General features: G+C 39.6%; 5 protein-coding genes and 1 pseudogene across 14 annotated transcripts; 3 read left to right on the top strand and 3 right to left on the bottom strand.

Moving 5' to 3' along the window:
* Positions 1 to 8,904: 8,904 nt before the first annotated feature.
* LOC117402417 (neuroblast differentiation-associated protein AHNAK-like) lies at positions 8,905 to 21,134 on the top strand. Of its 2 annotated transcripts, XM_059023823.1 has the most exons (6): positions 8,957 to 9,019; positions 12,460 to 12,552; positions 13,385 to 13,439; positions 13,954 to 14,086; positions 14,491 to 14,669; positions 14,770 to 21,134. In XM_059023823.1, exons 3-6 carry the CDS (start codon positions 13,437 to 13,439, stop codon positions 19,342 to 19,344), a joined length of 4,890 nt encoding a protein of 1,629 aa, XP_058879806.1. In that variant the 5' UTR covers positions 8,957 to 9,019; positions 12,460 to 12,552; positions 13,385 to 13,436; the 3' UTR covers positions 19,345 to 21,134. The 2 variants fall into 2 exon arrangements, with proteins under 2 accessions (XP_033859421.3, XP_058879806.1); XM_034003530.3 differs by lacking the exon at positions 12,460 to 12,552 and having other exon boundaries at positions 8,905 to 9,019.
* Positions 21,135 to 21,370: 236 nt separating this feature from the next.
* Positions 21,371 to 57,245, bottom strand: LOC117402582 (ectodysplasin-A receptor-associated adapter protein-like). 3 transcript variants are annotated; one of them, XM_034003892.3, is made up of 6 exons: positions 56,765 to 57,245; positions 33,456 to 33,514; positions 33,065 to 33,110; positions 29,123 to 29,193; positions 26,203 to 26,254; positions 21,371 to 24,900 (listed from the first exon to the last, which is right to left on the bottom strand). In XM_034003892.3, exons 1-6 carry the CDS (start codon positions 56,802 to 56,804, stop codon positions 24,539 to 24,541), a joined length of 630 nt encoding a protein of 209 aa, XP_033859783.1. In that variant the 5' UTR covers positions 56,805 to 57,245; the 3' UTR covers positions 21,371 to 24,538. The 3 variants fall into 3 exon arrangements, with proteins under 3 accessions (XP_033859783.1, XP_058879809.1, XP_033859782.1); XM_059023826.1 differs by lacking the exon at positions 33,456 to 33,514 and adding an exon at positions 33,282 to 33,396; XM_034003891.3 differs by lacking the exon at positions 56,765 to 57,245 and adding an exon at positions 35,796 to 36,101.
* A 22,154-nt stretch (positions 57,246 to 79,399) lies between these two features.
* On the top strand, positions 79,400 to 90,493 carry LOC117402367 (centriolar and ciliogenesis-associated protein HYSL1-like). 2 transcript variants are annotated; one of them, XM_034003429.2, is made up of 12 exons: positions 79,400 to 79,617; positions 84,383 to 84,485; positions 84,855 to 84,959; positions 85,418 to 85,494; positions 86,544 to 86,782; positions 86,877 to 86,935; positions 88,349 to 88,506; positions 88,888 to 88,942; positions 89,027 to 89,090; positions 89,207 to 89,288; positions 89,620 to 89,652; positions 90,056 to 90,493. In XM_034003429.2, the coding sequence occupies exons 2-12, from the start codon at positions 84,386 to 84,388 to the stop codon at positions 90,185 to 90,187; spliced, it is 1,104 nt and encodes a 367-aa protein (XP_033859320.1). In that variant the 5' UTR covers positions 79,400 to 79,617; positions 84,383 to 84,385; the 3' UTR covers positions 90,188 to 90,493. The 2 variants fall into 2 exon arrangements, with proteins under 2 accessions (XP_033859320.1, XP_033859319.1); XM_034003428.2 differs by lacking the exon at positions 79,400 to 79,617 and adding an exon at positions 80,019 to 80,224.
* Positions 90,487 to 94,832, bottom strand: LOC117402369 (large ribosomal subunit protein uL4m-like). Of its 2 annotated transcripts, XM_034003437.3 has the most exons (6): positions 94,423 to 94,832; positions 94,071 to 94,188; positions 93,347 to 93,453; positions 92,809 to 92,894; positions 90,857 to 91,054; positions 90,487 to 90,694 (listed from the first exon to the last, which is right to left on the bottom strand). In XM_034003437.3, the coding sequence occupies exons 1-6, from the start codon at positions 94,579 to 94,581 to the stop codon at positions 90,664 to 90,666; spliced, it is 699 nt and encodes a 232-aa protein (XP_033859328.2). In that variant the 5' UTR covers positions 94,582 to 94,832; the 3' UTR covers positions 90,487 to 90,663. The 2 variants fall into 2 exon arrangements, with proteins under 2 accessions (XP_033859328.2, XP_033859325.3); XM_034003434.3 differs by having other exon boundaries at positions 90,487 to 91,054.
* A 150-nt stretch (positions 94,833 to 94,982) lies between these two features.
* LOC117402368 (arginase-1-like) lies at positions 94,983 to 115,034 on the bottom strand. 5 transcript variants are annotated; one of them, XM_034003430.3, is made up of 8 exons: positions 114,663 to 115,032; positions 114,162 to 114,234; positions 104,333 to 104,507; positions 102,339 to 102,498; positions 101,329 to 101,423; positions 100,266 to 100,370; positions 96,171 to 96,307; positions 94,983 to 95,476 (listed from the first exon to the last, which is right to left on the bottom strand). In XM_034003430.3, the coding sequence occupies exons 1-8, from the start codon at positions 114,753 to 114,755 to the stop codon at positions 95,313 to 95,315; spliced, it is 1,002 nt and encodes a 333-aa protein (XP_033859321.1). In that variant the 5' UTR covers positions 114,756 to 115,032; the 3' UTR covers positions 94,983 to 95,312. The 5 variants fall into 5 exon arrangements, with proteins under 5 accessions (XP_033859321.1, XP_033859324.1, XP_033859323.1 ...); XM_034003433.3 differs by lacking the exon at positions 114,162 to 114,234 and adding an exon at positions 105,943 to 106,006 and having other exon boundaries at positions 114,663 to 115,031; XM_034003432.3 differs by lacking the exon at positions 114,663 to 115,032 and adding an exon at positions 105,943 to 106,006.
* Positions 100,461 to 101,154, top strand: LOC131737245 (large ribosomal subunit protein uL16-like; annotated as a pseudogene).
* Positions 115,035 to 121,896: the final 6,862 nt, after the last annotated feature.

The raw sequence follows: 121,896 nt of genomic DNA, 5'->3' as shown, positions 1-121,896 counted from the left end.
TTATTGAGAGGTAGTCTTATTGTAGAAAATTAAGTTAAATTAAGGCAGTATTAAATTACAATATAACTCTGGTTGCATTTGTAGTGTATAGTAAGGTTGGAAGAAGGCTTGCATGTAAAAATTGTATTTATTAAGTGTTGGGATTGGACAGTGCACTTTCTAAAACAGTAAACTGCACAGCAGATAAAGCTATTAAGCTATTTTTCTGATATCCTGTCCAACATCTTGAACTTGCAGCACATGGTTTCATAACCGAGACAGAAACTCCTGGATATGGCAGATATCCAGACTGATTTCTAAGGCAACCAGCTGCATGGTTAAACACAAACACATTTCCTGTTCTTTCCTTAATCATCTCCTGTCTTTTGACGACAAACAATGGAGGTTGTCTGTCACCCACTGGCTGAGGCACCTGTTTATTAGGAACCTGTTTAATAAGAATCAAGTTAGGCATATTCTAAAACAATGTTAATTTGGCAACATTATGGATGTATGATTCATTGAGAACATTCTTGGATTTACACTATACAAAGAAGATATATATATATATATATATATATATATATATATATATATATATATATATATATATGAATAAAACAGGCATAATGAATCTTTATAAAATCACCTATGGGGTTTTACTATATTTTAGTCATTAAAAGTAAAATTTTAACTTTATAATTTTGGGGTTATTATGCCTGAAAGCTCAAATGGTCCAGATTTGGAATACTAACTATTCCAGGAACAAATGCTTTTGAAAAGACACCGCAAGGCTTATTTTCTGAAGGCAGATAGTGTTGCGCGGTATCAGTGAAACCCATGCATTAGGTAAAGCATTGTGTACTGAAGCAAAAACATTCTACTGTATGTAGTACAGAGGGCACTTAACTACTGTATATGCAACAGTATATCCCTCACAAACATACCCCATAGTATGCAGAATACTGTAACCACCTTAAACTATGTATACTTCAATACAGTATTCAGCAGTATACCTATGACATACTTCAATGTGGTGGTTTCAGTCTTCTGAAGTATTTAAAATGGCCACTGTATTTTAATGTAAAGTATTTACCAAACAATACTGCAGTAAATATAGTGACCATAACAAATGCTGTTGAATACCACAACCATCTTGTAGTACAGCAAAGGGCTTCACTATATTACAACAATTAAACACCTTTTCTGATAAATTACTACAGTGAATCAGGGGCATCGTTTATAACACATATAATAGAATACAGCATTAAAAAGATACGTGACATTTTAGAAAAATGTAAAAGAAGTAACTGTTAACCTGGTTATACACCATTCCATATTGCATTAATATTAATCTTATTAACACAATTATGCACATAGCTGGTTGTTGAAACATTTATTTACCATTTTATAGTCTTTCAATGAACATTAGGTAGGTATATTTCATTATTGTGTATAGTAGCATTTTTCAATCCACATACTTCCAAGCTTTTCGCAAAATGGCCCAAGACTTTCAACATAAAGATCATAATGCCCTTTATTGTCACTGGGTTGGGCGCTCTGTCATTATTAATGTCATGGATACAATAGTAACTTGACAATTGTTATGAAAACATTCTCTTTTGTCTTTGAAAAACGAGTTGCTCTATAATACTGGACAGGCTTTCCTGCAGTCTTTTAAACTGGTTCTGTCTTTAAAATGCTACCTGAGACTGCTCTGAATTGGCTTTTGAGGGCCTGTACCTTATCACGTTGCAATTTTCTTTGAAATGTGAAGGTTCTGCCCCTGTCATTTCAAAGTCCTATTCATATACTCATTTTCAGACACTTTTTGACTCTGGAGTTAAGTTGTTTTGAATGATCTGAATGAGTTTGCAGCTTGCTATAACATACTATAGAATTACAAACAGTAAACGATATTCCAGATCTATGGGCCGAGGTGGCTGCTTTGATTTATCACTGCTACTGTACATTGACATTCTGCCTGGTATGTTTTTTTTTTTCAAATCAGATTAGTTCCATTTTATATACACCTGAAAAAATCTAATCCACTGGAACACAGAGCCCTGACTGGTGTATATACAGGAGTTGCAGCCTGTAATGAGTTTTCGACAACTCATGAGAATTGACCTCTCAATGCAGCTCGTCACAGAACACAAGATTCTAGACAGTTACCTTAATTTATACATCAAGATTATTCCAACAAATTAGAGCGCTATGTTCTAGTGGCTTAGGCCATGATACACTACTGCTTTTGATTTCAGCAGTGTATGAAATGGCTTAAAAACAATAACATTCCATCACTATGGCAATCATGGAGAATACAGCAGAATAGATCAACATAAAAATTTGTTCAAGCATCCAGGAAAGAAAAAACAACAGTATACATGTATATTCTTTTAGATTCCCATGGCCTGAGTTCTTCTGTTTTATAAGCTTTGTATCTTGATGTAAGACAGATAGCATTGGTGGGTGTATGTGATGGATGCTGCCTGAAGTACAGTGGAGTTTTTTTCATAAAGTGTGAGGCCCATGCCTACCCAACAAGCCATGCATGACAGAGCTGTCCTGTAACGCGCACAGGTTAATAACAGCCTCTCTTGTGCTGGAGGTGTAGGTTCAGGTTGGGCCTGTTCCCACTCCTTCCAGCAAACACACCAGGGTGTGTCTATTGTTTGAATGCTATAGAAAACTTATGGGGAGCTTAGCCTGTAATCAGGACCAGAGTGGAAAGGACTGGTAACAATGAACCTGGCAGAAATACATCTAAGAAATACCATGTAGAACAAATGGGAGGCAGAGTATTGCAGATAGGTAGGTTAGCTGCACTTACATGTAAACTATGTTTGACACCTTGAGAGAGGCCACAGTAGAACTTTTAACTGAGTTTTAACATATCACCAGGATGTAATGACTTAAACAGAAAATTATTTAAAATGATTTGCAGAGATGTTAATGTTACTTTGAAAAAGTAATATACACAATATTACTGATTACTTATTCATTTTCTATTACTTCTGTCAAACATAACACTACTACTACTACTACTACTACTACTACTACTAATAATAATAATAATAATAATAATAATAATAATAATAATAATAAAACATGCATAATAAATAATATTAATATCAAAACAATTTACACTTGAGTTTTACTATCCAATATACCATACCAGTATCATACTGTAATAAGTTACAGAAAAAAAGTGATCTTATTACAAGTAACTTGTTACAGTGACTACATTAGTCAAGCTAGCTGTGGTATTTCAGACCTGTAAGTTTCTCTTTAAGTCATTTCTGTGGATCCCTGGACCTTTTGGAAGTCACAACTAATATGGAGTTGAATATGGAGTACAGTTTTTCAGAACCCCACTGCCAGACACTCCATAGCTTTATGAGTAAAAGTACTTCATTAAAAAATGACCTCAGTAAAACCCAAATAACAGAACACAATGTTCACTTTCCTGGTTTATACAGATCTACCTGCATGCAGTGTTTGGGTTATTTTCAGTATGGATTGAGGCCAAGATCTTGCTTTATCAGTCACAAGTCACTTCCAATAACACCTACACTGATTAGTATTCTGGAACAGTTGCCATTCATTAATAACATAGTGGTCATAAGATACAGAGACTCTGACTAGTTGGGCACCCACTAACACGCTGCTTTAAACTCTGATCAATTACTGCTAATTTGCAATTTAATTAAAAAGCAGCTCTTGTCCTTATCAACTGTACTGTTAATTAAATGACACACGGTTCAGCTCCTTTCCATGACATTGTCTCATTGTGTGCTCTTTAGTTCCAAATAAATTTGTCCCAAAATAAATAACAGATTTGAGGACTTCTCACCACCTACAGATAAAATATGAAATCCTTTACCAATATCCATTTGTTCACACTCTACTTGTTCCACATCTTATTGGAATTCCATGACAGGAGACGCAAAATCTATAACTACATAAAAACATAAGAAAGTTTACAAACGAGAGGAGGCCATTCAGCCCATCTTGCTCGTTTGGTTGTTAGTAGCTTATTGATCCCAGAATCTCATCAAGCAGCTTCTTGAAGGATCCCAGGGTGTCAGCTTCAACAACATTACTAGGGAGTTGGTTCCAGACCCTCACACTTCTCTGTGTAAAAAAGTGCCTCCTATTTTCTGTTCTGAATGCCCCTTTATCTAATCTCCATTTGTGACCCCTGGTCCTTGTTTCTTTTTTCAGGTCAAAGAAGTCCCCTGGCTCGACACTGTCTATACCTTTTAGGATTTTGAATGTTTGAATCAGATCGGCGCGTAGTCTTCTTTGTTCAAGACTGAATAGAATCAATACTTTTAGCCTGTCTGCATACGACATACCTTTTCAATCTGGGATAATTCTGGTTGCTCTTCTTTGCACTCTTTCTAGAGCAGCAATATCCTTTTTGTAACGAGGTGACCAGAACTGAACACAATATTCTAGGTGAGGTCTTACTAATGCATTGTAAAGTTTTAACATTACTTCCCTTGATTTAAATTCAATACTCCTCACAATATATCCGAGCATCTTGTTGGCCTTTTTTATAGCTTCCCCACATTGTCTAGAGGAAGACATTTCTGAGTCAACATAAACTCCTAGGTCTTTTTCATAGTTCCCTTCTTCAATTTCAGTATCTCCCATATGATATTTATAATGTACATTTTTATTGCCTGCATGCAATACTTTACACTTTTCTCTATTAAATTTCATTTGCCATGTGTCTGCCCAGTTCTGAATGCTGTCTAGATCATTTTGAATGACCTTTGCTGCTGCAACAGTGTTTGCCACTCCTCCTATTTTTGTGTCGTCTGCAAATTTAACGAGTTTTCTTACTATACCAGAATCTAAATCATTAATGTAGATTAGGAATAGCAAAGGACCTAATACTGATCCCTGTGGTACACCACTGGTTACTTCGCTCCATTTTGAGGTTTCTCCTCTAATCAGAACTTTCTGTTTTCTACATGTTAACCACTCCCTAATCCATGTGCGTGCATTTCCTTGAATCCCTACTGCGTTTAATTTGAGAATTAATCTTTTATGCAGGACTGTCAAAAGCTTTCTGGAAATCTAAATAAACCATGCCATATGCTTTGCAATTATCCATTTTCAATGTTGCATCCTCAAAAAAGTCAAGTAGTTTAGTTAGACACAATCTACTTTTGCTAAAACCATGCTGACTGTCTCCCAGGATATTGTTACCATATAGGTAATTTTCCATTTTGGATCTTATTATAGTTTCCATAAGTTTACATATAATAGAAGTCAGGCTTATTGGTCTGTAGTTACCTGGTTTGGTTTTGTCTCCCTTTTTGTGGATCGGTATTACGTTTGCTATTTTCCAGTCTGTCGGTACAACCCCTGTGTCAAGAGATTGTTGCATGATTTTGGTTAGCGGTTTGTAAATAACTTCTTTCATTTCTTTGAGTACTATTGGGAGGAACTCATCCGGCCTGGGGGATTTGTTTATTTTAAGAGCTCCTAGTTCCTTTAACACTTCTGCCTATGTTATGCTAAAGTTATTTAAAATTGGAGGAACAGGTCGACATGTGGGGCATGTTGTTCGTGTCCTCCTTTGTAAAACCTGTGAAAAGTAATCATTTAATATATTTGCTATTTTTTTTCTTCATCTATGATTTTGCCATTTGTGTCTCTTAGTCTTTTAACCTCCTCTTTGAATGTTCTCTTGCTGTTATAATATTGGAAAAACATTTTGGAATTGGTTTTAGCCCCCTTAGCAATATTGATTTCTATCCCTCTCTTGGCCTTTCTAACTTCCTTTTTGACTTGTGTTTGCAGTTCCAAGTACTCTTTCTGTGTACTTTGTTTTTGGTCCCTTTTAAACGCTATGTAAAGTGCCTTTTTTCACTGAATTTTTTTTTTAATTGATGTATTAAACCATTTTGGCCATTTTGTTTTAGATTTTGATTTGTCTACTTTTGGGATGTAATTGTTTTGCGCCTCTAGTACTACATTTTTAAAAAACAGCCATCCTTTTTCTATGGATGTTTTCTCTATTTTACTCCAATCTACTTCTGTTAGTCTCTGTTTCATACCTTCATAGTTTGCTTTTCTAAAATTGTAAACCTTAGCTTTAGTCATTACTTTTGGGGTTTTAAAAAATATTTCAAATGAGACCATGTTGTGGTCTGAGTTTGCCAATGGCTCTCTGACCTCTGTTTTAGTTATTATGTCTTCATTATTTGAAAAGACTAAATCAAGGCATGCCTCCCCTCTAGTCGGTGCCTTGACAAATTGCGTTAGGAAGCAGTCATTTGTCATTTCCACCATTTCAATTTCATCCGTCGTGCCCCCATCGGGTTTTCCCATTTTATATGGGGGAAGTTGAAATCCCCCATTAGTATGGCTTCTCCTTTTCTACACGCATTTCAAATGTCATTGTATAACAGATTATTTTGCTCAGCGTTTGAATTTGGCGGTCTATAGCATGCTCCTATTATTATGCCCTTTGAATTTGTGTCCATTATTCTGACCCATATTGATTCTGCATTGTTTTCTTTGTCCTTTACAGTATCTGTGCTAAAATCACCAGTGCACTGAATTGTGGCTCCAGTACACACCTTTTGTTCACTACATGGCGACAGCACTGTGGGGCTGATATCAGTGCATCTGTTTGCATTCCAGTCATTTTCCGTGACGAGTTTCAAATAAGCTGAATACTTGCGGTATCTTCTGTACAACTGGAGGAATGTTTGTCTTTGGTATCTTTGTGAACAATAAGGGTACGGTACAGAAACTTTTTGGATTCCAAAGTACCTACCTCATTGTGACTAGCTACAGTATTTACTTGTTTTTCTTTCTCTTTCTGGATGTCTTCCGTTATTTCATTTACTTGTATGCCTGCCACGATTCCTAAAGCCTCCAAGGCAATCTGACCCCCTTCCTCTCCTCCGCTGCATGCTGCCATTGTTTTCATGCACACTTCTATCTGCCCACCACTTCTGTACTGTGTTGCACTGTCCATCCACAACCTGAAGACTGCTTTACTTCAGACACAGCCACACATATTTACTCCACTGCACTGCCTTCTCTAAGAGGATATCATCATCTCTCCAACCCCAGCCACTACTTATTTCCAATCTGTAATCCAAGCCTCCACTAACAACCCACGTAAACTATTCTCTACCTTCTCCTCCCTCCTAAACCCTCTCCCCCTTCTCCCTCCTCTATCTCCTCTGATGACTTTGCCTCCTTCATCTCTTCTAAAAGAAGTCTGTCACCAACTCACTAAACTCTGCCCGAGCTGCCTCTCTCTCCTCTGTCCTAATTCTCTTCGACCTCTCTGCTGCCTTTGACACTGTTGATCACTCTATTCTACTATCCCCTCTCGCTGACCTGGGAATCTCTGGCACTGCTCTGGCCTGGTTCTCCTCCTACCTCTCCAACCGCACTTACCAGGTAACCTGGCATGGAGCAACCTCCACACCTCGCAGTCTCTCTACAGGAGTCCCCCAAGGGTCTGTCTTGGGTACTCTCCTGTTCTCTCTCTACACCCGCACCCTGGGCCCCCTCATCGCATCCTATGGTTTCTCATACCATTTCTATGCTGATGATGCTCAGATTTTCCTCTCCTTCCCCACCTCTGACTCCACCATCCCCTCCCGTATCTCTACCTGTCTGTCTGCTATCTCCTCGTGGATGCACTCGCATCACCTCAAACTCAACCTCTCTAAATCTGACCTCCTTTTCTTTCCCTCCTCCTCCTCCCCCTCCTCTGATCTTTCTATCTCTGTTCCTCTGGAATCTACCACCCTCTCTCCCTCTTCCTCCACTAAGAACCTCGGAGTCACCCTGGACCCCTCTCTTATTCCCAGCACATCTCCACTCTGGCACGCACTTGCCGAATCTTCCTGAGCAACATCGGAAGAATCTGAACCTTCCTCACCAACTATGCAACCCAGCTCCTGGTCCAGGCCTTTGTACTCTCCTGTAGAACTCCTCTGTTTTTCCCCTGGGACACTTATCACCCTTCCTTAAATGCGCTTTACTTGCTCTTATCTGCCCCCTATTTTACTGCATTTAATCCTGTACTTCAGAGTACTGTAATCTGCCAAGTGTTTAATCTGTAGTATTTTGTATTTAATTATATCCTGATGTAACTATCAGACACTGTTTTGTGCTGTATTATTGAATCGTATTTTGTCACACTTGTACGTGCTTGAACCAAAGTCATTGTATTTATCTTGCTCTTAATTGTATTATTACTTGTACTGTGATTCTTGAAATGAATTTGTTTACGACTGTAAGTCGCCCTGGATAAGGGCGACTGCTAAGAAATAAATAATAATAATAATATCACTAATGAAATAATTGACCACACCAGATGTGCTCTGTAAGCATATTACACGTTCAATTTTGTTACAGACAATATTATAGCTTTCAGTTTGCATGCCTTCCTTCCAGGTATCTGTTACAGATCATTTCACCTGGAGAGTAACCCCCCAAAATGATTGCCTTATTTTGCAGTCAGTGACACCCTGATGGCATTGCACTGTTGCGGTCGTGCACTGTTGCAGTCCTGCACACTATGCGGTCGTGCCTTCCCCAAGTTGTAACACATTTAAGCAGAAAGTAAAAAGACTCGATACCACGAACTGACCAATGAATTCAGTGCCCTGGCATCCTATTCATTTTTTAAAATTTTACAATCAACTGATTAACTATTCCAAAAATGCAAGAACCATACTGGTCAGTCGACATACATTTCTGTTGAATCAGAGACTGCCATGAGGCTGTGAGAGGTATTATTTGAGAACTGGTTTGGTTGGCTCGGTCACTTGGGAGTATTCTTCACAATTCTTCAAGTTTTGGCTGAATACACTTGCCTGCCTCCCCCCTTGCAGACAAGTATCATGCATCACACCCATGTTCATGGTAGCAGAACCGGTTTGGCAGCTCCCAGGGAATGTCATTTAGGTGACAGAGGCTCCATTTGACAGAACAGCAGGTGAACTCCACCTCTCTGCTCCTCATCAAGACCATTTCAAACCTGCAACAGGTAAGACGTACTACTACTTCTCAGTCTATAGCTGGTAGCTTAGCCATGGTCACACAAATGAATGATGTTATATGCCATAGGTTTTCATCAAAATATAATCTAGCAAGATCTCTAAATGTGATTTACAGTCTTTATGAAAGGTTATTGTGATTTGTGTTTTAAATAGGAAAATGCTTGATGAATAAACTAAATAACTTTTAATTTGCATCTGGTGAAAAATAATATAATTTGTGGCAGGAAGAAAACTTTCAGAAAATTTTGTTTCACAAGTCCTTATCATTTTTACTAAACAAATGTTTTTGGATGCGTTCATTGTGCAGTGTTATCTGTAGTTTACAATGTGTGTTGGTATTGAACAGAGCTCTAGCAATGTAAATAATGTTAGAAAAAACCTCTAAGTTAATGATTAAGAAACATCCACTAGACTTTAACTTCCAATTGAGCAAATTTTCAGATCTGACAACACCGTCTAATGGTCGGCACATTGACACAGTAAATTAAAAGTGCTTTTTACCTGATACAGTGCAGTATATCAAAGTGAATTTGTTCTGAGTTTTAGAAGGTATGTTCTGGGCTGTCTCTCAGCAGCCTGAAAAGGGAATTCTGCCTCTGTGCTGGCTATGGCTAGAGAATATTACATAAAAAGATGAAAGATGAAAAAGACCGCACAAGGTAGTAACAGCAAGTGACAAGTTTGTTACGCTAAGGAGCGGGTCATCTTTAGAGCTAACTGAATTGCAGTTTTGGATGGTGTAGTGTTTCGGGCCTTAAGTGGTAACAAAGTGCATCAAAGTTGGGCGTACTTCCTTTGATAACAGAGGCTGTTGATAGCTGGGAACTTAATTTGTATGAGTCAAAAAGCTCACAAAAATGTTGTTTGAGGTTCAAAATGATTTGTCTGGTATATAAAATGCATGCATGGAAAGCTAAAATAGATTTAATGTATTTTAAAGAGTTTAAAGTCATTTATGTATAGCTATAAGGAGATCTTCAGCTATTAACTTGTATGTTGGCATTTAGGGCTCTGTTCATTACCCTGTGTCTGAAAAGTAGTAAACATAAATGTAAACTTATTTATTGTATTATTAATATATACATACATCTCTGGGTAAAACGATTCACAAATTTACAAAAATATATATCTGTGTAAAAATGTTATCATTCTCCCAAGTCTCTCCCATTTAAAATGCAGTTTTTCAGATTTCATATATTAACAGATGAATAATGTTGACCTCAATTGTAGCAATAATTACAAATTATTCAGCTATTGCTTTACATTCCTGTCTTGTGACAATTGCACAGTTATATATAACGTGTAAAATCTGATACTCACCTTCCAACTGCCTACTGTGGCTTTGACTGTCTTTGAAAAGAGAGGTTAATTTGTTATATATTGCAGAATACACGTCAAATTATCCTACTGGCATTAAATTTACAAAGAAACATGTGTGACAAATGACAGCCTGTGTTCCTAGTTTTTTTTACCCATCTCTTGTAATGGTTAAAACTAGCTCAGCAAAGACATTGGGGCATGTCTGCTAGTTTGAATAGTAATGCGAAGATGTTGGTTACCTACAGGGCAATGCTCATTCCCTGTACTGTACATTCAGTAGTAATAGTACAGTGGTTATAAAAGGGATTGTTTAAATCAATGACAGTGTTTATAGAGATAGCTCTATCTTCATTCACCTGGAAAAGGGTTTCCGCTGCACAGATTTCTTTAACACCAGACAGATGGCTATTTATTCTCATACATCTATTTTGTAAATGGTATTCAATTAACTGGGACAGTACAATCACCATAAGCTTTTCATTGATTTATTTGTTGATATAAATATAGTGAAACTCAAACTATTGGGTCACCAAATGGATACTTACAGCAGGTATCTGCATATTCAAGGTGTTTCTGCCATTCATTGAATTGAAAACAATATTAGTGTAGTTACCATTTAGTAATGATTATCACTAGGACTTAGTGTAACAGGTAGTGTTGCATCATGCACTCCTGTTACAGATTCTGTCCCCTGTCGGTGAGATGAGATGAGGTTAAAAGCTCTATAACCATGAATGCAGTTGAGCCTGGCTCTTTTGCCGGTTCACACCCAGCGCTGTCCAGTTACATTAGCACACAGTTATCTGATTATACTTTAACATGAGAGTTATTTTCCTGATCATTTAATTTGGCTGTTATTAAAAGTATTAAATAGTGTAACAAAAGTGTAAGCACAGTGTAGTTGAAGAGTATCCCTATATTTTCATAGTTTCCTCTGATAAGACAGAAAGGGAATGCAATATATATGTATTTTTATTTAAGTTTACACTATGTCCCTTTTTACCTTATATAACTTACATATGACTATCCTATTGTACTAGTCTGTAAAGCCTTGTGTATAGGGTGGTGGTGGTGGGGGTGGTTTAGTAACATTTTAAGTTACAATGACAGACCTGAACAAAGTAACAATAATAGCAATCAGTGGGTGTGGCAGAAAAATATCCACACCTGGGTACAACAACATTAGCTCTCAAATTACATCAGGTGGACAAACCAGTTTAATCTTTTCTGTTTAGTCATCTGATAACCAAGAACAAGAAAAGGCAAGGAGACACGTTTTATTTTGTGGTGCATTTTTGCTGTCTTAGTGAAATCCCCATACAAATGCATTCAATATAATGTGCTCCATTATTCATACTATAGCGAGACTGAGAAGCGTATTTGTTCCACCTGGTGTTGGGTAATGGTACTGTTTGAACATAGCAACTGGGTGGTGTCTTAAACTGCACATTCAGAGTCCATACAATCAAAGTTCAAATCTCTTCTCAGTCTCGGGCCTGCAACCCACGTTACCTAGCTCATTGAAGGGAGCTCAAGGAACATTAATTTGAGAATTGCATTTGCCTATGTTTGACAATGACTTCATTTAACAATATGCATATGCCTCCAATTACAAAGCCCTGGAATCCTCCAAATGGCAATGACACCTTTGTTATGATTAGGGTTGCTGTTCAGTCTTGAATATGTTAACCACAGTATGACATACCAAACTCTTCCTATATGTTTAAAAAGGCATATCAAATGACTTCAGATTACCGGAATGAGAGTGCTGGGGTACCACACTGTGAAGGGCCTCACTTTAGTGGACTTATAATTAAGCAAGAGCTGCATTCCTCCGCAGGTTTACAGGACAGATTCACTTTTGTCAAGGCAGCACAATGCTTTCTTTCATTGCTTTTCTACATGAGGGATGTTCCCCACAATGAACAGGTCCTGGTATTTCAGGTGGCCTCAGGGTGAAAGAATATTGTAGCTCGACATTTTGGAGGAGCACAAATGAACGCAGGTCACATTTGTCTATGAAAAGATACCCAGTGAAAGGGTAAGTGGTTAAAGATTAGTGAAGCTCAGCGTCTCCAAGAACTTGTATTTTTTTGTTTTACTCTAGGCAACACATGAGAAAATTTGTGATGTACCTGGAACACGTGACAAAAAAAATAGAATCGGATGAGATACGTTTCTCACAGAATGCTTAACAAAGGTGGACATTTTTTTGCAATCTGTAGCTATGGACCTTTCATTTTGTGACACTTTGCTCAGTCAGTAGACAGCTAGCTGATATTGTTTGTATTTCTGACACTGATTAAAGTCTCACAACCATTTTTTTAACTAAATAGCAGGCTGGGTTACAGGTTACATTGTAATTATGTGTAAGCACACATGTATTTAGTAACAACTATGTAAATCCACAGTAATTAGAGACGCTTAATGTAAAGTGTTATCAGAAGAATTAAAAAATATATATATTTTACTGTTGTTCAATTCCTAGCCATGCTATCTGGTTTAGAAAGCTCTCACGTTGCATATCATACTTTCAGCTAATTCCATGAAACTGTATACATCACATTAAGAATAGTGTGTTTAAGAGAAGGTGTTGATGTTAGCAGCAACTATGGGGTGTGCCACACATTCTTTCAAAGGAATGAAACTTGTTATTACGCCAAATTGTTATTATCGTGATAGGATTTCTGAAAGTAAAAAACACCAATTAAAATTCTAGACCTGCTACTTCTCACTAGTTTGAAAACTTTATCTGGTATTTGGAGCAAAAAGGTCTGGGAACCTAGCCCAAAACATTCTAATTCAATGACATCTGGTCCAATAAAGGTCAGATGGGATGATTCATCAGACTGGTCATTATCACTAAAACCAATAGCAAATCTTGATTACACACTTATTGTCTTCCAGCCAACCCCCTTTGTATATAAGATTTTTTAGTCACTATGGTTTTTAATTCTTGTCACCATCACCAATACCTGACTTTCTATATTATACTGTAGCAGATGCATTCATATATGTTTACTTCTTTACAGGTCTCTACCAGAGGTTTTCTTCAGGACATGTTTTTGTAATTAAAGGCAGATAATGGTATGTTCTGAGATCATTTCCCTATTCCAGTGGACAGCTGTGTCGTGCCACTATTGCTTTTAACCTGGTCAGAGCTGATTAGAGCTGTCATACATTAAACAATATTGTTCAATGAATCAACATTATCTTGAGAAGTAAAATAGAAAATTAATTCACAAAACTTTAAGGACTGTTTGAAGGAATGTTTTATGACTTTAAGACATTTTTTAAGTTTATTTTCTTTTAGTTTTCTTTGAAACATATGAAAAAGAACTAAAACCCTCAAGAAACCAACTGAAAAAAGTTTCCATGAACCTCAAAATGTATTTAATTAATGGAAATGGGTTGGTCAAACAATCCGTAACAATGCAATCATAAAATCAATCCTTTTTTTGTGGGTATTTCTTGATTTGCATGTACATTTTTGTATTCATTTTGAGAAACAAGAAAATTCGAACTCAAATCAAGAAACATGATCTTTATTATGGGTATCCCAGCAGTCAGTCAAATAAACTTGTTATTTCTTTTTTAAAAGAGTGTTCAGATCGGAGGAAAGAGGTCCCAGAGCCTCTCAGACCACCTGATTCTTGAAGAAAACGATGAAGGGGGAATTGTCGTACAGAACATTAGTGATGCTTTTGTTGCAGAAGCTTCTGGTTTGAAGAAAGGTAAAAGGAAATATTTAACAGTATTTACATATTGGTTTATTAGGTTCATGTTCGTAGAGTGCTCCCCCTCATAACGCTGTAGTCAGAGCCATAGGTATATGGAATACAAGTGCGGCAAGTGGGAGCCCTGACCACATTGCCTTCTAACTTCTTCTGCCTTATAGAGGGAGCGCTGTATTATTATACCTGCAGCAGGCCACATTCAGTTTACATTTTGAAAAACTATTAGTTCATGCATGTAAATGCACCACCCCTGTTGTGGCTACTCCTGGTTGCTGTTTGCATGCTTGAAAATGACTAGTTTATAAGTTTGCACAATTCATTGTGACAGCATATTTTATGCACTACTTTCAGCAATTATTCATCCTAGTTTTTATTCTAACAAGCCTTATATTTTATTGTAGGGGATGAGATAGTTGGTGCAACCATCTACTTTGACAAGCTCAAGAAAGATGACGTGCTGAAGATAATGAAACTCACAGAGCCTTACAACGCGGAGATGAAGGTTCATACCAGAAATGAGCTGAAATCTCCATATGTGGCCTGGGCAACACCTGATTTTAGCACCAGAACTCCTGAAGCAGTACGTTCAATTTAACCTTTAGGAGGTTCAGTACAGTATATATTTGATGACATCCTCCAATTTTTGTGTTAAATTTGCCCCCATTTTGTTTTTTTTTCAGATGCTTATGAATTCAGACTACAGCAAATTATTCAACAACAAGATCAAGCGACACCTGAAGACAGCATCCTCCTGTGATGACATTTTTTCTGCTTCGAATGCAGACGTGAAAGCACCAGGAATGCACGTGGACCGTTTGAATGGAGGCATGCATGCAAAGTACAACTCAATAAATATGTCAGGACCCAATGTGTCTCCTCCAGATGTAAGCCTCAAAGGTCCAAAACTGGAGCATCCTAACTTTGATGGTGATTGGCCTAGTGCCAATATGGAGGCTTCAAAAATCAAACTAAAGGGCCCTAATGTAGATCTGAAAGAATCAAAGCTTAATCTAGAAGCGCCAGATCTTGCTGTTGATGGACCAGGAGGAAAATTTAAAATGCCGACCTTGAAGATGCCTGACTTTGGACTATCAGGACCCAAAGTGAAAGGGCCTGATTTGGATGCAAACATGAAGACTCCTGATTTAAACATCAGGGCTCCAAAGGTAAAGGGAGGAATCAGTGCTCCTGATATTGATGTGAATATGCCAAAGGCTGAACTTAAAGGTCCAAAACTGGATATGAAAGCCCCAGATGTTGATCTTGATGGACCAGGAGGAAAATTCAAAATGCCGACCTTTAATATGCCTGACTTTGGACTCTCAGGACCCAAAGTGAAAGGGCCTGATTTGGATGCAAACATGAAGACTCCTGATTTAAACATCAGGGCTCCAAAGGTAAAGGGAGGAATCAGTGCTCCTGATATTGATGTGAATATGCCAAAGGCTGAACTTAAAGGTCCAAAACTGGATATGAAAGCCCCAGATGTTGATCTTGATGGACCAGGAGGAAAATTCAAAATGCCAAGCTTGAAGATGCCTGACTTTGGACTATCAGGACCCAAAGTGAAAGGGCCTGATTTGGATGCAAACATGAAGACTCCTGATTTAAACATCAGGGCTCCAAAGGTGAAGGGAGGAATCAGTGCTCCTGATATTGATGTGAATATGCCAAAGGCTGAACTTAAAGGTCCAAAGCTGGATATGAAAGCCCCAGATGTTGATCTTGGTGGACCAGGAGGAAAATTCAAAATGCCAAGCTTGAAGATGCCTGACTTTGGACTATCAGGACCCAAAGTGAAAGGGCCTGATTTGGATGCAAACATGAAGACTCCTGATTTAAACATCAGGGCTCCAAAGGTGAAGGGAGGAATCAGTGCTCCTGATATTGATGTGAATATGCCAAAGGCTGAACTTAAGAGTCCAAAGCTGGATATGAAAGCCCCAGATGTTGATCTTGATGGACCAGGAGGAAGATTCAAAATGCCGACTTTTAAGATGCCTGACTTTGGACTATCAGGACCCAAAGTGAAAGCACCTGATTTGGACCTGGATGCAAACATGAAGACTCCTGATTTAAACATCAGGGCTCCAAAGGTAAAGGGAGGAATCAGTGCTCCTGATATTGATGTGAATATGCCAAAGGCTGAACTTAAAGGTCCAAAGCTGGATATGAAAGCCCCAGATGTTGATCTTGGTGGACCAGGAGGAAAATTCAAAATGCCAAGCTTGAAGATGCCTGACTTTGGACTATCAGGACCCAAAGTGAAAGGGCCTGATTTGGATGCAAACATGAAGACTCCTGATTTAAACATCAGGGCTCCAAAGGTGAAGGGAGGAATCAGTGCTCCTGATATTGATGTGAATATGCCAAAGGCTGAACTTAAAGGTCCAAAGCTGGATATGAAAGCCCCAGATGTTGATCTTGATGGACCAGGAGGAAAATTCAAAATGCCGACCTTTAATATGCCTGACTTTGGACTATCAGGACCCAAAGTGAAAGGGCCTGATTTGGATGCAAACATGAAGACTCCTGATTTAAACATCAGGGCTCCAAAGGTAAAGGGAGGAATCAGTGCTCCTGATATTGATGTGAATATGCCAAAGGCTGAACTTAAGAGTCCAAAGCTGGATATGAAAGCCCCAGATGTTGATCTTGATGGACCAGGAGGAAGATTCAAAATGCCGACTTTTAAGATGCCTGACTTTGGACTATCAGGACCCAAAGTGAAAGGGCCTGATTTGGATGCAAACATGAAGACTCCTGATTTAAACATCAGGGCTCCAAAGGTAAAGGGAGGAATCAGTGCTCCTGATATTGATGTGAATATGCCAAAGGCTGAACTTAAAGGTCCAAAGCTGGATATGAAAGCCCCAGATGTTGATCTTGATGGACCAGGAGGAAAATTCAAAATGCCAAGCTTGAAGATGCCTGACTTTGGACTATCAGGACCCAAAGTGAAAGGGCCTGATTTGGATGCAAACATGAAGACTCCTGATTTAAACATCAGGGCTCCAAAGGTGAAGGGAGGAATCAGTGCTCCTGATATTGATGTGAATATGCCAAAGGCTGAACTTAAAGGTCCAAAGCTGGATATGAAAGCCCCAGATGTTGATCTTGGTGGACCAGGAGGAAAATTCAAAATGCCGACCTTTAATATGCCTGACTTTGGACTATCAGGACCCAAAGTGAAAGGACCTGATTTGGATGCAAACATGAAGACTCCTGATTTAAACATCAGGGCTCCAAAGGTAAAGGGAGGAATCAGTGCTCCTGATATTGATGTGAATATGCCAAAGGCTGAACTTAAGAGTCCAAAGCTGGATATGAAAGCCCCAGATGTTGATCTTGATGGACCAGGAGGAAAATTCAAAATGCCGACCTTTAATATGCCTGACTTTGGACTATCAGGACCCAAAGTGAAAGGGCCTGATTTGGATGCAAACATGAAGACTCCTGATTTAAACATTAGGGCTCCAAAGGTAAAGGGAGGAATCAGTGCTCCTGATATTGATGTGAATATGCCAAAGGCTGAACTTAAAGGTCCAAAGCTGGATATGAAAGCCCCAGATGTTGATCTTGATGGACCAGGAGGAAAATTCAAAATGCCGACCTTGAAGATGCCTGACTTTGGACTATCAGGACCCAAAGCGAAAGGACCTGATTTGGATTTAGATGCAAATGTGAATATGCCGGATATCAATATGACAGCACCAAAGATAGCAGGTGACCTAAAGGGCCCCAAAGTAGATTTGCCTGAAGGAAGTTTGAAAGGTCCGAAGATTAATATGCCATCCCTGAACCTTTCTGGTCCTCAACTATCTTCTCCAGATGCCAATTTAAATCTGAAAACACCAAAACTCGAGGGTGACGTAAATCTTTCTGGCCCAAAACTACAAAGTGATGTAAAGGGACCTAGTTTTGATGTAAAAGGTCCAAATGTTGATATCAATAAACCAGATGTAAAAATTGGAACCCCAGAAGGAAAAATGAAATTCCCCAAATTAAAATTCCCATCCTTTGGATTTTCAGGACCTAAAGTAAAATCACCTGATGTGAATGTCGATCCTTATGTCAAAACACCAAATGTAGATGTTTCAGTTCCAAAAGTCAAGGGTGGTATAAGCACTCCGAAACTGGATGTGAAATCACCAACAGCACAGGCTGGGTTAAACATTCCTGATGTTGACCTTGATGTTCCTAACCCAAAACTGAAGGGTTCAAAGTTTAAATTACCATTTAGCTTTCCTAAAATGTATACTGGGGATGCTGACCTCAATGTAAAGGGGGAAATTGATACACCTACCCTTAAAGGTGACATCAAAGGCGCAAATTTTGATGTTAATGCTCCTAACATAGGTGGCATTAAGGGTCCAAAAGTAGATGTTGACTTACCTAATGCTAATATGAAAGGCAAGAAGTTTAACATGCCAGAATTGTCTTTATCTGGACCTGATCTTAATGCACCCAACCTTAAAGGAGACCTATCTGCTCCAAAGTTACAAGGTGATCTGAAAGGACCAAACTTTGACATGAATAGCCCAGATTTTGATGTTGAAAGTCCAGAGGGAAAATACAAATTTCCAAAAATAAAATTTCCCACCTTTGGAAGAAATAAAGAGCTTGATATGGATGCAAAGCTCAAGTCACCAGATGTGAATCTTAAAACAACCAGAGTAAGTGATCTAAAAGCACAAAATGTAAATGTAAATTTACCTGATGCAGATATTAAAGGGCCAAAGCTCAATTTGTCATCACTTGATGCTCCAGATGTAGACCTTAACTTGAAAATACCCCAAATTAAAGGGGATATTAATGGTCCAAATGTTAATTATTCAGGGCCCAAAGTCTCAGCTCCTAAAGCAGACTTCAGTCTTCAATCACCAAAAATGAAAAGTGATCTAGGAATATCTGGACCAATTATTAAAGGCCAGGTCCCAGATTTAGAGGTGGATGTCAGTGGTCCAAAAGTAAATACTAGTGCAGATGGTCAAATTACAAGGGGTACTTTTAAAGTAAACAAGGCTGTACCTGAAGCTGAAGTTGACAGTCCAGTCATAGACAAGAATTTACTCCCAAGGTTTAGTAGCAGTACTGATGTCGTTCAAGATGACAGATCAAATTCCTTCAGCTTTTCAGATTTTCTCGGTTTTGGCAGTAAGAAAGGTTCAGCAGATATAACCACGGAAGGCAGTACATCTCCATCTACATCCTCCAAATTACGTTTGCCAGAACTTGACTTGTCATTTGTCTAGTGATTGGTCATCATCTGTACATTTTCAAATGGCATATGACGGTCAAATCCCAGAAGCCTAAACCTAACATTGAAAAGATGTTACTGTTTTTAACGCTAACATTTTTTTTTCCTTTTTTGTAAATATAAACAAACGTAAAATAAAAAATAAAAAAAAACACAAATCTAAACTCTAATAGCTCAATCGTAATGTACTCTGGGAATGTAGTTTATTGGTGTCCACTGCCCACTGTTAATCATACATTAAAAACTACAAATCCCATACCCCGCTAATTTCACAGAGGAAAATAACAAATTATTTTGCCTGGTGCTTACTGTATTTGAAAGTGTATCTATTAATATATTAATATTTATAAATATTTACAAATGCAGGCTAGTTGCTTTCTACATACGTTTTTAATGTAACAACCTAGCCCTAATATCCCTATAATATTAGTTGATTAAAGACAACTAAACCTTAACAGAGATAATAAGGCTTAAAGTTCTTAGTTCGTCCCAATAAGCTTTCTATTTTGTAGTCACAACGTTTTTGAACATATCCTTGGACTTTCGGTTTTTTGCACAATGTAATTTCAACATACTTTGTTATTTGGCTGTCAACCTTCCCACCAGTCTAATAATAGCATGCGATCAACCTCACACAAGTCAACCACAGCCTAGAGCAACAGCAGCAATATCATCAGCCGTATTGATTCACCAAACTGTCGTTGTTAAATGCCCCGCACCGATGAGCGCCAAGAGATGTCACTTCCGACTCAGCGATGCAGTGCACCGATGAATAAAACAACGCAGCCTTTCATGTCATTGGATAAGTTTAAAAAGAAAACAGCGATGAACAAAATTCAGATATGTCGGCGTCTTTACAAGAAACGAGCAATGAATGTATTATTATTATTATTATTATTATTATTATTATTATTATTTCGATGTTTCCAGTAATGAAAAAGGTTACACATGTCTACAGGGACTGAATGTATGTGTACTAATATAGTGTTTAAATATGTATCATGTACTTAAAACAATAATATATGTAAAAAATGTTTTAATCTTTACCCGAAAAAGATCTGGGTACCCGGTTCTGGATTTTCTGCTTGTGCCGACCTCTAATTTTATATATATATATATATATATATATTGTAGCGATCTCGGTTCCCACAGGCAGGTGCATCACACAGGGCAAGGCAATCCACACACAGACGGGGGGCAGGCGCAAACCCGGGACCTGTCACACTAAAGCACAGCGCCGATACCGCTGTACAAAAGAGCCAGCTCCTTTGCAAGGAGCGTATATCAGGCTTATGTTTCTGTGTGTGATTACGTCACCTACCAACCCTACTGCTGCCTTCCCCCGTGCACGCTACAACATATTATATATATATATATATATATATATATATATATATATATATATATATATATATATATATATATTTCAAATGAGTGCCAGTAGTAATATAAATAAGTAATATTTTTCTGTATGTCTGAAATGTATCCCAATCATGTAAAATTTCATTCACACTATCAATGAAGGATTAATAAGCTATGTATGTCAATAGGTTTGCTATTTATTATTGATGATTGTTAGCAATTTTTTTTAACACCAATCAATAACAGATTCATGGAGAATAAAATCAAGTTTTAAAGTAATTCATGAGTTAACTATTTGTGAATAGTGCCTCATAGTAGCATAATATATTTTAAATGAAGGGAAATTTTTGTGTTGGGTTTCTGTATATGTGTAACACTCATATCTTTTACAAAGGTATCCAATAAAAGTTTTTTTTTTTTAAACGTAGTTTCTCTTGTGTATTTTCTTCTGAAATCAGTATTTGGACCCGCAAAACAAGTTTTTGAAGACTGTTTTTCTGACCGACCACTTAATCCACTCAAATTTTTTTCACATGTTCAAAACTGCTTAGTTGCCTAAAAGTCTGGACTTCTGTTTTGTTTAGGCAGACAGAAAAGCCCAGTTCAGCTATCTGTTTTCATGAGGATACATGTTTTCAAAGACAAGTGAGCAAGCCAAGCATGCAGAGGAGATTTATATGAGTGTATTCTGTGACATGTATATCTTACCAATTATCTTCCATTACCAAAGTATTTACACATTTCAGGCATGGTAATTAATAATCATCCAAAACATGATTATACAAGACCTGTAGTTACAGGAATCGGCTTAAGGACAGATTAAATAATCTTTTTTTTTTTTTTTTTCACAAGCCAGTCATGAAATGATTAGCACTCAGCAAACATTTACAGGGCAGTGTATTTTAAAGTACATTCATGCATAAAACAGATTACAATCGGCTCATCAGAGTTTGTAGCATTGTAAAAAAGGCTTTTAAAACATATGTTTTTTTTTTGTATACTATCAATATCCCTACAGGAATTAGAAGAAATATAGGCCCATAACCACAAAAAAAAAAAAAAAAAAAAAAACACAACATAAAATGACAGGAATCCTTTGGTCAAAATCCTTTACTGGTTTGTTTTCTTTCTGTCTGAAACTGACACCAGAGTGAAAATATTATAAGATTATCCCATTTTCAAAACACTAAACATCTTCATCTCTGGCACAATGAGTGAGTGAAGAAAAAGTATGAGGATAAGAACAATACACATTGAAGTTTATAGCCCCAAATTACTAAATATTACATTTTTGAATTAATGTCATGCTCATGAAAGGTTTCTTAACAAGTACATTCAACCACATTTAGAAGTACTGATGCAGGTTTGATTCACCAAGATACAATAACAAGTTTACAATAATATCCTTCTCTTATTTATGAGGGTTGGGGAAGTGAGGACTTTTAGGAATTAAATAAGACAGGCCTATATTTTTTATTTTTACTTACATTGGTCCAGCCTAGGGTTAATACAGGGTTGGCAGTGGCATAAAGTCCCTACATGTTGGTACAGGCACAGAACACAGCATGGGAACACAATTATGAAATAATTATGAAATGTTGCTATTGGGTGTGCTGTTGAGGCCTATATGTGAATATCACATGGTTAATTAACTAAGGGCTGTTATAAAAATGTGTGTTTGAGGCCTCAGCTTACTCATACAGACAGCATGGTATCACTAGGTGATGTTAACACTCAATTTCTTTCACTGCAACCTTGTGTTCCCCACGGCTTGTTCTGTGCCTGTAGAAAATCTTGCATTCTACTTCATCTAGACAAGCCACAGCATGTGTGGATGAATTTAAAGTGATGTTCTGCCAGATCTGTAATACGGCTGCACAAAACAAATGATCCTCTGCCTTGTCTTGAAACCCTGGGAACTCTAATGGAGTCATGCCTTGAAAAAAAAGGTAGTGCTATTTAACTTCAGCAGTTTCTTCTAAAGCATCACAAATTCATCTCTAATTTAAATAAGCACCTTTTTGTGAAATTAAAGCAAGGGGTTGTGGGTTGGGAGAGAGGGGCTCTATAAAGAACATAAGAAAATGTACAAATGAGAGGCCATTTGGCCTATCTAAGCTTGTCTAGTTCCTAGTAGCTGATTTGTCAAGTTAGTTCTTAAAAGGATCCAAGTGATTGTGCCTCAACAGCATGACTGGGTAGCCCATTCCACCACTCACCCTCACCACTCTGTGCGAAGAAGGGTTTCCTTCCCTCTGTCTTAAGTCTAAAGCACCAGTCTTAAGATGAGTCTAGTCTTGGTAACCATGTCTTAAGCCATCTCAAGAATTATACACAGCAAAGATAAACATTTAAACATTTTTTCTGCATATTTAATTTACCGAAAATAAAATGAGGTATACACTGTACATGGATGAAGGCATCAGCAGAAATGTGTTCTTGTCAACCCATCACACAATATCAGGCTGGCCCCGGTACTGTGTTGCTATGGATGTAAAACTTAAAACGAAATAAAGTCGACAACGGTTTCCACTAATGCATTATTCAGATGTTGATGTTGTTTACTTGGAAGATGTGGTGTGTGTATGTCAGGCAGCTCGATGCAGGAAAGGCAGCTCTTCATTGTATAATTGCTGATCCACTGGCTTGCTCAGAGTCATTATTTTTTTGTAAATTTTTTCCATCCATGTTCTTAATGAAAATTACAGCATACTGCACGATGGTCAGGCAGGAAAAAGACCAGCTTAGGCATGAGTGAGTGTAAGAATCACACACAAACACTAAGTTGTACGTGTAGGTATGATATCCACGGTGCCATGTGGTTGTGAGAGAATACTTAATTAAACTCAGAACTGTAGAGTTGTGAACCTGCATGCACTGAATGAGGAGAAGGGTGCATTTCAAGGAAGCACCATTTAGTGGTAAATGCAAAATTTAACTGCAAAGAGAAATTAGACGCAAAGCTAGCAAAAACCGGAAAAGTTTACAATCATTAAAAGTAATGCTAAAATCCCCTACTTAAAATATATTTATATTTTTGCATTACTGTACATTCATTTTCATAAACATTTTTTCCCCCTTTACCCTACTGTAGCTCGCTTTAAACTTCAATGCCTAGTACTTACAGCTGCAGGCAGAGAAAGGACAAGAGCAGCTATTGGTTCTTTCACAGTCACTCTGTGTCACAGTCTGATCCTGTGCACCCCTTCATTAAAGCTCACATTTTCATCCACATCACTATAAAAAGACAAGGTGCAGTGTAGTCTCATCAATGACTTCCTGTCTTTACAAACGTTTGAAATTATATACCACACGGTATATGTAAAAAGGCAATTGAATACATGTCCCGGGTACTGCTTTCAGATAACAGTCCCTGACTGTGTCTTACAGCTTGGCCCAAATCAGAAAAGGTAGCACTAAACTAACCAAATGCTGGAAAAATACTAGCAAGTTCAACTACTGTAGCACAGCAGCCTACATTCCTGTACCATAGAAACTACCATCCTTGGCTTGTTTTTATTACCCCCATTGGAAGCTGAGCCCAGTAACACTACTGGTTTAATCAACATGAAAAAAAAAAAAACTTAAATATCGTAAAATTTAGTACAGGCATTGAATAGCAAGACCAATGGTTTCATACACTTTAATAAGTGCAGATGGGAAATATCTGTCCAGAACCCCCCTCCCTGCAAATATTAAAAAGTAGAAATTCTATTTTTAAAGTTTGGGACTAAAAAACAAACAAACAAACAAAAAAACCAAGCAAGACGCCAACAATTGACATGAAGCAGTCTATAGATCACAAACAAGGATGAGCTTCTATCTAGCTAATAGGTTTGGTGCCATCTCTTCGGCCAGTCTTTTTCAACCCAGAGCTGCAGCACCTTAAGGACGTCAATCCTCCTGTAGAGCTTGCAGAGGTCTATCAGCTGCTCCACTGTCTTCTCGCTGTTCCGCAACAAGAACTCCAGGGTGGGGCTCTGCTGTGGCCGGTGCTCCAGGAAGCACAGCTCGTCATAGCTCATGCCCCACTTGCTGGCAAAGTTCCTCCAGTTTTTGACGGTGGGGTGGTGGGTGTCCAGCTTTAGCTGCAGCTTGTACAGCAAGTCTTCATCGTTCATTAAGTCACTGATCATAGGAGGAGGGGTGGAGGGCAAAGATGAGCAGCAGCATTTCTCACATGGGCTATCTGTGCAGAGAAGACAAAAAAAGGAAAATAGTTCAAATATATTGCAGCACAGTAGGAGAGGTGGGGGGGGGGGGGGGGACGATGACGACACAGGTAACGAACCTGGCTCCACGTGAAACTGAATATTATTTGTTAATTGCTTTATTGTTTTGGCAGTTGGCCTCGTCATTGTAAATGCCTGTGGGTTGGGTCATGTTTTTAAAGGGGCGAACGACTGGGAGTGAGTGAAGCTCAGTTACTATATATATATATATACACACATACACACACACACAGTGCTGTACAAAAGTGTATTTTAACAATAGTTAATGTATAGAAGCTGTACATATCTTTGGTACAGACTGGAGATTATACACACACTGCTGTGCAAAAGTCTTAGACATGTTGTATTTTTCTACTCTGATGAATTATGAGCATTAACAATTTACTCAAAGTCCCCACTAGTGTTTTCTACTACTACAACAACCTTGACTTGCAACAGACAACAGAACTGGCAGAAGACACAGGTGGTGTTGTCCATCAAATCAACAGTACAAAGGTTACTCTTGAAATCAGGACTTAAAGGATGTGTTGCAGTAAGAATACCTCTGTTAAGAAAGGGGAACAAGGCTAAAAGGCTAAAATATGCACACAAACACAGAAATTAGACTATGGAACAATGGTCAAAGGTGCTTTGGACTTTTGATGGATGGATGACACCTGTGCCTTCTGCCAGTTCTGCTGTCAATTCAATGCTTGTCTTCTTTCCATTCCTTAAGGATATTGTCATCAAGTATTACTCATCCTTGTTAGACAGCTTTTTGGGTCTTCCAGTGCTGGGTTTGTCAATTATAGATGAGGTTTCTCTGTACTTGTTGATTATGCTTCGGATACCACACCTTTAAAATCAAGTGCTGCTTTTCACTCAATGTTTTTTCTTCTTTATGCAAATCAAGCTTGTTATAATAGTAGAAAACATGTGCTAGGTTGTTACACAGTGATTGGAGAGGGGTTTCTCTGTACAGAACAGAAAGCATGAAAAGCTCTAACAGGAACATGCAAGGGAAGCACTGAAAATGACCATGAAGCTAAGGAACGGCAGCAAAAAAAAAATTATGCCTTTAACCAGGTACTGAACTACTTCCAGGGTCACCACAGTGGTCCCCTACATTTGCATATCTGATTGTGTTGGGCTTCAGTCATTGCAATCACAACATACGTTTACTGTTTTAAATAGAGATGTGATAGACATTTGGAGTAGAATCCAGTTAGAAAGCATAATTGCTGGCTGGGACAGTACTGTACAGCAAAAGTTGTATTTACCTTCTGTTGATATATGTCCAGTGTAAATGTACTGGCTCTCACTGTCTTCAGGCTGCAAGATAAAATACTTATTTAATGAACAGTTGCCATATATAAAAATCAGTGGACCACGATAATGCAAATCTAAAATGATTATTACTAAACTGTGCTTTCATCACCATGCACTGATTCACTATTGACTTACTACAAGCAAATTTACAGGCTGCTTCATTTACAGCACACTTCTAGGAGTGGGGTCAAGGAATGTAATGTAAAAACTTGCATTGTGATGCAACAGTTCAGTTAGTGAGTCACAAGGACTTTGCAACCGTCTTTTTCTCCTTTTGGCACCATGACAGCATAGTCCTTGACAGCATTGTACTAGCGGTCACTACAGTATGGAATAGAAAAGAGCTCTATTTTATTACAAGTAGGCTGCCATGTGATCAATTTGATCATATGATTTATCAAACCTGAATACACCGATTGATAAAAAAAAGTGCTAGTTCCAGGTATCATTCCTAATACCTTTTTATACTATTAAATGTATCCATTAATTGCATTATATTGCTGTTCTATTAATTAGACTTACTGCTATTTTATTGTAATACTTTATTTTACTATATAAAAGTATACATTTTCTATAGAAAAACTACATTGCAAATGCTGATGATAATTGTGGCTGGACATTATCTTTTGTATGAACCTAATTAATTGACACCCTGTTCACACTTGTATCGTAACAATACTGTTAACATTTGTTTCGGGTTTAGAATATACCGATATGATAACACTTTCTGTCTCACTTTGCAGCACCTGTACAAAACCGACACTGTTGCGATATACCTGTCCACGTCTAAGCTGGTTGATATCGATACACTCAGAGATATTCTGTATACACAAGATAAAACTCCACTGATTCTCTATGGTGACTGTCACGCTGCACGCAAAGGTTTGTGGGATATTGTGGAAGGGTGGTGGGCAATTCACTGACAGACAGGAGACAAAATTTTATTTGTAACGCTGCTCAGGTGCACTGACTTATGTTTACCTGCAGAGGGTGCTGTTGTCCAAGGCCTGAATACTGACAACAGTAGTCAGGACCACAGGATTACCAATACCGGTATACAGTCCAGTGCACATACAAGTGCTCAAAATAATGATGAAAACAAAAGGCACAAAGTAAAAGGGAAAACAAAACTCTACTAATAAAACTACAAAATAAAGGTGCTGCACTCTGCAGCGTTTCCCCGACCGTCGCTACCCGCACGGTCTGGGTCAGCGTCCCCTCAGACTATGGTCTATACTTTTGGGGCCTGCCCACGGTTTCTCCGCTACCCCTATATATATTTATATTCTCCGGCCGTTCTCGGTCCTGCAATAGAGCTTCCACTTGCTCGTTTGTCATCCTATAGGGGCCAACCTGAGGGAACAACAGTGTTATTTTATAGGCCCAGCAATCCTCCAAGGCCCGCCTCCCAAACATTCAGAGAAAGGGAGAGACCACACACCCTCGTCCCACCTCTCCATGTCATTGCCATGACTGACAGGCGGATCTTACGGGTTGCTGCCGTCTTCCTGCAGAACCACGCATGTGCCAAACAGTCAGCACAGATCTCCCCTGTTAAAGATATACAGAGAGCTCGGGAGAAGATTTTCTATTGAGTCAAAGGAGCGCTGTCGGATTCAGCTTCTTTGAGCTTATTTTATTGATGTTTTAAAATATAAAAAAACTTGCCCAGGGTGTCTTGACGAAAAACACAACCCGTGGTAATGATGACATGCCGTAATCTATATGAAAAATACACTTTTCTGAACACAGCACCAGATATGGCGCATGCGCAGAAAACAGAAAGGAGCATTTCACGCAGACAGGTGCAAATACAGACAGGTGCAATTATAATACTTGGATTTATTAGCTGTCAGTTTTTATAAGTTTTTAACCATTTATTCAAATTTCACTTTGATCATTTGCTATTGTAACCTATCTGTAAATATATATAAAAAAAACCAAAAAAAACAACACAACAATAAATAAATCAAACAAGCCGGACAGAAGTAAAAGGAGTTGAGAATCTTGGCAATATCTCTGGTGTAAGCGTACTGCGGATGCCTCAGACTCATCCATTCTGTTGTTGTTCCAATCCACCCGTCAACACATGATCTGTTCCATGTCATATCACAACTGTGCTGGTAGGAAACGTGCTCTTGACTGGGTTATAGCAAAACGACGCCAGTGTGAACAGACATTGCAATTCTGTTCCAAAACGATACTGGTATAAAAATTCAAGTGTGAACAGGGCTTTAAGTTCAAATCACAGAAGGCTGTTGGGAGGAACCCACCACATGTTCCCTAGATGCTAATGTGCCTGTAGATCAGGGGAATGTTCTCTGGCATTCTAAAAATATGAAGCATTAACATCATTTAGCGCCGCCGTAGATCTTTTAATTTTTCTGCATTTTTCTTGCCAGAGCCAAACAAGTTATCTTCCTGTTTAATTAATAGGCAGTTAAACCCCAGCTGAGCTAGGTACACGGGAAGTGAATGGAGAAAGAAAACCAACTGTATATCAAATTTATAGCACTGAGGCAGGATAAATGGACTTCATCCGAGCCATAGTCATTACAAGTCTGGAAAACTCAATGGTCAACAGACGAACAATGAGTGACTTGTGAGAATGTCGTTATGCTAATGAGAGTTTATAAAGCCTTGGTTACTTCCCCTTTAGAAGTTGATAGGGGTTATTAAATGCAGTTTAATATTTACTCATGTTGTTCCGGCTCTTTAGATTGCGTTAGTCATTTTTGGTTTCATTCGTTAACATTCTGCCAACCTTTCAGCCACAGATAACGCTGCCTGTGTAAACAGAACATGGTATTTGTGTACCCTCCCCCCACTCCTCCAACCTCTTTAAGAGCAACAACAGTGTACATTTCTTACCTGTCTTATTCTGCCCGGCTGGGATATTAGGTTAACCGAAGCTAATTGCAGTGTAACTTCATCTAAGGCATCTGTGAAACAAGCAATATCCAGAAATAGGTAAACAATGCAGTGACGACCCAAGGGTTTTTCCCTGCATGGAATAAAGCAATCGTACCAGAGTGACACAAACAGGGTTGTCACAGTGGAATAATTCAAAATGATATCAATTTACAACTACCCTAGGCCCTTGTGTAAGAGGCTTGAACCCTGTGGAACATGCTAAGGATCATGCAAATCTGATGAGATTAAAATATATCTTCCTGGATATCACAGAAAACATGAGCTGTGATCCTCATTTCATCTAATGCTTAGGCATCTTCCGGTGAGATGGTAAAGGACAGTGACCGAGGTTCAACTAGATACCAGGCGGGCTGGCCTAATTTAACATCCCAGTTGAAACAATTGCATAATTAAACATTACATTGTTATATTACAATCCCTAGCCACGATATTGTGGAAGAGGTTTTAGGACAATATTTCTCTAGATAAAGATAAAGAATGAGTGCTTGTTTTACAAACATAAATAAATATATACAGCCACACACTCTCATTCACACCACTCTGCTACTCCAATGTTTCTAAAATGCAGCCAGTGACACCGCATGAAATCAGTCTATTTCACTACACTCGTCTTGGTTTGGGCAGATTGCATTCTTATTCCTCCTACTACTTCCCTTTTAATACTAATATATATATATATATATATATATATATATATATATATATATATATATATATATATATATATACAGTACTGTGCAAAAGTTTTAGGCAGGTGTGAAAAAATGCTGTAAAGTAAGAATGCTTTCAAAAATAGACATGTTAATAGATTATATTTATCAATTAACTAAATGCAAAGTGAGTGAACAGAAGAAAAATCTAAATCAAATCCATATTTGGTGTGACCACCCTTTGCCTTCAAAACAGCATCAATTCTTCTAGGTACACTTGCACAAAGTCAGGGATTTTGTAGGCATATAGTCAGGTGTATGATTAAACAATTATACCAAACAGGTGCTAATGATCATCAATTCAATATGTAGGTTGAAACACAATCATTAACTGAAACAGAAACAGCTGTGTAGGAGGAATAAAACTGGGTGAGGAACAGCCAAACTCAGCTAACAAGGTGAGGTTGCTGAAGACAGTTTACTGTCAAAAGTCATACACCATGGCAAGACTGAGCACAGCAACAAGACACAACGTAGCTATACTGCATCAGCAAGGTCTCTTGCAGGCAGAAATTTCAAGGCAGACAGTGGTTTCCAGATGTGCTGTCCAAGCTCTTTTGAAGAAGCACAAAGAAACGGGCAACGTTGAGGACCGTAGACGCAGTGGTCGGCCAAGGAAACTTACTGCAGCAGATGAAAGACACATCATGCTTACTTCCCTTCGCAATCGGAAGATGTCCAGCAGTGCCATCAGCTCAGAATTGGCAGAAAACAGTGGGACCCTGGTACACCCATCTACTGTCCGGAGAAGTCTGGTCAGAAGTGGCCTTCATGGAAGACTTGCGGCCAAAAAGCCATACCTCCGACGTGGAAACAAGGCCAAGCGACTCAACTATGCACGAAAACACAGGAACTGGGGTGCAGAAAAATGGCAGCAGGTGCTCTGGACTGATGAGTCAAAATTTGAAATATTTGGCTGTAGCAGAAGGCAGTTTGTTCGCCGAAGGGCTGGAGAGCGGTACACGAATGAGTGTCTGCAGGCAACAGTGAAGCATGGTAGAGGTTCCTTGCAAGTTTGGGGCTGCATTTCTGCAAATGGAGTTGGGGATTTGGTCAGAATTAATGGTCTCCTCAGTGCTGAGAAGTACAGGCAGATACTTATCCATCATGCAATACCATCAGGGAGGCATCTGATTGGCCCCAAATTTATTCTGCAGCATGACAACGACTCCAAACATACAGCGAAAGTCATTAAGAACTATCTTCAGCGTAAAGAAGAATAAGGAGTCCTAGAAGCGATGGTATGACCCCCACAGAGCCCTGATATCAACATCATCGAGTCTGTCTGGGATTACATGAAGAGAGAGAAGCAACTGAGGCTGCCTAAATCCACAGAAGAACTGTGGTTAGTTCTCCAAGATGTTTGGGCCAACCTACCTGCCAAGTTCCTTCAAAAACTGTGTGCAAGTGTACCTAGAAGAATTGATGCTGTTTTGAAGGCAAAGGGTGTTCACACCAAATATGGATTTGATTTAGATTTTTCTTCTGTTCACTCACTTTGCATTTAGTTAATTGATAAATATAATCTATTAACATGTCTATTTTTGAAAGCATTCTTACTTTACAGCATTTTTTCACACCTGCCTAAAACTTTTGCACAGTACTGTATATATAAACTGGACAACATTTTTAGATTCTGTGGTATTGCCTACACAGGATAACCTTCAAAATGGATGCATTACTAAAATAGTTAAAAATATAATTTAAACCTATATAAAAATGATACTTATACTGTACATTACATTACACTCAATTCTGATTAATAATGATTAAAGAAAATCCATTTTTCACAGGGATGTAAATTTACATTTCCTAAAGCCCTAAATAAATACAAATCAGTTCATTTGTATCCAAATGCTTTAAATACAACCAATATCCTTTAATTAGAAATTAATGCTGGGTTGTGAGATTAATTAATTTCTGGGATTGATCACTAATTCACATGCAGTATAGGCAGACCTCAGTTTCACACCTATATCATATAAGCAAGAGATAGTTGCAGAATTAGGCACTAGGGGGTCTATTCATAACGGGTTAACCCGTCGAAATGAGAAAACAGGAGCACACGATCAGATTTCGTCCACAGCCGCCTATTTAACGGCAGTTGCTATTCATAAGAGATCATTCAGATGCGTCGTTAAGCCCCAGCGATTTTCATCTATGAAGGCATGTTTTTAACGAATTTGAAAGGTTAACGATTACCTCATTAGCATAACGTTTTCATTGCTCCTGAGCGTCAACCTGCTATTCATAAGAGTGAACGACAGCAAAATGCTGTTGATAACTAGGAGTTATTGAACGCTTTCTACAGTCAAGTCTAAACTAACGACAGCCTCGGCAGACTCTTTTTAAAACATATTGTATTACTACACGTACTCTGCTATACAGTTTGACATATCCTTGAATAACACTATTTTGAAAAAAAAAAGGTTTAATATAAATATATACTCACACAAGAACATATTCTATGGTAATCAATTTGAAACAGGTATTTTATTATTATTATTCCTTTGCCGTGATCCACGGCTGACAGTGGTCCTTTTCTTTTTATTTTATTTTACCTGTGTTCACAATAAACAGTTTGGATGAACACTGCCTGTGTGAGCCTGTTTATTTTCATGCAGTGTTACAATACAGTATACCAGTGCTGCTGATGCAGTTGGTGGGAAATTTGGGCTTGCTTGGTATTACAAAAAACAATGATCGAGCCTCCTACGAGGCTCCTACAGGCTTGATCAGTGTTCGAAAGGGATTTTTTTTTTTTTTTGCACACCAGTGTGCAATACAGCATGAAACGTTCACTGATTAATAAACATAAACTCATTGATTCCCTGCTTTAATCGGGGTTTATTATTATTATTATTATTATTATTATTATTATTATTATTATTATTATTATTATTATTAAGAATAGTTGATAATTTGTAAGATTAACACTTAATGTTTTCAAAATGATGATTATTATTATTACTAGAATTTCAGTATTATTCAAAACATCCTACTACAGTGCTTTTTGTTTATTTTTTTATTTATACACATTTATTTAAAAAATACCTTTTTTTTTCCTAAATTATGACATGTCCTGAATTTTTGGCAGATGTGATAGATGGTTTAGGAACAACAAGAATTACAAAGAATATTGCTGAGAATATTACAAGATCCTCCTTACCTTTTGGTGTGCCTGTGTCTTGAACTGGATATTTTGACTGTAAGGACTGGGGAAAAAAAACAAAAATAAAGGCAGTTATTACATCTTTTAAAAATATAGTTTTTAGTTATTTAATTGTTGTTTATTTCTAAAGTATATTATTTATTATTATATCTATCCATTAATATGAACTATTAAACAACATCCAAACGTGGTTCACTATGTTATAACAACTTACCACATGTGTTAAGAAGGCCTGGTATAAACTCATGGCTTTGCCACTCACTGGTTGTATTGGTTACGTATTTCCCTTTTATTTCCACAATCCTGCTAGATAGCTGATGACAGGTACTCTGTAAATGAAACCCTAATATTATTCAAAAGAAAAAGAAAACAAAAAGGGCTGGCATACCATTTCTGAGGAAAAACTGCTAGGATCTGTGTCTTCCACAGGACCTCTGATGATGTGGCCTGGGAAGAAAAAAACAAACAAACAAAAAAAAACAAACTCAATTTATAAAATAACCAGGTTAGTTCCTTGAGAACTTAAGAAAATGTAACCAGCAGGGATAATAATTAATTTACTAATCATGTACTGCACTCCAAACAATTGTTATATATTGTGTTGACCAATCTTGTGCTCTCGTAACATGCGGTTATAAATGTTATGAATCATTTGCATATGAGAAAGATAAATGAAAGAATACAGAAGGTCTCCCTGTCTTTTAACTTCCAGGTAAGATTGTTCCCATGGTAACCAGGAAAAGATGTCTGAAGGTGGGGACAGTTGTTATTTCTTATGAGTCATCTACCACTGAGTGGGTATGCGGTGAGCCTGATATACAGAAACAGGGAGAATATTACATTATTTAAAAAGGGGGAATATTTTACTGCTGTACAGTATGTTCCATAAATATATACTGAAAAATAAAAAAAATAGGAGGCTGTGTGGTCCAGTGGTTAAAGAAAAGGGCTTATAACCAGGAGGCCCCCGGTTCAAATCCCACCTCAGCCACTGACTCATTGTGTGACCGTGACCAAGTCACTTAACCTCCTTGTGCTCCGACTTTCGGGTGAGATGTAATTGTAAGTGATTCTGCAGCTGATGCATAGTTCACACACCCTAGTCTCCGTTAGTCGCCTTGGATAAAGGCGTCTGCTAAATAAACAAATAATAATAATAATTTTAAAAAAAGCCAACATATGTAAAGCTGAAAGTAACCTGCAAGTGTATATAGCATTCTCTTTTTCAACCCTCCCCCAAACAAAAAAAATGGTGTACTTAAAATGCACCAGAAGGGCCTATGTTTTTCAAATGTAATTACTCACCATAGTGAAAGTGAAAATGTTCACTTTTGACTGGCTTACTTTAGCCTATATTGTACACAAACACAAAAATAAACCAGAGCTTGCTAATGCTACATTGCCTTCTATACCTTCTCGTGTAGAGGATCCTTTCTGAACTAAAATCATGAACTGCGACAAAAATAACATTTCTGGTGGCTACAGTTCTTTTGCAGGAAGGCATGGGAATATTGCAAGCTATATAAAACCTTTCTTTTTTTATCAAAAAGCATACACTGCCCCTTGACCCACTCCCCCTACCAGCACATGCTTTGTACGCTTTCAGAAAATATTGCTAATTTTGGACAGCCCCTAACAACATCACTCACATTTGCATTTAATATCACTATAGTACTGAGTTTCCTTCCAGACCTTTTGACAAAGTACAGCGTTTTTGTTGTTTAAGGAAATCCCTCTGCCAGGCTGTCTGTCAAACCACTGTGCAAATAACTGCTCTTTCCAGATGTATGTACCTGACCTTTCTTGAGTTACATCCCTCGAGGTCTGATTTTGACATTGTTATCTGAAATCACTGATGTTCTCATGGAGTTAATGACCACACACATACAGACAAGCTATTTTTAATACGAGGGTCCAGCACTATGCACTGGAGTAAACATTTAGTAAATCAAACAAGTTTTCCTTTAAAAAAAATACATCAACAGTAATTTAAATAACTTATTCATGAATAAATGATTGTTGAATGAATTTGTTAAAGTTAAACAGCATGAAAACAATAAATAAAATCTGTCTATTATAATCATTAAACATGCGTGCCACTTTCAGCACTTTCATGAACAGAACTGGCAGAAGGCACAGATGTCGTTATCCACCCATCAACAGTCCAAAGCACCTTTGACCTTTGTTCCATAATCCAATTTCTATGTTCTTGTGCATATTTTAGCATTTTAGTCAAGAGTGACCTTCGTACTGTTGAGATGGACAACGGCACCTGTTCTGTTGTCAATTGAACGCTTGTCTTCTTTCTATTCCTTAAGGATATTATCTTCAAGTATTCCTCATCCTTGTTAGACAGCTTTTTGGGTCTTCCAGTCCTGGGTTTGTCAATTACAGATGTTTCTCTGTACTTGTTGATTATGCTTCAAATACCACACCTTGAAAAACGAGTGATGCGAGCTATTTCACTCAATGTATTGCCTTCTTTATGCAAGTCAAGGTTGTTATAATAGTAGAAAACACTAGTGGAGACTTTGAGTAAATTGTTGATGCTCATAATGCAACATGTATAAAAATTCAACATGTCTAAGACATATATATATATATATATATATATATATATATATATATATATATATATATATATATATAAGCAACAGTAAAAACTGTCATCTTTAGTCTGTACCACAGATATTTACATATACTATACATTAACCCACCATTCGCTCACCTTCATGTTGGTTCATTTCTCTTTTGCCTTTTGTGCTCCCATCATAGCTTTTCATGGCCTGCCAAATGTTATCAACTACTTTAAAACTGTAGCCACAAGCTGTTATTTCCCTGTTTCTGTCAGTTTGTCCTTTACATTCGCTGTTGTGTTCTTTTTCTTGTGCTTCATTTTATTTTAATTCAGGCTAATCTCTTTATCTTTTATCTCCTCTGTATTTTCCGCTTGCTGCTGCCTGTCTGCAGTGCACTTTCTTCCATTTAAGTTTCCAGAAATGCTATTGGTACTGTAGAAGGGTAAGCCCCCTCTCCCACACTGCCCACTCCCCCTTTTTTCAGAAGCAGATTTTAGTTTCAGTTTTGACTGAAAAGTGACTTTCATAATGTTTTGAATTAACTGTAAAAAATAATGTAATTGTATGTAAAAATAAATAATGTAATTGTATGTAAAAATGTGATAGCTTGTAACTCATTGTTTTTTTTTTTGTTTTTTTTTGTATTCAGATGGCCATCCAAGTTTTCTAGTAATTACTTAATTAGTAAACGTCTCTATTGGACTTTGCTTCTTAAAATGTTACCTTAAAATTTAAATTGATCATTTTGAACTTACGTATGAAGGTTTCCAGTGATTACGACCAGCCAGAAACAATGTATTCCAGTTTTATGCATTCACTGTATCCTTACAATGAAGGCACTTGTATAACCATTAAGCAACAACAAGCAGTTAATACACAAAAAATAATAGCTTTCGTTATTCATAGAACATATCCAAGCCACCCACCCTCCTATTTGACTAATTCTTTTAAAAAAACTTGGATAAACAATGCTGCCAAAAGAAAAATAAACTGTTCAAATCATACAGGGAGAGTCGAGGACTGAAAGAACAGTAACTGTGGTCTTAATTATCTTTCATCCCTAAACAAGCCTGCTAGGCATACACTGTGTTCAGGCGGATCAGCTGCTGCAGGTGCCGACATTTTTAAGCACTACATACAGCCACATTTATCACTGTGCCAGTTTAAATGTGTATTATCTCAATCATATATGTGGGCTATCCTTTTTAATTTGCTAAGCCTTCAGTCACTGCGTGTAGAATTGTACCACGTTAGAGAGCAAGTAGCGGGGTTCTGAAAAAATATAGCATTATATGTCCCCATGTGTTGCTACAACTGTTTAAATAATGTACTGTAATTGATTTTTTCATTGTTAACATCCTGTCAACTTTTTACACTTAAAATGTTAAAGTCTGTTTCAAAGCCCTTTTCTAGTGCAAGCATGAAAGCAAAAGACGTAAAGCAGGATGACTTGTTACACACATTGTTACATTTTCTGGAGGATTAAAAACATCAGAAGACTGATTATACTGGCCAATCCAAACCACACTGACAAGGTTGTCCCAAAACCTCTCATGCATCATAAAACATAAGGAGTTTCAGATCAATTACCATAATGGTGCCCAAATGGTCCTATGGAAGGGCTCAGGCCCTGCACATGTAAAGTATACTTTTGCTTAATTTCAATTTTATAAAATAAGTTTGTTGAAATGAAATGAAATTAAGTTTGTATTAAATACGACAGGGCTAGGGCTAGAATCCCCTCACTGATAAGACAGGTGTGGAAGGTGGCCAGGTGTTAATTAAAACAGGAGCTGCAAAGTTCCTGGTTCTCAGCAAGCTGGAGAAAAAAAAAAGGCTATGGGTTGGCTGTGAACCCTCACGACTTTCTATATATATATATCCAGGGTGAGTGAACTAAGCACGCGACCACCGTGTGTGGAACCGGGGTCATAAGTGCAACCTACAGAAATAGGATTAGTTTAGGGGGATTCTAAATCCCACCCAGTTTATTGGAGTGTGTGTCAGGGAAAATGTTCCTGCTGTGGAACATCCCTTTTAGTGGGAGCACGGCTGAGTCATTTAATTTTTTGGCAAACTTTTATTTTTAGCTGTTTTTACCCACTGTGTTTCGCTTGGCATTTGTGTATTTATTATTTTTGTTACACCTGCTGTATGTCTGCCCGTGCTCTACCGTCGCTGCTACTGCCCGTGCTCTACCGTCGCTGCTACTGCCCGCGCTCTACCGTCGCTGCTACCACCCGCGCTCTACCGTCGCTGCTACCGTCCGCGCTCTACCGTCGCTACTACTGCCCGCGCTCTACCGTCGCTGCTACTGCCAATGCTCTACCGTCGCTGCTACCGCCCGCGCTCTACCGTTACTGCTACCATCGCTGCTACTGCCCACGCTCTACCGTCGCTGCTACCGCCCGTGCTCTACCGTCGCTGCTACCGCCCACGCTCTACCGTCGCTGCTACCGCCCGCGCTCTACCGTCGCTGCTACCGTCCGCGCTCTACCGTCGCTGCTACCGCCCGCACTCTACCGTCGCTGCTACTGCCCGCGCTCTACCGTCGCTGCTACTGCCCGCGCTCTACCGTCGCTGCTACTGCCTGTGCTCTACCGTCGCTGCTACTGCCCGTGCTCTACTGTCGCTACTACTGCCCGTCCTTTTTTCATTTACAGTGACCAATTATTATTTTTACTTATATTTCCTCCCAATTTGGAATGTCCAATTATGTTTTTTCTCCTCACCGCAGGTCCCCACACAGCCAGAATTGCTTTTACACTGAGCAATCCAGAGCAGAGGTGGACGGGCTACCGATCCCGGAGAACATAGGTCAGCCCTGCTTTTATCCACTCAGTTATCGAAAATATTTAAAAGGTGATGAAGTGAGCGGGGAACATTCTCAACAAATAACACATCATCCACATATAATGAGATATGATGTTGGGTATTATTGATAGTGATAGGGTCAGAGAGCTCCGACTGGCGGATCTAATGATAATGCAAACAGCAAAGGTGACAGGGGGCAACCCTGGTGAGTGCCTCTGGAGACGGTAAACTGGGAAGAACATTTATTTCCTGTTAGCACAGACGCAGAGGGATTAGCATATAAATCTTAGATCATGTCAACGAATTCTGAGCCCAGTCCCATATGTTCCAAAACAGACCAAAGAAAATCCCATTCCAAGCGATAAAGGCTTTCTCCGCATCAAGTGAGAGTTCTGCACCGGGATCAGGAACATCTGTGGCAGCATGCAAAATATGAAGCAGACGGCGGACATTATCAGAAGCCAGGTGGGTCTTAATGAAGCCTGTCTGATCACGATGGATTAATTTCATTATATACGTCTCAAGACATCATGATAAAACCTTGGCTTACACCGAGATAAAAGCCACTTTTTTGCCAGAGATGATAGCTTTCAAATAAGATATCCTCCCCGTTTCACTCCCCCCCCTCCAAAGTCCAAGATCGTAAGTTGAAAATTACATCGTAAAACGATCATGAGCCTTTGGTCTTAGTCCTAGCTTCACAAGATGTAATTGCTCTCTTATTGTGGTTTACAGAGGAGCGGAGAACCATCAGGTCTGCCTTGAGAGCCTGGAATTCCTGGGTGAAAGTTAGGAATTCAAAGTTAGGAGGCTGTGTGGTCCAGTGGTTAAAGAAAAGGGCTTGTAACCAGGAGGTCCCTGGTTCAAATCCCACCTCAGCCACTGACTCATTGTGTGACCCTGAGCAAGTCACTTAACCTCCTTGTGCTCCGTCTTTCGGGTGAGACGTAGTTGTAAGTGACTCTGCAGCTGATGCATAGTTCACACACCCTAGTCTCTGTAAGTCGCCTTGGATAAAGGCGTTTGCTAAATAAACAAATAATAATAATAATAATAATAATAATAATAATAATAATTCATTCTACAAGGTAGTAATTTCGGCGGCGGTTTCAAGACCTGCGTTCGATGCGTGAAAATAGGTGCTTGAAGTACTGCCGAGTCTGCGTCATACAGGCCTCTATAATGGCGGATGGGTCCGGGTCCGTCTTATTCTTTTTCTCCTTGAACGGCAAGAAAGAGTGCAGTGGGGGTCTCTTTTTCGGGTTGGTTGACATGCTGGGGTATACCAACGAATAGCACGAGAGAAATTTGAGTAAGTGGACTCAGGTTTTGTAGCTATTATTATTATTGAAATAGACAAGTGGAGGCGAGGAGAGAAGCCACCACTGTCGCAGGTCATATGACCCCTTCAAAGTTCGTCCTCTTTGCACAGCCTGGACGCGAACCAGTGCTTTAACTGGATGAGCCACTTGGGGACCCACCTTGTCTTATTCTAACAGTCACTTCTGCACACACAGTTTTAGGGGAAGCGGGACTGGAAACAGAAAATAAAATAGTCTTTTGCGACCGTGACTCGAGTGAGTCCGATTCGAGTCCTACAAGTCTGGTAAATGGAAACAAGATTGTGTCTCAGCTGGCCAATGGTTTCATCTGGCAGACATGCTCAATCTTTACCAGAAATGAAAAATAAACTGTGGGTCACCTTGCCAATGGACTGATTAGAGTATTTCTTTATTTGTATGACACAATCCATGACCAAGTGTCTCCTCTATATGAACACTTGACTGCAGTTACAATGGCTAAGATAATAATGGATAGCCACACTGGGATTCACAAGCTAATTAAGTTTGTCATTTCAGAAAAATAAGCAAAATGTAATCAGAGCAACACTGTCTCCAGTTTGTTGTTCATGTACATACTTTTACTGGATGATGTTCAAGAGTAATATAAACGTCCATCAGGGGGTATCTTAACTAAAATGAACACACGTTTGTTTGTTTTTTCTTTTTGTATTTAGTAGTTTAAAGTGAAGCTTTTATTTTGAAACCTCCAATTCTGTTCTGAAAAACCGTCAAGATACATGGTAAATACAAAATAAATCGATTGTTTCGATCCAATATCCAATACCACAAAATGGATGGCTTGACATTTTACTGGCAAATGATTAATCATGATAGCAATAATGTAAAAACTGTGACTGATTATTGTGTTTTGGGAAACACAATAGTGTCACTAGATATTCAATCACCATTAGCTCATATTGAAACTACATTTAGAAGTTCACTGTCCTATAGTTACTATACCTGTGAATAGTAAAATAAATACTTGAACTATCCTGGACCAGACCTGAAGAACCAAAGAACTGTTTTGCCTGAAAGAGAGACGATAATTACATAAAAGTGGATTTGTACTGTACAAACTTATATTGAGGAAGAGCATGAACTGCATTACCCAGCCCCCCTTCCCAATAAGTAGTTTTACTGGAACGCAGAGTTATTTTATATTTTATAGCATCGTTTTGGTTTTGACTACGAAGGTTGATCTTATTCTGATTAGTACGACTGCGTATGCCTTCTTTTTCGTCTGATGCACCCCTGGTGTACTGTATATAATTGGGAATGATTCACAGTAATAGTTTGTCATTTTGGCATGAAGATTGACAAGCCCATTGCATTTTCTAAACCACAACTAATATGATTTTCTTATGTGTGGTTCTGCAAATCCAGAAGAGAAGTGAATGCTGACAAACCAGCTTTGGCACTCCCTGTAAAGCAGGCCATCAAATTCTTAACTATGTGTGTGGGGCATTCACAAGCTAGTGGCAAACACCATTTTTAGTTGTTAAGAGCGCTAGTATCCTAAAACATATTGTTACAGTACACTTCTGTCATTCATTTAATGGAACAGGAAAGGGTTTTTTTATTGTACATTGTCTTTTTTGCAACAATAAATGATACATTTTTCTATTTATTTATGTTTTTTTTTTTTAAATATGGTTAATTTACAAACTGTATAGCCTAAATCTCGCCTGTCAGACAAAAGGTACCAGATCTGTAATCCGGCACAGTATATATTTTTTCAAGGTGAAAAAAAGTATATATAATACTGTGTAAAATGCAAGAAAAAAAATACATTTTAACTAAAACCATAGATTCAACATTCCTATATTGAACAGCAGTTTTGGCTCCTCAGAGGAGGCAAGTCTCGGTTATAAACTCATTAACCACAGTAGTACTAGCAGTAGCAGAGGATGGGTTTTAATTGGAGATGTCCAGAGTTTTTTTTTTCATCAGAGGCGACAAACCTCTGTTACGAACTTCTATCTGCTAAACCACACACAGTATAGTACTAGAAATGGCAATGAAGTAGTCTGATCACTGGTTTTAATTGGAGGAGCAACCTGAACCCTCCTACTCCCTGCCGAAGCATTGCCTTACTGAGTGTCTGCGATTAGGAAGTGGAAGGAGATTTTGACTGGAAAAAAGCATTTGTTTTATATTGTTATTATTATTATTATTTATTTCTTAGCAGACGCCCTTATCCAGGGCGACTTACAATTGTTACAAGATATCACAATATACATTATTTCACATTATACAGATATCACATTATTTTTACATACAATTACCCATTTATACAGTTGGGTTTTTACTGGAGCAATCTAGGTAAAGTACCTTGCTCAAGGGTACAACAGCAGTGTCCCCCACTGGGGATTGAACCCATAACCCTCCGATCAAGAGTCCAGAGCCCTAACCACTACTCCACACTGCTGTATAACTAAATAAATATTATGCCTTGTGGCAGGATGACAGAGGTTTGAGGCTCAGAGACAGTGGAAGGGGCAAAATAATGAAATTTTATTAAACAAAAATAATCAAATAAATAGGCACAAGGGCCCAAACAAAAGGTTTAAACAAAATACAGAAATGTAGGCTGGGCATTAGCCTTCACTACAGTTTCTTTCTCAAAAAAACTAAACAGCACAGCACACCACACCAACAAATAAACTCACCCAAAAAAACTCCACTCCCTAACAAAGGGTTTCAGCTGTCTTTTATAGTCTGTGGCTTGAGCCCAATTAACTAATAATTAACAATTAAACACTTAAGGCCCCAGCCACATTCTCACATGTATTTTACAGGGAGGAATTTAACCCCCTCCCTGCCAATCCAAAACAAACCAAGAATCACAAAAACATAATGAAAACAGTAAAAATAACAACAATAACAAAACACAAATTTATAGGGGCGAGCTAGCACCCCATCACAAGCCTATTACATGGTTATCTTTCCAAATGCATTTACTTTTTTTGCTGTGAGAGGAGCTGCGGCTTTCTCTGGGAGATGAGCCGTTTCAGCTTCGCTTCAGCCCCACTCCAGCAGCCGAACCTGGGGCGAGCCCATTCTCTCTTCCCCTCGCCCGACCCGATCTCCTTCTGGCACTTTGTTTGTTTGTCTGTCGCTTCGAACTGAACTCCCGACTGCCATTTAGCCAGGCTATTTATAGTTTAAAAATGTTACCCTTTTTTTGTGTAAAAAATATAGCGCTGATTACATGGTGCTTTATGCATATGGGGTGCCATGTGTGTAATATTTTAACAAGTCTTTTTTCCAGATTTAACTTAAATCTTGTATTTTTTCCCCATATTTATAAATTTTGTGAAAATAAATATTTTTTTAAATGTGTACATTCAGATATAATTTATAAATCTAATTACAAGATTTTACATTTAGCTAAATATTTAACTAAATCTTAAACCTCTTAACAAGATTTAACATTTAGCTAAATATTTAACTGGCCAGCTAAATCTGGAGTGTATATGCAAATGAGCTCATTTGCATACAAACTACTTGCAGTCTTATTTTCTTCATTCTGAGACATTGTGAAATATTGGGTATGGCTTCCTGCCCTTTTGCCAAGGTCTTTGGAAGTACCCTCCACAATTTTTCAAGATTTATTTTTCACGCGCTGTTTTTCAATACCACTCTCAGGTAGACAAGATTGATCGATCAATTATTTTTTAAATCAATCACCCACAGGTGTGATTAATCATTAAATCGATTAAAACCCCTAGTTTGCACCATTATTAAAAACTGTGTGTAATATAGTACAGCGATATCAGGTGACCCTATAAAACAGTGTCCTTTTTTTTAGTGTTAAATAATTTAGTGTTTGGCATTAATGTAAAGGAAACCAACAGAAGTCCTCAACAGTTCAACAATTTCAAGCTCTGTTTAATAAATCAAACTATAAATACATACAGTATATTAAAAAAAAGAACATAGTTAATTCAAGAGGGGAAGCAGCACATACTCCATGCTGGGACGTACAAACAAACAAAAGTAAATTGCAATTGCTGACAAAAACAAAAAAAAATGAATGTATTAATATTTCTGAAATGTCAAAAATCAGCAAAAATAGGCATTTAGCAAATCCTTGAAAAAAAATGTTTTTGATAGCATAGGCCGGGCCCCCATGGGAATGAGAGAAAAGGAGAAATGAAACCAAGAAAACAGGGTTTTTGGCAAGAGGTTACTTGTAACTTCCACAAAACAGAAATGGCAACAACTCAAACAACAAAGCCTTACAGTATAACAGGTTGAGTGTCTGTGGATCGGATAAGGCCAGGTTTCTTTTCTCAGCAGGACTGAAGCTACTGTAGATATATACTGTAGATATATGTTAAAATGTAAGCGTGCCTGACAGACAGACAGACATTTGGACTGATATCCTCCATATTTGCCAAGGTTTTCAAGACAACCTTGAAACACATGTCTCTCCTGATACACGCACAACTCTAGAATGTGAGATGCATGTGGTGTTTTTAAAAGGTTAAGCCCAAGACAAAATAGATAGTCACTCACTCCCCCAGAGATTATCTCTCAGTTAGAATGGTGTAAAGCTGCTTAACTTCATTTCAAAACTCACATTTGAGTCACAAACTTGCTTTCCCTTGTTACTCAAATGCCTGCACAGTACAGTATGTGCTAAACAGTGAAGGTTCAATCAAAACAACTAACAACAACAATATCAGGTCACCGCTCAACAAAATCTAGGCACCAGTATATCTAGGCACCAGTGTGTTTTTTTTTGTTTTTTTTTAATAAACAATACGTCAAATACAATATTTAATAGCAGTATCTATCATCTTTTTTATAGTGATTTTCACGTTATTTGAATCACAGTTTGGGGTTTCATAATGCAAGATACATTTTGTTAACTACAGTGTATTTTACATTGATTATTGGCAGATTATATCACTCCATGTTTCCTATTTGTGGTACACCAGCAAACATCCTGAAATATCCTCCCAAAAATACAACAGCATCTAGCACACTCAAAAATGATTGGTCTGCAGCTCAACATATAAGGCAGCATATCGACAAATAAAACAACTTCCTAGTGGCAATTTACCTCTAAATACTGAAGAGTAAGTAGCTTCAAGTTACATTTTCATTTGTCCCCTTATATTTGTTGTGTTGTTTGTGTGGTTCTTATTGCAATTACTGAAATATCATGTTTTCTATTTTCTTTTATAAGTCTGTGTTAAGGTGTTTCCCCTGGGTTCATGAGCTTCTCTTTAGTTCAGGTTGCCTGCCACTGGGACATATACTGTACAGGCTAAATCAGCTAGATCAGTCAGTGCCTTTATAGAAGTAAGAACCAGCAGCACCTTGTGAATAGTTAATTGGATACAGGTATCCTTTTCTAATTTTGGCAATATAGGGCTGTGCACTTGAGGGTTCTGGCACTTAGAAATACACAATGCCCACTGCTAGCTGCCAAAATCAAAAGAGCGTTTCAGTGCACAAAACTATATACAACTTCAAACAATCATCACTCTGATTACAAACGGTAGTGACATCTACTGTCAGCTCTACAATGACAATACTTATGATCAATGGATTCTACCACCATGCATGAGCTTGGAGTTATAAATAACAATTGATACAGGATACGCAGGTTACTTCAAACACATCGTATTTTCATTGTACCTTATTTGTACCATACCGTATTGTGTTCCTTAACTATTATAAAACTTTTATCTAACTTGTAGGTTACTGATCATAAAATCGTGCACAGCAAATCCTCCGGTGCTTTTTTCTATAGGCAGATCCTTGACTTAAGAATTAACTTTAAATAATTTAAAGAATCTTTACCAATGTTATGAAATGCTTAAATGACACCAATTTCAGTGCCTGGGCACTGATGAAGCGATCTCTTTTCCTTGTTGTGTAAAGGCAATAATAAGCCGTGGGAAAATCTAATATTTTTTTTCTGCGCCTTCAAGCAGTGTTGCCAATTTAGCGAATTTCTCGCCAAATCTAGTGACTTTAAGGGCTATGGGCTAACTTTTTGTTGTCAAAAGCAACTAGCTACAAATCTAACGATTTCCAGGACAGTCATCGGAAAATTTCAGAGATATAACATCGGTAAAACGTTTCGAGTAGCCTGTATTAGCAACATCTTTTTATAAGAATCATTATCAGGGTAATTAAATGAAACCCAATAATTCCCCGCCCATTTGAATACGCAAGGAACTTCAATTCGTCCTTTGCTTAGCAACCACAAGCCTGTTGCCAGGGGAGACCAGATTTCACTTGATACCGCACCACCACCAGCGTTCCAGGACTTCCAGATTTCAGACTACAACACCACTGCAATAAGTTTTTCAGAACAAGAAACAGTGATCTAAGATGTTGAACATTTTACTCTTAAAGAAATGTGAAGTACAAAATGTAATTTTGTACCGTTTATGCCGCCCCCTTCAATTTTCTGCCCTAGACGACCGTCTATTCTGCCTATATGGTTACGCCGGCCCTGGTCATTGTGTTTATAATTAATAAAAAAGCAATGTGACTTCAGACTTGTGAGAAGCAGGATGAACATTGTTCAATTTAACAAAGTTCTCTACTTTAGCTGAATACAATAAAGCTTAAAGAAAAAGAATAAAGAAAATATTATATGCGTGATTTACCCTGTCGGTATCTTCTCTACATGCACCTCCTGACTACATGATAACATACTTCCTTTGTAGCTAGATCAAGTATGAGATACAAAAGCTGATCAGAAAGCCGCAATCAGCCTCTTGGGTGAGCAGTAGAAACACCCTGTTTTTTTGCTGTGGGCCGCCGTAGCCAGGAGCGCCAAGCAGTGGAACCAAGGCATAAGCGATCTAACCAGTATGTCCATGGCAGGCAATTAGAACTGAAGAGAAGCTCCTGAACTCAGATTAAACACCTGAACACAGACTTTCAAAAAACACCTGGCATTTGCAAATTAAACGTTTGTCATAAGTTTTGTAATAACAATGTAACGTTTCTCACGACCTAACCTGGCACCTTGGGAAATGAGTGCACAGAAAAACAGACAGATCTTGCTTAATCGTGCAGCAGGAAAAGGGAGTATTTCTTATAAATGGACCTGACTGGGTCAAAGGAAGTTGTGGTTTGTATTCACTGAAGTTTAATACCTTGTTCTGCACCTATTATACAAGTGTCAGTGAATTAGTTAGGTCTAATAGACACCAATATTGGGATCTGACCCGAACAACATGCATGGTTGGATGTTGATTTTCATAACCTTGGGCCCTTTATTAATTATTAAACAGCAGTAGTATTTAGATCAACAACATGTCTACAACATATTCTTGCATCTCTCTTCTTAGCTACCGAGATCAGAAACCCAGGTTGGTTTGCCTCAGGCACCACAGAAGAGAATCTACAACCACTGATGTGGGTTGGAGAGTCACCAAATTGTATTCCTTTTGAATCTGCGTGATGAACGAAAAAGGGAAGATTTGCAATAGTTCAAAACCACCAGGCACAGATGGTACAATACATGATCCTGAACAACAATATGCCTCAACTGCATGGGTGTATCATGAGTAGGCCTTGAATTTTTCGGGTTTTATTTTTTGTTGAGTTTGGGGTGTTTTTTTCGGTTTTTATTATTATTTGGCAAAATCGGTTATTTTTGGTTATTAAAAATAAACACTCACTAAATTTGTAGTTCGTACAATAAACTGCATGCACATTTTACCAATACATATACAAACATTAACATACTGTGTTGAAGTGAGGATGTCCACATTTAGGATTCAGGCAATTTAGATAGAACTCTGGATGCATTGAGAATTGTGAGAAGTATTTCATTTTACGCCCCACTGTAATGTTGGGGTTCGGATGTGTTTAAGAAATAACTATAATTCAGCTGGATGCAGACAGATTCCAATGTTACAGTTCTATTGCTGCAGCTCACACGTTGTCCACATTGCTTTCCAACCTCTCAACTCAACTCACTTCATGGCCCCCGCCACATTCCCACAGGGCAGGGAGGATTTGAACCCCCTTCCTGCCAACTCAATATTCCACAAACACACCCACACATTACATCGGCTGGGCTTCCACCCTGCCACACCCTTCAATAACTTTATACAAACAATTAGAAGGCAAACACTATTACACTGCAAAGCAAACTTAATGCTAATAGGAGTGTTTAACCAGTTAACTAGCCTTTAAACAGTAGGTATTTTTGTATTAATTAGAATTATTTTATTAATTGTAATACTGATGTTTAATTAATTTTATTATAATTAATTTTACACAAATTAATTTTGTAAATATAAATGTTAACCTAACTTTAAAATAATGACTGGTCCTGACCTTATTGGTCCTAAAAAATAACAAAATATACTATAGTTTTTTCTTTTTTTTTTTTCAGCTACAAGTTGTTTTTTTCAGCTCACAAGTCATTCAAAACAAGTGTATTCTATAGGTAGGGTCACAAAAATTGCCGATTGGCCAGTAGCAATGTCTTTTCACACTGCCTGCCTTCTGAAAGATGTTTTCTTTATGTAGAAAGAGTAGTGAATGAATGACATTATTAAAAAAGATATTGCCAAAACCCTGGTTTATCAGTTTTAAAAAAAATAAAAATAAATTTTCTAAATGGGTCTTTTTCAGTTATTATTGGTTAAAACCAAAAACTTCAAGCTCTAGTCATGAATTACAAACTGTCAGTGGATGGACCTTAGACAACCGTTATCAAAGTATGTGGTGCACATTTTCAAAAAATATATCTAAGGAGAATATTAAAATGACTTAAAATAATGCATGGCTGAGACCTCACTTGGAGTACAGTGTCCATTTCTGGTCATCACAGCACCAAGGGTACATTATGGAGTGTCCATAAAAAGAACAACCAGGCTAATCCCAGGGCTTAATGGACTGAGCCACGAAAACAGTGAAATACATTTTCTTCCCATGTAAAAAGTTCCCATGTAAAAAAAAACAACTGCAGTTAGTGAAGAATGCATTAAATCCAACAAAACATCTCAATGAGGACATTAAAGAATGGTGTGCCTAAATACATGCGTCATTCATTCATTCATTCAATCAATCACTTTGGGTGACTCAGCGATACAACAACAGTTCTGTATCTAGAATGAAGTGGAAGGTGGTTTCTTGACATTGTTTGTTCCATCATGGAGGTCATCCATTCTATTTCTCAACAATGGCATGTCAAAAAAAAGCATGACTGAGACATGACAGCATGTTCTAAAACTGATAAAACGTTTCATGTGGAGAACGCTGGAGCACTGCTCTCAAAAAGATTCTTTCAGTATACTACAGTGATTATCTCAAACAAAGGTAAGGTAAATAAATAAATAAATAAATAAATAAATAAATAAATAAATAAATAAATACATAAATAACTGTACAAAGTTGTAGTATGACAGATATAATGGCACTGATGTTCAAATAATGCCAGGCCATTATCCCTTAATTATAGACTGTTCAGGAGCTCACATTTCACTTCTGCTTGTGCCACACTCCTTCATAACTCTATAACACTATTGCCCACTGAATGCTACAACACATCACAAAGAAAATCCATTCATGACATTAACTGTACAATACTGAGTTTCTTTCTGCTGTGGTATATTCTCAAAACTGGTATGGCTGACATCACCTGCTTTAAACAAAAATGATACCTGAGGCACCTATTGGAATTCGCTTTAACTACAAAGTCCATTCAAAACATGTCATAATAGGATGCATATCTAACACACTTAACAATAATCTCTTCATCTTCAACAATGTTTATATCCACTAGGGGCAAAGTGTTGCAGGGGAGACAGGTTAACCCTTTAAGGATGAAGCGTTTTTCAGTGGGATGCTCCCCCAGACCCATGGGTTTTTTTTTTTGGCTCTATTTGGCGCTCTTCCTATAATTTTTTTTTTTTTTTTCCAGTAACATCTTGTAATTGGTGTCATTGTTGTCAGAACACTGGGGAACATTATAAATTACTTCAGAAACCATACAAATGTCTCTTTTTTATTCAACACTATTTTTAATATTTAGTTTTATTTTTTTAAGTATTTTTTTTGACTATGTATTCCACTTAGTGTTTTCAAAGAGAAATGTATAAACATGTGTCATTTTATGACCTGAGGAACTTACAATACTTCCTGAAAGTGTTGTTGAAAAATATTGATGTTTGGGCAAAATACAAGGCATTCTTTCACCTGAGTGATTTTATGAATTTAGAGCCTTGTTATAAAAAATAAACACAACACATGCTTTAGAACTGAATATTAATTTGAAAAAATAAACAATACTGAGAACACCTATTATATAAATTGAATCACGGACAGTATGTCTGTCAACAGTGATTTATCTAATTGTCTTGCCATCTTGAAATTAAATTCTGTAGTGGAAATGGTAATATTACTGGGTGCATATCAATTCCTGTACATAAACATATACACTGAATATTCGATTATCAAAGCAATATTTTACAAACAGCAAGAACAACAGAATAAATAGCGCCAATTACAAAATGCTAACAATTATAAGCAAACTGCAATGCCATAGAAAAAGTTTGCTCTCAAGATCTTTTCAGCAATAATGGACACTGCTCTCGATTATTTTCTCAAAATATTTTCTTATAAACAATAGTTCATTCCAGTATTATGAGTAATAAGGGAAAAAACGTTACATATACATTTAGTTAATGAAACACTATCTGTTTATATCCACTCGTTTCTTGATATTTATAAATGCTGTAAAAATATATATTAAAACAAATGAGACAGGATAAATGTTATCATATAATTTTATTGCATCGGATTTACAGTGTTTTCCTGTTTCTTTCTTGTCTCTAAACAAGTTCCTGTGATGTTTTGTTTCTGCACGCTGCTGTAAACTTTCTCCACCCTCTAAAATGTGAATGCCTGTCTGACGGAGTACACCCCAACCCTGGGTTGAGTTGCAGTATTTTTGTATTATTATTATTGTTATTGTTTAATGTATTTGTGTTGTTATTATGGCACGGTGAAAGCTCTACCAAAGCATCGGTGTGTGTGTGTGTGGGGGGGGGTAGTGTGTGTGTGTGTGTGTGGGGGGGGGTGTATTGGGCGGCAGGCAGGGACTTAAAATCCTGTGGCTGGTTTATAAATAAGGTGATAACGTCTGGTGGAATGGTTAGTGTAATGTGTTTTCTGTTCTGTGCTGTGCCGTTTATGTTTATGAGTTTTGTATAGACCTTTTGTTTTGGCCCCTGTGTCTTATTTTGTTAATGTTTGTTTGTTTGTTTGATTTATATTATTAATAAAGAAAGCGCGCATTTGCGACTCACCCAAAGTACTTTCTGTTTGTCTACTTCCTGGTCTGACGTCACCCGTCCAGCCATCCGTGACACCGTCACTCACACACACACACAAAAAAGAATCCAATCCCTCCCCTATCCAATGACATGCATTTCCAACCTGTACGGCAAAGTATGATGGCCCACTAAGGCAATAAATTGAATTGATTTTTTTTATTGTGCTTACCCGCTCACGGTCCCAGAATGACACTTCAGTACGATCGTGTTTACACGATCATGGTCCATAAAGGGTTTATGCTTACAGTCTGGTGAACCAGCTGTTCTTAGACAGAAGACAGGTTGGAGAGCTCTACCGAGGCTAAAGGAGGGCTTTAAATTTCACTAGTATGTGATGACAGAAACAGAAATGATACACAAAGGGGATCTAAACAGTGAAGAATACATCAGTAAGGTTGATATTTCACAGCCATATCAAGTTGCTCTTTAAAGCATATTTATGATCCCTCTTTATGGTGTTTTAAAAGCATCAACCTGTACTATATAAAGAGTGCTTATTCACCTCTGTCAGACTTGCAGAAATTCTAATTAAGCTCAAAAATAGTACAATTCTATGAAAACATGTTCCTCATAGATAAGTGTGAAATAGAAACTATGCCAGGCGTAGGTCTTAGTAATACTTTCCTCTATCTCTTTTTAGTGTGTGACGTTCCAGATGACCTAAAAAAAAACTGAAAAAAGAAAACTGTGGGCTACGGGTTGTTGTGAATTAGCTATCAGAAGTTAACGTACAGTAAAACAAAAAGAGTTGGTTTCCCACTTCAAACAGTTTGTGTTCTGAGTTGGCTATTGAGCTTCCTGTTTTGTGTGAAATGCTGATATTGCACAGTTCCAGCAATCAAAACAGACCTGCTAGCCTACAACATTACAGCGCCATCTAATGAGAAATATTTTCTAGGAAGTTCTTTACTGATAATGCATTGTGGATGTGTATGATGCAGGACTAGCCTGATGATATCATCAATTATCAAGCTCAACCCAATTCTTTTCTTTTTTTAGATGTACTCTGTATGCACATTAAAAGCTCCCAAGTGGGTTCAACAGCGCTGTTAAACATATCTTCTCTCTAAGTACACCTTGTACAGCAGTGTGTAGCCATTTACTGTCCCCTTGCAAAACACTGCCCCTAGTGAATGCAACACATAAATCGGTATAACAAGTTGCTCTTTAACTGCAAACAACAAACTTTACGAGAAATCGCCTTTCTTCTAATGTGTGTTGAATAAAAGAAGTCAAAAATTGACAAAATAAATAAATAAATAATGACTTGACAGGTTAAGAGAACATAGATCGACCATACAGAGCTCTCATTTGATCTTTTCCCATTTGTTTATCCTCTTTTTATATTTGTTTTTATTTCCCTGCTGGGTGTGCTTTGCTGGTATTTTAGTAAAACAGTAATCACACAAAAAACTGGATACCACCTTAATTGCATACTGTACCTACACTGTAATTCAGCGTTCTCCCCAGGAATTCTGTACAGCCGGGCGGCAGAACATTATAGCCGGGAGCACTTTTAACGGAAAAATAGACTTGCCTTACCTTAAATATATAATACGACAAAGAATTTGAATAATGTGTTGTCTTTCGTGGTTGCGCTTTTTATGTTCTACACTTTGTTTTTCATTTCTGTTTTTTATTATGGTAAATGGCCGTGCTTATTTAGGCACTCTACGATTTGACTGGGGAAAGATAACGTAGGTTTATTGGAGTTCACAAAAAAAAGAAAACTGTAACTTCTTTACTTCCTTTTTAGCTTAATTATTGCGCTTATTGCTTCATTTAAATTGTTTTCTTTATCTGAATTTTTCAGGGCATTTTGTTAATGCATGTCTATTTTTGTTTTTTGCTGTTCTACATTTTTTTAATGCAACTGTTCATTTTAACCATTTATTTATTTTTTATTTTTTTACACAACAGTATTCACACACGTTTGGTCACTATCATAACTGCATGAAACCACAGTGTAATAATCCAGCACCTCTGCACTTAAGCATTTGTATATCAGCTGACAAGTGTTCAGTGATATCCCATCACGCCTTTCTTCTTAAAGGCATACAGCCTCTATACATGGACCCCCAATATCTCTCACAAGCACCTGGGTACATATTTTGACGATACCACAACAAAAGGAATACGCTTTTTTCCCAGTGCATATGTATAGCTATTATATACTATATATCACCTTATAGATCAATAACACGACAACAAATGGACTGAATGATAATACCCCAAAATAATCTTAATATATTTAATAAAGCAGGCGGCGCAAATATAGTATTAGGCGGTGGATTGATGCTTATTTTGAGAGCCCTACAAAATGAAAGCATATCACTTGGAAAGTTTCACTATCAAGTGTATGGATCTTTATGAAGTGTAAGATTTTACAAATAGAAAGTAAGAAAACTACACTCCTCTTACTACAGTAGTCTCCGGCTAAGAGCCACTCAGGAGCTCCTGACATGCACATTATTTAACAAAATGGTGAAGCATGTCACCAGAACGGTAAACACCAAGTTCCCTTTTTATATCATGTGGCTATTCCCAATTAGCACCAATTATATATTATTTGTTTATTTAGCAGACGTCTTTATCCAAGGTGACTTACAGATACTAGGGTGTGTGAACTACGCATCAGCTGCAGAGTCACTTACAACTACGTCTCATACGAAAGACGGAGCACAAGGAGGTTAAGTGACTTGCTCCGTGTCACACAATGAGTCACTGGCTGAGCTAGAATTTGAACCTGGGACCTCCTGGTTACAAGCCCTTTTCTTTAACCACTGGACCACACAGCCTCCTAATTTGGGAACATGTATTGGCAGGGATAGGAATTAACCCCATCCCTGCCAACCACCACTGCATTTTAATATTTTTTGTATTTTTATCTTGCTCCTAATTGTGTTATTACTTGTACTGTGATTATTGAAATGTATTTTTGGTTACGACTGTAAGTTGCCCTGGATAAGGGCGTCTGCTAAGAAATAAATAATAATAATAATAATAATAATAATAATAATAATAATAATAATAATTTAAGTTGGATGATGATTAGTTATCAGTTTACAAAACAGTACAGTACCCGTTGTGAACGAATCGCTATCGGTGCCAAGAAGGAATTCTTTTATGCGAAGTTCCTGTTCCTTTAGCCGCAGCATTTACAATGGGAAAAATCTGTTTCACCACAAGGATGTTCCCTTAGGCGGTATTCCTATACGCAGAGACTACTGTAGTTCCTACAAAGCCAAATTAAATCCTAGGAACGCATTGCACAACTCATTTTCAAGAGGGGTCCACTCAGCACAAAATACACATTGCCAGAACTTTTTGTAAACAAAACAAACTTTAAACAAAAAAGCTACTATAGCATTATTCATGTTGTTACTGAACGCTGGATTAATAAGCTACTGTTCAGATAGCTCTCTGCATGTTCTCACATGCCATGGCTCTTTGAAGTGGGAATTTTTATATTTCAGGAAAAAAAATGTGCATGCCATTTAAAATTACCTTGGCAGGTAGGCAAAACAGTTAACACTTTCAGCACCTGAATATCTTAGCTGATAGCTAACTGTGACTTGGGGTGTTATGTACAAAAAACAGAAAAATGTGTCATATGCAGCACAAGCATCTTATAAAAATGGCCTGTCCCTCACATGATAAGTACTTGGTATAATAATGGAACCCCCTGGCATGTATCCCCTAATAAAAACTGCAACGCCCTGTTGCAAGCCCATTCCAGTACCAAGGGGCAAAACAGCATATCTGTCAGACCTGAAAGTGTGCGGACTGTAGACACTCAATCCAAGGCGACAGAAACAACTTATATTTCATTAGGAAGAGACTACAAATTAAAGACTCGATGGGCAATGCTGGAGAACAGGCTTTGGTTCCATTTCTACCCTCAACTTCGCTGAAGTCATAAGAGACAGTCATCATTGAGGAACAGCTACATATCTCTCCAGAACAACTTAAACACCATTTTAATCAAAGCCATCCTAGCTACTTATGGTGGCCCTGCACCCTATTGACAATGTAATTGCATTTCTATTTTTGATTTGTCCAGGTGGGTCGTGATGGATTAGGTTATCATGCTACATGACATACACTGCTCTAAATTAGAGGCCTCAGGATGACATGTGGGTGGAATGAGCAAACCATGGCACAACTGTCCAGTACTTTGCATGCATACCACCTGCAACCAACCATGCCAGCCTGTTACAAACATACAGTGGGCCTTACTTTGAAGCAAGTGGCAAACCTCCTGAATGGTAAACAACTGGAACGAAACTATTTAGAACAATAAAATGACTGCACATACCTGCAACATTTTGCTAGTTTTATAGCATCCAACTATTAAAATACTCAATTGTACTAAATGTAGATACTAAAATAAACTTAATAAATTAAAATGTTTTGACAAGAAGTCTTTCTCAGTGTCTTCTGAATTAGATTTATTTCGGGTTTTTCAGAGTAATTGTCTGTACCATTGCACTGGTTTCACAATGCAGTATTTCTAAATTTTGCATTTATTGGGACAGTAATAACTATATTTTAGCTTCGGTTCAGTCACTACTACTGTAATCCACAAGGCTGAATGAACAAACCCGAAATATACTGCATTGTCTGGGCACAGCTGAAGGTGTACAGCTTTGCAAAGCCTGTTGAGTCACTATGACAAATGTAAATAGAAGTTGTACAGCGACACACAGCCAGTGGCACAATGTTGGCCACTTCAGGTACTATATTTTTCTTTTCTTAACTCTTCCTTTTTTCATTTTCAATCTGAAACACCAATATACTGTAATACCGCTGTTACACAAGATGTTTATTAATACACACAACACAAAAGATGTCAAAGCAAACAAGTATTAACAAATAATCATGTTAAAAAACTGAAAATCCCAAATGCTATTAATGTAACATATACATTTTTAAACCACTTGTCTGCAATTGCTTCTGCTTCCCAATCTTACAATTTGAAAACGGTATCTTAAATAAATTTAATAAAAACACCTATGTGAACCTTTACCAGGTGAGTGTGAGCTGCCCTAAATATACAGAAATATCAAGTCTTTCTCATTTGGAGTGAGTCTCAGTCATATTTGTTTTGACATCAATTTTAGCAGTTTCATTCCTAAAAGAAAGGACATGAAAATGCATTTTAGTATAGTAGAATATTCCTAAATCTCACTCTAATCATCTCTGAAAATATACTTTTAAAAACAGAAACGGCATGTCCAAAGATATAAACTGGTTTTGTGTGGTTGCATGCTCCATTGACAAAACTCTATATCCAATAACTTTAAACAAAAAGCACTATACTAAACGAAAATACGACCATAGGTGGAACCATATTTCCTCTACACACCGAAAATCTGCGATGTGTGAGATTAGGTATCAATATGTTACTATACTGTTTTCTTTGCAGTATCGGGTTTACATTAATACTTGCTTATGGTTTCTTGTTAGCAAATCGGTGCTTGATTCGGGTTGCTTTATTTTTTCACCTGAGCGGCGCCTTTGCAGATTATAGAATGAATATACAACTAGTGAGGGGCTCGGTTTCCCTGCGAGTAAGTCAATGTTATGTGCATCATATAAAAAGAGACATATAGTATTTAAGCAAACACTTACCAAAAGAAACACGCTCCTCAAAGTGTGTTAAACTGGCCATGGAACTAAGTATGCCGACGTCCACGCCTTTTTGATATAAAGAGCAATGTAAAAGCTGCAGCGTGAAACACTGTATTTCCTGAGACTTGTGAGACGACCACTGTACCGACGCTCTCGCAGTACCTGAGAAGAACTCCAGTCTAATAATGAAGCGGAAGTTCCAGGTAATTTAGATGTGAGGTCCCACGCAGTGTGGTACAGTAGTAACCAGACTTGCAGTAAACAATGTTTTATTTTTTAATTTTTTTTAATGTATTTATTTAGTAACCAACGTACATTCGTTTTTATAATTCACAATGCGACTAAAGTGTCTTCCTCTCTGCAACATTTTTCCATTACATGCCACGTTTTAAGCATATTTTCGTGGAAAACAAATCCCCGCTGTTCTAATCAACATGAATCAGAACATAATGCCATTCTTACGTTTTTTCACATAGGCCAACTCTGCCCCGATGGTGATCGTCATGTTAGGAACAAAGTACTGCAGGCGACTGGAGAATTTAACTGCAATGGTAGGAAACACACACACACACACACAAAACATTTTGTAAATGTCTTTACAACTTTTTGAAATATTATAAGTGAATGGTTGTGTGTAGGGTGGCTTATTGATATTGTTCCATTCCATGTATACAAATAAAATAACTAAGGTTTCTTGTACATTACTTTCATTTTGAGAACATGAAATAATGAATATGCTACATTTAAAATAAAGGAAGATGCTATTGACACCATTGTGTCAGCAGGCAGAAATTATATTATTATTTATTTCTTAGCAGACGCCCTTATCCAGGGCAACTTACAACTGTGACAAGAGAGCACATTATTTTTACATACAAATACATTTTTTTTGTATTTTTTACACATTATTTTTACATACAATTACCCATTTATACAGTTGGGTTTTTACTGGAACAGTCAAGGTAAAGTACCTTGCTCAAGGGCACAGCCTATTTAAAGGCCGGTAGCAAACTGCGTCGGCTGCCTATTGGCAGATTCAGTTTGGCATCCCCTAATCAAAAAGGGGGGGCCAACAAAAACCGGCCGTTAACTAAGCCAGTGGGTAAATTAAATATTCAAAACAAAGGGGGGGGGGGGGGTGGCGCAGAGCACGCCACCCAGAGCCCACTGGTCGACAAAAGCCGTCATGTCGCCAGTGGACTCTGCGCCGGCGTGCTCCAACGCCACCCGGGAACGAAGGAGGGCCCTGAACATGGCCCCACAGTCAAAGAGACCCTCCCCGGTGATCTTACGCTTCCTGGTCTTGTAGATGGTAAGTTTGCCAAGAGCCAGGAGCAGATTCACCAGGAGGTCCCTCTTCCTGGTGGAGCCTCGAACAGGGTGCCCGAAAATAAAAAGTGTGGGGGGAAAATGCAGCCAGAACTGCAGCAGGAGGTTCTTCAAGAACAAAAAGAATGGCTGCAGCCTGGCGCAAAGTAAATAAATGTGGAACACCGACTCGGACTCACCGCAGAAAGGGCAGGCGGGGTCCGAGTCGGTGAAGTGACGCAGGACCTCCTAACGCGAGCGCTCCGTGTAGCACCCTCCATCCCAGGTCCCCAGCACCTCTGGGGACCAGCGGGGAGTACAAAGCCTCCCACTGGGGACTCTCACCCTCCGGGGGTTGGAGGGGCTCCCGCCAAGCGGTGTCTCGGCGGGAGACGAGGGCGAGGAAGTGGAGGGTGTGGAGCGCCATCGCGTACAGGGTCCTCCTCGACACGGAACGAAGGGGGGGTCGAGGAGAACTGCGAGATCCTGCTCAGGTGATTCTCGAGGGGAGGCTGAGGGGGAGCCCGATCCTTTGGTTTGATCAGCAGGACCGGAGAGCCGGGGGTAGGGAGGGACGATGGCTCCCCGGTCCTGAGGACCCCCTCGAGATACCCGACAGAGTCTGGGTGCAAAGCTGCTTTGCACTCCCGGATCGCTCGGCGGGCCGTTTTGAGGGTCCCCCGAGTCGCCCTGGCGACCAGCGACTCGGGAGTCAGCCACACTGAGCGTTGGTGATCCAGGAGATCCCAGACTCTGGTCACCTTGGCCGAGATCAACAGGCTCCGCACCGCGGGGGATTCCAATGCCTGCGCACCTAGATGGGGGTTGTGCAGCAGGGGCTCCAGAAGGAATTCCTCCCCCTCGGTCGGAACCGCGTCTCGGCCGATGTCGAACATGCTCCGGGTCTTGAGCAGGTCCCTGTAAAAGACCGGCAGCTCGGGGAGACGGATCCCCGGGAGGTCGAGCCAGAACAGCTGCCGGTCGTAGCCCAAGCGGTGCAGCTGGCGCAGGAAGAGGGAGGCCAGCGCGCACCACTGCGGGGCCGGGTCCGCGTACAGGTATCTCTGCAGGGTCTGGAGGCGGAAGGTGTGCACCTGAGTCCTGATGCACACCAACCCCTGTCCTCCCTCGGCCAGAGGGAGGCTCAGCACCCCCGCAGAGACCCAATGCTTTCCGGCCCAGAAGAAGTCCGTCAGCTTCCTCTGGACCCTGGCCACAAACTCAGGGGGCTGGCTCAGGACGGTGAGTCGATGCCAGAGCATCGACGCCACCAGTTGGTTGATGACCAGAGCCCTGCCCCTGAAGGAAACCACTTTCAGCAGACCCGACCACGACCTCAGTCTCGCAGCCACCTTGTCCTCCAACTCCACCCAGTTGGTTGCGACCGAGGTCTCCGCGGGGCTCAGGTGGACTCCCAGGTATTTGAAGCTGTCCGCGCTCCACTGGAACTGCTGGAGCGCGGCAGGGAGGGAGTCCACCCGCCAGGGGCCTACCAACAACCCGGAGCATTTGGTCCAGCTGATCTTGGCAGAGGACGCGGCAGAGTAAACGCTCTGGCAGCTCCGCATCCTCTCCAGATCGACCGGATCGGAGGCCACAAGGAGCACGTCGTCGGCGTAAGCCGACAGGACCACCCTCGTGTCAAAAACAACCCCAAACACTGCTCGAGACATATTTACTGCAGGTTATTATTATTATTTATTTCTTAGCAGACGCCCTTATCCAGGGCGACTTCATTTTTACAAGATATCATTTTTTTTTTTACATACAATTACCCATTTATACAGTTGGGTTTTTACCTGCAGCAGTGTCTTCCACCTGGAATTGAACCCACAACCCTCCGGTCAAGAGGTCTAGTCCCTTTAATGATAGTGGATCAACTGAGCACCATATTACACTTGCTCACCATCAGATGACTGCAGTCCTCCATGTGAATCCTTTTTTTTCCTTTAATCCAGAGTGCCCAGTCATTACACCACCTCCATCCCATTTATAGTATTTATAAAATGTGTTTTTGTTTTATTATACATGTTTTTATTTTAATTTGCAACTGCTTCAAGTTTAGGGGGTAAGGGCCGGTATGCCTAAAACATGGACCCCTATAAAGACCTTGCAAACCTAACACTTAAAATGTAAAATAAATATTATATATATATATATATATATATATATATATATATATATATATATATATATATATATATAAAATGTATAGTAACAAGGGACACACTCACATGGGTTTGTTTGTGCACATTTAATAATACAAAATAAAAATAAACAAACAAATAAACTAGCTCTTTGCTATCCTTCTTGGGAACCATCACAACTGGCAACGTCTAGGGGCTGTCTGATGGTTCAGTCAGGCCCGCTTCCCACATCTCCTTCAGTACCATCTTGGCAGCATCCTGTCTGGCCAGGGACAGGCGGCAAGGTTGACAGGTGTGGCCTCCCCCGTCTCAATGTGATGCTCTACCATGTAAGTCTCCTTCTGAGCTGGTGGCAAAGCTGTTGTGGTACTCCTACAGCCGCTCCGGGCTATGATCTCACAGCTGCGGTGCCAGATGGTGGTCACTGTGGTTAAAGTAGCGTCCTCTCCCAGTGGTGGCGGCGGCTGGGCTGGGGTGGCTTGTGGGGGTCTGCTCGGCCCGGGCTGGGCTGACGAAACCCTAGTGGAAGGGGGTGGTTTCGGGCCCCTTCGCACTGGTTGGTTTGATTGAGGACCATGTGGTGCTGGCTGGGTCCCGGTATTGGCTGTCTTCGGCCCAGCCTCTGTAAAGGTATGGAATCCTCAAACAAAAAACTAAAAATGCAAAAGAATTAATGAGCAAAATGTTGATGATTTGAACATTACTCACAGATATTTGTTAATCTAAAAACGAAGTTTTAGACACATTTTAAAATGCTGCAACAGCGATATTACTAGTTCTTTGATGTAACTTTATTAGTACTGTAACGATCTGTGCATTTGTGTTGTGCTGTAATTCTTGTACTGTATTCCTGCTGTTCTACTGTATTTCCCATGTACTGTAATTCTGCTGTGTATGTGTTTATGTGCTGTGTGTGTCTGTGTTGTTCCTGTTGTTTGTAATTGTGTTCCCTTCCCCCTCTGTATTTCCTGAGGCTTGTTTGTTTAACTCTGTCTGTGGCTGTGTGACCCTAGCCTGCGTGTGGGCATCTTCTGTGTTTTCCTTGTGATTGGTCCTGTATCTCTGTATCAGTCGTGTTTTGTGTGGTCTGTGTCTGTGTGTGCATGTGTTCCGTGTGTTCCCATTAGCCCGAAGTGTGCGGCCGAGGACCAGTGGGATGTGTGTATCGCTCTCCTCCCATTAACATATGGGGGGGGGGCTGTTCTGGTTACCATGGTTCTTGTGCTCCTGTATTGCTGTATCCCGTGTGTGTAAGCTGCAAAGCTGGCAGAGCAGTTGTCTCTGGTAGGTGCTAAGTAGCGTCCGAGGAGTCTATATGCTGTGAAGCTGACCAGCGGTGGTTTCTGGCGGGTGTGACAGAGCACCTGAAATAAACGATTACTGGAACCGAGAACCAAGCGTGTCTCTCTGTTTTCTGCCTCCTGCCTAAAACGCTACAACACTAAAAAAAAAAAGAAAACTAAAAAAACACCAGCGCAAAGCGCAACAAACATTTAACATGTAGGCCGTGTGCTTAAAACCCTGCTTTATGTAAAAACTTCGGGAATGCTGTTACCTCATTTGCCATACTCTCTGAGAAGTGTCTATTTATTATTTTTAATTATTTAAAAAAGTTAGCACAACTAAGCACTTTTCACAGCTGTCTGATTTCAAACTACAAATTAACTCCACCCCCGTGTATGACTTGCCTGATTACTGCTTTGCATGTGTGGAAGGGTGGTGGGTAATTCACTGACACATGGGAGACACAGATGATTTTGACAGCACCGCACAGGTGCCCAGTTTTATTTAGTGGGGCAGTTCCACGTTTTGGCCCGCAGAGGGCGCTGTTGTCTGTGGTCTGCCTATCACCAATGATAGTCAGAGCCACAAAGATACCAGGGGTGGTACCGTTCTAAGGTATAGGCACACTCGCAGGTGCTCAAACCAAAAAATAAGCAAAAGGAGAAAAGAACAAGATAAATAAAACACAGTAATCAAAAACTACAAATAAAAGGTGCTGCACTCGGCAGCTTCACTCCGACCGTCGCTACCCGCACGGTCCGGGTCTCCGTCCTACCCTCGCCGCTCCCTCAGACTGCTAAAACAAATACTAATGGGGTCTGCCCACGGTTTCCCCGCTAACCCTGTTCTCTTCCTTTTCTCTATTTATTTCTTTTGGGGTTTTCCTCCCCGGCCGTGTCCTGGATCTGGACCAGTGCGTCCGCATGTCGTTTTCCTCTCAAAGGGGCAGACCTGAGGGAACAGCAGAATGTTATTTTATAGGGGTGGCAATCCCCCCAAGACCCACCTCAGCCATTCAGAGAGAAGGAAAGCCCGCACACACTCTCTCCCACCTCTCTGTGTCACTGCCATGACTAACAGGCGAATATTGACGGGCTGCTGCCCTCTTCCTGCAGCACTATGAACACATCAGAAGAGTCAGTACAGGTCTCCCCCTGCTACATATCCTCCCCCTTAGAATGGCACCACTGGTCCATTCGAAAATCCTACATCCCCATGCCTTCCCGAGAGAAAAAATCTGCGTTTTAATGCAGCTTTCCTGCTCGGTGGACAACCCTGAAGGCATAGAGCTGAAGGGCCAAGTACCACCGCGTGATTCTGGCATTGCTATCCTTCATCCGGTGAAGCCATGCCAAGGGGGCATGATCTGTAACCAGGGTGAAGTGTCGCCCCAGGAGGTAGTACCGGAGTGACTCGACTGCCCATTTTACTGCGAGACACTCCTTCTCGATGGTACTATAGTTCTTTTCACGGGGAAGGAGCTTCCTGCTGATGTACAGGACCGGGTGCTCACTTCCCAGCACCTCCTGAGACAACACTGCCCCGAGACCAGTCTCTGACGCATCCGTCTGCAGGGTGAACCTCTTACCGGAATCCGGACTGCACAGCACTGGCTTACTACACAGTCTCCGCTTCAGAGCAAGAAAGGCCCTCTGGCACGGCTCCGTCCACTGAACCGTATTTGGGGCAGCCTTCCCGGTGAGGTCTGTCAAGGGAGCAGCCAGCGTGGCGAAGCTCGGAATGAACTTCCTATAATAGCCCGCTAGTCCCATGAAAGAGCGCACCTGGGTTTTGGTCGTAGGGACCAGCCAGTCAGCCAAGCTTTCACCTTAGCAATCAGCGGTCTGATCTGGCCACTCCCAACTCGATACCCCAAATACTCCGACTCACTCTTCCCAGGCACATTTCTTTGGGTTAGCAGTGAGCCCAGCCTCCCGCAAGGATTGCAATACCGCTGCTACCTTACACAGATGACTTGGCCAATCCTCACTGTGGATAACCACGTCATCTATGTAGGCAGCAGCGTACTGCTGATGGGGCCGCAAAACGCGATCCATCATCCGCTGGAAAGTGGCTGGTGCTCCGTGCAACCCAAAGGGCATGGTCCTAAATTGGTACAACCCGAAGGGAGTCGAAAACGCCGTCCTCTCTCTGGATTCTCGGGTTAGGGGTATCTGCCAGTACCCCTTCGTTAAATCCAGTGTCGTCATAAAATGAGCCGTGCCTAGACGCTCCAGCAACTCATCTACCCGGGGCATGGGATAAGCATCAAAATTTCTCATTAACTCGCCTGAAGTCAATGCAAAATTGAGTTGACCCGTCTGGCTTATCCACTAAAACAACAGGACTATTCCAGTCACTTTGGGACTCCTCTATTACCCCCAGTCTAAGCATTTCATCAATTTCCGTCTTTATTACCTGCCTCTGGCGAACTGGTGCCCCCGGCTCAATGTCAATGTGATGATGGGCTACTCGAGTCTGCCCCGGGATGGGAGAAAACACATCAGGAAATTCCATCACCAGAGCTCGAGCCTGACCCTTCTGTGCTGGTGTCAGATCTTCCGCAATCTGTACCGACCCTTTTCTCCCCAGCACAGAAAGATCAGGGCCCAGATCTGAGACGTCATCTGCTTGCGCCACTACCAATGCTTCCGGTTGCAGCCAGGGCTTCAAGAGGTTTATATGATAAATGTGTTTTTCTCTCTGTCGCTCCGGCTGGCAGATCTCATAGTCCACCTTCCCAACCCGGCGTGTAACCTCAAAGGGTCCTTGCCACTTAGCCAGAAGTTTCGACTCAGAACTGGGTAATAATAAAAGTACTTTATCCCCTGGCTGAAATGTGCGTAACTGAGATCCTCTATTGTATTGTGTCTCCTGTCTGTGTTGTGCCTGCTGCAAATTGTCATGCGCCCATTTTCCTACAGACTCAAGATGTTTGCGCAGGTCCAACACATACCGGACAGTATTGGTCGAATTATCCTGCTGCTCCTCCCACGTCTCTCTGACCAGATCGAGCACACCCCGGGGTCTTCGCCCATACAGCAGCTCGAATGGCGAAAAGCCTGTGGAAGCCTGGGGTACCTCTCTGATTGCAAAGAGAAGGGGAGGAATCAGCTGGTCCCAGTAACGCACATCACTATGAATAAATCTGCGCAACATGTTCTTAAGGGTTTTGTTAAAACGCTCCACAAGACCATCGGTCTGAGGATGAAACACCAAGGTCCTAATGGTCTTAATCCCCAAGAGCTCACATGTTCCGTGGATTAGCCGGGACATAAAGTTGGTACCTTGGTCGGTCAGTATCTCCCTGGGGATCCCCACCTGGGAGAAAACCTTCACGAGTTCGTTGGCAACAGATTTAGCGGACATAGATCGGAGGGGTATGGCCTCTGGATAACGCGTCGCGTAATCCAAAATAACCAATAGGTGTTTGTATCCTGCCGCACTCCTTTCCAATGGCCCAACTATGTCCATCCCAATACGCTCAAAGGAGCTTCCACTAGGGGCAACGGCACCAGTGGTGCTCGTGGGACGGCTCTAGGGCTAGCTTTCTGACACTCCCCACACCGTTCACAAAAACGTCTGACGTCACCATCCAACCCAAGCCAACAGAACCGTGTCACAAGCCTCGCTTTGGTTTTGTCCCTTCCTAAATGACCAGACAGGGGAATAGCGTGAGCAAGCTGCAACAAATCCTCCTTAAAGGGCTGAGGGATGAGCAACTGATGATGCACCTCCCCTGTCTGGGGTAATTTTTCAACACGGTACAGAAGGTCTTGATTAATCTCAAAGTGAGGGTACGTGGCGGCGCGTCTGGGCTCAACCACACGACCATTAACCACTGCTGCTTGGTCAAAGAGCCTGCCCAGCACATTGTCACGCCCTTGCTCGAGTCGGAAGTCACGGGAACGAGCTAAAAAAATCAGCTCCCATGGCTTCCAGCTCGGGGTCGGGTCGGTCCGGAGCGGAGGCAGCCGAGCCAGACCCTTGTGCTGGGAGCTCTCACCGCCCTCCCCCCCCGTCCAAAACCTTGTACACCTCTTCCCCCCAGTCCCTTCGCCCTATCCGGGGCCAGTGGTGCGGATGATCCCGCAGTGCTTCGCCCAGGCAGCCTGACTGGCATCGGTTCGGCTGCCTGGTACTGCTCTGCCAATGCGACCGCCCGATCCAGGGTGGCGGGTGCCTGCCGCTGTACCCACAGCTGTGGTTCCGGTGCTAAACACTCCAGAAACCGCTCCACAACAATTATTTCCACCAGCCTGGATTTCGTGGTCGCATCCGGGTTTAACCACCCCATGGTGTACTCGTTCAGGCGATGGCCAATGGTTCTGGGGTGCTCCTCGGACAAAAAGTGCTCCCGCCGATAACCCTCCGGTGTAGCCCCCATGCGATTCAGGATGGTGGCTTTTAGCGTGGGGTAGACCATCATCCGGTCGGGAGACAGCGTCCTCGCTGCTGCTTGCGCCTCCCCCGTTAACTGGGGCAAGAGGTAACTGGCCCATTGGGCCTGATCCCACCCGGCAGAGGTCGCCAGGGCCTCAAGGTAGGCTTCGGGTCGATCCTCTGCCGTCATTTTGGTCGGTCTCATCAACCGGGTGTCAGGTCCCGCCGGTCTAGCAGCCCCTTGCACTGCAGCAGTCAGGGTCTGGCGTAGGAGATCCATCATCTCCGCGAATTGGGTGGCATCCATATTGGTGTGCACTGCTTAAAGGGGGCAGTGCCAGTGAATCCCACTTCTAACACCACGTGTGGAAGGGTGGTGGGTAATTCACTGACCCACGGGAGACACAGATGACTTTGACAGCACCGCACAGGTGCCCAGTTTTATTTAGTGGGGCAGTTCCACGTTTTGGCCCGCAGAGGGCGCTGTTGTCTGTGGTCTGCCTATCACCAATGATAGACAGAGCCACAGAGATACCAGGGGTGGTACCGTTCTAAGGTATAGGCGCACTCGCAAGTGCTCAAACCAAAAAATAAGGAAAAGGAGAACAGAACAAGGAAAATAAAACACAGTAATCAAAAACTACAAATAAAAGGTGCTGCACTCGGCAGCTTCACCCCGACCGTCGCTACTCGCACGGTCCGGGACTCCGTCCTACCCTCGCCGCTCCCTCAGACTGCTAAAACAAATACTGATGGGGTCTGCCCACGGTTTCCCCGCTAACCCTGTTCTCTTCCTTTTCTCTATTTATTTCTTTTGGGGTTTTCCTCCCCGGCCGTGTCCTGGATCTGGACCAGTGCGTCCGCACGTCGTTTTCCTCTCAAAGGGGCAGACCTGAGGGAACAGCAGAATGTTATTTTATAGGGCTAGCAATCCCCCCAAGACCCGCCTCTCAGCCATTCAGAGAGAAGGAAAGCCCGCACACCCTCTCTCCCACCTCTCCGTGTCACTGCCATGACTGACAGGCGAATATTGACGGTCTGCTGCCCTCTTCCTGCAGCACTATGAACACATCAGAAGAGTCAGTACAGGTCTCCCCTTGTTACAGCATGGTACATGTTTTATTTTTGTTTTTAGCACTTTGTTGATGGGAAACCTACACAGCAGTTCCCAAATCCATCAGATGCTAGTGACACTTCATCAAGACCCAGCAGGCCCCCTCCCAAGAAAAGGTTATATTCAGAAGTATTAAGGTATAAGTAAGTAATACTACTATTGTTTATTATATCATTCATAAAAATATACATCATGTAAGTTAATATCGCTCTCTTATTACTTTTACATACTGCTACAGTGTATAGTACTTAGGGACCATAAAACCAAATACAAAAATGAAAACTTTCAAGAGGAAGTACAAATATATTGAAGAAAACACAGCACAAATTGTGAACTTATGTTTGACAATAAACTTGTATGCATCCTGGTTTTTAGATTGCAGTATAACAAACAATACATATTTTGAAAGACCCCAGCTGTTTTTTCAAACAAGATGTGAGTATATTTTGGGCACATCTTAATTTGGGCACACCCTTTAATTCTGTGTGTAGTCTGTAATCTAAGGCCCTGATACCTATTAATATTTTGTTCCAGGCAAAGCAGTAATGAAGAGTCTGTGTCACCACATCACAACCAGGAAAATGAGCCGCCTGAAACAGATTTAAGGAGTGTACACCAACAGGTGCGTTTGCATCAGTTTTTGTTACAGAAGTGGTTTACATCAAAGTAGTCTAACAAATTTACCATGTGATTCATAAAGTCAACGTCTTGATAAACTCTTTCAGTAAACATGTCTTTCTTGGTGTATAGCACAAAGTCACAGAACACAAGACCACTTAACAATAGTTGATAGTAACAATTGTGGCACTTGATGTTAATTTTATCACCATCTTTAAAGATAGCAGATAGTTCTTTTCAGCCACATCCTCATTGGCTGTCCTATATCTTGTAGCATCTGATGAGAAAATCTTGGGATAGTAAACTGACTTTACAAATGCCTCTGACACTTTATTTAATTGTAGAACATCCCCAAATCTGGAAACTGTGATCCTACCCTCTCTCCTGGGGCCACTTATTGCTGTTAGCTTGTTCTGTTGTTTCTTTTTCTATTTTCTGTGCTTCTGTCAGGCTGAATCTTGGGCTTGATGACTGTACAGGTGGTGTATGTACTTTTTGTCTGTTGGTTGATTAGATTAACCATCAGAGGGAGCTGCAAAATTGCAGAATAAGAGATATTATTGTGTAACAAGGCAGGGAGGGGGGTTATTATCCTCCCTGCCAGAAAAGTGTATTTGTTTAATTGTTTAATCATTATGTATTGTTTAATTATCACCTGCACCTGGCTACCATTATAAATTAGAGCCCGGTGGAGGGTATAATTTGATAATTAAACAATACATAATAATTAAACAATTAAACAAATACACTTTTCTAGCAGGGAGGATAATGACCCCCTCCCTGCCTTGTTACAATATATATATATATATATATATATATATATATATATATATATATATATATATATATATATATATATATATATATATTAATTTACATTAATTTTCTTTCCCTTTTTTTCAGAATGTGAGGAACAGCATCTGAATCTTCAGAGTGCTTCTGAGCAGTTACTCATACAGAATGAGTTGATTTCCCAGAAAGAACTTGCTTGACACATCACAGAAAATGAATCATTGCAACAACAAATAAGGAACTTTAAAAAACCAAAGATGCAGCAGAAGAGTCATTCTAACCCTGAGAGTTTGACTCCAGAGTCAGTAATCTTTTTTAGACTACCCAGTAGTATATCAATACTGCAAACAACTGTACCACTGAAGTTTATGAAGACCAACCGACACATAAAAAACATCTCCCTTCGTCAGCAGTTTTTACTGGTTTTAATGAAACTGAGAACAATTTTGATATGAAAGACCTAGCTTTCAGATTTCATATTCATGTTCAAAGTGTGAGTATTGGTATTGGTCTGAAGCTAAACATATCTCCATTTGCGAAATCTGGTTCACAGATGAATGCCTCACATATGGAAGAGACAAAGAAGACAGCCAAGCACATGGTGCATGTGGTGAGGGTCATTGCCAAAGTAAAGAAATTCAAAATTGTGTCTGGTAGAATGGTGTGTTGTGAGCATGCTATCCAACCTTAAACCACATATTATCAAAAAACAAGTTTCCATGCTGCTTTACCTGGTAGCTCAAACCACTGCCTAAGGGGTAACTGACTTAATCAACAACAATATTCAGTGTATATGGGGGAGTTTCCCTGTGTGTTCTAATTTTTCTTGAGACATTGTGCTCAAGCCAAATGAAAAATGACCCTATACATTTCGGGTTTCCATTTGCTTAGTTTATTTTACTCGAGAAGATCCTCTATTCACCTGATGTCATGCAAATGAAGGGGTAACGATGAGGTCACTATGCAAATTAGCCATGCGCAGTGTTCTTGCAATGTTTTTGCAGACAGCTCGGGAAAGTGTGGTTTCCATGCTCAGACAACAGGTACACGAGAGAATTTCCCCTGGAAATCTATGGTTGTCAGGTGACATCTTGTTTGAGTGAAACTTTAAAGCACAGTGTTAAGCTCATGTAATAATAAAGCTGTGATTTGTAAATGACTCGTGCCTGGTTGTTTAATAATGTGTTTTACTGCTCTTGCCCAAATTGTTTTTCAAATGTCCATTGGTGGGGTGGCATGTTGTTAGTAGTGATTAATATTTCAACTAAAGAAAAAAAGAAAATAATTAACCCGAAGGTTAATAATCAAACTGTCCAACCCAGTACCATGGCTGAAAACCAGCAGAGATGTAGGATTATAGAGATCTGTGCCAGACATCTTCCACGTATGCTCCCAAGGCTGTCTGGATTGGGAGCAGTGGACGTTTTCACGTGAAATGCGGGTTTCCATGTGAAAATGGGCGTAGATTTCCCGTGTTTTACGTCATGCTCACGAGTAAATGAGATTCACCCTATCCCTCTCTGTGTCCGTTCTTTTCAGCCACAAACCTGATCCTCTCGAGCTGTTCTCCCAAACGTGCATCGCCACTTCACGTGTAAATAACCACACATGGAAACTCCCCATTTGTCATCCCTTTCAGTATCTGGAAATCTAAAGAAAAAAAGAAAATAATTAACCCGGAGGTATATAATCAAACTGTCCAACTTTCTAAGACTTTCCTGAAACCACAAAAATCCATCTGAATATTTTGTTCTATCTGTTTTGTTTATCATATCCACTGACCTGTTATCTGCTTAGAAAGCTATACTTATGAAAATACATAAACATGATAAATAATTAAATAAAAATATCAGCAATACATTTATCATGATATTTTTTTATCGTCATATTATTCTATTTGTCGGCTATGATGCTCAGACAAATAATTGTTAGATAACCACAGTGAAATTTGTACATCATAATGGTGTGGCATCACCTGCAGTCTGTATGCTGGTTTATAACAGGCTTCCTCTTAAGATTGGTTTTGGCTTTTGTGACCACAATATTTGTCTGTCAGAATTTCTCGCAACGTACTCTTTTTATTTATATATATATATATATATATATATGCTCTGAGCACACTCAAACTCAGGGGAGATGTTCAGGAGGACATTAAGATGTTTCAGACTCCTGTCAGTGGATTGTTTGTGCACTGGGCTTGCAACGTATCCAGATGACTTTTAAACAATTTGAGAAAATCACACAGACTCATTTAATTTGAAGTTTTAAAGAATCAGAGTAGTATCAGTACAGTAATGCTTAAAAATGGATTGTAGTTACAGACTACTTCCAATCCCAGCTGACAGGCAGTCTGGGCATTTCCACTGCCTTTACAGGTTTAACAGCACTAGTACTTCAATACAGTAATTCGAATATGGTTATTATATATTTAGCCTTCAGGCTATGCATGCATAAAGCTAAAAACACCCACCGCTAAATTCTAGAACATTCAATATATATCATATATACTCTCTTAAGACTAAAACATAATTTCTATACCTTATATCAATGCATCAATATAAATGAGATATTAAATTCAAATATATGCTTACCTTCCAGTATATGGAAGTGTAGTGTAGGATATATTGCAAAATAAGAACTGTCTTCAAAAGGCAGAGACTTGTGAATACAACCAAACAGCAATCAGTTTTTCAGAGATCTTCAGAGCATGGACCACACAACTTGTAGTTAGCAAGTTGCGTGATACTTGACTGGGGTTTTACCTTGGTTTTTATAGGATTTTTCCCTCCATTGAATACATCAGGAGTCCCAATTAAATCTGATCATCAATCTGCCTTGACAGTTCCTATCTTTGAGTTAATGATATTTTCTAGAAGGATCCGGTCAACTCTGTTTTCAAAATTAACTCAATGTGAGCTCATGGTTCACTATCTTCCACCCCTCGTTTCCCTACAAATTAGGTGAACTGGAGTCCACAGGATCCTTGCTACCAAATACAATACAAATATATGTGTATATATGACAGATGATTTTAATATGTAATACCAGATCTATTTAGTGATATTAACCTGGGTCAAAAAAATATATGTCCCTCTTAGCCGCATATTGTGTTACCTTTTCAGCGTGTTATCAATGGGTCAGTTTAACTTCATATACAAATGTGTGTTAACAAAGTATTTGACAAAGAGTGTAGGGGTTTATCATAAGCCTTTGAATAAGACTACTAAATATACAGTGGCAAGTCCAGTTATTCTCATTTAAATTCAAGATATAATAAAATATGTTAAATATAATAGCCGTGTACAAAGCTTGACCTCTCTCTCGGTTTTTAAAAATTGGCCTGCACAAGCAGGTTTCAGACACCCTGTTTATTTGCCAAGGTTACTGTTTTAATTAATATGAAACTCCACTGAAAGCACTTTTCCAAATTCACTGCATGAAGTCATTTTTTGGCCGATTCAAGAGACACCTGTACCGGTATCTTTTCAGATAATACAAAAAACCGTACATCCTAACTTCTTATAACTCAGCTCTCATTATTTTCTTATAATATAATGAGATACATACTCCTGTCTTTCTTAAAGCACCTTCCGTTGGTTATCATTCAAGGTTGGCAAATCCCGCTTTCAAGAGCCAACACCGAATCCTGCTTTGAGGTGCCAAAGACTAAGCTTTATTTTTTGAAGGTCTAATGCCCTTCCAAAATTCTGCTGTGTGTCTGAGACAAACATTTAATTCTTTCACTTTTAAATTCTTCAGTTTCCCTGTAAATAAATACCTTTTGTTTCTTACTGCAGTAAAACCTTTATTAAACTAAACAGGTGGATTCTTTGGTTTAATTGATAATGTTATGTCTTAAAGACATAAATTAAATTGATTAAATTAAATGAACATAATCGCAAATGTGTGTTAACAATATGTTTGCAATATCGTCAACATCATGCTTCTGTTATAATAAACTTTTACTATGTTCTTTCTTTCAACAGTTTATCTTTAAATGGCATTATAAGATGTATTTCTAATTAAGTTACTTCAGTATAACAGTTGCTCCTAGAAATTGTAATATTATTTTATGCCACTGCTAAATCTTTCAAGATATTAATGGAAGGTCCAGTTATTAATATCTAAATACAGGCTAGCATTAACATACCAGAATGCCATAGTGCTACAGTGACTGAACTAATCTGACCTTCTTCACTGTTCATACAAAATCCAGTCAAAGCAGGTTTTAAGACAACCTTTGCTTTTTGCCAATTTTAGGGTTGAATAATATGAAACACTATCGTAAGCATTTTTCAATACTCAATATCTAACTTAATGTATTAACACGTCCTAAGCTTTCCAATCCCATCTCTTCCTGCCAGGTTCTAATTCATTTCTGATATATATATATATATATATATATATATATATATATATAGAGAGAGAGAGAGAGAGAGAGAGAGAGAGAGAGAGAGAGAGAGAGAGAGAGAGAGAGAGAGAGAGAGAGAGAAAATGATTATTGTAATATAAACTTCTATCTTCTGTTATCTGAAATGTATTTCCGTTCATTAATATTAACGAAATCGCTCATTATAGAGAAGATCTTGGCTGTTAAATTGCTGACCATCCAAGAATCCCAGCTACGTTGGCCAAAACCAATGAGTCATTTTCAACACTGCTTTTTCTACAGGCTGGTAAGGACGAGGTTACAATTCGGTTCACTGTATATGTAAAGTTACAGTTTATACTTTAAATGATTTTATAACATGTAGTTCTAATTCAGATATGGCAATATAGCAATCTCTTATAAACTGCAATTCTATTTTACTTCATTGATATACACAGAAGGCAAGAGGTTAATTTTTAATTAGCAGCAAATGCAACCTTGAATATTAAAACTTAGGACTTTTGTTTCTTCTTACTATAGTCAAACCTAGTTCGATTGCTTCTAGCATATTAACTGTGCACCATAGATTCTGCCATTCTGCTCTCGCTTTGATCAGAATGTTTTGAGACTAATTAAAAAATATGCTTTTGCCTGATAAGGGAGGTTTGGAACTTTCAGCAGGTCAGTCTGACCTTCAACGCCAAGAACTTCTCCACACAGGCCTTACACAGATCTGCTAATAATATTTTCTACTGGTTTCATATTCTTTAAAACACATTACAGTCATTACAATATTTGTTGCAGTTTCACAAATGTTCAATTTGTATCCCAAAGATCAGCCTGCTTCCAGTAGCTGTGACAGTCTTGGGTCAGTTTCTGCTCTCGGTAAGTGATTTTTTGGAGTCCCCACACACAAGTTATTACGGCCTAAACTTGGTACAAATGGAAAAAATTCTAATTTTATGAGGTTTAATGACCAGTGGTGGGACTTGAAACCAAAAGTTTTTCACAGAATTTGGAAGACTGGTTCCTCAGGTTCTTACAGCAATACCTACATTTTAGGACCCACATCCCCTACAGGGTAAAGGGCTAGGCTGAAGTTCGAATAAAACTTGTCAGTTACCCCTCGTCTGGCAATTTGCCAGAAGTGAGTAGGGTGCTCCTAGTATTTTTTTCTGAAAAGCCCTATTCTAGTAGAACGAGCACATGATGGTAACATCTAAATTGCACCCAGGGTGATTTTTCTGGTCAAGGTCCCTTTCTCACTTTAGGTTGACCTTTGCAAGGTCACAGGTCGAAGGGGAAATTAAAATAAATAAATAATGGCTATCATTTCTGAACTCAACGTGTCTGAAAACCCCCAGGTGAATTTTTCTTGGAAAATCTGAGACGGACGGGCAACGAAATGTCCCTTTTCTGGTTGAGTTGGCCTGGAATGACCCAAAAACTACATTTTGTTGTTCTGGCAAAATAGTTACAAAGTTTTCAAAACCCTTTCAAAACCCTTCTAAATTTGTGAGAAAAATTTAAATTTGCAGTGGTAAGAATGGTGTTTAAGATTACAATTAGAAAACACTAGTGCAATGCTAAACGTACACTTTGTTTTTGCAGGTTATCTTGCTTTTCCCGATTTACCCTGCTTTATATGGCCATAGTTATTACTAGTACCATACTATATGTGCTTTACCATGCTTTCACTATGCCTCGCCTGCACATTAATATATTTTATTGTACTATAGTATGCTGCATTAATCCTTTATAATGGCACTGCAATCAATTACCAGTGGGTATTGTTTCATACCATAATGCTACCATGTGTATAGTAAAATATTAATACCATTGCAACTGCCTTTATGCTACCAACGTAATTGCAATGCCAATGAGAATACTATTCGGAAAGGGTTAATGATTGTGAATTCCAAAATGTGTTATAATTCCTGATTAGGGAAGCATTGGTCATATCAAAATATACTGATGTTTGTCTTGGAACAGTATCAAGGTTTTCTTTTTCAATGCTTTTAGCAAAACGGCTACTTCCTTGTATTTACATAGTTTTTTTTTGTATTTGTAAAATAGTCAAAAATAAGACCTGTCTTGCTATCAAGAACTGTTGTTTTTATAAGCTCCAGATGGACCACCCTGCCAGTCTTTGATTCCCTCATTCTGGAATGCCATTTGGCTCAGTGTCCATTTATTTGTCTCTCGACCCCACCACCTCTATTGAATACATTGCCCTCCAGCCAGCACTAGGACAGTATTGGGACAAAGAGTAGTATTGTAGTATTCTCAGGATGATTGCAACTACCATAAAATGCAGGACAATTTGTAACAAAAATACATTTTAAAGTGATTTACTTAAATATTGTGGTGTTCACTTGATGACGCTGTCAACATCCCACAAAAGTAATATTTATAGCTTTGTGCCTTAAAGACTGGTTTATTTGCTCATGCCCCCTAAAACTTCTACTATGCATATACCATGTGTGAACCCCATTATTTACAATGCTTTACTATATTAATCTATAATTGACCATACTTTTATTATACCCAGTTTTGCTCAGATTATACTATGGTATACCACAGTATGCATTATTCAAAAGGTGTTACTATGGTTTTTCTTTTTTGTGGTGAATGTGATGGAACCACTATACATCACAACTGTATTCTTTCTCAAGTCCTAAGTAAGAATAAGAATGGTATTTTGCATTTGGCAGTGGATTGCAAGACCCAATTATGCCTGCCGCAGAACAAGGAAAATTCAAGAAGGGACAAAGTGGGGAAAACCCTTCCATTACAACAGCTGGTGGCACAGATGCCACGCCTTTACTAATATGAAGTAATCATTTTGATTGGCATTAAAGCATATCTTATTTGCACGACACCCTCTTCTCCCAAGGCTCTGCCAAAGCACAGGCAAGAATAATAACATATTCATTTCTAGTATTAAAAGGTAGTTTTGACAGCTTTAAAGCCTAAAATACACATAACAAACTTTCTAAAGCCTTGCCAAAGTTCAGGGTCCATAAGGCGGCTTTGAAAATATTGTTTTCGTAGAAACTCAAGTGAACTGTAGAAAATGTATTGAAAAACACAGAGATGTATGGTTGTTAAGTATAAGGCTGCATTGCTTACTCAGCTTGCCCAGTATATTTACCTAAACCACTGTTGCTTTTAATTGAGTTGTGCTTTTATAAGGACGTGCATGGATAAAGAACTGCAGTGCTGCAGGATGCATAAGGGTGTGGTTACTGGGCATAGCAATGTTGACTACATTTTGTTCCCTGGTCAGCTCCACTGGGTCATTTTTGGGTTTTCCTTTCTCAGACATTAATGTTTCAGCTGCTGGGTAAAGCTTCAGGAAACTAATCCTTTAAAGTTTACCACAATATTTTTACACTGTATTTTTGCAGTTTTACCATGCTTTTCCTATGATTATACTATGCATTTACCATAGTTTATCCTGGTTTTCCATGTTTATTAATATGCTTTACCATACCTTGTTATTCTTCACAATTCTTCCCAATGTTTTACCATGCTTTTGTTATGCTTTATTACACTTTGCTGTGCTTTTACTATAGTAGCCTTTATAAGGGCAGCTTTTTTGGCCTATCACCAGCAAATTAATAAATCTGTCTTTCATAGCAGGCAGCTTAAAAAAGACCCTTTACTACTGAAAGCCTGGTGAGCAGCCTAGGGAGATCAACATACTACCTCCCCAGCAGTAGATGTGCTGGTAGTGAAAGGGTTAAACAACAGGAAGGCTGAGCAGTTTTGTTTTGTATGTCGTTTTTTGAAACAGATTGGGCTATATTTTCAAAGCGTTTACTCCAGTCTTTAATTAACTCCTATTTTTTTAGAGGAGAAAAAAAAACTTTAGGTTTTATAAAACTACAACCAAACAACTTAAGTACTAATATTCATGGCCTTTTATACATATCAAAGTGGCCTGGTTATCAGTTTTATATCATTTACGTGGAATTCTCCTTTAAAAAATAGGAGTTAATTAAAGACTGGAGTAAACGCTAAATATGGGCCATACAGTGAAGACTTTTTAGTTAAGATGTTTGTCATTGAATTTAACTTTTAGTATTTCTAAATACAGAAATAAATTAATTAAATAAAAAAGACTGCAAATGTGTGATGGATTACGGTAGAGAGCACTGTTTTCTAACACTATCCAAATATCTTTTGTAATTATTGAATTGCAAAGCAGGCACCTTCACCATTGCATGAAACAGCAACACACCTCGATGCTGCATCACAAGATCTGTGTTTCATGACGTAATGTAACTGAAACCAGTAAATGTTATTAAGTATATTTTATCTTTAGGCTAAACCACAAAGGTACCACCCCCACATAAAACAAGACGTTGTATCCAGAACAAAACGATTTTATGTTACAAGTCTTTTTTTTTTTTTCCCTATAGGGTTTCACTTTTTTTTTTTTTTTTAGTTATAACCTTTAAAACCTGGTAAATAACACTGAATCAAAAAATCTAAATAATAAAGTTAAGGGATTGTTTCTGTTTTTTAATTTATATAAATATTGTTATTACATTTTTAAATAATATACATGCAATCATACAATACAAACATATTTTCAAATGATAACTTTAACATTCTTACATGTATAAATCTAAACCCACAACCCACACACGTACCTTCAGTGATCATCATTACATAATAGGAATAGCATGATAACAAACGTTACCACATTTCTTAAAAGTCACTAGTAATCTATTTTTGTAATTCATTTTAAAATGGGCCTAACATTTTAAGGAAGTAATTTAATTGTACTGTATCTGTCGGGTAGAGTTTCTCCAGCTGTAATAAAGCATTAGATGTTTTCATTCTGTGAATAGAGTTCATTACACTAAGTTAAACGTTTCAAAATTCATACCTACTGCATCCTCAGTATGTGAAAAATTTAAATTACAAACTGCGACCATTATACATGGATTTTGCAGTTGTGTTAAAAGGAACACAATATTGCAAAAAATTCATGAATACATTTCTGTTATTTACAAAGTAAGGCACACACTTATAGCTTCTGCATTTTGACTAACATCTTGTGGGCTACCATTTAATAGAAATTATGTTAATATTGTCTTAAGCTATTATTTTATACTGAAATACTGGAAAGGAGAGAAATGTCCAACTTCACAGGTTGCTTTTGTTTTATGATTATTTCTCTTTTTTTTTTTAATCAATTTGACCCAATTTTTTCTACACGTCTTACCCTGCATTAGAGTGGCTATGCTGTTGTTGAGTGATCCACTGGGGACTCACCGTTTTATGCTTTTTCTAATGCATGTTAGGATTAGCCACTCTGTGGAAGAAAACCAGGGGCACTGATACAAGGAAACACAACAACAACAACAACAACAACAACAACAACAACAACTATAACCATGGACTTATACAGAGCATTTCGCAACCAGAGCCATCCCAAAGGGCTTTATAAAAAAGGTGGGGCAAAGAGACTGTCATGCTTTGCTTAACATGTAAAAATCAATAAATAACTAAATACATTTATTTTTAGTGCTAGCATTTTTTTTTTTACAGTAGGCCAAATTGTATGAAAACCGTCTTAATTTATTCTGGTTTACTTCTTCAACAAAAGTCACGTCAAGTCAAGTCAAAGTACTAACGAAAGAAACTTGTGAAATTAAATGACCATAACAAAAATCTTTCTCAGTGTCTTCAGTGTATCACAGAGTATCCCATATAAAAGTTTACCACAGCATTTTTGCAGTTTTCCCAAGCTTTTCCCATGGTTATACTATTGTTTTACCATAGTTTACCCTGGTTTGCCTATGTTTATTAATACACTTTATCATACTGGTCTTTACAATGCCTAGTACCTATGATTTCACTATGCTTTATAGTACTGGTGCTCTCCACTTACTCCAAGGGACAATGGAAATCAGTCCTCTAAACGCAGTAGATAGTAAACGCAATTCAAAATGCTGTGTATGTAACCGCGAACATAAGTACCTTAAAATAATATAAACAATACAAGAAAGCTTACCTGCCAAAGAACGGGTTTATTATTGGTACATAGCACGCCCTCCTGTCTGACGTCACAAATGCCGCCGTGATTGTCATTTACTGTCCCGGATGTATTATGTACCTTTATTTGCGCACAATATATGCCTGTGGAACAGGAAAACTGTGCCTATTAAACGCTATATACGTTATAAAAGAGTCCGTTTTAACCAAAGTCCCCTTTAAAACCCATGTTGTTTGGCAGGGGCATGCCTCCTCAATACGTTGTAAACAGAACTATGTTCTATCAGGGGTGCACAATTCCGGTCCTGGAGGGCCGGTGTCCTTCCTGGCTTTTGTTCCAACCTTGTCCTAAAGTACTTATTTGTACCAATTACTACCAATTATTGGTCTAATTAAGTAATTTAGAACACAGTTGGAACAAAAGCCAGGAGGGATCCGGCCCTCCAGGACCGGAGTTGTGTGCACCCCTGTTCTAAATGATTCAACGTTTCAAACTGATGCTCCAGCGGCGTGCCGAACTGAAATGAAATTAAGTGCGCGGTTATCCGCACTTCTTTATTATTATTTTTATTTGTTTATTTAGCAGACGCCTTTATCCAAGGCGATTTACAGAGACTAGGGTGTGTGAACTATGCATCAGTCACTTATAATTACCTCTCACCCGAAAGACGGAAAATAAGGAGGTTAAGTGACTTGCTCAGGCTTGATGAACCAACTGATTTCACATACTGGAAAACTAAAGCGCGCCACACTTATTCCAAAGCAATCTCCCACAATGCATCGAAAACCAAGGAGTATATTATCCTTGGACAAAACCAGGAACTGAGTGAGTGTGAATGTATGTTTGTTATCAATATTGTGCAATTGTACCAATGGAAAAATCTACCCACTATCAGATACTTAGCATTCCGTGTCTAGCTAGTTAGATATTAATTCAAATGACACCAAACGCATACCTGCCAAGTCTCCCGATTTCGTCGGAGACGACAGAGCCGTAATCTCCAGTCTCCCGATGAGACTAAAGCGACTCCCGATATATTCGATTGCCGATTTTAATGCATTATATGGTCTTATGTAAATTTCGTTTAAAAAGTGCCTCCTTCCCCAGTCGACTGGCTCGAATACCGGTTCATGATGAACAATAGAAAGTCCTCCTGGTTCTATTCATCAGTACTTTCCTGCTGGTGGCGCTGTCACGGGCGATCTTTGTTGTTCAACATTGTGTTACTACTCTTTCTCTGACGTTACTGTGTCTTCGTTGTCAGTCTACGCTGTAAAGGCTGTGTTGTTTGAAACATTTAAAGATCCTTGAATGTTTGGCGCTGGTAGTAGCGCCCATTTAAACGAAAGTTGTATTATCACAGACGCTTACAACGATTAAATTATATCTACAGAGGAGCACTTTAGACTGCACCAGAGAAAAGCACGGCCAGGTAAGCAGATTATACTAAATATTTGTTTTGCACAGGTATGTTGTTTCAGTACTGGTATGTACGCTACTTCGACTTTATACACATGATGTTAAAAATGCAAGGAAAAAAAAAACAAAACTTTTTCGGGGGGTGGTTATGTCGTAAAAACGAATGTATTAAATTCTGCCACCCAATAAGCCATTACCTTTTTAAATACATGGCTTTGAAAACCTACACAACACCTAACAAAAGAAATGTGGCTTTTGTCTATATGCAGAAACTGAATAGCAGTAGATGTCATTGTTTCTACTAGACAGGACACTTTGCGCGCCCTGGTCGGAAATGCACAACCATCTATATAGCAAACACTTGCAGCTGATTCTTTTACTGTTTAAAATGTTAATGGTAACCATTACCTAATTTTCCAGAGGGACGTTAATATTAACAACCACCAATGGCAACTGAGCATAGGATTTACCGTTTTACTACAGCAGCACAATTTGTTGTTTTTTGTTTTGTTTTGTTTTTTGCAAAAATGAGGCAGTGTTGTGTGTATTCTCCAAATTCGAATAGCTCAAACTTTATAAAAAAAAAATAAAGGGAACGCAATGCCAGTGTCCTTCTTAGATCATGTCTAATTAAAATAATACATATACTGCAGAATATAATGCAGAATACAATTACTGTAATATAAATCCCATGTAAAAAATACCTGCTACTATATATGCCGTGTATCTGTAATATGTTCGATTCTTTCAGTGTATGACTACAGTGAATAAACCCCTTCCTTGACATAGCCTGTTCCATACACCACCCAGTGATGTTTATAAATGCCAGTTGTAATGCAAACCCTAAATTGTCTGATCTGTAGATACTGGTAGTTAGTTCGGAAACATTGCAACCTTGATAATGACGTTAAGTACAATAAGGGTACAAATGCGTACATCAAAAAGGCCTGCAGTATTGGTAACCGTGACAAGGAAAACTTTGGACGTTGTTAAAATGTTGTTTACTAGATAACTAGATACAAAAAATACATTAAATGTACACATGCTCAGTTTCATAATTGTCCTGTGCTGAGAAGACATTTTGAAATATTTTTTTATTTAATATGGTATAGTCCAATATCCTTGTCTAACCAAAAAGGTTAACATGTAATGTTCATGCCCCGCATATCAAGAAACAAGCTCTCTGCCAATATTCTAGTTGCTATTTATCAATCTGTTCTGGAAATGGTTTATTGTAAGCTACACTTTGTCTTAAATACAGTATTGTATATGTACAGGGTTCCCTCCATATCACAGTTCTGTAATTCATGAACTAGGTCAATTCACTGTTAAAGATCAAGTTATCCTAATTTACTATACATATGCAATAAGGCCCGACAGGGTGTCCATATACGGATGCTTCAGGACTTTGTGTGGCATGAGACAAAGTCGAGACCCTCCAAAGGTTCACCAACCGAAGCAAGGCTAACATTTGTTTTTTTGCCAAGAAGCTCTGGTAAAACACATTTTTACTGTTCAATCTTTTATCAAGTTCCTGTTTTTGTAATAGTAAACACACAAAATTGAATAGGTGTTTCAGAATAAAATATAGAACATTTACTAACTGAGCATTTATTAAGTACAAACACAAGTAGCACCAAACGGCAAAACCAGCTCCAGTGGCATATCTACACAATGCTGGATGGTACCTATAATTACAATTTGCATCTTATTCCGTTTATAAGAATCACATCTGTCCCGGGTGTGTTGATTCTTATAGTGGATGATTCTTAAAAGTGGACCGATATGATTACTGTGGTGCAGAATCAAACTTAGTACGGTATGAGAATAAGAGCTTGTTCCCTGGCTGCAGTGTAACGGGTTGACCACTAGATGTCACGAGTTCCCGCATGTATGCACCCCCACGAAAAATCCACAGCAGCTTTCCTTAACGAATTATGGATAATAGTCAATTGGTGAACTGCTTGTTAAAGTTAACGACACCTCGACAGAAATGGCTTAGCCGATAGCTTTGTGATGTTGTATAGAGGCATAAGGAAGCAGAAGTAACAACAATAAACGAAAACTTGAGGTAAGAGATCTAGTGTTTGTTCCACATGAAGTACTGTTAGTGCTCCAGGTTTATTTTAACTTGGATTAAGTAGTAGTAAATATAGCAAGTGGCATTTCAAAATCACATAAGCCTGATTTTACTTTAGTGAAAAAGTTCAGCTTTCATATCGAAAATTGTGTACTTGCTAATAATTTAAACTCTCATTCATACAATAAATATTTATGGTTACATTATGTCCATAAATTGTTATAATAAAAAAAGCCCATTGTTTACAATTATTTATCCACGTGTTGTCCATTTTAGTATCATAAACAAGTTATTAGGTATTGTGCAAAATATTGAATGGATACTGGTTGCATTTTTATAATCTGTCGTTTTAAATGCATTTTCAGATTTATTTAGCCTCGTTTAAAACGTCTGCATTTTTTAGTCTTGTATGGCATACAGACAAAAAAAAAACGTTGAACTTTCAATTCTCTAGCTTTAAAACATTTCTATACATCTTTTCTTTGATACAAACAAAAAATAGCATGTTTTCTGGAAAAATATGAAGATATAACTAATTATATGCAGTAAAAACCACTCGTGAGTAAGGGTCTGAGTCAGCACACCAATTTCCTAAAACAACTCAGTTTTTAGAAATTCAAAATCTCTGTCTGTGTCCCTCAGTTACTGTGTTTTAGAAGCAGTGTTGGTCCATTTAGTCCATCGTTTTGACCTCTTTTTACGTATACATGTAGCACATTTCGTGTTGACATCATATTAGGATTTCTGAGAACTCCCTGCTGTAGAGTGGTGTTTTTTTCCAGCGTGTATTTTGCATATACGGTATATGATCGCTCGCTGTGATCACTTCAACTTCCTCTGCTGCTACATGTGTGATCGCGGACGTGCTTCTAAATGTAATTAAGTTTAAAAAACACTGGAACCAAACTTTCACTCTGGGCGCTGACATCTTCATGCACGCTGTCAGAAGTGCCGTAAATGATAAACATGACGTAACACTTACGCAAAATAGCAAAACGGTAATGATTCGTCATGCATTCGGGACCTTTCCTTCGCCCTACCTTAAGCTGAGTAAATTAATGTAATTGAAACATGCAAAATTAAGTACATATTTATTTTTGATAGTGTGTTCAATTGCACATTGCCATTAAAAAGATCCACCAGGGGGCCGGAGTTGAGACCAAAAAAAAATAAAAAAATCCTCTCCTGAGTAAGTTTTTTGTTTTGTCCTGAAACACACGCTTAAAAAAAAAAAAAAGTTATCTTACAGTTCATTTTTGTTCTTCATCCAAATCTGCATGTCTACTTACTTTTGGGATTTTTTTTGCTGGTAATTGGTAAACATGTTGGCTACTGGTACTTTAAATTCTGTGAGGCACCACAGTGATTTTGAATGTGACAAGGCTCCAACTGTCTGTATCCATCCAATATACGGACAGCTGGAACCTTGCTCGGCCAATCACATTGCTTGTTTCACGTTCCATTGCCAGCCCTGGATAATTTACCATACAAGGACCCTTATTTACTGCCCTTTCTATCAAGGTTTTTTTAATGTCCAAGTCAGGGAGTGAAATACATTGTAAACAAAAACAAAGGTTGTTATGTGTTGCATGTCAGCTCTGCATAATACTGACCCATTTTACCTGTGCTATATAGTCTAATATGTTTTTGTACAGTTTTGAAGCCCATATCAGTGCTGGCTTGTTCATTTCACATCAGTTGAACTTCAGCACTGTTCAACATGGAAATATAATGTGCTAGAACATCAAGGTCCGTGAAAGGTGATGTGACAGACAAAAGTGTCAGTGTTTGGTAGTTTTGATCTTTGAAGAATGTGTGTAGTATCATATTAATGACATGCAGTCTGCTGTGACTTAAGACTTGTTGGCAGTACTGACTAATGTTTAGATTAAAAACAGTATTAATTTAATAACATTTAAATAGATACAAGCCATTGACTTAGAAGATCAAATAACCCCCAAGTGATCTTTCCCTATCTGAACATTTTGCAGACCAAATGTAATGTACATTTGAATTGTGAGTAAAGGGCAATACAATACAATTACTAACTAGGTAAACATAACTGTTACGTGAGTGTATTTTGTCTCCTAGGAAATGGACGACATTGTGTTTACAGAAGATGACATTCAGCAGCAACTGATTTTGCTGGGCTACGACAATATACCGAGACACAGGCTCCATGAATTCAAAAAAGGTTAGATTCTTAATGTCACAGAAAACAGATGAAGCACTGTCTTTCTGTAGCCCTTTTTACAACCTTGCTATTTTCATGTGTACCAGACAGCAATTAAATATATATTTAAAAATGTAATGTCAGATTTCACAATACAGCAATATGCTTTTTCAGATTTACAAAATTATTCTGTGGATAATTCAAGTCTATGCTCCTCAACCCAGGTTGTCACAGAGGTTGTATTACTATCTCATGGAAAGCTTCATAAAACAATCCCACCTCTCTAAATCTGTTTTATGCTCTTGCAGACTGCAGTGAAAAAACAGTGTTTTCACTAAGTTAAAATAAATAAATTGAATTGTTACTAATTTTAAATTTCTTTCTTTCAAGATCTTGAGCAACTGATAAGACACGAAAGATCAAAAAGTCAGAACTCCAGTGAAAGGGACTCCCCTCAATCCTACAGCAGCGACGACAGGAATACCCCTGCTTACGGTACTTATTGTGCAGATTTATATTTGTAGGTGCAAAAACGAAATGTGTGTACAACAAATTATTCAATGAAGTGTGCTATGACAGCAACATGTCTATCTGTCATAAATTGACTGAGGTAATTATCTGAAAGTATATTTTTGCTCAATTCTATTTTGTGAGATGCATCCAGGGTGTGCTTATACAGTACTGGAGTGCTGTACTGTAGCTTTACTAGATGAAATGTCACTTAAGATGCACACTGTTAAACAACATTAATGAATTACAGTGAGAAATACATTATTAAAATAAACTGTACTGGCATCTTAAGCATCTCAAGTAGAAATTAAGAATTAATGTGTTATGTATTTTAAAGTTGGTACAGTACCATTGGTGTGCCTGTTTCACCTTGCTTGTGGGCTTTATAACATGTATTTTTAATGCTGTTTAAACTACTGTGGCTTTTTTGTTTACATTTTCAGGTTCCCAGAGTGAAGCCACTTACACCCATAAGCCATTTGCTACTTCTAGAGAGATGTTTCCACAACCAGAAAGACAAGTAAGATGGAAACGGAGGACTTTTTTTTAAAATCATTTTAATGTTATAACATAGCAGGGTCATTGGTGAAGGTCGGATCATGTATAATTAACAGTTATTAAGCCCATTTTATGAGAGGATGTTAACTTTCTGTTAATGTTGATATGATCTGTAATGATCTTTCCTTAACTGCAGCTTCCTGAAAACCCAGACTGTTGTACAGTCTTTAATGGTTTGTGCCTGAACTGTAACATATCTAAATTAACTATCTCTAATAATGATGAAAGCAATTCTTTCACTCACCAAATGGCTTATCTATCTCCATTGACCCATATCTAAACATTGTTGGGTGTATGTGAGGTTGCTATGAGTGCTTCAAGGTTTCTAGAAATAGGCTGATCCCTATTTAGGCTTTTGACAAATGACAAGTATGTTCTCGGATTTAAATGTTTGTGTAGCTGCACTCTGCATGTTTTCTGTATTTCTAGTTTAGATTTTTTTTGCTTGCTCACCTTTATCACCCATTGCCTTCAGCTCATTTTTTCAGTATCATCCATGTGATATGAGCTTTGTTTCAAGAATATAAATTCTTTATCATTTAACAAGTTTACTATAATTTGAAAAATAATGTATTTCATTTAATAATTAGCAACCATTAAGGACCTTAATCAGTAATGTTATGTTGCTTGAAAGTGTGCAGTTTTCTTTCTATAGCCATACAAACTGTGGTACTTCCATATATTTTTGGTTCAATAATAACCTCTTTCATTTAACATAGCACAAATATGAATGAATTTTAAGAAAATCCTTACCTTTAGCAAACCACACTTGTTTAATTCTCCTTTCACTGTCTTGTTGCCTCACTCACTGCTGTTCTGGTGAACAGAATTCTTACAGTTGATGAAATCTTTCTATATGTTGTGAAGATTCAATCCATCTATAAAACCATGTACATACTCAGACAAATTCTGTCGGAAGTCAAATTCTATTTATGGGGTGAAACTATAGGAAGTATACAAAAGTATTTTAAAGACTTAATATAAAACTCTTGTTTTTTTGACATTAATTAGGTGCCGTTGTCTACATATGGAACTGAGCATCCCAGCACTACTGCAAGGTTCCAGCAGTACGATTCCTGCATCATGCACTCTTTGACATTTCCACGGCCCACTTCTGCCCCCTGCAGGCTAGATGCAGAGAACAGCAAAGAAAGCATAATGGGCACTTTAGAGTTTGATTCATCTAGTTCAAGCCCAAACAGACAGCAGGGATTTTACGGGAAACCTGCAATCAAGAGAAAAGTACTGAGGTATTTCACTTGTTGCATATTTTACAACTATTCTTTTGACTTTGGAATGTGCCTTTTATTTTTTGACAGTTATTTTGTGCTTGTTTTTACACAGGAAACAGAATGGGCAGGTTAATGTCTGTGATGAATCTGTCCATAGCGAAGCAGAATCAGGTAACCATATAATATATAATTTTCAAATATTTTGTTTGTAACTGCTTAATCACTATACTGACAAAGTGCATTGCCCTGGAGCAAACGAGCAGTAAAATTGATTTATTTCTCCTCCAAAAATAACTTAAAAGTAGAAATTGCACAACAGCAGTTAAAAGGTTGGTGTATGAATTTATATAAAAAATTGAAACTTAGAAATAGACAGAGGTAAAAAGAGAAATTTATTTATTTATTTATTTATTTATTTATTTATTTATTTTAAAGCAAGACATTTATAAGGAAGTTTAATATGGTGAGAACATTTTTAAACTTAAAGAAATTACTTCTGTGGACTGCACTTTAAACAGAAAACTGTGTAAAGGTGTAAGAAAGCACACACAGCTCAGATATTTAATTAGAATGTGTAATTTCTTGAAAGGTATGGGTTTAATCCTCTTAACCGTTTTAGCTTAATGCGCTTCTTGCTTTGCCATCTGCCGTGTTCTGTAAGTTACCTACTGTAGTGTACAAAATTGAGTTACGAAATCAACAGCTCTGTAGCCATGCTCAGAACGTACAGAAACCTGTATGAAAACCAGTGGGACAGCGGCAGTGAGGATGACGACCCCTTGTCCTCTTCCTTTTGGTCTGACGAATCAACTGAAGGGGAACCGGAACGCTACCAAGATGACACTAATCTCAATTTGGACGGTAATGATCCCAGGAGCTACGACAGCACAGCAGCAAGACCGAATGAGTCTCAAAATAACAAGTATTCAGAATCGGAAGGCAAAGATGGCCTTAAAACAAATGACTGTGATGTAAAAGAAAAAGATGATGATAATGATACTGCCTGTCCAGACTCACCAGTGAGTGGGTTTTCTTTGGGAGGAGAAAGGAATGACCCTACATGTGAGGAGGACCTTGAGTTTAAATCCGAGTATGAGGAAATATATGATAAAGACAGTGGGGTCACTTCTGACAAGGGAGTCTATGGGGACATGTCTGAGAAGGACATTAATGAAAAGGATGTCTGTGACACAAATGAGATGGAGGACCATAGGTGTGAGAAGGAGGATACTGGATGGGACATGTCTAAAAAAGATGCCACTTGGAACAGTTTTGAGAGAGAGGATATTAGGGACACCTCTGAAGAAGCTGCTTGGAATGAATCAGAGAAATATAATTTGCGGGATGTACATGAAAAAGAAGGTATTGTGAGGACAGTTTAAATTGCTGTGCAATTTTCAGTTCAGGTAAAGGTGCTAGTTTGTCCGTTCTTAAAGATGCAAAAAGAGCGGTGTGTTTATTCATTGGTAGAGTACCAACAGCCCTCCTTTTATGATTTCTGATGCATTATTTCATTTTTATTCTAGGTGTCCGGGGTAGTAAAGTAAGTTTTTGATGACAGGTATGATTCTGAAATTTTCATAGATGCTGCCAGTACACTGGAGGACAGACTCGTCAGACTTCATAAGTGTTCTGAAGTGTCAGACTTTGACCTGGAGACTGAAATTGGGAGCTTGAGTGAGCGATCCAGCTCCGATGAGAGAAGACCTCGCTCTGCCTTTCAGCTCTGTGCAAGAGATGTTGTAAGTGATGATGGCTCAGTTTTATTTTGTTGAACCCCATTTTTTTTAATTTTTTTTTTTTTTTTTTTTAACCTAGCAGTAAGTTAAATCTCCAAGTTGTCTTCGTGGTGGGTTATTTGACAAATTTGTAAAGGTCAATTTGGGGTCTTCACATCACAGCTATTTGTAAGTGTTCTATAACTGCAGTAAAATTAAGTTTTACATTAGACAATTGGTGATGTATTCCAAAGTCACAAACACATTCTTTAGTATTGACCAACTTAAACTGTTCTAGTACATATAAGTAGGTTCCAGCTTCATTTAAATTATATTTAGATTTCGTGCAATGCCATGTTAAGTTGTAGTTTTAATGAGCTTTCTATTGCCTTTTTTCCCCGCCAGTTGAGATCTGCAGAAACTGAGCGTGATTCACGAAGTTCAAGTCGACCCAAGTCTTGTAAGTTATTTAATTACAACGTTATCTTGTGTGTTGGCTGCACTTCACAACAAAATCATTTATTATTGTTTTTTTCAATTTAAGTTATCCGGCCACAACTGGATCACCCTCACACAAGGAACCTAAAGAAAACTGATCCTGTTTCAAAGTAAGCAAACATTATTACATAGTAATGTTACCAGTATTGCGTAACATGTTTACAACTGTTTTTATAAATACATTTTACTGGCATTCTGTGTAATGAATCATTTTCTTTCTACTTAGGTATTTTCAGTACAAACAAGACTGGGAAGCTTTCAAACCGCCTGGAGAAAAAGAACGAAAGGGGCTGCGTTGGGGAATAAGGGTATGCATTTATAATTAAGCAATAGAACCTCGAAGAGGGCTTTATTGTCTAGTAAGGCCCGCCTCATGTCAAATGTCCCAAGCTGAAGGGATTGTGTGTGTGTGTGTATAATATAATTGCACACCGTTTGTTTTCCTAAAGCGCATATCTCCTGGTAATTGGTCTTTACAAAATTGAGTGAATACCCTAAATTGAAAGTTGTCCCTGCTCTGTGACTGCCTGAAAAAATAGCTTGTTTGGTTAATTCTGCATGTAAATATAGTATAGTAAACTTGATGTTTACAAGTATTTAAGACTAACTAATTTTTCTTCTGCGATTTGTTTTTGGTAGGAACAAATGCTGTACAAGAACCAACTACCACCTGTAAGTACATACAGTATTTTCATTTTTTTTCTTGGTAATCCTTGCCAGTGATTTCCTATTAAAATCCCAACAAACCCACCAAATTGTTAAAACCCTTCTGCTCCAGGTGTAATTGTACCTCCCACCCAAAAGTCAACCTTTCAGAGAGAGACTTGCAAACAAGAGATCTGTAAACTACTGCAACGTAACTTTAAATTCTTTAAGAAAGTAAGAGGTTGATGTAACTGGCTTATACCCTATTGGGAAGAACCACTGCTGGATTTTATTGGAGCATTTTACGCACCACTTACCCCTAGAAACAGGTGGTTGATGTGATCGGTATTTTTTTATATTTTTTTCACTTGTTTTTTGCAACTAGTCTTACTGACCTAGGTCTAATTGGGTTTCATTTTCTTACCAACAGAAGCCCCAGCGCATTTATGTTCCCAATACTTACGAAGTGCCAACTCAGAAAAAAAGGTTAGCACTGAGATGGGAAGTACGACATGATTTGGCAAATGGATCAATGCCACAGAAGATATTTTATCCATTTTAGCAAAAGTACAACTACTGTGCCTTGTACTGTAGCTATACAGTAAATTAACCACTGGTATTTAGTCAACAGTTCATGGATGTATCTCAGTAGGCACAATTTGTCTTTTGTAATGCAGTGGAAGAGACCATGTCTGCTAATTTTGCTATATACAGTTGTGGTGTTTTATTAAATATCTTGTTTTCTATGCCTTAACATTGTGTTTTTTAAATGTTTGTTTTTATCAGGTGTGGCAATTTGTGGTAGACATGAGTTATTGTATTTATTAAAATGCTGTACATACAAAATAAAATGTTCTTTTTTTCTCCAGTCGTTGTTTTTTTTGTTTTTTTTTAACAGGGTTATAGAATACATTTAATATCATTTAGGGTAAGTCACTGTAGGGTAACTTGAATGGGTAGAGAGGAGAGTATCTGCAGTCATGCCAAAGCAGTTTCTTTTCCAAAAAACTCACTGCATTCAGGGTAAGTACCAGAGTTTCATGTTTTAGCATACTGTGAACATTCAGATCTGTACCAAAACAGAAAACATTTATTAACTTAAAACAGGCATTTGTCATACCTTTTAACAAGAGGTGTTAAACAGCAGCAGCAGTAAGGGTATTAAGGGTAACTTATTTTTTAGATTTGTTTGGACAAAAAAAATTTATAATTTTGAAAAATAGGTGCCCACCGTAATACTAAACTACTGCGAACTTTGGTGTATACTTCTACTATAGTCCTGTTTTGGGAAATGCATAGATGCAGTAATTCTGTGTTGCTGAACTCCACCAATGTTGTGTTACTGGATAAATCACCAATGGCAGGCATTATGTTTATTGTCTTCAAGTCTTCTGTTGCCTTTAATATATTTTCAGGCAGGTCGTCTTGCCTGGTATGAAAACAAGAAATGATTAGAGTAGCACATCTGAGTTCATTCTGATAAGATATACAGTCACCACCGCTTCGAACGGGTGTGTTTGTGTTAATGTGATTCACCCGCAGTAAGTGATGGACGGTATAAACTCCCACACAATAACCTGACATTCAAAATGTACCCCCATCACCAGTACAGTAATCAAAACAAACAGCCAGTGTGGATGCGGTTAAAAGTCTTTAAGACTCATTACCCTAATAACAAAGATGCATTAAAACCCATGAATGTAGTAAGTACAGTAATGTGTTGCGTTTCCGACTGCGATGGAACCAGAGTAAGAGTGGATATGTGAAAAGGTGGATAAATTAATCCAGTTTTAAATACCATTATACACAGCTGTAACTCAATTATTGTTTTGAGATTCAGCTTCTATTAGAGAGCTCCACTTGAATCCCTTGTTTAGAAAGATACAGGGTATTAATGCTTGTGACAGAGTAGGCACCTGCCATGTGGGTGTGTGCATTCGCTGCTGAGTGATAGGCAGGAGATAGAGACGGAGGTTGACGTTGCTACACCCCGCAGGTGAACAGGATTTATTTACATATTGTAACACTGAGCTGCAGGGTTTCCAGAATATGAGACAGACAACAGTTGTGGTTCAAAGCAGTAGGAAACGGCTGTATTACTTATTTATTTTTTTTAAGCTTTTAGTGCATAATGACTTTCATTCCTTTCCTCTCACAAACTCAACCTCTCATTGCCAGATCCTGCTTCTCTCTTTCAAACTATCATCTCCACACACACACACACCCCCCCCCCCCCCCCCCCCCCAAAGTCCCTCCCCCTTACTACTCATTGGTCCAACACTCCCTATCTCTAACTCCTCATGTCAGACCTGCTCCCACCCTCCTCAGTGGTGCACTCACACACAGGCTGTCTTTCAGCTCTAATCACACAAGTACCAAAACACACAGAACGCTAACAGATTGGAACAAGAATAACAGCTTACAAACACAAATTATTTACGGAGTACTGCCATCCCCTTCCCATAACTGGGTCCATTCCCACATTGTCCCCAGCTTTTTGAAGCAACGTTGCATTGTTTACTGACGAGTTCCAAGCATGCTTTAGCAAGCGGACAGCATCTAATAGACATTTTATTTACACAAAATTTTTGTACTGATGCTCATCGCTTTTCTCTTTCCAGCCATGCTTGCTTGCTTGCAGTCAGTGCTGTTTTTTCAAACTGTAAATACACCTGACACTGTGTACAGGGATGAAATAGCCAAGGTACAGTACAGGAGTAAATCGCTCAGTAACAAAGTGCAAACCGCTGATTTCAACCTGTCAAGCTTACTACAGTAAAGTACTGCCTTTTTTTATTGAAGTTATGTGAATGGCACAATGAGATCCAACTAGCTGAGTTTGCCCGAAATATATGGCGTGCTTAACATGGTATACGATGCCTTTGTTACTGAAATCAATGGGAATGGTAAATGCTATTTGTCCAATATAAATGGCTGCCCAAAATAACCCTGTACAGTGTTATTTTGGGCAGCCAAAATAACACTGCAACGGTTTCAAATTGGGATTCATGTATTTAATACACATGAAACATTTGGTAGTTTCTAAACCTATCTACAGTCATAGCTCCACTATAGCCCCATGGTAAAATACCTGGGCTACCATGGTTTTCAATAGTGATACTTTTTATAGCAAGTAAATGTGTTAAATAAACTTGATATTCAAAATAGCATTTAAATACTTGCACGTCTACAATGAGAACAGAATCTCCCCAGTGCCTGTGTCGCGCCAGATCCAGAATGTACTGGGAGTCAACAATATGAAGGTAATCCTACAGACACACACATTTTGAATTAATGTGAAAAATTCAAATCTTACAAAATAAACTGATGGGGGCTGGAACTTCAGGTACCGCATTCAGTTATTCTAAAGTCCAGCTAGAAAAACATTTGTATTTGTTAATACCATTATTGCTAACTGCTACCCTCTTTGTTTTTTTAAGATTTAAAAACCGCCAATGGGTGGTTAAACTGAAAGCCTCATCGATTCTGTGCGGGTAATGTAAAGACCAAAGAAAGCTGTAAAGCAACTCAGGACTCAAAGATTTCTCCATTTGTGAAATATTTGTTTTGCTTTCCTAAATAACATAACACAGTAGATTGGAATGGTAATATGCATGATATTTGAGAAAATAGACCTGTCAAAACGTAAGGCTTCATTTCTGAAAGACATTTGTATACTGATCAGTTGCAATGTCGTCATCTGTGTTTAGATATCACCCACCTGAGCCAGCTTCGCACTGAGAGCAACTTTCAGTCCCATTACACACACTTTCATAGGGAGCATGTAGTAATAACTAGTTGGACCTCTGGGGCCATGTGCAACACCACCTATAAAGGCAAGACAAATGTTAGATTACCTGCACAGCATTCAAAGTTCTATAACAAATCTGTAATATAAAGAAAGATCAACTTTTAACCCTGTTTTATTTTTTTCTACCCAATTTTAAAAGCACAAGTTAAATGTTGTTTCACAGATGCAACCCACTTACCAATTAGGGGGACAAAGATCAATGGCTGACCAAAATTGCCAGCTGTCAAGTCAATTGCCTATTTTCATCTGCCAAACCTTAACTACTAAACTAACCTGAATTAATTTTCAGGCAATTTAACACCCACCTGTGCTCCCAGCCAAGACAGGCAACTTGGTGCAAACAGGATTGAAACAATGCTTGCTTTCTTGACTTACCCTACGCTCATCATGCAGAAGTGCTTTTACTAGTTAATTCACCAGTGGGGACCCCTTAGAAGGCAATTATTTAGATTTATGTTTTTACGCTTTATTTACTAACACAAATGTCAAATTTGTTTTATATTGTTTTCTTGTTTATTGAGATATCCACAATTAACTAGTTTTCTTGGCTCACAGTCCTCAGCAATAACCACATTTTACTTTACAGCAGAATTTAGAATTGGAACTATGTAAAAATTGTGCAATGATAACCCACCTCCTCTCCACAAAGGTGATCTAATGCTGCCATGACGTGCTCTGCCACTTCCTTTCTGTTGCCATGGTTTCCTGCCTCCACCTCTCACCTCAGCCCGGGTCTTCACTTTAGCATGGCTCTAAAATAACCACAAAAAGGTTTTATCAACTATTACAGGGGCAAAACACTCTTACAAACCCCTTAAATATACACTATGTAGGTAAGAATATGCTTTACATATAGATGACATTTTCGATTCCAATATACTGTATTTACAACAATACAAACACTACAGATACTAAAAACTTACATATATCAAGTATACTACATGCCAGGGCAAACCCTGAACAAAAATGCCAGACTATTTACTCACAATTCTCTTAAAGTTTTTCTGCCAGATTGCAACCTCATGGAGTATATCAAGCCTGCCAAGAACAAAATAAATCATTAGAAACCAGACAAGATTGGAATAGGTTCCACAATTCTCATACTGCTTTAGTCCCTTTATATTTTTAGTCTTCTCTGTTTCCATCACAAATTACACTACAAGGGAGTGAGTGTGGATTCATATTGCTTGATGTGAATGTTAGATTTTAACAGAATAAATATGCAATTGTGTGTAAAAAGGTCAGGCTAGGAGGCAATCCTTTACAAAGTGTTGAAAGTGAGTTGGAGACATTCCAAACCCATAAAGCACTCTCTAACTGAAAAAAGGACTAAAGTATAGCATTTGTTTCCTATTATATAATAGAACCTTTTGTTTTCTAAGAAAACACCATTATTTTACATTCACATGAAAGAAATAAAGCTGACAAACTGATACGACAGTTTAACCTTACTTTATTTTGGTTTATGTAGAATAGTAAGAATTCAAATTTTACAATGTATTTACTATAAACCCTTAAAAACTTTTGTGTCAAATTCTCATGTGAGAATGGCAAACACATATTAAAAAAAAAAAATGTATTAAAATGAAATTTGATGCCACTTTTTTTTTTCTCTAACAGAAAAAGGGGCAAGTTTTATACTGCAACAAAAGCTAGGAACAAAAATATTCTAACCTACACATACTGTAAAACACAATTTAATGAATACTTAAATGTACAGGTATTTCATTAATACAGGTTAACAATATATTCAACAGCAGTTCTACTGAAGAGTCAAACACAATGAAACTGGTCATGGCTCTGGAAGCTGGTAGTTGATGGGGTGCGAGCCCTCTCTTGGCTCTGGAAGCTGGTAGTTGATGGGGTGCGAGCCCTCTCATGGCTCTGGAAGCTGGTAGTTGATGGGGTGCGAGCCCTCTCGTGCTTGTCCAAAGCAACTTAAAACCACACTGACCGCAGCATTCACTGTGGACCTGATCTCCTCCTCCGTCTTTCCTCTGCTGGGATTTACTTCAACAAGGTCAACTGCAGAAAGCAAACCTGGAAATAGAAAATAAGGTCTATAGCTTCATGCATATTTTTTTCACATTTGTGTGTGGTTTGTACCTGCCTACTAGGAACTGGACTATACTGAAGAGATGCGTGTTTACTGAAGATGAAGAACATTTTATCAAAAGTGAACAAATAAAAATGTATACTGATGAGGAATGAACACATATGTAAATGGTCAATGGGCGACTAAGAGGCCTGTGTGACTTAAACCCTCTGACAGTAGCATTATGGTTTTCCAAATATTGTTCACATGTACCAAAATTGTTTCCTTTTTGATTGAATGGAGTCTGAAAGCTCCAAAACCGAACCGAAAAAATAAAATAATTCAGACCTTTAATTAGAGGCTTGTAAGTAGTAATCAGAAGTTTCTTGTTCTTTTTAGAAGACTTGTATTTGATGTCTTTCCTTTCTTGTCCAAATGACAAGTTTTGAGCAAAATGCTTTTGATAATCTTCCCCATTGAGTATGATTTCTGAATATGTGAATATGTTGGGAAGCCACAGAAATATTTTACTGGTGTGTTTTAAGGACGTGCCCTTATAATAATCTGTTGCTATTTGTATTTTGGATGATGTCATAAAAACAGGAAGATGGTGAAACTGTGGTTTGTATTGCTGCTGTCACGAATCCAGTCCCATGTGTTCAACATGTGTTGTGCAAATGGCTTTTCCTCTTTCCATACCAGTTTTGCAAATCTCTTCTGCCACGTAGATGCCCTCTCTGTAGGTCAAGCCTCCAATCACTGGCGTTCCTGTTGCTGGTGCCACTAAAGGGTCTAGAGCGTCGATGTCATAACTCAGATGAATTGGCCTCTTCACTCTAATAGAGTAAAGAGTAGGATAAGACAATTATAACATAGCCTATCACAAATATAACATCTCCAATGACTGGATATGTTGTCAACTTACCCTATGGTATTTTTGCTTATCTTAAAGTCCTTGTTCTCATGTTCAGTATTTACAAAAATCTTCAGGACTGTTACTGTTTTATGTACAGTATTTAAAAAATAATAAATCATTTTTTGGTAAGTTGCATTGCAAGGGAGCTTTTGTTGTTTTATCTTTAGGAAATGAAGGGCCCTTCCAACACTTTGTAGATTCCATGGCCAACGTACTGTACATGATGATCAGGGAAGTTGTTATAGTACCTAACTTGTCAAATGTAGTTAATTTTCCTACTACCAATGTGCACATTTCTGTAAGTACTTTTGACCCCTTGTCACAAAGACGGCCAGAGTGGGTGGCGTCAGACCAGAAAAGGAATACACAGAGACGGTGGTTGTGATGATGAGCCGAGTGCAATGGCTGCACTCAGCGTTTAATAACAAATAAAAGGTTTGCACAATGGAATACAAAACAGGACACGGCACTGGTAGCCAAAATAAACAGACAGACAAAACACTTAACAAACGGTGCACGGAGACAAACAAACACGGTGAGTACAAAACACTTATAATTATATCACTTATTTTAACTCCTTTCTCTCTCACCCGTTCTCCTCTTCCGAACACCCAACCCTGACTGACTAAAAATGTGCCTATTTATACTGTTGTGCTGGGATTCAATTACTAATTAATTATTCACTTGAATCCCAGCACGTGAATTAATTCTGTGCAACCCCGTGCTCACATATTACATTTAACCAGCACGTGAAGTGATTTGTGCCCTCCTCGTGCCTACATACAAATCTACACTTTTTAAATATACGTGAAACACAGACCCGTTTATATCCCGTGTACCAATCTATACACCAACATTTACACACGCAACATACAACACATAACACACAATTGCACACAGGGGCGGGGCACATTGCCACATATACCCCCCCTTGTGCGCAGCACACATGGCCTCAACGGCCACCTCCCCCCTTAAAAACCCAGCAGTCCAGGACAAAGTCTCGGGCTGGGAAGGGAGGCTTCAGTGGGCCCATGGCTGGCCATGCTGTCAGCACCCCTGCCGGTAGTGGCACGGCTGACAGCCTGTTGGTCCCGTCCTGCAGCGAAAAAGCTGCGGGGGCAGGTGGTCCCCCGACCTCCCCCTTCTTCGTAGCCGGCAGCTCCCTCCTGTGGGGCTCCGGCCACAAGAACTCCTGCAGCGAAACTGCTGCTGGGGAAAGTGGTCTCCAGACCTCCTCCCCCTTCTTCGTGGCCGGCAGCTCCCCTTTCTGGGGCTCCGGCCACCGTACTCCCTGTGGAGGTACGGGCAGCAGAGGCAGCTCCTGCTCCTCTGCTCCGGGCGGTGGTGGAGGCAAAGGCAGCTCCAGCTCCTCTGCTCCTGGCGGTGGTGGAGGCAGAGGCAGCTCCAGCTCCTCTGCTCCTGGCGGTGGTGGAGGCAGAGGCAGCTCCAGCTCCTCTGCTCCTTGCGGTGGTGGTGGCGGAGGCAGAGGCAGCTCCTGCTCCTCTGCTCCTGGAGGTGGTGGAGGCAGAGGCAGCTCCTGCTCCTCTGCTCCTTGCGGTGGTGGTGGCGGAGGCAGAGGCAGCTCCTGCTCCTCTGCTCCTTGCGGTGGTGGTGGCGGAGGCAGAGGCAGCTCCTGCTCCTCTGCTCCTGGAGGTGGTGGAGGCAGAGGCAGCTCCTGCTCCTCTGCTCCTGGAGGTGGTGGAGGTAGAGGCAGCTCCAGCTCCTCTGCTCCTGGCGGTGCTGGCTCCCTCTGCTGTGGCGGCTGGGCATGTGCACGCCGTGCTGCCTTCAGCAGCATAGCGAGAGGCTGCTGGGGGACACCAGCATCCTGCCCTTCTCCCCCCCAAAAATTTTCAGGGGGTTGAGCCTGTAACTCCTCCCCTTCTGGCTCTTGGGGCTGAACCTGCAGACATTTTCCCTCTGCTGGTGGCTTGGGTCCCAGGGCTGTGGAAGCCCCGACTTGCCTCCCTTTGGGCTGTGGACGCACCGACTCCTCCCTTTTGGGCTGTGGCCGCCCCGACTCCTCCCTGTTGGGCTGTGGACGCCCCGACTCCTCCCTGTTAGGCTGTGGACGCCCCGACTCCTCCCTGTTGGGCTGTGGACGCCCCGACTCCTCCCTGTTGGGCTGTGGACGCCCCGACTCCTCCCTGTTGGGCTGTGGACGTTCGGGCTCCCCCCACTCAGGCGTAGGACGTTCGGGCTCCTCCCACTCAGGCGTAGGACGTTCGGGCTCCTCCCACTCAGGCGTAGGACGTTCGGGCTCCTCCCACTCAGGCGTAGGACGTTCGGGCTCCTCCCACTCAGGCGTAGGACATTCGGGCTCCTCCCACTCAGGCGTAGGACATTCGGGCTCCTTCCGCTTGGGCTCCTCCCATTTGGGCTGTGGATGCTCAGGCTCCTCCCATGTGGGCTGTGGAGGCAAAACCAGCAGGCATTCACCCTCTGCTGGTGGAGATGGGGACAGCAGGTACTCACCCTCTGCTGGTGGAGATGGGGACAGCAGGTACTCACCCTCTGCTGGTGGAGATGGGGACAGCAGGTACTCACCCTCTGCTGGTGGAGATGGGGACAGCAGGTACTCCTCTGCTGGTGGTCCTGCTACCTGGGCTGCTGTTCCATTTATGGTTGCCTCGAGGTAGCTGAGGACAAACTCCACACCTTCCTCCAAGGTGTTTGGGGTGTGTTCCTCCTGATATGCCTCCCATCTCTCACTGTCCATCATCCACAGGGCCCGGACGACTATGGGCAGAGACTGGGCCTCCAGCCCAGCATTTTCTAGGAACCAGTCCCGCAGTTTGACGGCGTCTTCTGCCATTGACTTTTTTTTTTTTTTTTTTTTTTTTTTTTTTAATCCAGACCCCTCCTGGTCTGACGCTTGGAGGCGCGGCTATCCCACTACTGACACCACGTGTCACAAAGACGGCCAGAGTGGGTGGCGTCAGACCAGAAAAGGAATACACAGAGACGGTGGTTGTGATGATGAGCCGAGTGCAATGGCTGCACTCAGCGTTTAATAACAAATAAAAGGTTTGCACAATGGAATACAAAACAGGACACGGCACTGGTAGCCAAAATAAACAGACAGACAAAACACTTAACAAACGGTGCACGGAGACAAACAAACACGGTGAGTACAAAACACTTATAATTATATCACTTATTTTAACTCCTTTCTCTCTCACCCGTTCTCCTCTTCCGAACACCCAACCCTGACTGACTAAAAATGTGCCTATTTATACTGCTGTGCTGGGATTCAATTACTAATTAATTATTCACTTGAATCCCAGCACGTGAATTAATTCTGTGCAACCCCGTGCTCACATATTACATTTAACCAGCACGTGAAGTGATTTGTGCCCTCCTCGTGCCTACATACAAATCTACACTTTTTAAATATACGTGAAACACAGACCCGTTTATATCCCGTGTACCAATCTATACACCAACATTTACACACGCAACATACAACACATAACACACAATTGCACACAGGGGCGGGGCACATTGCCACACCCCTCCAGGTATTTTACATTTAAAAACAGGTCAACAGTTTTCTTATGAAACACCAGTTTAAAATAACTGAATCTAAGGGGTATACCTTTTGGTAATAGAATATATAATATAATAAGTCACAGTTCTTGGCCTACAAAGCATGTCACTACTGTTACATTCTTCACAAACAGGTGAAACAGTTGATAATGAGTCATAACCTATTTCTTTTCTTTATTTTTTACTGTATAGTACTATATTTCACATACATTAGGAATGTTCCAGCATTATTTCCTGTCATCTAGAGAAATGATAGAATCTCATAATCATATGAGTCAACAGCACTGCATTCACAATGGAGATCCTAAACAAGTGCTATTAAAACCTACTTGGAGAAGAGATGATCGCAAGTCTCCTCCATCACTCTACCCATTCCCAATCGGTCCAGCTCTGTCATTGAGAACGACTTGATGCCCAAATTCTTTACGATGTAACTAGTTTCAGTGACACAGAGAAATAAATACATTAACCATGGAAATGTTTTAGGAAATAATTTGTGGATTATTGCATGCCTTAATTCTACTATGGAAAACATATCAGTGTTGAAAGGGTATTACAACTAGGATGATCAACAGCCTTTCCTCTTTCAGCACAAAGTAACTTTACAGTAACTTTTAAGAACTAATTTAATAGGTTTCAGTGTTTAATATACAGACAGCTTTGAAAGTTAAATGCAGTTCTTATCATTAAATGCAAAAACATAATATATCACATTACAACATCTGTGGCCGCAAAATTGTGAACTATTATTAGACACTGGTTGACTACTACTACCACCACCACTACTACTACTACTACTACTACACCAATAAGTACATGGTGAAGACCTGCGGCAAGGATGGATTCCACATTAGTCAGGCTGCACCCTTTCCCTGTCATCTGCATCAACAAAATGTTGTCCCGTGCCGGAGCCAATAAGCTCCAGACAGGAATGCGCGATGTGTTCAGGAAGCCCCTGGGCACCATGGCCAGAGTCCACATCAGTCAGGTGATCAACTCTGTCCGCACCAAGGCTCAGAACAAGGAGCACGCGCCAAGTTCAAGTTCCCCGGGCGCCAGAAGATCCACATCTCCAAGAAGTATGTCTTCACCAAATGCAACATTGATGAATTCGATGAGATGATGAAGGACAAGCGTCTGATCTTCGATGGCTGTGGGATGAAGTACATTCCCAACCATGGACCCCTGTTCAGATGGTGCGCTCTACACGCTGCATAAACACAGCGGCACGGCAGCCAGCTATACACGCGACGCAGTTCGGTTCAGCAAACAGACCAATAAAAAATGTATGCAAAAAAAAAAAAATACTACTACGACTACTTCAAATATTTTAAAACGATTTATTTCCTGGACAACTCGGTACAATAATCTGCTTTAAAAGGAAAGACCTACTGCTCTTCTGGGTCAAGATCCCGCAGGCCAATGTAAACAATATCCTTCGCTGTTATGCAGGGCTTTATCCATGAGAAGCCAGGCATCACTGGAATCTGGTTTGTAACAAGGAATGACAATACTTCAGTTATCAAAGAAACAATGACATACTGTATCAAGGTGTGAAAGAAAGGGAGTAGTTGGTTAGATAAAGACCTCTGCGAAATAAATAATACATAAATACAAAAATAATAATAAATAGAAAGGACCCCAAAATACCCTTGAAGAGAATGGGCAATAATGATATTAACCAGGTGAAAGACATTGAAGCTTTGATTATTGGTTACTTTTTCTCAAGTGAAGCCCATTTTTCCTGTGACAAGGCAAGGTGCCAGGTATATCAAGATATTTATCCTAGAGTTCAATTTGAACTAATTGTATGTTATTAGTTGTGCAACATCAATTTGTTTTTCCATCATAAATCTCGCAAATCAGGTTGCATGCCGCTCTTGGGTGAGGTTAAACTGCTGGTTGCACGAATCAGTCTGATGACATGCTTCTTAAAATGCTAAAAACAGAACAATTTCAATTTCAAGGAGCAGTCTAAAGTGTCAAGAATTCAATAGGCAATGCAAACATTTAACATAAAATAAAAGTGGTGTTGTGTGTCCTGTGCTCCATTCTGGTATTTTTAATGTTATCAAACAAACCTGATCAAAAAGAGCATGTAAAAAAAGAAAATTCTACTTTTGAATAAAGTGCAGAGTATTGTTTCTCAGCTCAGTTAGCTTGCAGGTTTTGTTAAAGCCATGCTGAAAAAAATTATGAATCATTTACATGAGATTGATCAGTATGCAGTTTCCCTGGTGTGCTCAAGAGTATGAAATGGTGTCACCTATGTGTTACAGAAAAAATATGTTGTGAGGTTTGTATTATAATTAATATATTCTTGTTATGAATACATAACAATTCTTGTTGCGACAGAGATCAATTGGACACAAGTTTCATTGCAATACCTTGTAGACATTTACCTTTGATTGTAGTTCCTTCAGAAGATATGAAACTGGCTGGCCATGCACGTTGCCAGTTGGAGATGTCAGCGGAGTGTTTATGTCAGCATGAGCATCAACCCACACTAGACACAAGTCCCTTTGAGATCTTGCATGCCCAAGAATGGATCCGATTGCTAGACTATGGGAGAATGTATGAAAACATTTAGGGTAGAATGCACCAATGAGGATTAAATAAAACTCACTTTAGTGCTAAACTAGGGTTAGTTGATCTGGGGTTATGTTTTAATCACAGTTATACTGCACAACATTTTAAACCAGGATTAGAAAATCTTGGATTCAGCAAGTAATCCCAGATTTCTGATTAGCAACCAGTCTTTATTTGTATACACCATATTTAGCAAATGTAAACAAACAAAAAAGAGTCCACACATTAGAAAACATTACATTCTATTAATTTTACTCATTATATACTATTTCTCTGATGTATATACCATTTCAGATGATGTTTTAAATTAATGATCAAAAAGTGACAACATAGGCCCCACATTCAGCCTGTGGCTTTCCTACAACCCTTATCCCGATCTTTAGTTATGCCGACCGGGTTGTCCTGAATTAATTCCAAATATCAATGAACTGTAAGAACAGCTTTGTTTTACTTTGCATAAACTTTAAAATATTTATTTTAGTGTGAAAGAGTTTATAGGCTACCTAAAAAAAGTGGCAAATTCAAATATATTTATTTTATTGTCCTTGATTTCAACATTTCAGCCACAATAAGCTTCCACCATACAAAGTTACGGAAAGTATTAATTTATTGGAAACGACTAAAGTTTGTTAGTGATCGACACCCGTGCATGCAGAGGTTAATTTGTAAACAAAAAGCTACCCATTCTCATAATTAAGTAAGAGGGATAGCATTTCTTCTACTATATCCCACTGACCGTGATTTACAGTAGCTTCTATATATGCGCTTCAAGTTTTCATGTGCTTGTGGGTTTCATAGCTTATTGTTGGTGTCGGTAGCTGCCTGCCGACATTTGCCTAGCCTTTTTTAATATAATATTCAGGTTTGAAAAATACCAGTGGTGGGCCGACTAACCTGATGAACAGGAGCGACAAGTACTAGTTTTTTGGTGTTTTGCTGTTTGGGTTGTGAACAAAACTAGCAATTTTCTTACCCATGGACGTCACATCTTAAAATATATCATTACAGAACACTTTTGTAATTCAATTCATGGAATAGGAAACATTTTTTGTACATGCTATGTAAATATAGTTATTTTTTGCAACACAAAATAACTCCCCCCCCCATCAATCTGGCACAAATGAACCTCTGCGTACATGTATATACTTTTACAATGCCACACACTATTTTTTATTGTTTTAAGAAAATGTTACATTTGTAATTGTACAACATGATATATAAACACAATACATAACTTTTGCCTATTTCTTCTCACCTTTACTCAAATATACAATATTTCTCATCGCTGTAAAATTCAAATGGATTCAGTCAGTGTCTAATTTTTCTTTGTGGAACTCTTTCCTGTAACTCAATCCACCTGAGGTATTCTGCCATTATGTCTAAATTTAAACCACCTCCAAGGACTGTTTAAATTGAACCCACCTTTTTAAACCTGGATTCAAATTGATGTTGCAACGTGATTATATTTTAACCTTGGATTAATTTTAAACAAGGATTAAATATAAAACCTGGTTTAAAGTTTTGTGCAACATGATTAAAATATAATCTTTGATTTAATCTGGGTTGCTGGTTAACCCACGTTGGTGCAATTGACCCTTAGTGTCTCAATCCGTGATTTCTACATTGCAAACACTGACGAAATTCACAACTTCAAAATTAACTGATTTTCAAAATGCTTCCTCGAGTCACTGTCACATCTTCCTGTATCGCATTGTACAGTGTTGATACATGTGCCTTACTTCTCCTAATAATCAGAATATCAGCACTTTACAGAAAGCATTTAACAGAAAGAGAAATGCAAACAAACCTGTGATCCCCTCCAAGCACCACACAGGCCCTTCCTTCCTTCTTCACAGTGTGTACAGCATCAGCAAGACGCTGATTAGCAAGGCCCACCGTCTTGGGCATCCTGACCTTCCCGAAAGGTTCATCATTGGGAACATCGTCCAATTTCAAGTTGCCATAATCCTTCACCTGACAACCTTCAGACAACAAGGATGTCACGATTCAGCAAGTTGTCTAAAAATCCAGTGCATTTAAACCTCCCTTAGAGCAGCTTCTAATACTCGGTTTTATATTTCCATTTGAATTTAAACAATAAATCAACTGACTAGCATGCTTTTTGGTCAATAAATAGAGACAGACCAGGGTAAACTTAACCTAGAGATACCATCAGCTTTAGAGATTAGCACCCTCCTGTAAACAGTTACATTTCTCTGTGAACAACAGTTAAAAACAGATGTTGCTTTTTATATCTTAGTGTTAAAATTATTAGCAATTCTTTCTGAGGATAATTTACAAATATAAATACCTTTCTGAGCATCATTTACAAATATCAATACCTAGGTATTTTACTGCATCTTTTGTTAAGAGTAAGTACAGAGGCTTTAGCAAAAGGATCAAGACTCTTTATTGCTTAAATTACCTGTATCTTATATCTTAACAGAGTTGTGTCCATCTGCCAACTGGCTGATAACTAGCATGTTATCACCAATTTGAATACCCTCAATTTTTGTACAATGTGAAATATAGCAAGCCAATAATTCTGTAGCAAGAAGAATTAAAAAAGGGGATATTGGGCAACTTTATCGAATGCCTCTATGCACAGTGTCTATATCACACCAAGGGGAAGTTCCAACTGGCAGAGAAACACGACCAATGCCGAGCTGCTGCATCTGTGTGAAGGGGGTGGGGGCTGCTCCTCTTTGCTTGATTTAATTGATGGGTACAGCAAGGGTAAATAACTCCAAATTTTAAATGGGTGCAAATGAAAAGATGGCTCTAAAGTCTTGTTACTTATTCCTCTATTGATGTCGTTAACTTGCCGTCTGCTGTCCAGGAGTGGGCTGTATGTATAGTATGGTCATTCTACCATTCAGATGCCTTTTGTGTCCCGAGGGCATGTTTTGGATAAAACAACTGATTTTACTCAAACGGTCAACCCTGTTATGGGGTACTGAGGAGAACTACCCCTGCAAAATAAAGGATTATCCCTCAGATCACATGACCTTCAGCATGTGACCTTATCATCAAGGAAGAAGATACAGTAAAACACCTGCAGGCACGTCTAAGCAATTTCTCATATATATTATTTAAAGATAACTCGTCTTGGGATACATTGGGTACTTTATAGGTATAAACCATGTTAGATGAATTAAATCACAAAACTTAAATTTTTCCAAAAATCTATAATTAGTTTTATAAACCCCTTGAGCCCTTTACCAGAAGCACAACATGTGCTCCCATTCTGTTTACTGCATGGGACATGAAGGCCAAACTTTGTTATATACAGTATGTCAATCCAGTTACTGGCAAACTATGTTACATGTTTAGAGTAACATAGTTGACTGAAGGTAACATGGTTGATTAAAACAAAAATGTACCAGTTGTTGCTGATTGTTTTATTAAAACTGTTACCTTTTTTTTTTATTGAATTTGAAGAGCTCAGATGAGGTCCCTCAGCTGGAACTTAAAGGTTAGGCTACAGTAGGAGTAAATGGATACAGCATACTTTTAATGAATTTTAAAATAATGTATTATTATAAGAAGTTCATTTAAATGACTATTTTTAATACATAAATATTTGCATTGGGAAACTAGGAGGACATCTCAGTAAACCATGAGCCCTGACAGGACATCCTCCTAACCGTATAAAACAAACAATCATTCAATATTGTTCATACCACATTTGAAACTAGTCCCAGTAAGCATATTATTCCACTTAAGTGTAAGAACAAAATTGATCAGTACTTCTTACGAAGTCAGTCAAGTCAGTCGAATGAAATCCAGCGTCAGGAAGCAAACCACAGTTTGCAGGATATCAGCACCCCTGTCATAGACGTGAGGAGGACTTGCATGTATACAGTTAGTGATGAACCTAATGATCCTTGTGAACCTGGTCAGACAAACCAGCATAAAAGAGAAAAAAACTCAACGGGCACAAGCCTGGAGTTAAATGGCCAAGAGCTTGTGAGAAAACTGAGTGGGACACAGTAAACACAGATCTCTGGTTTGCGTTGGAGAGGTTAAGTGGAACAGTTGAAAAGAAGCTGGATAAATTTGGGGACATCATCTACGCATATGGAAGCGAGAGGTTTGGAGTTGAAAAAAGGAAGGAAAAAGTACAAACTATTCCTAGAAAGTCTAGACGGAAGCAGGAGATTGAACGCTTAGTTAGAGAAAGGAGACAGCTGAGGAAGCAGTGGAGAAGAGCAGAACAAAGTCAGAAGGAGGGACTCAATCTCTTATAAAGGGTCATAAAAGACCCTACGGAAAAGATACAAAAAGAAGGAGCGTGCGAGAACTAACTTTTATAAAGACCATTTCAAATTTGTAAAGAAGTTATTCACCAGTGAGAAGAATGGCACACTAAAAGCATCTAAGTTTGAGCTGGAGAGATATTTGGAGGAAACACAAACAGATTAAAAAAGGCAGGAGCCTATGTCAATTCCTTCAGACATCCCACCTATCAATCCACCAGAATACCAAATGGAGGACTGTGCACCTAAGTGGAAAGAGGTAGAGCGAGCTGTGAAAAAAGCAAGGGCTTCAAGAGTGCTTCGGGATTTCTACGAATCCTGTGGAAATTGATGAAAGTGGCGTGGGAAAAACAGGTTGTACCAAGAGCATGGCGCCGAGCAGGTGGAGTCTTTATACCTAAAGAAAAAGATTCTACAAGCATCAGTCAGTTTTGCCCTATTTCCCTATTAAACGTAGAAGGCAAGATTTTCTTCAGCATTATTGCTCAGAGATTGTCAACTTACCAATTAAAGAACTTCAGGTTTCCCAGGATGCTTAGAACACATCAATGTGATCTGGCAACAAATTCAATCAGCTAAAAAGCAGAGGAAGGAGCTCCATGTGACATTCCTGGATTTGACTAATGCATATGGTTCAGTGCCACATGAACTTCTTTGGGCAGTGTGGCGGAGTGTCCCGCCCCTATATTTATATGTGCACTGTTTTATTATTATTTGTATTATTGTTTGCAGTGCGGATAAAAGCGCAGCGTATTTGTTATTGTTTTTATATTTTAAAAATCTCGTGAGGATGCGTGACTGATCAGCTGGTGATTTATTTAACTGGCTGACAGTCACGCATCCTTATTAAACTCGTGCAGACAGTGACCATCTCCTGAGTTAATTCATTGATTAATTGTTGCTAATCGGGAGATGGTCACTGTATAAGAACCTGCAGCTGTCCGTGCTTGGAGGAGAGTGTCAGAGGCGAGACAGGTTTTGAGCGAGAGAGAGTGTAAACAACTGCTAAGTATCATGCTGGGGTAAAACCAGCACGCTTATTTGTTTAGTTATATTTGTTTGGACAACGCACCTTTTTGTTTGTTGTGTTTTGTGTTGTTTGTTTAAACCTTTTGTTTTTGTTTATTATTAAATAAAAGAAGCTTCAGCCCTCACCCGTACTTCCATTGTTTCTGGTACTTCCTGGTCCGTGACGTCACCACACACGCCACTCAACAGCACTCGGTCACATATGGTGTCCTGCGTGGGACAAACAACGCCTCCAGGAGCCGGACCAGGAAAGAAAAGGTTGTTTTTTTTCGATTAAGTGTTTTTGTGTTTGGAGGAAAAAAAATAATAAATAAATAAAAAATGGATAAAGTGGATGCCTACATGGAGAGGTGGCATGAGCATCAGAGGGAGTTGAAGAAAGGAGGGGCTACATGGTGCCTCGCCTGCCTGGAGTATGGGCACCTCCCTGATGTGTGCTGATATGAAGACCCCCTCTTTATGCAGGCTTTTGATCGAGGTGAGGTAGAGACCGCGGAGAAGTGGATCCACCTGAAGGCCGTACCATTGCCGCAGGTGGATCAGGAAACCTGCCTCACCTGCCTCAAAGGGGAGGAGTGGTGCTTTGCCGTCGGCAAGGTCGGACACAAAGCACCCGACCAACTCCCTCCATGGCAGGAGGTGGAACTGCTGGTCCCGAAGAAGGGAAGGAGGGGCGGTGCCAAGAAGGCGAAGAAGCAGGCTCCAGCGCCCGGAAGGGGGGAGCCCGTGCATCCAGCGCTCGGAAGGGGGGAGCCCGTGCATCCAGCGCCCGGAAGGGGGGAGCCCGTGCATCCAGAGCCCGGAAGGGGGGAGCCCGTGCATCCAGAGCCCGGAAGGGGGGAGCCCGTGCATCCAGAGCCCGGAAGGGGGGAGCCCGTGCATCCAGAGCCCGGAAGGGGGGAGCCCGTGCATCCAGAGCCCGGAAGGGGGGAGCCCGTGCATCCAGAGCCCGGAAGGGGGGAGCCCGTGCATCCAGAGCCCGGAAGGGGGGAGCCCGTGCATCCAGAGCCCGGAAGGGGGGAGCCCGTGCATCCAGTGCTCGGAAGGGGGGAGCCCGTGCATCCAGAGCCTGGAAGGGGGGAGCCCGTGCATCCAGAGCCCGGAAGGGGGGAGCCCGTGCATCCAGCACTCGGAAGGGGGGAGCCCGTGCATCCAGCGCTCGGAAGGGGGGAGCCCGTGCATCCAGCGCCCGGAAGGGGGGAGCCCGTGCATCCACCACCCATGAAGGTGGAGCCCGAGCGTCAAGAGCCCAAGAGAGGGAAGTTCAAGAGTGGACGCTGGGATGGCTACTTTCGCCTGGTTGAGGCCTCAAATTGGTGCACTGCCTGTGGGGAGTGGGGCCACTTTGTGGTCAACTGCCCCATTCTCTAGGAAGAGGAGAAGGAGAAGCACCAGTTCCCTGCAACAGAAGGAGACTACATGCTGTCCCCACCTCCACCACTTCCACCAGCAGGAGCAGAGCAGCGGGAGCTGCCTCTGCCTTCGCCACCACCACCGCCAGGAGCAGAGCAACGGGAGCTGCCTCTGCCTCCGCCACCTCCACCACCAGAAGCAGAGCAGCGGGAGCTGCCTCTGCCTCCGCCACCTCCAGGAGCAGAGCAACGGGAGCTGCCTCTGCCTCCGCCACCTCCACCTCCAGGAGCAGAGCAACGGGAGCTGCCTCTGCCTCCGCCACCTCCACCGCCAGGAGCAGAGCAACGGGAGCTGCCTCTGCCTCCGCCACCTCCACTGCCAGGAGCAGAGCAACGGAAGCTGCCTCTGCCTTTGCCACAATCACCGCCAGGAGCAGAGCAACGGGAGCTGCCAACAGCAGAGGGTGAATGCCTGCTGGTTCCGCCTCAGCCGCCGTGGGAGGACTGCTTGCCGCTCCCAGCTCCACCAGCAGAGGGTGAATGCCTGCTGGTTCTGCCTCAGCCGCCGTGGGAGGACTGCTTGCCCCTCCCAGCTCCACCAGCAGAGGGTGAATACCTGCTGGTTACGTCTCAACCGCTGTGGGAGAACAGCTTGAAGCTCCCAGCTCCACCAGCAGAGGGTGAATGCCTGCTGGTTCCGTCTCAAGCACCGTGGGAGGACAGCTTACCACTCCCACCTCCACCAGCAGAGGGTGAATACCTGCTGGTTCCATCTCCATCTCCACCTCCACCAGCAGAGGGTGAATACCTGCTGGTTCCACCTGCACCGTCATGGGAAGGACTGCTCCTGCTGTGCCTTGCTCTGCCCAAGGAAGCCTGCCTCACATCGCCCAAGGATGCCTGCCTCACACCGCCCAAGGATGCCTGCCATGCATCGCCTGGGGCTACTTGTTGCTCCGCGTCGCCTGGGGCTGCCTTGCTGCCTGTTGCTCTGCGTCGCCTGGGGCTGCCTGTGGCTCCGTGTCGCCTGGGGCTGTCTGTGGCTCCGCGTCGCCTGTGGCTGCCTGTGGCTCCGCGTCGCCTGGGGCTGCCTGTTGCTCCAAATCGCCTGGAGAGCCACCAGTTACAGGGTACGAGGGAGAAGTGGAGCTCCCGGCCACGAAGAAGTGGGGGGAGGTCAGGAGACCAGCTCCCCCCGCAGCAATTTCGCGGCAGGAGAACAGGTGGCCGGAGCCCCACGGAGGGGAGCTGCCAGCCATGAAGAAGGGGGAGGAGGTCTGGAGACCACCCCAAAAATTTCCTTGGCCGGAGGAGCCGGACTGTGCGCGGTCCACCGGGACGCTACGGCTGTTTGGGTGGGAGAAGGACATCTCCACCTTTTGGCCCGTTGCTACCCCTGTTCCTGGGCCGGGACTGCTAGCCGGGACTTTGGTGACTAAGTGGGGAGGTGGCCGAAAAGGCCATGTGTGCTGCACACAAGGGGGGGCATGTGTGGCGGCGTGTCCCACCCCTGTATTTATATGTGCACTGTTTTATTATTATTTGTATTATTATTTGTATTATTGTTTGTGGTGCGGATAAAAGCGCCGCGTATTTGTTATTGTTTTTATATTTAAAAAATCTCGTGAGGATGCGTGACTGATCAGCTGGTGATTTATTTAACTGGCTGACAGTCACGCATCCTTATTAAACTCGTGCAGACGGTGACCATCTCCCAAGTTAAATCATTGATTAATTGTTGCTAATCGGGAGATGGTCACTGTATAAGAACCTGCAGCTGTCCGTGCTTGGAGGAGAGTGTCAGAGGCGAGACAGGTTTTGAGCGAGACAGAGTGTAAACAACTGCTAAGTATCGTGCTGGGGTAAAACCAGCACGCTTATTTGTTTAGTTATATTTCTGTTTTGTGTTGTTTGTTTAAACCTTTTGTTTTTGTTTATTATTAAATAAAAGAAGCTTCAGCCCTCACCAGTACTTCCATTGTTTCTGGTACTTCCTGGTCCGTGACGTCACCATACACGCCACTCAACAGCATTCGGTCACAGGCAGCATTTGATTTTTTCAGTGTACCGATGACAATAACAAATTTAGTGAAAGCCTACTTTGGAGATTTGCAATTTAGTTTTTCAACTTCAGAATTCAGCACTACATGGCAATGCCTAGAAGTTGTAATAATGGCAGGATGCACCATTTCTCCACTGGCTTTTACCATGGTAATGGATGTAATCATTAGGGCATCAAAATGGGTAGTAGGAGGAGAGGGCTTGGCTTGGCTTCTGGAATGCGGCTACCACCAATTCGAGCATACATGGATGACATGACAACCATGACTACAACAGTAGCCTGCACTAATCGGTTATTGGGCAAATTAACCAATAACATTGAATGGGCACGAATGCAATTCAAGGCCACTAAATCAAGGAGCAGCTCTATAATTAAAGGTAAAGTAGTAGATAAAACGTTTTTCATTAATGGTGAGGCAATACCAACAGTGTCTGAGAAGCCAGTGATAAGTCTTGGGAGATGGTACGACGGGGATCTAAAGGACACAATTCGTGTGGGAGAAGTTAGACAACAAGCAGTGGAAGGGTTGAAGAGCATAGACAGCAGCGCTTTATCAGGCAAACTAAAACTCTGGGGCTTTCAGTTTGGTCTACTGCCGAGGTTGCTGTGGCCACTGACTGTGTACGAGGTGTCTTTGACAACAGTAGAGAAGCTTGAAGCTTTAATCAGTTCATACATCAGGAAATGGTTGGGAGTTCCATGCTGCCTCAGCAGAGTGGGACTTTATGGTAAAGGAATACTGCAGCTACCAGTCTCCGCTCTAACTGAGTTTAAGTACGCCAAGTTCAGACAGGAAATGACATTAGTAGAGTCACGCGACAAATGCGTAAGGGAGGCAGCACCTGTGTTGAAAACTGGAAGAAAGTGGGCAGCAAAGAAAGCTGTGGAAGATGCAAAGGCTGCCCTTCGAATTGGTGATATCATGAGGCAAGTTCAGCATGGAAGAGGGGGTCTTGGTCTTAGTTCAGCTCCTCCTACATGGCACAAGGCAGCCCCAGCTCAAAGGAGGATGCTGGTAGTCAATGAGGTGCAAAAGCAGGAGGAGAGGATGAGGTGTATAAAGGCCATTTCCCAGGCCAAGCAGGGAGAATGGATGAGATGGGAGAGTGTGGAACAACGCAAGATTGACTGGCAAGACCTATGGACAGTGGAACAGAGCAGGATCAGTTTCCTCATCAGGTCAACATATGATGTTCTCCCATCACCACAGAACCTAAACCTCTGGGTAGGAGAGGATCCCTCATGTCCTTTGTGTTCATCACCTGCAACATTAAGGCACATTTTGACAGGATGTAAGGTGGCTCTTAGACAAAAAACGGTTTACTTGGCGCCATGACCAGGTGCTGCGATGTTTGGCCTTAGCATTGGAAGACAAGCATAACATGACTAATAAGTTGCCATCAGGTCCATCAAAACATTACACACAAAAGACAACATTCCTCCGCCCAGGAGAGCAACCACCAAGAAAAAGCGTTAAAACCAATCCTCGCCCAGGACAACTGGAAGCTGCTAGAGACTGGAAAATGCTGGTAGATGTTGGTCAACGGCTTATTTTTTCCACCTGAGATTGTCACCACTAACCTTCGACCAGATATTGTCTTGTGATCTGGATCAGCACGCCTTGTCCATCTGGTAGAGTTAACAGTGCCATGGGAGGATGCTGTAGATGAGGCGTATGAGAGGAAGAAACTGCGGTATGCTCAACTAGCCTCTGAAGCGGAACAGCGAGGATGGAGAGTCCGGGTTTACCCAGTGGAGGTGGGTTGTCGAGGATTTGTCACACACTCTACAACCCGGTTTCTCAGAGACGTCGGATTCAGTGGCCAAGAGTTGCGTCACACAGTGAATAACTTATCTGAAGCAGCAGAGAGGAGGAGCAACTGGCTGTGGTTGAGACAGAAAGATTCTGGCTGGGGATCTTAAGCACAATAGAAAGAAAGAAATGCTGATGCACGGGTAAGTAAGCTGGGCTGAGTTGAGTGGGGGGCGGAGGGGGGTGATGCTGGGATGCCAGAATCACCGTCGAGCCCTCTTGAGGTGTTGTGGGCTAGTCGACAAAACACCGAGGATGGAATGTGCCCACTTGAAAACCCCAGAGATGTACCCTACTTCGCTCAATCCAGACGGTTGTCATGCTGATGTGCTGGGGAGACTGCACTGTGGTTGATCCCCGGAGCCAGCATCGCAGCCGTTGTGTGTGCTGATGCACCAGGTAGGCAAATAAGCTAATCCCTAGAGCAAGCATTACACTTCAGCCATCAACACCAGACAGAAGGAGATCTACATCATCATATGGAAGGAAACGCAAATGGATAGAGACACAGATGGATCACATTAGTTTACTGTAAAGCTACGTCTTAGTCGGTGCTTATCTTGGCGAGAGCCGAGTTCAAATCAGAAGTTTTAACATCTACTCTCGTGTAATGGAAATCATAAACTAAAGTTATTTGACAAGAGAGTTATTTTATGTACCAAGAACTGCATTTAGGTACATAGTACATGTCTAAAAAGGTTTGATTTCAAATATAAACAGTTTGAACACTTTGTCAAGTTGTTATTTATATGCCTGTAACATAGCTGACTAAAATATAGTTTAGACAGGGATTTCTGGCTTGTTATTCACAGGTTTTCTGCTGTTAAGCTCAGCAAAGGTGTTTTTTTTTAATATTAATATTATTCTATTAATATATTATATTATATTAATATTATATTAAAAAAAAGTTGATTGAAAAAAAACATATGTTACTTTTCAATGTTTTTACAAGATGCAAAATGCACTCTTACTGGTATAATGACCCAGTTACATAAGAATAATGAAACAGTAGAATTAATCTTAATGTGATTTCAAACTATGTGAAAAGCTATGTATCCAATAAAAATACAAAGGCATTTGAAATGGCTGTGTCAACGTATAATTTTTTATTTTTTTTTTACCTTGTGCTTGGAGTTTTTCAATCAACCCTGCTGTCCTTATATAATCAGGCCCCTTCTCTACACCATCCTTTCGCTAAGGACAAAACAAGGTTGGCACGGTTATTTAACTCAGTTAATCCTTTTGTACCCTTTATCCAGTTTATCCAGTTTGTTTCCATTCCCCACAGGTAGTTTTAGCTGGAGCACCTGTAACCAGCTCTCATGCCTTATACTGTCTTCTTCATATATTCAATTTAACTAAAACAAAAATTAAACAAACGGAACAATGTTTTGTATGAAACCGTAAACTTAAACTTTTCCCCCAAACAGTACACGGTATACTATTTTATATCTTATTGTATACATGTCTCAATATTTTTTAAAAAAAGTTAAAATTGTTAATGAAAACATATCTGCGTCTTAGAGTATATAATGTATTATCAATTATTATTATTATTATTATTATTATTATTATTATTATTATTATTATTATTATTATTATTAAACATAACATTTCCCCACCTGTCCTCGTGAAAATGGAGCTCCGATAATTCCAACTGAATGATGACATCTCCTAATAATCATGAATTTAAGGAAGCTTTTTAAGATAAGCATATTTTTTACCTCCAGTTCAGAAAAAAAAAAAGAATAATTAAAAACAGCAGCAGCAGCAGCAGAAGGGCTTTTAGCAAGGCTCGATTTATTCCAGACAACGAATAGTACAGTAGTAGTTATTTAAATACCGGATTGAGAACGCCCTTGTGATATAATTCTAATGAGAAACGCAAAGCAGTCTCAAATCAACTGTACACTATTAATCCTGTGAATTTTTAGTGCGCAACGCAGTTTTGTTGTTGATGCAGAGCTCTGGGAGTCGGCACGCCTTAATCTGTTTAACATTTAATCCCACAATATTGCATAACACATCAGTAATCCCCATGTTACTCTGTTACAACAGTTACTGTTCACGTGATAAGTAATTTGTGGTCTGTATTGTGCAAATGCATTACATTAGGTTGCCTGTGTCCCTCACGAAAAAACATGGATATTTATGGTATCGTTTTAATTTTTTCCAACTGTCTTTAATCTGTTTCCCCTAGATTCATGTAGCTAATTGTATGAAACACAAATTTACTTGTACCACTACGTGTACTACTTTTTCAAATCGATTTTTTTTTTATAACACCATTTCCCTAACATTGCACATTTAATATGTTCAGTGTCGTCACTGCGTCAATTTCCATGGAAAAAGAAAAAGAAATCACCTTTTTCTCACTCTTTGGTAGTATTGTCAGGTTGTGTGTTTCCATGTTTCTTTTAGCCTGATAAATTATCGTTCCAAATGCAAATAACGCAATTTATATTAAAATGCAGGATAATATTCAAGTTTCCCTACAGAACCGTAGTTTCAGCAATTCTAATCGAACTGAGTTAAAATACCAGCACTTTAGGCTATGATATAAAAGTGACCCGGTCAAAATGATTAGTACAGTACAGATATACTACATCGGTAGTATATCTAAAAAAGGGTACTCGTCCGCATTCCCCACTACATAAAGACGCTACTACATAAAGACGTTTCTGACTGTAGTTGTCTTTTTTAACACATTTGTGTAACTCACATTTTTTCCCCCTTCTTTTTCTCGTTTTCGTACATTTAAAACTAATCTTGCTCAATGAATTAGGCTCAAGCCTGATCTTGTCTGTAGCCCGCAGCAATGACACAGCTCTGGTAATTTAATACAAATGTGGGTACTTTTCCCCCTTGGTTTAGGTACCCACGATAGATGCAGTGCAAGTGTACAATATATTACATCTTATTGCCAAAGTACAGAAAAGTATTGGCTTCGTTTTTTATTTATTTATTTATTTTTTTTAACTTTGATTATAAAACAACTTAGCTATAATGCACTTTCTATCAGTCAAATGTCTATCATTTGAAACGTCGAATAAACGGGGTCACAAAAAAAAAAAAAAAAAAAACACACTATGACGGTCTGTAAACCCCTCCTACTGTATGCTTATTGCATCCTACTTGGTCACAAAGCTTGCTTGGCACGGCCTTCGGTTTTTGTTAGGGGTCCGGAAAATTAATGGTATTTTTTAAAGAAATTCAAGAATGAATAAAAAACGAATTTCACTAAGTGTCACGAAAAAGGCATTTTATTAAAAAACACACACAACAACAACAACAACTGATCAGAAAACACATTTTCCATTTACATTATATTCTACCGATGTAAGTTGTCTAAAACTTGTTGATGTCAGGAACATCACCCAAAACCAAGGCTTAAACAGATTAACATTTAGCCTAGCTACTGACTATAATGTACATTGGAACTGCTAATTAAACAATCTATGTAACAAACTTCTGCTAATCATCTGTGGGCTGGAAAAAAAGTAACAAGCAGACAAATTAGATTTTTTAAAAACAACCTTGAATGACAATTCATCAACATTTTCGAGTTTTGTAAACCTTTAAAACGTATGTTGACGCACTAATTAAAATTACTGTGTAATTCCCATAGCCTATTTTGCTGCCTCTAACAAAATACTAAACACACGAGAACTGCAAACCTGAACTGACAAAACCAAAGTTTTTTTTTCTTTATAAAAATGTAGTGATCAATTACTATTTTTATTTATTCCCCCCCCCCCCCTCCCCCCTTCCCCCAAATTTGGAATGTCCAATTGTGTTTTATCGCCTCACCGCAGCGGGGCCTAAAGCCAGAATCGCTTTTACTCCGAGCAATCCAGAGCAGAGGTGGGTGGGCTACCGATCCAGGAGAACAGAGATCAGCCCTTCTTTTTATCCACTCTGAATGTACTCGGTGTCTGGCCAGTAGGGTTCCCTGTTGCGTGATGAGGAGAAAGTCCCTGCTGGTTTGCAATCCTCCAGCCCTTCGGAGTCCGCAGCAAAGTTCGGCTTCTTTGCACAGCCCGGACGCAAACCAGCGACGTCCAGCTGCGTCTCATCATGCGCCTCCAGCAGTGGCACTACGAAAGGGGACCCCTACGAAACCGAAGCTTTTGTGTTTTTCTTTATACACACAGTACATTTTTAGTAGTAGACTATGTAACAATGTCATTGTACAGTATGAGGAATTCACCAATCATGAAGCCGGTATTTATTTGACCGAGTTGCCGTAGTAACCAAATGCACGGCATTGACGCCGGACATGTACAGCTACTGTAGTGCTGCTTTGACTTGGTAAAAGCATGACAGGGGAGGTGAAGAGTCATGTAAAATACTGTAAGGAAAATAAAATGCATATTTCACGGTAGGCAGTCAAATACACGATTTCTGCGAAACGAAACACTCGACTGAACTTGGCAGAAAGAGCAATATAATGTAGTTTACTAAATGCAGAGCTAGTAACTAAAAAATGCTAATCCTCCTCCTCCTCCTCCTCCTCCAGGAATCAAAGGTCACATTACCACAATATGGCAGCTGCATTAGGTCAAAGTTGGGGTTACAGTCATATTCTGACCAACAGTTTTGATAACTCTAGTAATGAAGAAAGTTTGAGATGAGTTGTAGCGTCGGTGGCACTCGGTTCTTGTGAACAAAAACACCTGTGTGTAACAACAGTGACCTATTGGTAAGCAAGACAAGGCAATAACAGCTAATTCACAGTCAAGGCTGTTTACACTAAGCTATACTTGAATATTATCAGCAATTTCATGTCAATTCAACATGCGCCTTTGTCAAAGTGAACCAACCCTCATGTAATGGCATTTTAGTTGTGTTTTTTTTTTTAATATATATTTTTGTCCTTAAGTTTCAAATTAATTTCTCAAAATAGGGATTAACAACATTAGGATGGCCGCAATATATTATGTAAACAGTGCCACTTCTTTCTAAAACAGTCTTTAAAAAGATGCAATAAGACAATACTGTTGGATGAAGGTATACAAGAACAACAGTTCATATTTCCTGTGATATTTAATAGCTTTTTCAAAATCTATACATACTTTTTAAACTACAGGCAATTTCCTTTTTAGAAGAGAGATCACATGGGTATATGACCTACTATATATGACTATATTTGCATATAGATCCAAAAGCAGTATGACTGTACTGCTCTAATTGAAAATCAGCTCTAAAGAGAGTTCCCAAGGAATGCATGATTCCTTTTTGTACAGGTCAATTATCTACCCATGGTTAGGGTATGCAACAATGTCTTCATCCTGCGCTCCAGTTCATTCATGCAGTGTTAGAAGTAGCTCTGAAGTGGCTCTCCTAGAATGACCTCCAGCTGCTGCGTGACCTGCTGGCACTGATGTTCCACTTCCTCACACTCATCTGAAGCACTGTGTAGTTCTCTCACAATTTCCCAGCCAGCTCCACCAACATGATCAAAGCAGCGAATTGAACCCGTCAACCAAATTCTTTAAGGCTGGATCCAAAAGATTAACAGTCTGGTTAACTTTAGAAGTCACTGAATTAATCTGCATGTCTAATTTTTACCTTGGGGTTTCTCTTTTGCTAATCATTGTGGATGGTAATTTTTAACGGGAGAACTTTATTTTTCATCTGTCTGCAGTAGTACAGGATTAGTAATAGTTATGCCCAGCCAACAAATGGAGTGCAGGTAGGGTGGTCTCCTTATTTCACCTTAAAAAAAAAACAAAAACACACACCACAAAACTTACCTCTAGCAGCAGTACTTACCTTTGGTGAGCCGTGCCTGGTCTTCAGCCAATGGCAACAGAGAACCGAGCTATACTAGGGATCAGGTGTTCCGTTGCTCTTGTCTGGAACTGTAGACAAGAAAATAAAGTTAGAGAAAAAACTAAATTCACAGAAAAAACAACAAAAAAAAAAACACATTTAATTTTTTCCCTTAAAAACCGTTTCTGTGTATCTCTTGGCCTCTCTGTTTATCGTCACATAACTAGCGCCTTGCAGCATACCTGATCTACCAGAGGCACCATCAGTGCTTCTGCTCTCTCCTTACTAACCAAGTGCTGGGTGTCACACAGGAAGAACTTGTGCAAACAGTCAAGGATGTACTGCAGCAGCAGGCAACTCTTCTCTGTGTTATTCTCAGGAGTCAAATAAAGCCTCATCTGCAACAGAGACAACAGAGTTAACATTATTACTTTCTGCAAGACAGAAAAATGGGCTTTAAATGGTGGTATGCTTGTTCTTACAGTGTGAACCACACCTACAGCCCTAGACACATGACACACAATGGAGAGGTCTATTAATGCTTTTGGTAATTCAATTTATCTTTATATTTTCCTCAGCTTTTACATTGATTTTCAGATACATAATGCGATTACAGTGGTTTGCAATGGAAAAAAATACTGTCAATTAAACATTCTGAAAGAAATAAAAATCAATGGAAGATCCTCAAAGTTTATTTTCAGAATGTTTACTAAAATTCTATGCTAATGCTCATTTATTAACCAACTATTTAGGCTGTTTTCACCTAATAAAATAAAAAATAAGAGAAAAAAAGGAGGATACAATATGTACCAGTTTTTATTCGGTTGGTCTGGTTCAGCAAGTTTGAAATGGGTTTCACAAGATTCCCAGCAAAAAGTATAGCTAGGCCTTTCAGTAATCCAGTCTGACAACCGGTAGAAAGTCATCAGTTGATCTTCAGAATGCGTCCTCAGTTTTGCACCAGTCAAACAGCTAGGTAAAAACAAACCATGGTTAAAATTATCACACGAGTGGGAGGGCATACTAGCTGCTTTGCTTTTTTTTTTTTTTTTTTTTTAAATCGCAGTCTACCGAAAAACTAAATCAATTTATTGTTAATCAATACATTAAAAATGCAAAAGGGGGTGCAATTTAAAAGGTAAAAATAATGCTTAATTGAATGTATCCTGACTGTACTTTGAAGAACAGCGGCCTAACAGTGATTTTAGAAAGTTTTATGACCATGACGAGCAGGCAGTTGATGACATGGCCCTCAATCTCATTTGTTTTCTCCAAGTCATCCTGCAGAAGAAATATCACCTGTGTGAGAGTGGTGTGGAAGCACTCAGCAACAATACTGCGAAAGCTGAAGGATTTTCAACTTCACAAAGGGGCATGATGATGAGCCTGATCCCGTGGTGCAGTGGCTGCACTGACCACCATGTTATAAAGACTAGTGTTGTAAATCGAACCCTGACGTTGACTTTGATTATTGTTAAAATTCTGACGACGATTTTCGAGTTAAAATGCTTAAAAAAAATCCCCTCATAGTAACAGTTTAAAGGAACAGTAAGTCATCTTTTTATAGAGCATGGTATACAAACTCATTCAAACAAATCCCACGTTTGATAAATACATTGGCATTTAAATATAGCACTCTGCAATTTTCAGATTCCTGCCGTCACTAGCCTTTGCCTTGTTTTGTGTAAAATCTGACAAATTTCCAGTGTAAACAATGGTAAATTGAGGGAGGAAAAAAAACAAAAAAAAACACGGTTTGAAAACTACATCATCATTACGGCCTATATACATGGAAATAATTTGATATATATATTTAAATTGCTGTTGGTTACAATTTATGAATTACATGGCACAGCTTCTGCTAGCTAAAGCAGCAGTCCCTTCCAGTGTACCGTGGCTGCAGAGATGCATTTCAATTTTTTGCTGTCATATTTTAATCAAAACTTTGCATGACTTTGCATAGCCACATAGATTTGCATTATCTTCAGTGAATACAACTATATCGTCATTTTTCCCCCAAACACTACATTCGAGGTAGTTTACCCTTTCCTGCAACATAACTTTCGACAGCGACAACTCCAGTTGATCATTTTATTTTGCGTCTCCATACTTGAATATGTATAAAATCTCTTTCATACATGTATAGGCCTAATCAATCTACATACCACGTCGCAACCAAAAATGTCACAGAGAAGCGTTTCGCCCACTTGCATTCTCTTACACTTATACAGTATATTACTAAGGCCCTACCTATTTCACGGCTGTGAAAAACGTGACACATGAAACTCATTCTTCACCGTGAAAACTGTCTATTTTGTGTACTTATACCCTACACTTAAATCCAATTTAAGTTTCAATTTCAAAAAGCAAACTGGACAGGATTTATTGATTGACACTTAAGAGCATCCAATAACCACTCAGAGAATTGTGAGGGTCTGGAACCAACCCCCCAGTAATGTTGTTGAAGCTGACACCCTGGGATCTTTCAAGAAGCTGCTTGATGAGATTCTGGGATCAATAAGCTACTAACAACCAAACGAGCAAGATGAGCTGAATGGCCTCCTCTCGTTTGTAAACTTTCTTATGTTCTTATAAAATGCTAATTTAATCTGTCATGGAGAATGTCAGCTCTGGTTTTGTTATAATCATCACTACTGCCTTAAAAAGTTAACTTCTAGCCCTGTGTGTGTGTGTGTGTGTGTGTGTGTGTGTGTGTGTGTGTGTGTGTGTGTGTGTGTGTGTGTATGTATGTATAAAAACAAACAAACAGTATATGGCTGAACAACTAGAAAAAAAATAAATCTTCATTAACATGTTTGAAATATTTTATTTTTTAAATTTACTATCCCATTATTCATGTTTTGTATAATTCTCTATTACAGTAGCAGCAAGTTACTAAATCAAGAATTGTTATACAAAATCACTATTTACACCTTTTAGAAGTGCTTCCTGTGGAACGCTTAGTAGTTAAGTAGTTGCGTGTCCCTTTTTATGTGATCAAAGCACAGATATCATTATTTGAATTTCTCATTCAAAATCTTTTGCTTTTTTTTTTTGCAGTCAGGTTTGCAGTTTGTCTTT

Source organism: Acipenser ruthenus, chromosome 5, assembly GCF_902713425.1.
Source record: "Acipenser ruthenus chromosome 5, fAciRut3.2 maternal haplotype, whole genome shotgun sequence".
Lineage (NCBI taxonomy): Eukaryota > Metazoa > Chordata > Actinopteri > Acipenseriformes > Acipenseridae > Acipenser > Acipenser ruthenus.
Note: the sequence above shows the minus strand (reverse complement) of the source record. Positions and strands in the feature narration are given on the sequence as shown.

What these genes read in the sequence shown, in the direction of transcription:
- LOC117402417 (XM_034003530.3), top strand. An exon ending in AGCTTCTGGTTTGAAGAAAG is followed by an intron (nt 14,087 to 14,490) that starts GTAAAAGGAAAT and finishes ATTTTATTGTAG; the next exon opens with GGGATGAGATAGTTGGTGCA. An exon ending in GCACCAGAACTCCTGAAGCA is followed by an intron (nt 14,670 to 14,769) that starts GTACGTTCAATT and finishes TTTTTTTTTCAG; the next exon opens with ATGCTTATGAATTCAGACTA.
- LOC117402367 (XM_034003429.2), top strand. Translation starts at nt 84,386, where the DNA reads ATGGACGACATTGTGTTTACAGAAGATGACATTCAGCAGCAACTGATT. An exon ending in TTCCACAACCAGAAAGACAA is followed by an intron (nt 85,495 to 86,543) that starts GTAAGATGGAAA and finishes GACATTAATTAG; the next exon opens with GTGCCGTTGTCTACATATGG. An exon ending in TTCAAGTCGACCCAAGTCTT is followed by an intron (nt 88,943 to 89,026) that starts GTAAGTTATTTA and finishes TTTCAATTTAAG; the next exon opens with TTATCCGGCCACAACTGGAT.
- LOC117402368 (XM_034003430.3), bottom strand. Translation starts at nt 114,755, where the DNA reads ATGCTTATCTTAAAAAGCTTCCTTAAATTCATGATTATTAGGAGATGT. An exon ending in TGAAGGAACTACAATCAAAG is followed by an intron (nt 101,424 to 102,338) that starts GTAAATGTCTAC and finishes GTTACAAACCAG; the next exon opens with ATTCCAGTGATGCCTGGCTT. An exon ending in AGAAGAGATTTGCAAAACTG is followed by an intron (nt 95,477 to 96,170) that starts GTATGGAAAGAG and finishes TTCTATTTCCAG; the next exon opens with GTTTGCTTTCTGCAGTTGAC.
- LOC117402582 (XM_034003891.3), bottom strand. Translation starts at nt 35,850, where the DNA reads ATGAAAAGCTATGATGGGAGCACAAAAGGCAAAAGAGAAATGAACCAA. An exon ending in AGAAATGAACCAACATGAAG is followed by an intron (nt 33,515 to 35,795) that starts GTGAGCGAATGG and finishes TTTTCTTCCCAG; the next exon opens with GCCACATCATCAGAGGTCCT. An exon ending in GCAGTTTTTCCTCAGAAATG is followed by an intron (nt 33,111 to 33,455) that starts GTATGCCAGCCC and finishes TTTTTTCCCCAG; the next exon opens with TCCTTACAGTCAAAATATCC.
- LOC117402369 (XM_034003434.3), bottom strand. Translation starts at nt 94,581, where the DNA reads ATGGAAACAGAGAAGACTAAAAATATAAAGGGACTAAAGCAGTATGAG. An exon ending in AGAAAAACTTTAAGAGAATT is followed by an intron (nt 94,189 to 94,422) that starts GTGAGTAAATAG and finishes TGGTTATTTTAG; the next exon opens with AGCCATGCTAAAGTGAAGAC. An exon ending in TCTGTTCTCATTGTAGACGT is followed by an intron (nt 91,055 to 92,808) that starts GCAAGTATTTAA and finishes TTTTCATACCAG; the next exon opens with GCAAGACGACCTGCCTGAAA.